Raw genomic sequence first — 103,817 nt, forward strand, 5'->3', positions numbered from 1 at the left:
TCTATTGTTTATTCATTTCTACTGCAGATTGAGTGTGAACAGATCAAGTCAACAGTGTCAATAGTAGCAGATCAAATCAACAGTGTGAACAGTAGCAGATCAAGTCAACAAATCAAATCAACAGTGTGAACAGTAGCAGATCAAGTCAACAGTGTGAACAGTAGCAGATCAAGTCAACAGTGTGAACAGTAGCAGATCAAGTCAACAAATCAAATCAACAGTGTGAACAGTAGCAGATCAAGTCAGCAGATCAAATCAATAGTGTGAACAGTAGCAGATCAAGTCAACAGATCAAATCAACAGTGTGAACAGTAGCAGATCAAGTCAACAGTGTGAACAGTAGCAGATCAAGTCAACAGTGTGAACAGTAGCAGATCAAGTCAACAGATCAAGTCAACAGTGTGAACAGTAGCAGATCAAGTCAACAGTGTGAACAGTAGCAGATCAAGTCAACAGATCAAGTCAACAGTGTGAACAGTAGCAGATCAAGTCAACAGTGTGAACAGTAGCAGATCAAGTCAGCAGATCAAATCAAGTGTGAACAGCAGCAGATCAAGTCAATAGTGTGAACAGTAGCAGATCAAGTCAGCAGATCAAATCAAGTGTGAACAGCAGCAGATCAAATCAACAGTGTGAACAGTAGCAGATCAAGTCAGCAGATCAAGTCAATAGTGTGAACAGTAGCAGATCAAGTCAATAGTGTGAACAGTAGCAGATCAAGTCAACAGATCAAATCAAGTGTGAACAGCAGCAGATCAAATCAACAGTGTGAACAGCAGCAGATCAAGTCAATAGTGTGAACAGCAGCAGATCAAGTCAACAGTGTGAACAGTAGCAGATCAAGTCAGCAGATCAAATCAAGTGTGAACAGCAGCAGATCAAATCAACAGTGTGAACAGTAGCAGATCAAGTCAGCAGATCAAGTCAATAGTGTGAACAGTAGCAGATCAAGTCAATAGTGTGAACAGTAGCAGATCAAGTCAACAGATCAAATCAAGTGTGAACAGCAGCAGATCAAATCAACAGTGTGAACAGTAGCAGATCAAGTCAACAGATCAAATCAACAGTGTGAACAGTAGCAGATCAAGTCAACAGATCAAATCAACAGTGTGAACAGTAGCAGATCAAGTCAACAGATCAAATCGTGAACAGTAGCAGATCAAGTCAACAGTGTGAACAGTAGCAGATCAAGTCAGCAGATCAAATCAATAGTGTGAACAGTAGCAGATCAAGTCAACAGATCAAATCAACAGTGTGAACAGTAGCAGATCAAGTCAACAGATCAAATCAACAGTGTGAACAGTAGCAGATCAAGTCAACAGATCAAATCAACAGTGTGAACAGTAGCAGATCAAGTCAACAGTGTGAACAGTAGCAGATCAAGTCAACATTGTGAACAGTAGCAGATCAAGTCAACAGATCAAATCAACAGTGTGAACAGTAGCAGATCAAGTCAACAGATCAAATCAACAGTGTGAACAGTAGCAGATCAAGTCAACAGATCAAATCAACAGTGTGAACAGTAGCAGATCAAGTCAACAGTGTGAACAGTAGCAGATCAAGTCAACAGATCAAATCAACAGTGTGAACAGTTGCAGATCAAGTCAGCAGATCAAATCAATAGTGTGAACAGTAGCAGATCAAGTCAACAGATCAAATCAATAGTGTGAACAGTAGCAGATCAAGTCAACAGATCAAATCAACATTGTGAACAGTAGCAGATCAAGTCAACAGTGTGAACAGTAGCAGATCAAGTCAACAGTGTGAACAGTAGCAGATCAAGTCAACAGATCAAATCAAGTGTGAACAGTAGCAGATCAAGTCAACAGATCAAGTCAACAGTGTGAACAGTAGCAGATCAAGTCAACAGAGTTGATAATAAAGTGCCTCGATGCAATAAGGGGTCTCATTGGTCCACTGACATACGGCGATGTCACGTCCTGTTCCTGTCCAGGTACCAGAACATCTATAGAACCATGGCGACGGAGGATGAGTGTTGCGGGCAGAGGTTGTGCCGAAGTGGCAGCACAGAAACAGACTCTTCACCACAGGCCAGTGGTGTGCATCTAACTCACCCTTGTATCACATCATCTAATCAATACCATGATTTTGACATAATCGTATCGTATTGTCAATGTACCGCAATACTGCATACGCTATTGTGTTTTATACAACATATGTGACCCAAATCAGGAAACTAGGCGCATGTCGCAGGTCACGACTTCACAGGAGAGACGTTTTGAACGTAAAAAAATATACGTTTTTATTGAAATGCGTTTTTTTTTTACAGAAACGCCTTCTTGAACATGTGGACTTTCATGTGCCTTAATAACAACCTTGTAACCCTTCTGTAAATACAAATAAAATAGTTAATATTACGAGCCTTGTTGGTTAAGTCACAGAAAATATAAAAAGATAGCAACCTTTTATACGATACATATGTTGCTGTATATTTAACAAGGACTTTCTCTGTGTGCAGAGATGAGAAGAGACGGTCCCTCGTCCCCAGTCAGCCATCGGAAGGTCACCCTGCTCTTCCAGTGCCCCTCATGTTCATCACCCACCTCGAGTTCTTCACGGTCCTATACGCTAATTACGTAAGTGCTGTTCAGACGGGAATAGTCCTTTGCTAGCTTCGGTCTTTGGATGTAATGTTATGACTGTCAGATCAACCATTGTTTACCATCTCGTTCTACCTACTGGGGATTCCTTCCCCCTCTGAGTGAGTAAAAAACTGCCCCTTGATTCCTACAGTATGTTGGTCTCTGTTGAACTACACAGTTCACCTCTGTCTCACCCTCGATCCTACCAGTGTACCCGATGACACAGCATATGTTAATGCTGACCTTGTTGCCGTAGTAACATGGCCCTAGTGTTTCCCGTTCCCCTTCCTCCCTCAGAGCACAGCACAAGACAGGTCAATTTTCAGATGACGCTACACTGCTGTTGCCTTGGTAAACTATGTGTATTACTGACGACGGTCCTGGGACTTCACGCGACTCTCACGGGTCGTGACCTCATCAAGCTGAGCCCAGCTGTTACGGTCAGGTCGACAGGGCGGTCTTACATACCGATGGGCAGCAGTGAGAGAGAGAGAGAGAGAGAGAGAGAGAGAGAGAGAGAGAGAGAGAGAGAGAGCGAGAGAGAGAGAAAGAGAAAGAGAAAGAGAGAAAGAGAGAGAGAGAGAGAGAGAGAGAGAGAGAGAGAGAGAGAGAGAGAGAGAGAGAGAGAGAGAGACTTCCCCTGGGCTAAAAATGTGTTTATAGACAGTTGATCTGATGGAAAAGGTCAAATCGTGTTTAATACTTACAAGGTCACCCAGTCAGATAACTGGTTGTTTGTGTCTCTCGTTTTTCACATTCCGTGACATTTTATTTCAGGTTGTGTCTGACAGCATACTGTAAACCTAACCTTTCTGTGTAGACTGATATCGCTTTTCTAATGATGTCTAGAATGTTTGTGTGGAGAGGGCCTACTGTGTGCATTTCACATTGAATCCAATAGCATTCAGTAGCACTACAGGCCAATGGGACTTTTATCACACTATAGACACACCATGTTATGTCGCGTGTGCTTACCGGATATTCACCAACAGTACCTGTCTGAAACACATGATCCTGAAGGTCCGGGCAGAACGCACATAACTTTGAGAGCAACCAGCACAACAGGGGACCTGGTGACTTTCCTCAACACGTTTTCTGACACCCAGCTGAAGCTGCCCCGAGGATGGGAGATCAAGACAGACCCACAGGGCAAGGTAAAGAACCGGGCCTGTTTTCATAAAGCCTCTCAGAGTACTGGAGATGATCTAGGATCAGGTCCCACCCGGTCCATGTAATCTTATTCATTTTGATCTTTAAAGGCTAAACTAATTCTCGACCAGCTGTTTCCTTCTAGAAATGTTTTACGAATACAGGCCCAGCTCAAACATCTAGTCCGTAAAAATCTCCTAGTTCTGTTACATTGGACAGGTGGTGCTATATCTTGTTAAAAGTTCATTTGTGGAATTTCTTTCCTTCTTATTGCATTTGAGCCAATCAGTTGTGTTGTGACAAGGTAGGGGTGGTATACAGAAGATAGCCCTATTTGGTAAAAGACCAAGTCTATATTATGGCAAGAACAGCTCAAATAAGCAAAGAGAAATGACAGTCCATCAATACTAGACATGAAGGTTAGTCAATCCGGAAAATGTCAAGAACTTTGAAAGTTTCTTCAAGTGCAGTCACAAAAACCATCAAATGCTATGATGAAACGGTCTCTCATGAGGACCGCCACAGGAAAGGAAGACCTGGAGTTACCTCTGCTGCAGAGGATAAGTTCATTAGAGTTAACTGCACCTCAGATTGCCGCCCAAATAAATGCTTCACAGAGTTCAAGTAACAGACACATCTCAACATCAACTGTTCAGAGGAAAGTCAATCAGGCTTTCATGGTCGAATTGCTGCAAAGAAACCACTACTTACTAAAGGATGCCAATGAGAAGAAGAGACTTGCTTAGGCCAAGAAACAAGAGCAATGGACATTAGACCGGTGGAAATATGTCCTTTGGTCTGATGAGTCAAAATTTGAGATTTTTGGTTCCAACCGCCGTGTCTTTGTGAGACGCAGAGTAGGTGAACGGATGATCTCCGCATGTGTGGTTCCCATCGTGAAGCTTGGAGGAGGAGGTGTTATGGTATGGGGCAGCTTTGCTGGTGACACTGTCAGTGATTTATTTAGAATTCAAGGCACACTTAACCAGCATGGCTACCACAGCATTCTGCAGCTATATGTCATCCCATCTGGTTTGCACTTCATTTGCATAATTTGTTTTTCAGCAGGACAACACACCTCCAGGCTGTGTAAGGGCTAAATGGGCAAGAAGGACAGTGATGGATTGCTGCATCAGATGACCTGTCCTCCACAAATCACCCAACCTCAGCCCAATTAAGATGGTTTGGGATGAGTCGGACTGCAGAGTGAAGGAAAATCAGCCAACAAGTGCTCAGCATATGTGGGAACTCTTTCAAGACTATTTGAAAAGCATTCCAGGTGAAGCTGGTTGAGAGAATGCCAACAGTGTCCAACGCTGTCATCAAGGCAATGGGTGGCTACTTTGAAGAATCTCAAATCTAAAATATATGTTGATTAGTTTAACACTTTCTTGGTTATTACGTGATTCCATATGTGTTATTTTATAGTTTTGATGTCTTCACTAATATTCTACAATGTAGAAAATAGTCAAAATATAGAAAAACCCTTGAATGAGTAGGATGTGTACAAACTTTTGACTGGTACTGTAAGTCTATGGTTCACTCACATCCTCCTGCCTCTGTAGCGAGCTGTGCGGCGCTGTCTGCAATTACAAAGCCCAGAGTGCCACAGAATGCCTCTCCTCTCCACAGCCATGACAGGACTAGGACAGAGTGATGGGAAGTTTTATGACGACAACCATCTTCTGTCGGTAGTTGTGTTCACACAGACATAAATTATTCAGATTAACGTTTTGAGTGAAGACTGGGCGCCATTTTCTCTGAACATTTTCCTCATACGGAGGACAATATGTGCGACCTGTCACTTGCCCCAACTCTGTCAAACAGTGAAGACGTAGAATTCACGGCAGTAACATACAGATGACCAATGAATGTGGCATCTGTTTGGTTTTGAATAATTGGACGCAATATGTGGAATGAGTATCCTCTTTTGAAGTTCCCTGGACCATCTGGAGTTGCTAACACAACATCTATTTCTTACGTTTGTATCTACCACATATGTTCAATTTTTTTAAATTAAGAGTACTCAGCAAAAAAAATGTGTTTTTTTTTTTAATGTTATTTTAATGGACAAAAAAAAGTGATTTTCTTTCAAAACATTTCCCCAAACTTTCGAACGTTAGTAATGTGTGTGTATATATATATATATATATATATATATATATAAAATGGTGTGTGTATAGTGTCCATATACTGCCCATATACTGTCAATATATATATATATATATTATAATGGTGTGTACTGTATATAGACATTCTGTTCAAACAGGTGCCATTAATACAGGTAACGAGTGGAGGACAGAGGAGCCTCTTACAGAAGAAGTTACAGGTCTGTGAGAGCCAGAAATCTTGCTTGTTTGTAGGTGACCAAATACTTATTTTCCACCATAATTTGCAAATAAATTCATTAAAAATCCTACAATGTGATTTTCTGGAGAAAAAAATAGTCATAGTTACACTTTTTAAGTGGGAGAACTTGCACAATTGGTGGCTGACTAAATACTTTTTTGCCACACTGTATATAGGATGAGCCTAGACAAGAATACAGTATATACATATGAAGTGGGTAAAACAGTATGTAAACATTATTAAAGTGACCAGTGTTCAATGACTATGTACATTTGGTAGTAGACTCTAAGGTGCAAGGTAGAGTACCGGGTGGTAGCCGGCTAGTAACAGTGACTAACTTCAGAGCAGGGCACTGTGTGGAAGCCGGCTAGTGGTGACTATTTAACAGTCTATAAAGGCCTGGAGATAGAAGCTGTTTTTCAGTCCCTCGGTCCCAGCTGTGATTCCAGCTGTGATTGTTAACAGTCCACAAACCAGCCAACAGCCGTAATTTGTTGGGTTTAAAGTCCACCGACCCAGCCGGACAGAATTGGTGTTGATTACAGTCTGTCTACCATGTTTGTGAGGAGAGCAAACCCTGTAATCTGCATGACCCAAACTAACTACATTTGGTTGGGATAAAGTTGAAACACTTTGATAGCTATCTGTGGATATTTCTGTATAGATTGTTCCATGAAATACAACGGAATAAAAACGTGATACCTAGATTAAGGCAGCCCTTTGCACCTCCCTGATTCAGAGGGGTTGTGTTAAATGCGGAAGACACATTTCAGTTGAATGCATTCAGTTGTTTGAATACCCATACTAACATAATGTATACTACAAACTGACTAGAGCTGTGTTCGAATACCAATACTAACATAATGTATACTACAAACTGACTAGAGCTGTATTTGAATACCCATACTAACATAATATATACTACAAACTGACTAGGTATCCCACTTCCCCTTTTCCTTCCCTTACTTTCTAGGTATCCCCCTTTCCCTGTCCTTACATTCAAGTTATCCATAATATGTTGACTATTTGTGAACTATCCCTTTTAACCCTCTCTCTCCCTCTCTCTCTCCCCTCCCTCTCTCTCCAACCACTCTCCAACCTCTCTCCAACCTCTCTCCAACCTCTCTCCAACCTCTCTCCAACCTCTCGCTCTCTTTCACTCTCTCTCTCTCTCTCACTCTCTCTCCATCTCTCACCACTATCCATCTCCCTCTCTCTCTCTCTCCATCTCTCACTGCTGTCCCTTTCTCTTGCTCTCTCTCTCTCTCGCTCTCTCTCTCTCTCTCACTCCATATCTCACCGCTGTCCGTCTCTCACTCTCTCCCCATCTCTCACCACTGTCCCTCTCACTCTCTCCCCATCTCTCACCACTGTCCCTCTCTCTCTCCATCTCTCACTGCTGTCCATTTCTCTCTCTCACCCCATCTCTCACCACTGTTCTTTTCTCTCTCTCCATCTCTCACTGCTGTCCCTTTTTCTTGCTCTCTCTCTCTCCTTCTCCACCTTCTCTCTCTCTCTCAGAAACTGTCTCTTTCTCTCCCTCTCTTTCTTTCTCTCTCTCTCCATCTCGCACCGCTATCCATCTCCCTCTCCATCTCTCACTACTGTCCCTTTCTCTCGCTCTCTCTCTCTCACTCTCACTCGCTCCCCATCTCTCACCGCTGTCCCTCTCACTCTCACTCTCTCCCCATATCTCACCGCTGTCCCTTTAACTCTCACTCTCTCCCCATCTCTCACCGCTGTCCCTTTTACTCTCTCCCCATCTCTCACCGCTGTCCCTCTCACTCTCTCCCCACTCTCTCCATCTCTCTCTCTCTCTCTCTCTCTCTCTCTCTCTCTTTCTCTGCTGTCCCTTTTTCTCTCACTCTCTTTACATACACTCAATTAGTATTTGGTTGCATTGCCTTAAAATTGTTTAACTTTGGTCAAATGTTTTGGGTAGCCTTCCACAAGCTTCCCACAATAAGTTGGGTGAATTTTGGCCAATTCCTCCTGACAGAGCTGGTGTAACTGCCCACACATTTTCTATAGGATTGAGGTCAGGGCTTTGTGATGGCCACTCCAATACCTTGACTTTGTTGTCCTTAAGCTATTTTGCCACAACTTTGGAAGTATGCTTGGCCATTGTCCATATGGAAGACCCATTTGCGACCAAGCTTTAACTTCCTGACTGAAGTCTTGAGATGTTGCTTCAATATATCCACATAATTTCCCTCCCTCATGATGCCATCTATTTTGTGAAGTGCACCAGTCCCTCCTGCAGCAAAGCACCCCCACAACATGATGCTGCCACCCCCGTGCTTCATGGTTGGGAATGTTGTTCTTCTGTTTGCAAGCCTCCCCCTTTTTCCTCCAAAAATAAGGATGGTCATTATGGCCAAACAGTTCTATTTTCGTTTCATCAGACCAGAGGACATTTCTCAAAAAAAGTATGATCTTTGTCCCCATGTGCAGTTGCAAACTGTAGTCTGGCTATTTTTATGGCGGTTTATAGCAGTGGCTTCGGAGCAGTGGCTTCTTCCTTGCTGAGCGGCCTTTCAGGTTATGTCGATATAGGACTTGTTTTTACTGTGGATATAGATACTTTTGTACCCGTTTCCTCCAACATCTTCACAAGGTCCTTTGCTTTTGTTCTGGGATTGATTTGCACTTTTTGCACCAAAGTACGTTCATCTCTAAGAGAGAGAACGCGTCTCCTTCCTGAGCGGTATGACGGCTGCGTGGTCCTATGGTGTTTATACTTGCATACTATTTTTTGTACAGATGAACGTGATACCTTCAGGTGTTTGCAAATTGCTCCCAAGGATGTACCAGACTTGTGGAGGTCTACGATTTCTTTTGATTTTCCCATGATGTCAAGCAAAGAGGCACTGAGTATGAAGGTAGGCCTTGAAATACATCCACAGGTACACGTCCAATTCACTCAAATTATTTCAATTAGCCTATCAGAAGCTTCTAAAGCCATAACATAATTTTCATGACTTTTCCAAGCTGTTTTTAGGCACAGTCAACTTAGTGTTTGTAAACTTCTGACCCACTGGAATTGTGATACAGTGAATTATAAGTGTATTAACTTGTCTGTAAACAATTGTTGGAAAAATTACTTGTGTCATGCACAAAGTAGATGTCCTAACCGACTTGCTAAAACTATACTTTGTTAACAAGAAATGTGTGGAGCGGTTGAAAAACGAGTTTTAATGACTCCAACGTAGGTGTATGTAAACTTCCGACTTCAACTTTATCTACAACAAAATCCATGTGTACGCATGTGTATAGTGCGTATGTTATTGTGTGTGTGTATGCATGTGTCTATGCCTGTTTGTTTTGCTTCACAGTCCCCGGTGTTCCATGAGGTGTATTTTTTGTTGTTGTTGTAATTTTTAATCTGATTCTACTGCTTACATCAGTTACCTGATGTGGAATAGAGTTCCATGTAGTCATGGATCTATGTAGTACTGTGTGCCTTCCATAGTCTGTTCTGGACTTGGGAACTGTGAAGAGACCTTCTGGTGACATGTCTTGTGGTGTATGCATGGGTGTCTGAGCTGTGTGCCAGTAGTTTAAACAGACAGCTCGGTGCTTTCCACATGTCAATAACTCTCACAAATACAAGTAGTGATGAAGTCAACCTCTCCTCCACTTTGAGCCAGTAGAGATTGACGTGCATAATATTCATGTTATCTCTCTGTGTTCATCCAAGGGCCAGCCGTGCTGTCCTGTTCTGAGCCAATTGCAATTGCAATGTCCCTTTATGTGGCACCTGACCACATGACTGAACAGTAGTCCCGCTGTGACAAAACTAGAGCCTGTAGGACCTGCCTTGATGATAGTGCTGTTAAGAAGGTAGAGCAGCGCTATATTATGGACAGACTTCTTCCCATCTTAGCTACTGTTGTATCAATATGTTTTGACCATGACAGTTTACAGTCCAGGGTAACTCCAAGCAGTTGCTCAATTTCCACATTATTTATTACAATATTTAGTTGAGGTTAGTGATCAGTGAATGTTTTGTCCCAAATACAATGCATTAAGTTTTTTTAATATTTAGGACTAACTTATTCCTTGCCACCCATTTCTGAAACTAACTGCAGCTCTTTGTTAAGTGTTGCAGTCACTTCAGTCGCTGTAGTAGCTGATGTCTGTAGTGTTGATTCTTCCGCATACATAGACATTCTGGCTTTCCTCAAAGCCAGTGGCAATTCATTAGTAAAGATTGAAAAAAGTAATGGGCCTAGACAGCTTCCTTGGGGAATTCCTGATTCTACTTGGATTATGTTGGAGAGGCTTCTATATTAAAGAACACCCGGTGTTCTGTTAGACAGGTAACTCTTAATCCACAATAGAGCAGGAGATGTAAAGCCATAACACATGTTTTTACAGTAGAAAATCATGATTGATAATGTCAAAGGCCTCACTGAAGTCTAACAAAACAGCCCCTACAAAGAAACCAAATTCCATTTCCTCATTGAAGAGAATTCAAATTTTAATGACCTTACTGAATTAACTGGAATTGAAATGGAATAGACCTGAACCCTGGTGAGGACTGATAGCCTGGGATAGAATACCCAGGGTATCAGGGTTTTATATTTATTCTTGTAATTATTCCTTTTTTTTATACAAAATGTAACCAGGGGAGTCTCATTGAGATATGAATCTCTTCTTCAAGTGAGCCCCGGCCAAGAGAATTCATAAAAAGAAGAAATTGAACCAGATGTTTTACATTTGGCCTCTGTAGATCTTTAACCACTTAGACCAAGTATTTTAAGAGCACCATGCAGCTGATGAAGGCCATAAAATTGCATATGGTTATTATCTCTCATTAGCATTTTATTTTGGGTCTAGGGGGGTCTAGGGTCTAGGGGGGGATCATGTAAAAAACGAGCATGGTTTAACCTCAATGTTTAACTTTCCCCAAGACATAATGATAATACTAAACATAATGAGGACATAATGATAATACTAAACATAATGAGGACATAATGATAATTCTAAATAATACTAAACATGGTATGCTGTATTCACTGTCTGTGTAAACCTTGAAGCAGTGGGGAATATCTAGTCCCCGTTTTACTGCTTGTGGAAATACAGCCTTGTCAGCTCAGTTCATTTGGCACCAGTATTGACAGCCTAGAGCAATTAAAGTTATTATCAGACATGAAATGGTTGCCATAGCATCCCTATTAGCCTGTCGCTTGAGGCTGGACTTGAAACAATGAGGGCAAGTTTTGTAGCTTGGCACCCTGCCGAGTCATTAATTACCAGACACACGTTGAAAGTAAATGAGTGTCTATTATACTGTTGCCTAACTGCATCCATTATATGCCCTGACAATAGACCCTTTCCTCAAATAGATGATTGCACTTTTATCTGTTTTCGCCGTTTGGAAGACTTTATTAAAAAAACTAATATTTAACCTGTTTATCCAGGCGAGTCAATTAAGAACGCATTTTTATTTACAATGAAGGCCTGAAAGACAAAGACAGGTTTATTTATGGCACTTGTCCTGTCCAAGTCCATGCCTGTCAATAGTCTTTCCTTTCTAGGTTCCCCTTCAGTGGGCGTATTCTAAGAGCCCTGATCCACTAGTATCTACTACAGATGCCTTCTTCACACTCTCCTTCCACAAGGAGGTCCTTCTTGGGGCGGCAGGGTAGCCTAGTGGTTAGAGCATTGGACTAGTAACCGGAAGGTTGCAAGTTCAAACCCCCGAGCTGACAAGGTACAAATCTGTCATTCTGCCCTTGAACAGGCAGTTAACCCACTGTTCCTAGGCCGTCATTGAAAATAAGAATTTGTTCTTAACTGACTTGCCTAGTTAAATAAAGGTAAAATAAAAATAAACAAGGCCCTCCTCAGACCATGGTTGCATTTAGCTTTTATCTAGACTTCACACACAGGCACACACATAGACACACACACACATACACACACACATAGGTACACACACACATATGCACACAGGAACACACACACACTCACATTCGCACACACACAGGCACACAAAGGCACATGCACACACATGCGCACACACAGGCACATACACACACCTAAACCATAATCTGTCCTACACACTCTTACCTCTATACCACAGAAGCCCGCCTTGTGCCACAATCTACCCTACAGTCCCTACACCAGCGTTTCCCAAAGTAGGAGTTCGTGACCCCATGTGGAGTCGTCTGATTTCTGATTGGCTGATGATCTTCTGAATACCTTTCTGATGCATTTCAGTCACTTCAAACCAGTCACTTCTTCAGATTGAAATACTGTCAAAAATACTGTCGGACTGATTTGTAATAGACTATCAGCCCCAATTAATAAAGTAAACATTGGCCGTTGATTACATCACCTTTTTTTTGTATATGTTGGGATCACTGAAGAAATGTTGATATCAAAATGGGGTCGCAGGCCCCCAAAAAGTTTGGTAACCCCTGCCCTACACACACGTCTTGTGTCACAATCTACCGCCCACGCCCCACACACCCCTCCCCCTGTACTATGTGTACTTACATGGCCATGCTAAACGTCAACTAAAGTCCTACTGTTCCAGCATACCAATTAACCAATCAATCAATGTGTGTCAATCAATCAATGTTCCCACAGAGCCATAGACCTGAGTGATTCTGGAGTACCTGGATGAGGAGTCTCCAGTGGACGAAGGACATTGACATCACTGACATCCTGGACCTCACCTTCACCGTCAATGAGGTCTTTGGCCAGGTAGGTCAGTCTAAATTAGGGCAACGGTTCCCAACCTTTTCTGTTCCGGGGTACACCAAATCACTGTCAAAAAGCTCTTGAGGACCACCAAATCACTGTCAAAAAGCTCTTGAGGACCACTTAAATATCTTGCCGGTCAAATTTAGAGTCAATGTTATCAGTGAATGTGATTAAAATGCCAACAATTAATATTATAAAATACTGTATTGGGAAAATAACGTTAAATTGCATATAATGCCATTGAGAAATCGCAACCTTATCCTTTTTTGGAAGAAAATCAATCTATTAAAAAATAAATATAAAATTAAAAATTCTAAAATCATTTGCAGGCCACCTACTGGGATCAGTCTCATACACCCTTCTGATATCATTAAATGTCGAACAAAAATGTTCAATGCCGAAAAGTAAGTCTATTGTTTGTTTATCCCATCAATAAATCTATCAGATTTTGGCAGCAACAGAGTGCTTCTTTTTCGTTACTCTCCCCCAGTCACCAGTTGAAGTATCCTGGGGTAAGGAATGTTAATTTTCCGTCATAGGATGCAACCTTTCCAACAAGTCAGTTAGTCAACTTTCTGCCCTGGTTGAGCTGCTCCGGTCAACTGTAAGTGCTATTATTTTGAAATGGAAAGGTCTAGGAGCAACAGCGGCTCAGCCACGAATTGATAGGCCACACAAGCTCACAGAACGGGACCAACGAGTGCTGAAGCGCATGGCGTGTAAAAATTGTTTATCTTTGGTTGCAACACTCACTACTGAGTTCTAAACTGACTCTGGAAGCAACGTCATCACAATAACTGTTCGACTGGAGCTTCATGAAATGGGTTTCCATGGCCGAGCAGCTGCACACAAACCTAAGATCACCATGCACAATGCCAAGCGTCGGCTGGAGTGGTGTAAAGCTTGTGGCCATTGGACGTTGGATCAGTGGAAACTGACAAATCTGGGTTTGACAGATGCCAGGAGAACGCTACCTGCCCCAATGCATAGTGCCAACTGCAAAGTTTGGTGGAGGAGGAATAATGGTCTGGGGCTGTTTTTTATGGTTCGGGCTATGTCCCTTAGTTCCAGTGAAGGGAAATCTTAAGGCTAGAGCATAGAATGACATTCAGACAATTCTGTGCTTCCAACGTTCTGGCAACAGTTTGGGGAAGGCCCTTTCCTGTTTCAGCATGACAAAGCGAGGTCCATAAAGAAATGGTTTGTTGAGATAAGTGTGGAAGAACTTGACTAGCCTGAACAGAACCCTGACCTCAACCCCATTGAACACCTTTAGGATGAATTCGAACACCAGCTTTGAGCCAGGCCTAATTGCCCAACATCAGTGCCCGACCTCACTAATGCTCTTGTGTCTGAATGGAAGCAAGTCCCCACAGCAATGTTCCAACATCTAGTGGAAAGCCTTCCGAGAAGAGTGGAGCCTGTTATAGCAGCAAAGGGGAGGACCAACTCCATACAACTCCACAACTACTTAATGCCCATGATTTTGGAATGAGATGTTTGACTAGCAGGTGTCCACATACTTTTGGTCATGCAGTGTATAAGCAAGAAGCAACCCTCTCATTACCATGTTGCTTACACCTATCTAGTCTCTTCAGATTTGTCAACGCCAAAGTTAGGGTCTCTAGAGGGTTGGTGTCAGAGACATTACTCTATCCCACCATTAATAACAGATGAATTCCATTAGTTTGTGGAACAATCATCCATTGGCTTCCATAACTCCTACTCCAACCCTCCTCTTCCCACAGGTGGTAGACTCTTGCCTGGTCTCGCTGTTTGATGCCAGAGAGATGGAGCTGGTCATCGTAGGGACGGTTGAGATCGATCTCAACAACTGGAGGACCAACACAGAGTACAGAGGAGGTGAGACAGTACAGCTCTTTCTGTTCCGGGATAGCCATCTTGTGAAGTGTCCTAGGGAAATATGTATAAAAAGCACTATAGGCCTCATGTTCAAACTGAAAGTGACATGCCTTCAGAATAGAGGAGCGAGGAAAGCACAATATTAAAACACTAACAAAGACCAGGTAATGGACCAGGTAATGGACCAGATAAATGGCCAGGTAATGATCCAGGTCATGATCCAGGTAATGGACCGGGTAATGGACCGGGTAATGATCCAGGTCATGATCCAGGTAATGGACCAGGTAATGATGCAGGTAATTGACCAGGTAATGGCCAGGTAATGGACCAGGTAATGATCCAGGTAATGGACCGGGTAATGGACCGGGTAATGATCCAGGTCATGGACCGGGTAATGGACCGGGTAATGATCCAGGTCATGATCCAGGTAATGGACCGGGTAATGATCCAGGTAATGGACCGGGTAATGGACCGGGTAATGATCCAGGTCATGATCCAGGTAATGGACCAGGTAATGATCCAGGTAATGGACCAGATAATGGGCCGGGTAATGATCCAGGTAATTGACCGGGTAATGATCCAGGTCATGATCCAGGTAATGGGCCAGGTAATGATCCAGGTAATGGACCAGGTAATGGACCGGGTAATGATACAGGTCATGATCCAGGTAATGGACCAGGTAATGATCCAGGTAATGATCCAGGTAAGGGACCAGGTAATGGACCAGGTAATGATCCAGGTGATGGAACAGGTAATGATCCAAGTAATGATCCAGGTAATGGACCAGGTAATGATCCAGGTCATGGACCAGGTAATGATCCAGGTCATGGACCAGGTAATTGACCAGGTAATGATCCAGATAATGTTCCAGGAATCGGATCCAGGTAATGATCCAGGTAATGTGCCAGGTATTGACCAGGTCATGATCCAGGTAATGATCCAGGTCATGATCCAGGTAATGATCCAGGTCATGATCCAGGTAATGATCCAAGTAATGGACCAGGTAATGATCCAGGTAATGGACCAGGTCATGATCCAGGTCATGATCCAGGTAATGATCCAAGTAATGGACCAGGTAATGATCCAGGTAATGATCCAGGTCATGATCCAGGTCATGATCCAGGTAATGATCCAGGTCATGATCCAGGTAATGATCCAGGTAATGGACCAGGTCATGATCCAGGTAATGATCCAGGTCATGGTGGAAACGCTGTCAGTGTTGGTCATGCTCTGTTTAATGTAAAGTGTCACTTTCTGAAGGCATAAATCATCCTTTCTGCATTACAATGTACTACAGTCCATTTGTTCCAACTGACAGGGCTGCTACAGTACACTAATGACAGAGCATTCAACGGTAAGTAAAACACAACACAGCATCGATCTCACGGCCTCGTTAGCACACATGCCCCATGTCACCTGACCTAAGACTAAGAGAGAGTGTCTGCGACTGACTACGGATACGTCGTGTCTGTGACTGACTATGGCTACGTCGTGACTGTGACTGACTACGGCGTGACTGACTAAAGCTACATCGTTACTATGACTGACTATGACTACGTTGTGACTGTGACTGAATACTTCGTGACTGTGACTGACTATGGTTACAGCTTGAATGTGACTGACTACGGCTACGTCGTGACTGTGACTGACTTCGGCTAAGTCATGACTGTGACTGGCTCCGTCTTGACTGTCACTGACTATGGGGTGACTAAGGCTACATCGTGACTGTGACTGACTACGGCTACGTCTTGATTGTGACTGACTACGGCTACGTCGTGACTGACTGACTACGGCTACGTCGTGACTGTGACTGACTACGGCTACGTCGTGACTGACTATGGCTACGTTGTGACTGACTATGACTACGTTGTGACTGGCTACGTTGTGACTGACTATGGCTACGTCGTGACTGTGACTGACTATGGCTACATCGTGACTGTGACTGACTATGGCTACGTTGTGACTGACTGACTATGGCTACGTTGTGATTGTGACTGACTGCAGCTACGTCGTGACTGACTATGGCTACGTTGTGACTGACTATGACTACGTTGTGACTGGCTACGTTGTGACTGACTATGGCTACGTCGTGACTGTGACTGACTATGGCTACATCGTGACTGTGACTGACTATGGCTACGTTGTGACTGACTGACTATGGCTACGTTGTGACTGTGACTGACTTCGGCTAAGTCATGACTGTGACTGGCTCCGTCTTGACTGTCACTGACTATGGGGTGACTAAAGCTACATCGTGACTGTGACTGACTACGGCTACGTCTTGATTGTGACTGACTACGGCTACGTCATGACTGACTGACTACGGCTACGTCGTGACTGTGACTGACTACGGCTACGTCGTGACTGACTGACTATGGCTACGTTGTGACTGACTATGGCTACGTTGTGACTGACTATGACTACGTTGTGACTGGCTACGTTGTGACTGACTATGGCTACGTCGTGACTGTGACTGACTATGGCTACATCGTGACTGTGACTGACTATGGCTACGTTGTGACTGACTGACTATGGCTACGTTGTGATTGTGACTGACTGCAGCTACGTCGTGACTGACTATGGCTACGTTGTGACTGACTATGACTACGTTGTGACTGGCTACGTTGTGACTGACTATGGCTACGTCGTGACTGTGACTGACTATGGCTACATCGTGACTGTGACTGACTATGGCTACGTTGTGACTGACTGACTATGGCTACGTTGTGATTGTGACTGACTGCAGCTACGTCGTGACTGACTATGGCTACGTTGTGACTGACTATGACTACGTTGTGACTGGCTACGTTGTGACTGACTATGGCTACGTCGTGACTGTGACTGACTATGGCTACATCGTGACTGTGACTGACTATGGCTACGTTGTGACTGACTGACTATGGCTACGTTGTGATTGTGACTGACTGCAGCTACGTCGTGACTGACTATGGCTACGTTGTGACTGACTGCAGCTACGTCGTGACTGACTATGGCTACGTTGTGACTGACTGACTGCAGCTACGTCGTGACTGACTATGGCTACGTTGTGACTGACTGCAGCTACGTCGTGAGCACCATTGCAATATCTCTCAGCCTCTTTTGAACAGACAGATGTGGCGGAGAGGCCGGCGAAGCCTGAAATTCTCATGTCTGTAAATCATGAATCACCCAGAAGGGCGTGCTCCAGCTGCCAGGCCGCTCATCTGGTTCTCGTTACAGCTAAGTTCTTAATTGGACAAACTCATCATCTGTTCAATTGAATCCGTTTGACCCAGTTGTTTGGCCAAAACCTCAATCTGCTGTGGATGGATGGATTGGATCACGAGCAGGACTGGAAAGAGCCTCCAGTCGGCCACCTCCTTTTCACCACAGCCTCCAAAGCAAACAGCGCCCTGTTTACACTGCAGTTTGTCTTATAAAGTGGAAGCTTTACAAAGACAGAGAAAGGGACGAGCATTACATTTGCTCTGAGAATGTAAGCTAGCGTTTCAGTCTTTCAGAATTACAGTTTTTTATTTGTATTGCTTAAGCATGATTTTCAAAACAAGGCCCGTGTTTTCATAACACTACACCCAATTAGCACAACCACACACCCAATTAGCATAACACTACACCCAATTAGCACAACCACACACCCAATTAGCAAAACACTACAGATCCTTTGCAAAATTAAACACTCTTGTAAAAACTATACACTTCTTTTTAAAAACCACACTTTGTTACCATATGAAACACACACGTTTCACATTACTATACTCTGTTCGCACGAGTTACACTCTGCTGTGATAAACCTAAAACACTTTTAGCAATTATACTTCCCTATGACTAGAGTAGGCTACTATCAACAAAGTACAAATATAATGTGAATTCACCAAACACTACACAAGACCAATGTTGCAGACTGAAGAAACTCATTTATTTCTCAACACGCCCAAAAGGTTGACATGGAGATTCATAATACTGTAACCAAACGTCACTTTACATATTGTAAGTTCAAAAAAATAAAATAACTTGACATTGTCTCGTCGCCGAGCTGGATCTGGCTAGAGAATTTCATCAACATCGCAGGCAATGTTGTCATTAGCAAGACACCTTGGAAAGAAACGTCTTGAATGACAAATCCATCCTTGCATTGCTGCTACCTCCATCTGGTCACAGGTCTCGTCCATGGCTTGGATGAGGGGTACCTCAGCCTGGAGACCATATACCTTCTACCGCCATGCCGAGAAAAACTCTTCTATAGGGTTGAGGAATGGAGAGTATGGTGGAAGATATAGGACGGTGAAATGTGGATGTTGCTGAAACCAGTTCTGAACCAGAGCAGAGCGGTGGAAAGACACATTGTCCCAGACAACAATGTATTGCATATGATCGATTTGATTTGCTGCTGTTATGTTGTGCAATTGGTCCAAGAATGTAAGTGTGAGTGTTGTGTTGTAAGGGCCCATATGGGCATGGCGGTGGAGGACACCATTCTGTGTAATGGCTGCACAGAGTGTTATATTACCCCCACCTTGCCCTGGGACATTGACTATAGCCCTGTGGCCAATGATGTTTCTTCCCCTCCTTCGTGTTCTCGTCAGGTTGAACCTGTCACGCCCTGACCAAAGTTTACTTTGTATTTTCTATGTTTTGATTGGTCAGGGTGTGATCTGAGTGGGTATTCTATGTTTCATGTCTTGTTTGTCTATTTCTATGTTCAGCCTGATATGGTTCTCAGTCAGAGGCAGGTGTTCGTCATTGTCTCTGATTGGGAACCATATTTAGGTAGCCTGGGTTTCACTGTGTGTTTGTGGGTGATTGTTCCTGTCCTATGTGTCCACACTATATAGGCTGTTAGGGTTTCGTTACGTTTTGTTTTGTAGTATTGTATTGGAGATTCGTGTTTCGTATTATTAATAAACATGGATCGTAAACCACACGCTGCATTTTGGTCCGACTCTCCTTCGTATGAAGACGAAACTCATTACAGAATCACCCACCACCAACGGACCAAGCGGCGTGTCAACAGGCAGCAGCAGCAGCAAAAAGAGGAGTTACGTTGTAAGGATTTCTGGACATGGGAGGAAATCCTCGACGGGAGAGGACCCTGGGCTAAACCAGGGGAGTATAGCCGCACCAAGGTGCAGCCGAAGAAGGAACAGAGGCAGCAGGAGCAGCCGCAGTGGGAGAGAGCGTCATGGGAGTATGAATTAGATAATGGTGGACCATGGGCTCAACCGGGAGAATATCGCCGTCCCAAGGAAGAACTGGAGGCGGCGAAAGCTGAGAGGCGCAAATATGAGGAAGTAGCACAACGGAGCGGATGGAAGCCCGAGAGTAAGCCTCAAAAATTTCTTGGGGGGGGGCTAACAGGGAGTATGGCTACGCCAGGTCGCAGACCTGAGCCAACTCCCCCTGTTTATCGTGAGGAGCCAAGGAGGAGACCAGAACCGGTGTTGGAGGTAAGCGAAGCAGAGACTGTGAAGGAGTTAATGGGGAAATTGGAGGAGAGTGAAATGAGGGAGTTGCTGTGTTGGTGCTTTAAATATGATATTCGCCCGAAGGAGCGTGTCGGGGATTTATTGGCACCTGGGTCAGTGCTCTCTACTCGTCCTGAGGTGCGTGCTAGTCAGCTGGTGAAGACAGTGCCAGTCTCACGCACCAGGCCTCCTGTGTACCTCCCTAGCCTTGCATGTCCTGTGCCAACACCGCTCTCAAGATCTCCAGTACGCCTTCACGGTCTAACCCATCCTGTGCCACCTCCACACCCCAGCCCTCCGGTAGCAGCTCCCCGCACTAGGCTTCCTGTGCGTGTCCTCGGCCCAGTACCACCAGTGCCAGCACCACGCATCAGGCCTACAGTGCGCCTCACCTGTTCAGCGCTGCCAGAGCCTTCCTCCTCTTCAGCGCTGTTGGAGTCTCCCGCCTGTTTAGCGCTGTCAGAGCTTTCCGCCTCTACAGCGTTGCCGGAGTCTCCCGCCTGTTCGGAGCTGCCAGTCTGCATGGAGCTGCCAGTCTGCATGGAGCTGCAAGTTTGTATAGAGCTGCCAGTCAGCAAGGAGCTGCCAGTATGCATAGAGCTGCCAGTCTGCAAGGAGCTGCCAGTCTGCGAGGAGCCGCCAGAGCTGCCAGTCTGCAGGATGCTGCCAAAGCTGCCAGTCTGCAAGGAGCCGCCAGAGCTGCCAGTTTGTAAGGAGCCGCCGGAGCTGCCAGTTTGTAAGGAGCAGCCAGGGCCGCCAGTTAGCAGGGAGCAGCCAGGGCCGCCAGTTAGCAGGGAGCAGCCAGGGCCGCCAGTTAGCAGGGAGCAGCCAGGGCCGCCAGTCAGCATGGAGCAGCCAGGGCCGCCAGTCAGCATGGAGCAGCCAGAGCAGCCAGGGCCGCCAGTCAGCATGGAGCAGCCAGAGCTGTCAGTCAGCATGGAGCAGCCAGAGCAGCCAGGGCCGCCAGTCAGCATGGAGCAGCCAGAGCTGCCAGTCAGCATAGAGCAGCCAGAGCAGTCTGCCAGCATGGAGCAGCCAGAGCAGCCAGAGCTGTCAGTCAGCATGGAGCAGCCAGAGCTGTCAGTCAGCATGGAGCAGCCAGAGCAGCCAGGGCCGCCAGTCAGCATGGAGCAGCCAGAGCTGCCAGTCAGCATGGAGCAGCCAGAGCAGTCTGCCAGCATGGAGCAGCCAGAGCTGTCAGTCAGCATGGAGCAGCCAGAGCAGCCAGTCTGTGTCGACCAGTCTCTTCCAGATCTGCCAGTCGTCCAGACTCTTCCAGATCTGCCCGTCGTCCAGACTCTTCCAGATCTGCCCGTCGTCCAGACTCTTCCAGATCTGCCAGTCGTCCAGACTCTTCCAGATCTGCCAGTCGTCCAGACTCTTCCAGATCTGCCAGTCGACCAGACTCTTCCAGATCTGCCAGTCGACCAGACTCTTCCAGATCTGCCCGTCGTCCAGACTCTTCCAGATCTGCCAGTCGACCAGACTCTTCCAGATCTGCCAGTCGACCAGACTCTTTCAGATCTGCCCGTCGTCCAGACTCTTCCAGATCTGCCCGTCGACCAGACTCTTCCAGATCTGCCAGTCGACCAGACTCTTCCAGATCTGCCAGTCGACCAGACTCTTCCAGATCTGCCAGTCGACCAGACTCTTCCAGATCTGCCAGTCGACCAGACTCTTCCAGATCTGCCAGTCGACCAGACTCTTCCAGATCTGCCAGTCGACCAGACTCTTCCAGATCTGCCAGTCGACCAGACTCTTCCAGATCTGCCAGTCGACCAGACTCTTCCAGATCTGCCAGTCGACCAGACTCTTCCAGATCTGCCAGTCGACCAGACTCTTCCAGATCTGCCAGTCGACCAGACTCTTCCAGATCTGCCAGTCGACCAGACTCTTCCAGATCTGCCAGTCGACCAGACTCTCTCAGATCTGCCAGTCGTCCAGATTCTCCCAGATCTGCCAGTCGACCAGATTCTCCCAGATCCGCCAGTCGACCAGATTCTCCCAGATCCGCCAGTCGACCAGATTCTCCCAGATCCGCCAGTCGACCAGATTCTCCCAGATCCGCCAGTCGACCAGATTCTCCCAGATCTGCCAGTCGACCAGATTCTCCCAGATCCGCCAGTCGACCAGATTCTTTCAGATCTGCTAGTCGACCAGGATCTGCTGAAACCGCCAGCCAGCCAGGTTCTGGTAGTTTCTACTACCTGCCTGGGCTTCTTCTCAGTGCTGAGCTTCTTCTCAGTGCTGAGCTTCCTCTCAGTGCTGAGCTACCCATCTGTCCCGAGTTACCTCTGTCCCGAGCTGTCCCTCTGTCCCATGTTATCATTGTGGTGGGTAACCTATTTAGGGACGTTTAGGAGGGGGATTAAAACTGTCATGGAGTGGGGTCCACGTCCAGCGCCAGAGCCGCCACCGCGGACAGATGCCCACCCAGACCCTCCCCTATAGGTTCAGGTTTTGCGGCCGGAGTCCGCACCTTGGGGGGGGGGGTACTGTCACGCCCTGACCAAAGTTTACTTTGTATTTTCTATGTTTTGATTGGTCAGGGTGTGATCTGAGTGGGTATTCTATGTTTCATGTCTTGTTTGTCTATTTCTATGTTCAGCCTGATATGGTTCTCAGTCAGAGGCAGGTGTTCGTCATTGTCTCTGATTGGGAACCATATTTAGGTAGCCTGGGTTTCACTGTGTGTTTGTGGGTGATTGTTCCTGTCCTATGTGTCCACACTATATAGGCTGTTAGGGTTTCGTTACGTTTTGTTTTGTAGTATTGTATTGGAGATTCGTGTTTCGTATTATTAATAAACATGGATCGTAAACCACACGCTGCATTTTGGTCCGACTCTCCTTCGTATGAAGACGAAACTCATTACAGAACCCAGCCTCATCTATGCAAATGAACTCATGCTGGATCTCCTCTCCATCCATTCGTAAAACTCTGAAAAACAGTGTCAGGCAAAATTGTGTCGTTCAGTGTAGATCTAGTATACATACAGTACAGTAAAAGATTGAGACAGTATGCAAGATCACACTGCTAAAGTGAATACATACCTCTGCATAATCATGCCGCAGTCGTTTCAACCTTTCGTAATTGCGCCCGAAAGGCACTCGATAAATTTGCTTCATTTGAATATGTTTTTTTTTTAGGATGCGTGCCAGTGTTGATGTTGAGACCTGATGGATATCGTTGAAAATGGCGTGGTTATTGACAATGTTAGCTTGGAGCTGCTTGAGTGTTATAGCATTGTTGGCCAAAACCATGTTTACTATCTCCCTCTCTTGCTGTTCTGTGAACATAGGAGGCCTTCCCCCTCTTCGTCCCTGACCCTCAATCCGAAAAAAAAACCAGTATACAATAGTACAGTAATTTCACAGGAAAATGTAACAGAAGTGCTGATAGTGCATAGAATACAGTACTGTAAGCAGTTACTGAAACCGTGCAGATGTTTTTGATATGATGATATTTTTGCAATACCTATTTTCCAGTCGAAATGTTCTCATCACACTTGCCACTGTATATCGGCTTAGATTTGGCTGTACTCGCAGTCCAGCCTCCCTCAGCGTCAGGCCGTGGTTGACAACGTGGTCAACCAGTGTTGCGCGGATCTCATTTGTCAGATTCGGTCCTCTTTGAGCACCTTCTTGTCTTCCTCCTTGTCTTCCTTCTCTTCCTCGTCATCGTCGTCTTACTCTTTCTCTGACTCTTTCCATTGTGCTTGAAGACCAATGAACTCACCTGCTGCTTTTTATAGTGCTTATACACCTTATTGGTGTGTCTACAATTAAGCAAACGGGTGTTTGCACACCTGATGACTGTGTTGAACCAATTGGCTGGACGGTGTGGTAATTTGACAGTCAGTGCTTTGGTATTGCAAGGACGTGACTTCGTGATAGATTTTTGTGTGTAATGTATGTTAAGTGTGTTTAGTGTTTTGCAAATCACTGTGTGTAGAGTTTTGCAAAAAGTGTGAGGTTGACAATGTGCTTATAGTTGTGCAAATATGGGCTGATGTTTTGCTTCTTGAGTGTAAGGTTTTGCTAATAGTGTACTACTGTTAATTTTAGTGTGTAAGCAATCCAAAAAAACTGTAATCATGACAATGACTTGCAGTTATGTACTGGAACACATTTCTCAAACACTAAGGCTGTGTTGAGAGGAAGCCCAATTCTGATCTTTTGGATAATTATTGGCCTTTTGTCCAATCAGGGGCTACTTTTTCTTTGTGTTCTGGAACGTAGCCCTGTTTCTTTGTGTTCTGGAACGTAGCCCTGTTTCTTTGTGTTCTGGAACGTAGCCCTGTTTCTTTGTGTTCTGGAACGTAGCCCTGTTTCTTTGTGTTCTGGAACGTAGCCATGTTTCTTTGTGTTCTGGAACGTAGCCCTGTTTCTTTGTGTTCTGGAACTGTCTTTGTTTCTTTCATTTTTGTTCATTGATTTCACCTGTGTTGGTTTCTCACCTGGTCTCATCAGCTCCTTATTTAGTTCAGTTCTTTCTGTTTGTATGGTTGTGAGGTATTGTTTGTTTTTGACTGCCTGCCTGCCTTTGACCATTGCCTGCCTGCCTTTGACCATTGCCTGCCTGCCTTTGACCATTGCCTGCCTGTGTTTGACCATTGCCTGCCTGTGTTTGACCATTGCCTGCCTGCCTTTGACCATTGCCTGCCTGTGTTTGACCATTGCCTGCCTGTGTTTGACCATTGCCTGCCTGTGTTTGACCATTGCCTGCCTGTGTTTGACCATTGCGTGCCTGTGTTTGACCATTGCGTGCCTGTGTCTGACCATTGCCTGCCTGTGTTTGACCATTGCCTGCCTGTGACCACGATTCCTGACTTCTGCTAAGGCCTAATAAACATCTACCGTGCTCTGTGGGTGAATCTGCACCTTTTTCTTCCGAAGTATTCATTACAAAACTGAAAAGAAGAAGGTATTATATGTTTTTAATGTTATTTTCAAATCACTTCCTGAATTGACTACCTTAAATTCAAATGACAATGTGTCATGTATAAAATAAGTAGTTTTATTGGAATTGTCTTGCATTGTATTTTATTTTTAATTGTGCCAGTCTATTGTCTATTTTTACTGGCTTTTAGAATAATTGTATCCATAGAATATCCTGGTCATCCCTTAGTAAAAGCATCTACTATGTTATTTAAGTACGATGCTATTGATATTAAGTATTCAAATATTTAAGATCATAGATTGATCAGAGCTTTCAAAATAAATGATGCAGCGATAATTACGTATGGAGAGTCATGTAGCTGTACTGTAAGTTTGTTTATGAGGACCTTATTTGTGTGATTTTCTAAATAAAACTATTTGCATATTTTTTTTAAATGTTACATCCCCTTGGAAACAAAGTAAAACAGTAACCTTTAATTCATCAGTTGAAAAGTTGTGATATATTGTATTTAGATTAGATGTGCATTCAAATTGCTAATTTACATTTATGAAATGACTTATATATTGCAAAAAGAGGGAGCCTATTGGGAAACTATTGGTCCTTTGTTCTCTCTTTCAACTACCTTGTCCTGTATGACTTTGTCTTGCAGAATTGAGAAATTGTAAAATACATGTTTATGATGAAACCCAATATGCATTGGTTAGATACTTCAACTACTACTACTATTACCACTACTACTAATACTACTACTACTAATACTACTAATGCCAGTACTGCTATTGCTGCTGCTACAGCTACTACTACTACTGATACTACTACGACTGCTACTGCTACTACAACTGCCACTGCTACCACTACTACTACTGCTACTGCTACTGCTACTACTAATGCTACTACTACTAATGCCAGTACTGCTATTGCTGCTGCTACTGCTACTACTACCTGTACTACTACTACTACTACTACTTCTACAACAACGACTACTTCTACTACTACTACTACAACTACTATTACTACTAATACCGCAACTACCACTACCACCACCTCTACCACTAACACTACTACTACTACTACTACTACCACCGCTACTACCACCACTTCTACTACCACTACCACTACAACTACCATTACTACTACTACTACTACCACTAGCAAAACCACTACTACCACTACTACGACTACCACCACTACGACTACCACCACATCTACGCCTCCTACTACTGCTACTGCCACTACCACTACTAACACTAATACTACCACCATTACTACCACTACTACCACTGCTACTACTGCTACTACTACCACCGCTACTACCACGACTACTAGTACTTCTACTACCACTAACACTACCTCTACTACTACTACCGCTACTTCTACCACTACCGCCACTACCACTACTACCACTACCACTAACACTACTAAAACTACAATTACTAATACTCCAACTACTAGCAATACTACTACAGCTACTACCACCACCACTACCACTACCAATACTACCACTACCACTACCAATACTACCACTACCGCTACCACTACCACTACTACCACTACACCTACCATTACTACTACTACTACAACGTATACTACTCCTACTACTACTACCACTAACAATACTACTACCACTACTACCACTTCTATGCCTGCTACTACTACTACTGCTACTACTACTACTACTACTACTACTACCACCGCTACAACCACCACTCCTACTACTCCTTCTACTACCACTATTACCACTACAACTACCATTACTACTCCTCCTACTACTACTACCACCACCACTATTCTACTACTACCACTACCACTACCACTTATACTACTACCACTACTACTACTACTACTACTAGTACTACTACTGCCACTACCAGTTCCACCACTACCGCCACTACCACTACTACCACCACTACCACTACCTCTACTAGTACTACCACTACTACCACTTCTACGCCTGCTACTGCTGCTACTACTACTACTGCGACTACTGCTACTACTACTACTACCACCACTACTACCACTACTACTACTACTTCTGCTACCACTATCACTACCACTATTACCACTACAACTACCATTCCTTCTCCTACTACTACTACCACCACCATTATTCTACTACTACTACTACCACTACCACTACCACCACTTATACTACTACCACTACCACTACTACTACTAGTACTACTACTGCCACTACCAGTTCCACCACTACCGCCACTACCACTACTACCACTACTACCGCTACCACTACTAGTACTACCACTACTACCACTTCTACACCTGCTACTGCTGCTACTACTACTACTTCTACAACAACGACTACTTCTACTACTACTACTACAACTACTATTACTACTAATACCGCAACTACCACTACCACCACCTCTACCACTAACACTACTACTACTACTACTACTACCACCGCTACTACCACCACTTCTACTACCACTACCACTACAACTACCATTACTACTACTACTACTACCACTAGCAAAACCACTACTACCACTACTACGACTACCACCACTACGACTACCACCACATCTACGCCTCCTACTACTGCTACTGCCACTACCACTACTAACACTAATACTACCACCATTACTACCACTACTACCACTGCTACTACTGCTACTACTACCACCGCTACTACCACGACTACTAGTACTTCTACTACCACTAACACTACCTCTACTACTACTACCGCTACTTCTACCACTACCGCCACTACCACTACTACCACTACCACTAACACTACTAAAACTACAATTACTAATACTCCAACTACTAGCAATACTACTACAGCTACTACCACCACCACTACCACTACCAATACTACCACTACCACTACCAATACTACCACTACCGCTACCACTACCACTACTACCACTACACCTACCATTACTACTACTACTACAACGTATACTACTCCTACTACTACTACCACTAACAATACTACTACCACTACTACCACTTCTATGCCTGCTACTACTACTACTGCTACTACTACTACTACTACTACTACTACCACCGCTACAACCACCACTCCTACTACTCCTTCTACTACCACTATTACCACTACAACTACCATTACTACTCCTCCTACTACTACTACCACCACCACTATTCTACTACTACCACTACCACTACCACTTATACTACTACCACTACTACTACTACTACTACTAGTACTACTACTGCCACTACCAGTTCCACCACTACCGCCACTACCACTACTACCACCACTACCACTACCTCTACTAGTACTACCACTACTACCACTTCTACGCCTGCTACTGCTGCTACTACTACTACTGCGACTACTGCTACTACTACTACTACCACCACTACTACCACTACTACTACTACTTCTGCTACCACTATCACTACCACTATTACCACTACAACTACCATTCCTTCTCCTACTACTACTACCACCACCATTATTCTACTACTACTACTACCACTACCACTACCACCACTTATACTACTACCACTACCACTACTACTACTAGTACTACTACTGCCACTACCAGTTCCACCACTACCGCCACTACCACTACTACCACTACTACCGCTACCACTACTAGTACTACCACTACTACCACTTCTACACCTGCTACTGCTGCTACTACTACTACTGCGACTACTGCTACTACTACTACTACCACCACTACTACCACTACTACTACTACTTCTGCTACCACTATCACTACCACTATTACCACTACAACTACCATTACTTCTCCTACTACTACTACCACCACCATTATTCTACTACTACTACTACCACTACCACTACCACCACTTATACTACTACCACTACCACTACTACTACTAGTACTACTACTGCCACTACCAGTACCACCACTACCACTTCCACTACTACCACTACTACCACTACCGCTACCACTACTACCACTACACCTACCATTACTACTATTACTACTACTTATACTACTCCTACTACTACTACCACTAACAAAGCTACTACTACTACTAATACCACCACTACTACTACTTCCACTACCTCTACTACTGCTACTACTGCTTCTGCTACTACTACTATTACTACTACTACTGCTACTATACTACTACTACTATTACTACCATTACCACTACTGCTGCTGACACTATTACTATTACTACTGCTATTACTACCACTACTACCACTTCTACCAATACTACTACTTCTACAACCCCAACCACTAGTAGTAGGAGTAGCAGTACTACCACTACTATTACTACTACTACTACTACTACTACTACTAACACTACTACTGCTATCATTACTGCTATCACTGATACCACTACTACTACTACTACTACTACTACTACTACTAATATCATTACTACTAACACTACTACTACCACCATTACTGCTATCACTGATACCACTACTACTACTACTACTACTACTACTACTACTACTACTACTACTATCATTACTACTAACACTACTACTACTATCATTACTGCTATCACTGATACCACTACTACTACTACTACTACTACTACTACTACTACTACTACTACTACTATCATTACTGCTATCACTACTACTATCATTACTACTAACACTACTACTACTACTATCATTACTGCTAACACTACTACTACTACTATCATTACTAGTAACACTACTACTACTACTACTACTACTACCACTACTACTACTAACACTACTACCACTTCTACTACTAACACTACTACCACTACTAACACCACTACCACTACTACTACTACTACTACTATCATCACTGCTATCACTACTACTACTACTACTACTACTACCACTACTACTACTAACACTACTACCACTACTACTACTAACACCACTACCACTACTACTACTAACACCACTACCACTACTACTACTAACACCACTACCACTACTACTACTACTACTACTATCATCACTGCTATCACTACTACTACTACTAATACTACTACCACTACTACTACTACTACTACTACTACTACCACTACTACTACTAACACTACTACCACTACTACTACTAACACCACTACCACTACTACTACTAACACCACTACCACTACTACAACCAACACTAATTCTGCTACTATTTGTATTAATACCACTACTACTACTACTAATAATAATAATAATACTATGAATACTACTACTACTACTACTAGATCAACAGTAAAGAATGATATTGTATTCTACTCTTCTCTCTTCTATTTTGATGACTCTCGCTGGTTAACGTGTTCAGGTTTGTGCACATTGCCCAGATTTTACTATGCCAAAATACTATAAAAATGGATACAGGTTAGACCAGTGGAATGTATTGACAATTGATGGATTACATCTTCCTGGGAATTCTCCCAGTGACCTAATGGTTGTGCTGTGTCCGATTACCAGTTAGGATATTTAAAGCAAATTGAAGTTAATTGAATAAGACTGTTGGCACTGCACCCACTGTAAGCAGATCTAACTGGTATGGAGCAACGATTTATATATATACAATAGATGACTCATAGAGGGCGCTGTTTTGAAGCTTCCAGGCCTCAATCTTGTTACTCCCCCTCCATTGTAAAAAAATATGTTGGAAGCTATGTAAATGCATTTATTAATGTGTACATTTATTTTTGACACATTTATTCTACTACCTTAATACACATGTTTTTCTCATTTTTATTTCACCTTTATTGAACCAGATAGGCTAGTTGAGAACAATTTCTCATTTACAACTGCGACCTGGCCAAGATAAAGCAAAGCAGTGCAACACAAACAACAACACAGAGTTACACATGGGATAAACACACATACATACAGTCAATAATACAATAGAAAAAGTCTATATACAGCGTGTGCAAATGAGGTAGGATAAGGGCTATAAATAGGCCATAGTGGCGAAATAATTACGATATAGCAATTAAACACTGGAGTGATAGATGTACAGAAGATGAGTGTGCAAATAGAGATACTGGGGTGCAAAGGAACAAAATAAAGAAAATAAATAACAGTATGGGGATGAGGTAGATGGATCGGCTATTTACAGATGGGCTATGTACAGGTGCAGTGATCTGTGAGCTGCTCTGACATCTGGTGCTTAAAGTTAGTGAGGGAGATATGAGTCTCCAGCTTCAGTGATTTTTGCAGTTCGTTCCAGTCATTGGCAGCAGAGAACTGAAAGGAAAGGCGGCCAAAGCAGGAATTGGCTTTGGGGGTGACCAGTGAAATATACCTGCTGGAGCGTGTGCTACAGGTGGGTGCTGCTATGGTGAAGTCAAGGATCGGTAGGATAGTCCGTTTAACGAGGGTATGTTTGGCAGCATGAGTGAAGGATGCCCTGTTGCGAAATAGGAAGCCAATTCTAGGTTTCATTATAGATTGGAGATGCTTAATGTGAGTCTGGAAGGAGAGTTTACAGTCTAGCCAGACACCTAGGTATTTGTAGTTGTCCACATACTCCAAGTCAGAACCGTCCAAGGTAGTGATGCTGGACGGGCGGGCAGATGTGGGCAGCGATCAGTTGAAAAACATGCATTTAGTTTTACCTGCATTTAAGAGCAGTTGGAGGCCTCGGAAGGAGAGTTGTGTGGCTTTGAAGCTCGTCTGGAGGTTAGTTAACATAGTCTCCAAAGAAGGGCCAGAAGTATACAGAATGGAGTCGTCTGCGTAGAGGTGGATCAGAGAATCACCCGCAGCAAGAGCGACATCATTGATATATACAGAGAAAAGAGTCGGCCCGAGAATTGAACCCTGTGGCACCCCAATAGAGACTGCCAGAAATCCGGACAGCAGGCCCTCCGATTTGACACACTGAACTCTGTCTGAGAAGTATTTGGTGAACCAGGCGAGGCAATCATTTGAGAAACCAAGGCTGTTGAGTCTGCTGGTAAAAATATGGTGATTGACAGAGTCGAAAGCCTTGGCCAGATCGATGAATACAACCCATATTATGTGAGCTAAACATAAACATTAAAAATGAAGTACCAATGTTAACAAAAAACACTTAAATACATGAATTTTGTCCTTGAAACATTTAAATTAAATGCTGTAGAATTCCATTCATTCTTATGGAGGACTGCGTTTCTGAGGAGGGACAATATGGCCGACAAATCCACTCATTGGCCAATGCACAACAGGACAGTCCAGGGTTTTTACACATTGTTGATGTGGAGAGCCCTCCCCCTGCCTGATGTGAAGAAGCATGCGCCGCCCTATTTGGTCAAATTGCTTGTCAATCAAGAGTGCTACCACGGTGACAGAGACAAAGTATCTGACTGTAAATGTGTAATATATTATTTCATCCGTTGTTCAGACAGATGAGAGAGCGAAATCAGATTAGACAGCCAGGTTACAAACAGTCAGTTGAGTTTAAAATATTGAAACATTGTTGCACGCTTCGACATCATTTAATTACACATGAAAGTAACAGTTTTCTCCTCTGAAATATCCATGAGGGATGCGGTCTTATTTTATCACTCCTAAAGCTGTGAAGTACTGCTACTTTTGTGGTCATATTGTAGCCAACGTCTACTACTAGTCTTCCAGCCTACTAGGGAAGTTGGGGTTGCTGTCGTTGTCTGTTTTGTTTTAAAGTGACAGGAAAGACGGCACGCTGTAAAACATTCAGCCCTGATCGAATCGACGCGATGATTCCTGAATGTCCCCGGAGCCGAGAGACAAGGAGCCGAACGCGGTGCCACTATGGCCAGGTAGCCGAACCAAACCAGAACTGTTTTGGGCTACTTTCCGAGATCAAAACTCTTATCAAGAATGAACCATTCACTGACCACTACACCATCATCCCGGGCAAAGAACTTGGCAGGTAACTAACGTTAATAAGTTCTTAGTAAATAACGTTACTGTAGATCTGATGCTGAGCATCTATCCAGCTTGTCTCTCTGGGAATTGTCTGAAGAACTTCTGAGCTACTGTGTCTGTCTGTTTCCATACTTCTGATAATACTGAAGATGTAGTGCAATTTTTTTTTTTGCCATTTCTTGAATAGTTGACATTCAAATATCCCCGTTTCTGGCTGTGGTAGTTAGATGTGCTAGCTACTAGCTATCTCTAGTTAGATGAGGTCTCCTTTCCTGCTGTCATTGTGTAGGTATTTGTCTGCACCGCAAGTTATTTGACATTATTTTATTTAACATTACGCCATGATATTCTGTCCAGCAGTTAAGGGTTTTGCAACATAGATTTTTGATTGTAGACATCCGTGTAAATTGGGGAATCCGTTGAAGGGACTTGCGTCAATGTCACCGCGCACTTGGAGACAAGCCATTCGTGCATTTAATGTTCACCCTTGAGTATAGGGTGCCAGCTGAAAAATCACGCCTCTCTTGTTTGAGAATGCTGGAGAAGGCTATGTATGGCAGGCTATAGCGGTGGGCTTGCATTTTCTCCACAGCAAGGTCACTCGAGGCGTCATATCTTTGCTGAGTGTTTGAACTGCAATGTGAGCTGATGTGTCTGATAAATTGTAAAAAAAAATATATATAAAAAATAAGCATCACTGAAGCACATGAGTTATTTTCTGTAAGGAAAAATGCAATTCAGTTTTCAGCCAGTCTTCACTAGGCCTTGTCTTGGGACAGATTCCTTTCCTTCCTAAATGCAGTTTACAAACACTTTGGCAATGGGCTGTATGTTATAATTTGCAGCAATGGGCTGTATGTTTCAAATTGCCTTTAGTTGCACCAGTGACTTAGCCTAAATGCAGCTCTCTCCATGTTATAAAGTATGATGAAGCACCTGGTAAATACTGCATAGCCGGCTGTATTGACTCTCAATTCAATGATGTCAAGGGAAATACTTCAAGACTATCTTGTCATTGGCACTTTCAAACTCCAAACTTCACCACTGAATAATGGCTTTAGTCCACTTCTTGGGAGCCAACTCTGTGGTTCTTTCTCTGCTTCACTGACAGAGAACAAATGGGGGATTCCAGTGTGGGTTTTTTTTAACGAGTGGAAATGTCTCAGCCTCCTCTTTCCACACAGCTCTCTTAACATGCTAGTTAAAGTCAGGGCATTGTGTCTTTTGCCCTGTGAGCATTGTAAAGAGCGCCACTTAGACTAGGCAATGCAAACACCACACTCAACCCTGTGAATGGCACCATGTTGACCCCAAGCAAAACCTACAGCAGGGTAATATATATATATATATACTTTGGAACAGATTTCCAATATTTATATATATTTTTTTTTTATTGTTTTACATAAAAGACTGTAAAAACTAATCAGCTCCATGTGATTTACATTTTGGAAATGTGTTCCAAAGTAATCCCACGCATAATAGAGAGATATATGTGATCTTGGTAAGCAAAGTTTGAAATTATTATGTTTTAGTCATATGTTATATCTGTTTGGGTTTCTTGTGGTCAATTTGCAGTCTACAAATGATTTGTAATTATGTTCCGGCCCCCTGACCATCTACTCAATAAAATGACAAAAAAAATAATCCCCATCGACTAGTTGATGATTCCTGACCTACGGTATATCTCCTCTGATTGGATTAAGCCGATAAGAAGTGCGTGAGTCCTGTTGGATGTCAAAGGCATTGTCCTTTTTATAGAAGGCATTTGAGCTATGCATGTCTGTCTGACGTTTTAAGCCATTTATTTCATAAGAGGGACATTCAGAATGTGACTTTGCATCACATGACCTGCCGTTGGGTCTGAGATTAGCCAAAGGCACTCACTTCAAAGTGTTTGACTAAGCCACATCCGAATCAGATCATCGTTCCCTCTGCCCAGTGACCAGCTGCTAGGGAAGTACCCATCTGGTGACTGGTCACAAGCATCCTCTGGCCAAAGCCCCACAATCTCTAGCTGATGTTTGTTGCTATGTACGTACTCACTGTTCATTAATTTATCATGGATCATCAAACTGTAGAAAAATAATTTTAAAATGTGAACTCTCTGTCTGTAGGATCATTTCTTCATGGTATCTGATTGGCTGCCTCTGCTATGTGTGTGTTTGTTTGGCAGAATACCATGGAAACTGCTATCTAAACTGAGACTGAAGCTTAGTGCCTGCCAATGGGAACAGGAGTTACATTTTGCCATAGGAGAACTTCATGGAACATTGGCTAGAGTATTTTTTTAGAAAAGGCCCACAAGGAATCACTGTTCTCAGGTCTCAGATGTAGCTGGAATTCACTTGAGTCCTGAAACCACCTCTGTTACTGTGACACTCAACATTTCACATTCAATTGAATTCGGCCGAGCCTACACACATGTCTAACGTGTTTGTATGGATTGATTACAAATAGATTTTTCCTCCATAAGGCATGGATGTCATGAAGTTAGCTGGAGATGCATGATGGCTAACAATCTACAGTGGTCATACTGTACCAACTGATATTATGACCATTAGTCCTTTACCACCTCGATGAGAAACATTCAATTACGATGTCTGGACGCCTGAATTGAGGCAGTAGTGCGAGCCGTGTGTAAATATCATGTGTTTTGTTTTGGTTGGCTTTGTATGCTTATTTCTGTAAATCATTGTGATTAATGAAGTTATCTGTCTGTAAAGCTGAAGTAAGCACTTGACTAATAAATTACACTACTAAGCTGTTTCATTTGGTTGGGTTGTTTGTAAGTACGCCAGCTGCCAGGAGATTATGAACCTCGTTATTTAGCCTGGAACTCAATTTGAGCTGTGTGTTCTACTGTGCTCGTGTCACCTGTGTGTTCTACTGTGCTCGTGTCACCTGTGTGTTCTACTGTGCTCGTGTCACCTGTGTGTTCGACTGTGCTCGTGTCACCTGTGTGTTCTACTGTGCTCGTGTCACCTGTGTGTTCGACTGTGCTCGTGTCACCTGTGTGTTCTACTGTGCTCGTGTCACCTGTGTGTTCTACTGTGCTCGTGTCACCTGTGTGTTCTACTGTGCTCGTGTCACCTGTGTGTTCGACTGTGCTCGTGTCACCTGTGTGTTCTACTGTGCTCGTGTCACCTGTGTGTTCTACTGTGCTCGTGTCACCTGTGTGTTCTACTGTGCTCGTGTCCCCTGTGTGTTCTACTGTGCTCGTGTCACCTGTGTGTTCTACTGTGCTCGTGTCACCTGTGTGTTCTACTGTGCTCGTGTCACCTGTGTGTTCTACTGTGCTCGTGTCACCTGTGTGTTCTACTGTGCTCGTGTCACCTGTGTGTTCTACTGTGCTCGTGTCACCTGTGTGTTCGACTGTGCTCGTGTCACCTGTGTGTTCGACTGTGTACGTGTCACCTGTGTGTTTTACTGTGCTCGTGTCCCCTGTGTGTTCTACTGTGCTCGTGTCCCCTGTGTTTTCTACTGTGCTCGTGTCCCCTGTGTGTTCTACTGTGCTCGTGTCCCCTGTGTGTTCGACTGTGCTCGTGTCACCTGTGTGTTCGACTGTGCTCGTGTCACCTGTGTGTTCTACTGTGCTCGTGTCACCTGTGTGTTCTACTGTGCTCGTGTCACCTGTGTGTTCTACTGTGCTCGTGTCACCTGTGTGTTCGACTGTGCTCGTGTCACCTGTGTTAGTCTTTTTTGTGTATTTTAAATAAAATGCGATTTTATTTGTCACATGCGCCGACTACAACGATGTAAAATTTATTGTGAAATTATTGCTTACAAGCCCTTCCAATGATGCAGAATAAAAATAAAATAATGAAAATAGTAGAACGAGGAACAAAATACAAAATAATTGAGCTCTATACAGGAAGTACCAGTACCAGATCAATGTGGAGCTATATACAGGAAGTACCAGTACCATATCAATGTGGAGCTATATACAGGAAGTACCAGTACCATATCAATGTGGAGCTATATACAGGGAGTACCAGTACCAGATCAATGTGGAGCTCTATACAGGAAGTACCAGTACCAGATCAATGTGGAGCTATATACAGGAAGTACCAGTACCAGATCAATGTGGAGCTATATACAGGGAGTACCAGTACCAGATCAATGTGGAGCTATATACAGGGAGTACCAGATCAATGTGGAGCTATATACTGGGAGTACCAGATCAATGTGGAGCTCTATACAGGGAGTACCAGATCAATGTGGAGCTATATACAGGGAGTACCAGATCAATGTGGAGCAATATACTGGGAGTACCAGATCAATGTGGAGCTATATACAGGGAGTACCAGTACCAGATCAATGTGGAGCTATATACAGGGAGTACCAGATCAATGTGGAGCTCTATACAGGGAGTACCAGTACCAGATCAATGTGGAGCTATATACAGGGAATACCAGATCAATGTGGAGCTATATACACGGAGTACCAGATCAATGTGGAGCTCTATACAGGAAGTACCAGTACCAGATCAATGTGGAGCTATATACAGGGAGTACCAGATCAATGTGGAGCTATATACAGGGAGTACCAGATCAATGTGGAGCTATATACAGGGAGTACCAGTACCAGATCAATGTGGAGCTATATACAGGGAGTACCAGATCAATGTTGTGCTATATACAGGGAGTACCAGTACCAGATCAATGTGGAGGTATATACAGGAAGTACCAGTACCAGATCAATGTGGAGCTATATACAGGGAGTACCAGTACCAGATCAATGTGGAGCTATATACAGGGAGCACCAGATCAATGTGGAGCTCTATACAGGGAGTACCAGATCAATGTGGAGCTATATACAGGGAGTACCAGTACCAGATCAATGTGGAGCTATATACAGGGAGTACCAGATCAATGTGGAGCTATATACAGGGAGTACCAGATCACTATGGAGCTATATACAGGGTGTACAAGTACCAGATCAATGTGGAGTGCATTCCGAAAGTATTCAGACCACCTTGAAGTCGAAGGAATTGTCTGTAGGGCTCAGAGACAAGATTGTGTCGAGGCACAGATCTGGGATAGGGTACAAAAAAATTCTGCAGCATTGAAGGTCCCCAAGAACACAGTGGCCTCCATCATTCTTAAATGAAAGAAGTGTGGAACCACCAAGACTCTTCCTAACTGAGTGATCGGGGGAGAAGGGCCTTGGTCAGGGAGGTGACCAATAACCTGTTGGTCACTCTGACAGAGCTCCAGAGTTCCTCTGTGGAGATGCGAGAACCTTCTTGAAGGACAACCATCTCTGCAACACTCCACCAATCAGGCAAAAGGCATTTTCTCAAGCAATAATTTTGCTACGACTGTCTGTAAGTGTTTTGAACAAGGAGCCTAATGGGAAGGATATGTAACCTGCAAACTGTCTGTTATTGGCAGAGAGATTTGATTATTTGTTATTCGTCTATTAATTAACCTATACCGCCAGGTGACATTGTCAGGCAGGCCAATACTCCACCGTGCAAAACGAGCTGAAATTTTAGGCGGTCTTTTCAAACAGCTCTTACACTAAAATGGTATTGTCATTTTCACAATTTCACACAGTATTATTCCAACCTCATGGTGTGGAAATATCCATAAAACACAGGAAAATCACGTTTTTGACTGCACTGCCCCTTTAAGACTCTTCAGGCCTAAATTCCAAAGAATTCACTAGATAAATGAGTAGTTTAAAGGCTATACTCGTAGTTTAGTTCGTCAACCACTCGTAGTTTAGTTCGTCACCAAATGTCAAGGAATTAGGTTGGTAACAGGGCTAAAAGCGTCAGTCTTGCTGTAGTCTAAATATTTTGAGCTTTTTAAGTATTATTATTATTGTTTCAGTTAAAAACAACTCTATCACATGCCTCAGGCAGCATACAGATGAAACCAAGATAACCCAGGATTACATAGAGAGAGATTAGAGCACGTTAACCCAGGATTAAGTAGAGAGAGGCTAGAGCACGTTAACCCAGGATTAAGTAGAGAGAGGCTAGAGCACGTTAACCCAGGATTAAGTAGAGAGAGGCTAGAGCACATTAACCCAGGATTAAGTAGAGAGAGGCTAGAGCACGTTAACCCAGGATTAAGTAGAGAGAGGCTAGAGCACGTTAACCCAGGATTAAGTAGAGAGAGGCTAGAGCACATTAACCCAGGATTAAGTAGAGAGAGGCTAGAGCACGTTAACCCAGGATTAAGTAGAGAGAGGCTAGAGCACGTTAACCCAGGATTAAGTAGAGAGAGGCTAGAGCACGTTAACCCAGGATTAAGTAGAGAGAGGCTAGAGCACGTTAACCCAGGATTACGTAGAGAGAGGCTAGAGCACGTTAACCCAGGATTAAGTAGAGAGAGGCTAGAGCACGTTAACCCAGGATTACATAGAGAGAGGCTAGAGCACGTTAACCCAGGATTAAATAGAGCGAGGCTAGAGCACGTTCTACTGCTCTCTGGTGAAATCCATCACATTTATTTCCACTTTGCTTCATCTCTTTTGGATCTTGCCAGACTTGCTCTAATAAATTAAACTAGGTTTACGTCTTCAAACAATAGCCTTATGGGATATTCAGTTCTTCAAGTAGTTTCGTCTCTATGCCAAAATTAAAGCCTGTTCATATTGCTAAGGGCTGTATGACTGAAAGTAGTGCTAAAACTCTTCAAATAATCCTGTCATATCACCATTGAATGTTTTGAAGAAAAGTTGTGATGTTTTCCCCATAACATTCCAGTGGTCAGTGGATCTTTCAGTGTCTCGTCAGGGGAGGAAAAAAAAGCTCTGTCATCATGGATTAATAAGAGAGTGTGACGTTTTAGAATTGCTCTTTCCCCGAAGGGTTAGACTGCAGTTACAGCAGGCTGTGGGCAGGTGGTACGCGCCCTCCCATACTCCCCCAGCATCTAAAACATCAAGTCATCTGCACACACACACACACTCCTTGGGATAGCTCACGTCGTCGTGTGTGTGTGTGTGTGTGTGTGTGTGCGCGCCTGCCTGTCAGTGTGGTCCCGGTCCCAAACCCCCTTTACTAACCCCTATCATGTTTTGACCAAAACCTCCCCCTCTGTTTCTCACAGAAGGAACCTATGTGTCTTGACAGTCAGGCAGGATACCATGACATCATCGCCCAAGCTTTTCATGTTGTTTGAGTCTCGCGGCAGGGCCGGAGGCAACATTTGCTGAGCGCCGTGGAAACAGCCAACCGCGGAGAAATGAGGGGGGAGGACATGTGAAAGCCAAGTTGGTTATTGAACCCCATCCACGAGATCCCTCTGTACTCTCTTGTCTCAAGAGATGATGGGCAGGGCAGGGAGGGGTGTATGTCACTCTCTATTCTTCCTCCCTTCAAAGCAATTTAATGACGTTGATTTAACTTTCTGTCCTTCTACAGCTGTTACACGCCTCAGCAAGAAATCTCTCATTTCTGTCATCAACTGGGCCTAATCCGTTTTCTGTTGATTATTAACGCATGCCGTTGAGACCCTGTAGGATTAAAACGGTGCTACATGCTATGGTGTTACCTTTCTCCCTCAGCAAATTCAATTTGTCATGCCCTTTCACATGTACTGAGCCTGTGCCGAGAGAGAGAAATCCAGGCGAGGAAGTCTAACACGAGTATGGAAATTGTTCATCTCCACATAGGCGTGGCGAGTGAACCGCGTCTTTTATTGTGGCCGATTAACCACCATGTAACGGATCCTGAGCCGCACTGAAAAGACACGGTGGGATTTAGAAACGGACATCCCCAGGGGAGGGCGTCGAGGCAGCCCAGGGGAGGGCGTCGAGGAAGCCCAGGGGAGGGCGTCGAGGCAGCCCAGGGGAGGGCGTCGAGGCAGCCCAGGGGAGGGCGTCGAGGCAGCCCAGGGGAGGGCGTCGAGGCAGCCCAGGGGAGGGCGTCGAGGCAGCCCAGGGGAGGGCGTCGAGGCAGCCCAGGGAAGGGCGTCGAGGCAGCCCAGGGGAGGGCGTCGAGGCAGCCCAGGGGAGGGCGTCGAGGCAGCCCAGGGAAGGGCGTCGAGGCAGCCCAGGGGAGGGCGACGAGGCAGCCCAGGGGAGGGCGTCGAGGCAGCCCAGGGGAGGGCGTCGAGGCAGCCCAGGGGAGGGCGTCGAGGCAGCCCAGGGGAGGGCGACGAGGCAGCCCAGGGGAGGGCGACGAGGCAGCCCAGGGGAGGGCATCGAGGCAGCCCAGGGGAGGCCGACGAGGCAGCCCAGGGGAGGCCGACGAGGCAGCCCAGGGGAGGGCGATGAGGTAATGACCTTTCCCAAGGTATTCAGAAAATGTCCCTCTCTGTGCCCAAAGAACAAATGAATAGGCAACCCCTGTCTTCCTCTCTCTCTGTCCCACTCCTCTACACACAGGGGGTCACATAATGTCAGAGTTCATTAGACACGGAGTAAACAGGCCTCTGGTTTCAGTCCTGGCGTTGGTACAGAGCTCAAAGGCCCTTTTCTTAGTGAGGAAAATGAGCAGTCAGTAGGAGCTCTTTGCCCTGCCTTGCTGTTTGTTCTAAAGGTGATGAGGCCATTGCAGCCATTGCCTCATTTACTCCCAGGTTCACTCTCCGTGTGCCCGTTGATGATTAACGGAGCTCTTTGAGAAGATGGCCGCACCTACTCAGGACACTCGGGTGACACTGCAAACCTGTCAAAACAACACTAGAAGAAAAGTAGTTGATGACCGGGCTGCCAAAACAGTGACAGACGCAGGGAGCAGGCCGACAAACGCGGTAACCTCCCTTCTATGTGACTCTCCCCTCATACTGGCAGTGTGAAAGATTAGGATTTCAGCAACAGCCCCCCCCCCCCCCCCCCCATGTAAAGTGGTTGTGTTTGTAGTGAGTCTAGTGACCTATTGCCAAAACATACTTAAAACGCATTAAAAACATGGGCATTTGCTCCTATGGGCAACTGCTGGGGAAAGCAATTCTGCTGCCAGGACAGATCCCCAGGCTGAAAGCCCCCTCTCTCTCTCTCTCTCTGACATCTGAGGACACTGCTATAAGTGGCAGGTAGCCTAGCGGTTAAGAACGTTGGGCTGTTAACCTGAAAGGTAGCTGGCTCGAATACCCGAACTGACTTGGTAGAAAAATCCCAGTTGTAAATGAGAACTTGTTCTGAACTGGCCTAAAGGTGAATAAAGGTGACATAAAAATAGACAAATAAAAAAAACTCTAGTCTGCTCTTGTAAGTTGGTCTGGATAAAAGCATCTGCTGAATGACTATAATGTAGTCTGGCTTTTGGTATCCTGTCAACTCTCCTGTCAGCTGGAGACCTTGTCTGCATTCTATAGAACCTGCACTGTGATGGCAGCGTTTTTCACGCTATAGACTGACCACGAGATAGCCGAACACAAGGTTTTTACCGTATGCTCAGTAACTTGAGAGTTTGACACCTACCGGTTAGATGATCGGGCCGCTCCATCAGTCTATGGCTAACATAGCAACAACTTTAATGCCATGATGATACAGGTGGTAAGAGTCCTAAGAGTACTGGCCCCACTTTCTTAAGCATCGGTCTGTCAGAGCCAGATTTACAGACACCTGATGACCTCATCACTCTACCCATACCCACTGTGTGCAACTCTTCAATATTGGACCAATCATCTATGTAGAGGACATTTCTAAGGGGCCGATCCTGCCGATCCTCTAATTCAATAAAGTTAAGCTCTGTCAAAGACTTTGTCTCAAGCCCCCCCCACCATAGTTTGGTGGAGAGATGTTATATTCCTAGAATTGCCACTCTTTTAACCTGGACGTTAACCTACATACTTACATTGAGGTGACTTTCCCCACTCAAGGGCTACCGTGTGGAATATTTTCAAAATAGAAGGAGAGCAGCTATTCAGCTGTTGGCAAAACCTTATTATATTCATCTTGTTTTCTGCTTGGACGCCTGCCACTGCAAAAAAATATGTATGGAAGTAAAGATGTCCATTTAATTTAAATAAAAGGTGTGATGAATTATTTATTTTTTTAAATGGATCTTTAGCCCAAATGGTCCAAACGTGCAGTTTTACAGTTTTGGTCAAAAATAACATAACCTTACTTCCGCTTGATCAATCAAATTTATTTTTTCAATCAAATTTATTTTATATAGCCCTTCGTACATCAGCTGATATCTCAAAGTGCTGTACAGAAACCCAGCCTAAAACCCCAAACAGCAAGCAATGCAGGTGAAGAAGCACGGTGGCTAGGAAAAACTCCCTAGAAAGGCCAAAACCTAGGAAGAAACCTAGAGAGGAACCAGGCTATGTGGGGTGGCCAGTCCTCTTCTGGCTGTGCCGGGTGGAGATTATAACAGAACATGGCCAAGATGTTCAAATGTTCATAAATGATCAGCATGGTCGAATAATAATAAGGCAGAACAGTTGAAACTGGAGCAGCAGCACAGCCAGGTGGACTGGGGACAGCAAGGAGTCATCATGTCAGGTAGTCCTGGGGCATGGTCCTAGGGCTCAGGTCCTCCGAGAGAGAGAAAGAGAGAAGGAGAGAATTAGAGAACGCACACTTAGATTCACACAGGACACCGAATAGGACAGGAGAAGTACTCCAGATATAACAAACTGACCCTAGCCCCCCGACACATAAACTACTGCAGCATAAATACTGGAGGCTGAGACAGGAGGGGTCAGGAGACACTGTGGCCCCCTCCGAGGACACCCCCGGACAGGGCCAAACAGGAAGGATATAACCCCACCCACTTTGCCAAAGCACAGCCCCCACACCACTAGAGGGATATCTTCAACCACCAACTTACCATCCTGAGACAAGGCTGAGTATAGCCCACAAAGACCTCCGCCACGGCACAACTTAAGGGGGGGGGGGGGGGCGCCAACCCAGACAGGATGACCACATCAGTGACTCAACCCACTCAGGTGACGCACCTCCTCCAGGGACGGCATGAGAGAGCCCCAGTAAAGCCAGTGACTCAGCCCCTGTAATAGGGTTAGAGGCAGAGAATCCCAGTGGAAAGAGGGGAACCGGCCAGGCAGAGACAGCAAGGGTGGTTCGTTGCTCCAGAGCCTTTCCGTTCACCCTCCCACTCCTGGGCCAGACTACACTCAATCATATGACCCACTGAAGAGATGAGTCTTCAGTAGAGACTTAAAGGTTGAGACAGAGTTTGCGTCTCTGACATGGGTAGGCAGACCGTTCCATAAAAATGGAGCTCTATAGGAGAAAGCCCTGCCTCCAGCTGTTTGCTTAAAAATTCTAGGGACAATTAGGAGGCCTGCGTCTTGTGACCGTAGCGTACGTGTAGGTATGTACGGCAGGACCAAATCAGAGAGATAGATAGGAGCAAGCCCATGTAATGCTTTGTAGGTTAGCAGTAAAACCTTGAAATCAGCCCTTGCTTTGACAGGAAGCCAGTGTAGAGAGGCTAGCACTGGAGTAATATGATCAAATTTTTTGGTTCTAGTCAGGATTCTAGCAGCCGTATTTAGCACTAACTGAAGTTTATTTAGTGCTTTATCCGGGTAGCCGGAAAGTAGAGCATTGCAGTAGTCTAACCTGGAAGTGACAAAAGCATGGATTAATTTTTCTGCATCATTTTTGGACAGAAAGTTCCTGATTTTTGCAATGTTACGTAGATGGAAAAAAGCTGTCCTTGAAATGGTCTTGATATGTTCTTCAAAAGAGAGATCAGGGTCCAGAGTAACGCCGAGGTCCTTCACAGTTTTATTTGAGACGACTGTACAACCATTAAGATTAATTGTCAGATTCAACAGAAGATCTCTTTGTTTCTTGGGACCTAGAACAAGCATCTCTGTTTTGTCCGAGTTTAAAAGTAGAAAGTTTGCAGCCATCCACTTCCTTATGTCTGAAACACATTCTTCTAGCAAGGGCAATTTTGGGGCTTCACCATGTTTAATTGAAATGTACAGCTGTGTGTCATCCGCATAGCAGTGAAAGTTAACATTATGTTTTCGAATAACATCCCCAAGAGGTAAAATATATAGTGAAAACAATAGTGGTCCTAAAACGGAACCTTGAGGAACACCGAAATTTACAGTTGATTTGTCAGAGGACAGACCATTCACAGAGACAAACTGATATCTTTCCGACAGATAAGATCTAAACCAGGCCAGAACTTGTCCGTGTAGACCAATTTGGGTTTCCAATCTCTCCAAAAGAATGTGGTGATCGATGGTATCAAAAGCAGCACTAAGGTCTAGGAGCACGAGGACAGATGCAGAGCCTCGGTCCGATGCCATTAAAATGTCATTTACCACCTTCACAAGTGCCGTCTCAGTGCTATGATGGGGTCTAAAACCAGACTGAAGCATTTCGTATACATTGTTTGTCTTCAGGAAGGCAGTGAGTTGTTGCGCAACAGCCTTTTCTAAAATTTTTGAGAGGAATGGAAGATTCGATATAGGCCGATAGTTTTTTATATTTTCTGGGTCAAGGTTTGGCTTTTTCAAGAGAGGCTTTATTACTGCCACTTTTAGTGAGTTTGGTACACATCCGGTGGATAGAGAGCCGTTTATTATGTTCAACATAGGAGGGCCAAGCACAGGAAGCAGCTCTTTCAGTAGTTTAGTTGGAATAGGGTCCAGTATGCAGCTTGAAGGTTTAGAGGCCATGATTATTTTCATCATTGTGTCAAGAGATATAGTACTAAAACACTTGAGTGTCTCTCTTGATCCTAGGTCCTGGCAGAGTTGTGCAGACTCAGGACAACTGAGCTTTGAAGGAATACGCAGATTTAAGGAAGAGTCCGTAATTTGCTTTCTAATAATCATAATCTTTTCCTCAAAGAAGTTCATGAATTTATCACTGCTAAAGTGAAAGTCATCCTCTCTTGGGGAATGCTGCTTTTTAGTTAGCTTTGCGACAGTATCAAAAAGGAATTTCGGATTGTTCTTATTTTCCTCAATTAAGTTAGAAAAATAGGATGATCGAGCAGCAGTAAGGGCTCTTCGGTACTGCACAGTACTGTCTTTCCAAGCTAGTCGGAAGACTTCCAGTTTGGTGTGGCGCCATTTCCGTTCCAATTTTCTGGAAGCTTGCTTCAGAGCTCGGGTATTTTCTGTGTACCAGGGAGCTAGTTTCTTATGAGAAATGTTTTTAGTTTTTAGGGGTGCAACTGCATCTAGGGTATTGCGCAAGGTTAAGTTGAGTTCCTCAGTTAGGTGGTTAACTGATTTTTGTCCTCTGGCGTCCTTGGGTAGGCAGAAGGAGTCTGGAAGGACATCAAGGAATCTTTGTGTTGTCTGTGAATTTATAGCACGACTTTTGATGATCCTTGGTTGGGGTCTGAGCAGATTATTTGTTGCAATTGCAAACGTAATAAAATGGTGGTCCGATAGTCCAGGATTATGAGGAAAAACATTAAGATCCACAACATTTATTCCATGGGACAAAACTAGGTCCAGCGTATGACTGTGACAGTGAGTGGGTCCAGAGACATGTTGGACAAAACCCACTGAGTCGATGATGGCTCCGAAAGCCTTTTGGAGTGGGTCTGTGGACTTTTCCATGTGAATATTAAAGTCACCAAAGATTAGAATATTATCCGCTATGACTACAAGGTCCGATAGGAATTCAGGGAACTCAGTGAGGAACGCTGTATATGGCCCAGGAGGCCTGTAAACAGTAGCTATAAAAAGTGATTGAGTAGGCTGCATAGATTTCATGACTAGAAGTTCAAAAGACGAAAACGTCATTTTTTTTTTTGTAAATTGAAATTTGCTATCGTAAATGTTAGCAACACCTCCGCCTTTGCGGGATGCACGGGGGATATGGTCACTAGTGTAGCCAGGAGGTGAGGCCTCATTTAACACAGTAAATTCATCAGGCTTAAGCCATGTTTCAGTCAGGCCAATCACATCAAGATTATGATCAGTGATTAGTTCATTGACTATAATTGCCTTTGAAGTAAGGGATCTAACATTAAGTAGCCCTATTTTGAGATGTGAGGTATCATGATCTCTTTCAATAATGACAGGAATGGAGGTGGTTCTTTATCCTAGTGAGATTGCTAAGGCGAACACCGCCATGTTTAGTTTTGCCCAACCTAGGTCGAGGCACAGACACGGTCTCAATGGTGATAGCTGAGCTGACTACACTGACTGTGCTAGTGGCAGACTCCACTATGCTGGCAGGCTGGCTAACAGCCTGCTGCCTGGCCTGCACCCTATTTCATTGTGGAGCTAGAGGAGTTAGAGCCCTGTCTATGTTGGTAGATAAAATGAGAGCACCCCTCCAGCTAGGATGGAGTCCGTCACTCCTCAGCAGGTCAGGCTTGGTCCTGTTTGTGGGTGAGTCCCAGAAAGAGGGCCAATTATCTACAAATTCTATCTTTTGGGAGGGGCAGAAAACAGTTTTCAACCAGCGATTGAGTTGTGAGACTCTGCTGTAGAGCTCATCACTCCCCCTAACTGGGAGGGGGCCAGAGACAATTACTCGATGCCGACACATCTTTCTAGCTGATTTACACGCAGAAGCTATGTTGCGCTTGGTGATCTCTGACTGTTTCATCCTAACATCGTTGGTGCCGACGTGGATAACAATATCTCTATACTCTCTACACTCGCCAGTTTTAGCTTTAGCTAAGTGGACTTGATGAAGTCCACTGGTTTAGGGCCACAGCCATCTGTTCTGAATCGACCGTTCCTGGGGTCACAGTCAATGTGACTGTGATCCAGCAGTCACCCGCTCTCTGTGTACACATGACAGCCATCTCTTTCAGGGTGTTGTCCGTGTGAGGCCAGCGGCTTTTGGAAATGTGCTGACATGGCTACAGAAAAGGCTGTGGTCTGTTTTTTAAAAGTTTCTCCATGTACACAAGCCTTAAATCAAAAGGATTATGTGTGCCTGCTGAACTTGGAACATTTTGGTATAGTGTGCACTACTTGCATTGAGGGTACAGTCTGAGTTTTCTCCTCAGTAGCGTGCAGATAGTGGCCCAGCTATACGCAATATAAATAGGCTAGTTGTCTCTCCCCTGGAGCGAGCCTTAGAGCACCCCGTGTCCAGCACCCCGTGTCCAGCACCCCGTGTCCAGTACTGTAAACATAGCACAGATTCATGGCCGACTTGATGAATGTCACACAGCATTGGATCGGAATCATCTGAAACGTTTTGGTATCAAAGCCTCATGACCTCCCAGTGGGTGAGAGTCCGGGCGGGACGAGGATGCAGTGGTGGGCGGGGCGTTGGATAGGCTAGGGCTGGGCGTTGGTTAGGCAGGGCGGGGTGTTGGTTAGGCTAGGGCTGGGCCGCTGGTTAGGCTAGGGCTGGGCGTTGGATAGGCAGGGCGGGGCGTTGGATAGGCTAGGGCTGGGCCGCTGGTTAGGCTAGGGCTGGGCCGCACCACTGCCACCACGCAAACCTCATCTAGGGCAGGGTTTATTTCTTTACATAAGACAATTAGGTGATACCTGCCTCTATACTAGGACTGGGAATTACCAGGGATCTCACCATACCATAGTATCACCATACCATATTATCACCATACCATATTATCACAATACTGAGAGACCTCACCATACCATATTATCACCATACTGAGAGACCTCACCATACCATATTATCACCATATTGAGGGACCCCACCATTCCATATCATCACCATACTGAGAGACCTCACATACCATATTATCACCATACCATATTATCACCATACTGAAACACCTCACCATACCATATTATCACCATACTGAGAGACCTCACCATACCATATTATCACCATACCATATTATCACCATACTGAGAGACCTCACCATACCATATTATCACCATACCATATTATCACCATACCATATTATCACCATACTGAGAGACCTCACCATACCATATTATCACCATACCATATTATCACCATACCATATTATCACCATACTGAGGGACCTCACCATACCATATTATCACCATACTGAGGGACCTCACCATACCATATTATCACCATACTGAGGGACCTCACCATACCATATTATCACCATACTGAGGGACCATACCATATTATCACCATACCATATTATCACCATACTGAGAGACCTCACCATACCATATTATCACCATACTGAGAGACCTCACCATACCATATTATCACCATACCATATTATCACCATACTGAGGGACCTCACCATACCATATTATCACCATATTGAGGGACCATACCATATTATCACCATACTGAGGGACCTCATCATACAATATTATCACCATACTGAGGGACCATACCATATTATCACCATACTGAGAGACCTCACCATACCATATTATCACCATATTGAGGGACCTCACCATACCATATTATCACCATACCATATTATTACCATACTGAGGAGCCTCACCATACCATACTGAGAGACCTCACCATACCATATTATCACCATATTGAGGGACCTCACGATACCATATTATCACCATACCATATGGCGGGATCTCACCATACCATATTATCACCATACTGAGGGACCATACCATATTATCACCATACTGAGAGACCTCACCATACCATATTATCACCATATTGAGGGACCTCACCATACCATATTATCACCATACCATATTATCACCATACCATATGGCGGGATCTCACAATACCATATTATTACCATACTGAGGGACTTTACTATATTTAGGTGCGGATAAGTATTGCGATTCGATGCTGAGATGTTATTGTGATTTGATGTTCCAAGCATAATGCTCACAATATGTCTGCTACAGAGGGACAAGAGAGAGCCATGATAACTAGTTTTGATCATTCATAGAAAAGTGCTGAAAACCAATTGCAATATTGTCAAAACGATGCGATTACGATATGTCACTGTGTTATTCAGGTGTTAAGAAGCCTTGCGGCAGCAGGGACTTGGTTAGTGTATCAGTCGTGGAGGTACGAAGGATTGGCTCAGCCATGCCATCAGGTGAAAGCCTGTAAGACTCAGCCATGCCATCAGGTGAAAGCCTGTAAGACTCAGCCATGCCGTTAGGTGAAAGCCTGTAAGACTCAGCCATGCAGTCATCAGGTGAAAGCCTGTAAGACTCAGCCATGCAGTCATCAGGTGAAAGCCTGTAAAACTCAGCCATGCAGTCATCAGGTGAAAGCCTGTAAGACTCAGCCATGCAGTCGTCAGGTGAAAGCCTGTAAGACTCAGCCATGCAGTCGTCAGGTGAAAGCCTGTAAGACTCAGCCATGCAGTCGTCAGGTGAAAGCCTGTAAGACTCAGCCATGCAGTCGTCAGGTGAAAGCCTGTAAGACTCAGCCATGCAGTCGTCAGGTGAAAGCCTGTAAGACTCAGCCATGCAGTCGTCAGGTGAAAGCCTGTAAGACTCAGCCATGCAGTCGTCAGGTGAAAGCCTGTAAGACTCAGCCATGCAGTCGTCAGGTGAAAGCCTGTAAGACTCAGCCATGCAGTCGTCAGGTGAAAGCCTGTAAAACTCAGCCATGCAGTCGTCATCAGAAAGCCTGTAAGAATCAGCCATGCCATCATGTGAAAGCCTGTAAAACTCAGCCATGCAGTCGTCAGGTGAAAGCCTGTAAAACTCAGCCATGCAGTCGTCAGGTGAAAGCCTGTAAGACTCAGCCATGCAGTCGTCAGGTGAAAGCCTGTAAGATTCAGCCATGCAGTCGTCAGGTGAAAGCCTGTAAGAATCAGCCATGCAGTCATCAGGTGAAAGCCTGTAAGAATCAGCCATGCAGTCATCAGGTGAAAGCCTGTAAGACTCAGCCATGCCAACAGGTGAAAGCCTGTAAAACTCAGCCATGCCGTCAGGTGAAAGCCTGTAAGATTCAGCCATGCAGTCGTCAGGTGAAAGCCTGTAAGAATCAGCCATGCAGTCATCAGGTGAAAGCCTGTAAGAATCAGCCATGCAGTCATCAGGTGAAAGCCTGTAAGACTCAGCCATGCCGTCAGGTGAAAGCCTGTAAGACTCAGCCATGCAGTCGTCAGGTGAAAGCCTGTAAAACTCAGCCATGCCAACAGGTGAAAGCCTGTAAAACTCAGCCATGCAGTCAGGTGAAAGCCTGTAAGAATCAGCCATGCAGTCGTCAGGTGAAAGCCTGTAAGAATCAGCCATGCAGTCGTCAGGTGAAAGCCTGTAAGACTCAGCCATGCCATCAGGTGAAAGCCTGTAGACTCAGCCATGCAGTCGTCAGGTGAAAGCCTGTAAAACTCAGCCATGCAGTCGTCAGGTGAAAGCCTGTAAGACTCAGCCATGCAGTCGTCAGGTGAAAGCCTGTAAGACTCAGCCATGCAGTCGTCAGGTGAAAGCCTGTAAGACTCAGCCATGCAGTCGTCAGGTGAAAGCCTGTAAGACTCAGCCATGCAGTCGTCAGGTGAAAGCCTGTAAGACTCAGCCATGCAGTCGTCAGGTGAAAGCCTGTAAGACTCAGCCATGCAGTCGTCAGGTGAAAGCCTGTAAGACTCAGCCATGCAGTCGTCAGGTGAAAGCCTGTAAGACTCAGCCATGCAGTCGTCAGGTGAAAGCCTGTAAGACTCAGCCATGCAGTCGTCAGGTGAAAGCCTGTAAGACTCAGCCATGCAGTCGTCAGGTGAAAGCCTGTAAGACTCAGCCATGCAGTCGTCAGGTGAAAGCCTGTAAGACTCAGCCATGCAGTCGTCAGGTGAAAGCCTGTAAGACTCAGCCATGCAGTCGTCAGGTGAAAGCCTGTAAGACTCAGCCATGCAGTCGTCAGGTGAAAGCCTGTAAGACTCAGCCATGCAGTCGTCAGGTGAAAGCCTGTAAGACTCAGCCATGCAGTCGTCAGGTGAAAGCCTGTAAGACTCAGCCATGCAGTCGTCAGGTGAAAGCCTGTAAGACTCAGCCATGCAGTCGTCAGGTGAAAGCCTGTAAGACTCAGCCATGCAGTCGTCAGGTGAAAGCCTGTAAGACTCAGCCATGCAGTCGTCAGGTGAAAGCCTGTAAGACTCAGCCATGCAGTCGTCAGGTGAAAGCCTGTAAGACTCAGCCATGCAGTCGTCAGGTGAAAGCCTGTAAAACTCAGCCATGCAGTCGTCAGGTGAAAGCCTGTAAAACTCAGCCATGCAGTCGTCATCAGAAAGCCTGTAAGAATCAGCCATGCCATCAGGTGAAAGCCTGTAAGACTCAGCCATGCAGTCATCATCAGAAAGCCTGTAAGACTCAGCCATGCCATCAGGTGAAAGCCTGTAAAACTCAGCCATGCAGTCGTCAGGTGAAAGCCTGTAACAATCTGCTAAACGTTTGGACAGACAAGCTGTCTTCATCAGGGTATAATGACAAACACTGCGGGATGACTCATTTACAGTGAGGGGGAAAAAGTATTTGATCCCATGCTGATTTTGTACGTTTGCCACTGACAAAGAAATGATTGGTCTATAATTTTAATGGTAGGTTTATTTGAACAGTGAGAGACAGGATAACAACAAAAAAATCCAGAAAAACGCATGTACATTTTTTTTTTTAAAGAAACGGCTCTTTTTCAGGACCCTGTCTTTCAAAGATAATTTGTAAAGATCCAAATAACTTCACAGATCTTCATTGTAAAGGGTTTAAACACTCTTTGCAATGCTTGTTCAATTAACCATAAACAATTAATGAACATGCACCTGTGGATGTTCGGCTTACAGAAGGTTAGGAAATTAAGGTCACAGTTAGGCCAATTTAGGACACTAAAGAGGGCTTTCTACTGACTCTGAAAACACCAAAAGAAAGATGCCCAGGGTCCCTGCTCATCTGCGTGAACGTTCTTTAGGCATGTCGCAAGGAGGCATGAGGACTGCAGATGTGGCCAGGGCAATAAATTGCTATGTCTGTACTGTGAGACGCCTAAGACAGCGCTACAGGGAGAAAGGACAGACAGCTGATCGTCCTCGCAGTGGCAGACCACGTGTAACAACACCTGCACAGGATCGGTACATTCGAACATCACACCTGCGGGACAGGTACAGGATGGCAACAACAACTGCCCGAGTTACACCAGGAATGCACCATCCCTCCATCAGTGCTCAGACCTCATGTGGTACCCTTCCTGCGGGCTCATCCTGACATGACCCTACAGCATGACAATGCCACCAGCCATTCTGCTCGTTCTGTGTGTGATTTCCAGCAAGACAGGAATGTCAGTGTTGTGCCATGGCTAGCGAAGAGCCCGGATCTCAATCCCATTGAGCACGTCTGGGACCTGTTGGATCGGAGGGTGAGGGCTAGAGCCATTCCCCCCAGAAATGTCTGGGAACTTGCAGGTTCCTTGGTGGAAGAGTGGGGTAACATCTCACAGCAAGAACTGGCAAACCTGGTGCAGTCCATGAGGAGGTGATGCACTGCAGTACTTAATGCAGCTGGTGGCTACACCACATACTGACTGTTACTTTTTATTTTGACCTCCCCCTTTGTTCAGGGACACATTATTACATTTCTGTTAGTCACATGTCTGTGGAACTTGTTCAGTTTCTGTCTCAGTTGTTGAATCTTGTCATGTTCATACAAATATTTACACATGTTAAATTTGCTGAAAACACACGCAGTTGACAGTGAGATGATGTTTCTTTTTTTGCTGAGTTTATATGCTTAATTTAGAGTTATTTATGTAACTTTAGTTGTGATACAAACATTGGGCTATATGTGGTGATATTAATAAATGTTAAGGCTACATGATGCGACTCTAGTGATGATTTGATGATGCATAAAATTCAAATTTCTCTTCAATGCTTTTCAATGAGGAAAATTTAGAAATTGGAATTGGACTTTGGTTTACTTTCTAAATTGACCCCAATCCTGCTGTTTTCTTTCCTTGAAAGACTCAGGTGTTGACTGAGGACAGTCTTACACCATTTAACTTTATCTGCGTGTGCAGTTCGGATACAAAAAGGAGGTTCCGAGTTTCACGCTCTAAGCGTTGTATGAGGGGAGCGAAGGTCAGGGAAGTCCACCCGTGGCAACTTGGCCCACTTCCAGAGGTCAGCCACGCTCCGACTTCTCTCGACGGCCACTCTGTTTTGACGTGATCTGTAAAAATCCTGGTGTGTGTTTGTGGGAACTCATGGCTATCGCTCACAAAACACTGTGTGTTAATGAGCCTCCCGAAGTCATCCCAGCCTCCCGAAGTCATCCCAGCCTCCCGAAGTCATCCCAGCCCCCCGAAGTCATCCCAGCCCCCCGAAGTCATCCCAGCCTCCCGAAGTCATCCCAGCCTCCCGAAGTCATCATTCGTTAGACCTGTTTACCAGAGATTTGGCTCTGGACTTTTCCACTGCAAACCTCTCAGTTCAAATAACCTTTTCCTGGTCCTGGCAAATACACTCCCCTTAGTTAAGTCAATACTTCAATTGTATATAAATGTGAGGTTTTGTTGCGTTGCCCTGGAAACAATACAACACAACATTTGCATCACTGTCTACAGTCTACACTGTTTCTACCTAGCAGCAATGCTTCATTTAAATTGTCTCTGCTACACATTTAGAATCTAAAGTTGTATTGTCATATCTATCCTCTTACAGAACGCAACGAAGCCATTGCTCCAGTGTTTTAGTGCGTTGACTGTAAACAAGTCAAATACAATTTTAGGTGTCGACCTTACAGTGAAATGCTTACAAGCCCTTAACCATTAATGCTGAAAAAGAAGTCTTAAGTAAAACGAATATAATAAAAAAACTAAAAGTAACAAATAATTAAACAGTAGCAGTAAAATAACAAGCGAGGCTATATACAGGGTCAAGAGTCAATGTGGAGGGGCACCGGTTAGTCGAGGTAATTGAGGTAAGATGTACATGTAGTTAGAGTTAGACTGACTATGCATCAATCGTAAACAGAGAGTAGCAGCAGTGTAGAAGAGGGGTCTGGGTAGCCATTTGATTAGCTGTTCAGGAATCTTATGGCTTGGGGGTTAGAAGCTGTTAAGAAGCTTCTTGGACCTTGACTTGCTACTCTGGTACCGCTTGCTGTGCGGTAGCAGAGAGAACAGTCTGACTGGGGTGGCTGGAGTCTGACAGTTGACAGCAGCCAAGAGGGGGGGCTGATGTGGGCGTGTCATCTTGATGTGGGCGTGTCATCTTGATGTGGGCGTGCCATCTTGATGTGGGCGTGTCATCTTCATGCATTCCTTTCTCTCAGAGAGGACCCTCTATTCCCTATGGGTCCTGGTCAAAAGTAGTGCACTACATAGGGAATGGGTCACCATTTGGGACACAGCACACTCGCTGTGTGTTCTTCACACCAGACCAGGCCCCTGCACCTGCATCCTCCCAGTCCACATTCAAAGTGGGTCAGAGCCACAAAGCAGGCGGTTGTAACGGTGAGAAAGGGGCCAGCTCGGGTTCTGGGATGACTTCATCCTGTAGAAATGCCAAGGAGACAAAGGGATGTTCAGCTCCCAACGATAACAAGTGTGCCGGTTTCAGAATCACTAGAACACCCCTCTCTTTCTCTCTCTCATCCACGCCATCAGACACACACACACACACACACACACACACACACACACACACACACAGCTCAAGTCTCTTCTCTCACTGAGATGAAAGGGTTTGACGGGGGGGGGGTGTAAATACGCTGCTTGTACGTTGGTCCCTTTTGATTTGTGACAGCATTCATCTCTAATGAGATGCACTGGGATCACTTCATTTAGTTTCACAAGACTTGAAATTCAAACGTTCGTTGCGGCTTTGTGTCGTTCTTGTGAGTTGGTAGAAAGACAAGTATCGGCCTATTGGGTCAGCGAAACTAGGTCGTATAGTCAACTTGGCATTAACAAATGAAAGACTGCCTTCGGTTACCGTAGTCACAGTTACCATGGTTACAGTTCTCACAGTTAAAAAAGGCTTTTTACAATAACTTTGACGGTGAATAAATAAACCTACTCTACTGTGAATAGCATGAGGCTTTTCCAGGCTACCGTATTCTCTGAACCAGAATCTCTCAGTGAAACAATACTGTTAACGTAACGTCCTCTTCTCCTCAGGGGGAAGTTCGCCGTGGTGAGGAAGTGTGTGGAGAAGTGCACGGGGCAGGAGTACGCCGCCAAGTTCATGAGGAAGAGGAGGAAGGGCCAGGACTGCAGGCTGGAGATCATCCACGAGGTGGCCGTTCTGGAGCTCGCCACGGCCAGCCAGCGGGTGGTCAACCTGCACCAGGTCTACGAGATGGCCTCCGAGATGGTGCTCGTCCTCCAGTTGTGAGTATAACACTATGCCAATATGTCGTGGGAACAATGCCACGTCCTCAGCGTTACGGTGCAGAGATGATGCAGACACGTGAAGAGGTCTGCCTCTCTTTCAGACATGGACAGCATCTGGTTATGTACGTACTGTACATCCACACAGCCTTGAGTATCTAAGTAGTCTCAATATGGCTCCATCTCCTTCATCTACACTGATCTGAAGAAGCAGGATAGGGGATGGGAACTCATACCAAGTGTCTGAGCAGACTGATCTCCTAGCACAGCAGACTGATCTCCCAGCACAGCAGACTGATCTCCCAGCACAGCAGACTGATCTCCCAGCACAGCAGACTGATCTCCTAGCACAGCAGACTGATCTCCCAGCACAGCAGACTGATCTCCCAGCACAGCAGACTGATCTCCCAGCACAGCAGACTGATCTCCCAGCACAGCAGACTGATCTCCTAGCACAGCAGACTGATCTCCTAGCACAGCAGACTGATCTCCCAGCACAGCAGACTGATCTCCCAGCACAGCAGACTGATCTCCCAGCACAGCAGACTGATCTCCCAGCACAGCAGACTGATCTCCTAGCACAGCAGACTGATCTCCTAGCACAGCAGACTGATCTCCCAGCACAGCAGACTGATCTCCCAGCACAGCAGACTGATCTCCTAGCACAGCAGACTGATCTCCCAGCACAGCAGACTGATCTCCTAGCACGGCAGACTGATCTCCCAGCACGGCAGACTGATCTCCCAGCACAGCAGACTGATCTCCCAGCACGGCAGACTGATCTCCCAGCACAGCAGACTGATCTCCCAGCACAGCAGACTGATCTCCCAGCACAGCAGACTGATCTCCCAGCACAGCAGACTGATCTCCCAGCACAGCAGACTGATCTCCTAGCACAGCAGACTGATCTCCTAGCACAGCAGACTGATCTCCCAGCACAGCAGACTGATCTCCCAGCACAGCAGACTAATCTCCTAGCACAGCAGACTGATCTCCTAGCACAGCAGACTGATCTCCCAGCACAGCAGACTGATCTCCCAGCACAGCAGACTGATCTCCCAGCACAGCAGACTGATCTCCTAGCACAGCAGACTGATCTCCTAGCACAGCAGACTGATCTCCCAGCACAGCAGACTGATCTCCTAGCTTCCTGCCTCCTCACCTGGCTGGTGAATAATAAAAAGCTCATGACCCAGATGGTTCATTGAAAGGCAGCAGGTCCACGGCAAGTCATTAAATATTGAGACTGCAGTGAAACCCTGTCCTCCATGACTATCCCTCTGTCCTGTACACAGAGAGAGAGGACTGAGAGAAGGAGAATGACAGTACAGGAGAGGGGGGTTACTGTACATAGGCAAGGAGAAATAATTGCAGGACTAGGATAAACACAAATAAAACATTAACGATTGTGTCAGTGACTTGAGAGGTAGAGGTAGAGGTAGAGACATAGAACTAGAGGTAGAGACATAGAACTAGAATTAAACCGGGTGGGGGGGGGGGGAGGCCTCCCTGGATAGAGAGAGGGAGTGAGGGAGAGGCCTCCCTGGATAGAGGGAGGGAGGGAGAGGCCTCCCTGGATAGAGAGAGGGAGTGAGGGAGAGGCCTCCCTGGATAGAGGGAGTGAGGGAGAGGCCTCCCTGGATAGAGGGAGGGAGGGACAGGCCTGCCTGGATAGAGGGAGGGAGGGAGAGAAAGGCCTCCCTGGATAGAGGGAGGAAGGGACAGAGGCCTGCCTGGATAGAGGGAGGGAGGGAGAGAAAGACCTCCCTGGATAGAGGGAGGGAGGGACAGAGGCCTCCCTAGATAGAGGGAGGGAGGGACAGAGGCCTCCCTAGATAGAGGGAGGGAGGGACAGAGGCCTCCCTGGATAGAGGGAGGGAGGGAGGGAGGGAGGGAGGGACAGAGGCCTCCCTGGATAGAGAGAGGGAGTGAGGGAAAGGCTTCCCTGGATAGAGGGAGGGAGGGACAGAGGCCTGCCTGGATAGAGGGAGGGAGGGAGAGAAAGGCCTCCCTGGATAGAGGGAGGGAGGGACAGAGGCCTCCCTGGATAGAGGGAGGGAGGGAGGGAGGGACAGAGGCCTCCCTGGATAGAGAGAGGGAGTGAGGGAGAGGCCTCCCTGGATAGAGAGAGGGAGTGAGGGAGAGGCCTCCCTGGATAGAGGGAGGGAGGGACAGAGGCCTGCCTGGATAGAGGGAGGGAGGGAGAGAAAGGCCTCCCTGGATAGAGGGAGGGAGGGACAGAGGCCTGCCTGGATAGAGGGAGGGAGGGAGAGAAAGGCCTCCCTGGATAGAGGGAGGGAGGGACAGAGGCCTCCCTGGATAGAGGGAGGGAGGGACAGAGGCCTCCCTGGATAGAGGGAGGGACAGAGGCCTCCCTGGATAGAGGGAGGGAGGGAGGGAAGGAGGGAGGGAGGGAGAGAGAGTGAGGCCTCCTTGGATAGAGAGAGGGAGGGAGAGGGAGGCCTCCCTGGATAGAGAGAGGGAGGGACAGAGAGGCCTCCCTGGAGAGAGGGAGGGACAGAGAGGCCTCCCTGGATAGAGGGAGGGGAGGGACAGAGAGGCCTCCCTGGATAGAGGGAGGGGAGGGACAGAGAGGCCTCCCTGGATAGAGGGAGGGGAGGGACAGAGAGGCCTCCCTGGATAGAGGGAGGGGAGGGACAGAGAGGCCTCCCTGGATAGAGGGAGGGGAGGGACAGAGAGGCCTCCCTGGATAGAGGGAGGGGAGGGACAGAGAGGCCTCCCTGGATAGAGGGAGGGGAGGGACAGAGAGGCCTCCCTGGATAGAGGGAGGGAGGGACAGAGTGGCCTCCCTGTATAGAGGGAGGGAGGGAGGGACAGAGGCCTCCCTGGATAGAGAGAGGGAGTGAGGGAGAGGCTTCCCTGGATAGAGGGAGGGAGGGAGAGAAAGGCCTCCCTGGATAGAGGGAGGGAGGGACAGAGGCCTGCCTGGATAGAGGGAGGGAGGGAGAGAAAGGCCTCCCTGGATAGAGGGAGGGAGGGACAGAGGCCTCCCTGGATAGAGGGAGGGAGGGAGGGACAGAGGCCTCCCTGGATAGAGGGAGGGAGGGAGGGACAGAGGCCTCCCTGGATAGAGGGAGGGAGGGAGGGACAGAGGCCTCCCTGGATAGAGGGAGGGAGGGAGGGAGGGACAGACAGAGGCCTCCCTGGATAGAGGGAGGGAGGGAGAGAGAGTGAGGCCTCCTTGGATAGAGAGAGGGAGGGAGAGGGAGGCCTCCCTGGATAGAGAGAGGGAGGGACAGAGAGGCCTCCCTGGATAGAGGGAGGGGAGGGACAGAGAGGCCTCCCTGGATAGAGGGAGGGGAGGGACAGAGAGGCCTCCCTGGATAGAGGGAGGGGAGGGACAGAGAGGCCTCCCTGGATAGAGGGAGGGGAGGGACAGAGAGGCCTCCCTGGATAGAGGGAGGGGAGGGACAGAGAGGCCTCCCTGGATAGAGGGAGGGAGGGACAGAGTGGCCTCCCTGGATAGAGAGAGCGAGGGACAGAGTGGCCTCCCTGGATAAAGAGAGGGAGACCTCCCTGGATAGAGCGAGGGAGGGAAAGCGGGAGAGACAGAGCGAGTAAAAAATTGTAGGCCATAGAGAGCAGTAATCCAGTCCCAAAGACCAGGGCAATACTCCCCATGCCTCAGTGAGCACTGGTTATTTCAACAACGTGCCATCCCCCCTCCTCTCTTCCTCTCTGCTCATCTCTGCTCCACTGGATGGGGCACGCAGACACACAGACACAGACACACACAGGCATTGTGTTGGGGACTGGGTTTCTCCTGTGTCACATGCTGACATTGAACTTTGGGTTTGTTAGGGTGAGAGATTTGTCAGGGATCCATCACACTGATTGGCTGATTGGTTTCCCAGACAGGATCCATACTGGTCACCAGGCTCTTTGGGTTCAAACTCACTGTAGAAGAAAAACTATTAGCCCTCTGCACCTAACCAATAATAACATCTGAGTCATCAAGTCAAACTACTTGGCTTTTTATAATACAATATTGGAATATTAAAATATGAACACACTTTAATTAAGAGCTTATCATTCTAAACAGTCCTTTCAATATATCAAAAACATGTTTATGAGTGGTAGAGAGATACCAGTGTTGTTGACCAATGAGACCTGACCTGGTTCTCATGTGACCCCTGTGTGTGTGTGAAAGACTTTCCTGTGGTGTGGAGAGATAGAGGGAGAGGACAGAACTTCCCTCTCTTCTCCCTGCCTGCCTGCCCGTGGAAACTACCCCTCCACTGCTGTTTCTACATGTGCATACACTCTTGAGTGTGTCCCTCCTTCCCTTGAGTCTATTCTCTTCTCCCACAGGGCAGTTTGAATGACTGCAGCAGCTCTTTCTCTTTCTCTCTCTTATATATATATATATATATATATATATATATATATATATATATATATATATATATATATACCATGGGAATGCCCTAACTCTGCCCTAAAGAATGCCCTAACTCTGCCCTAAAGGATGCCCTAACTCTGCCCTAAAGAATGCCCTAAAGAATACCCTAACTCTGCCCTAAAGCATGCCCTAACTCTGCCCTAGAGTATGCTCTAAAGTATGCCCTAAAGGATGCCCTAACTCTGCCCTAAAGGATGCCCTAACTCTGCCATAAAGAATGCCCTAACTCTGCCCTAAAGAATGCCCTAACTATGCCCTAACTCTGCCCTAAAGAATGCCCTAAAGGATGCCCTAGAGAATGCCCTAACTCTGCCCTAAAGAATGCCCTAACTCTGCCCTAAAGGATGCCCTAACTCTGCCCTAAAGAATGCCCTAAAGAATACCCTAACTCTGCCCTAAAGCATGCCCTAACTCTGCCCTAGAGTATGCTCTAAAGTATGCCCTAAAGGATGCCCTAACTCTGCCCTAAAGGATGCCCTAACTCTGCCATAAAGAATGCCCTAACTCTGCCCTAAAGAATGCCCTAACTATGCCCTAAAGAATGCCCTAACTCTGCCCTAAAGGATGCCCTAGAGAATGCCCTAACTCTGCCCTAAAGGATGCCCTAACTCTGCCCTAAAGGATGCCCTAACTCTGCCCTATAGGATGCCCTAAAGGATGCCCTAACTCTGCCCTAAAGAATGCCCTAACTCTGCCCTAAAGGATGCCCTAAAGGATGCCCTAACTCTGCCCTAACTCTGCCCTAAAGGATGCCCTAACTCTGCCCTAACTGATGCCCTAACTCTGCCCTAAAGGATGCCCTAAAGAATGCCCTAACTCTGCCCTAAAGGATGCCCTAACTCTGCCCTAAAGGATGCCCTAACTCTGCCCTAAAGGATGTCCTAACTCTGCCCTAAAGGATGCCCTAACTCTGCCCTAAAGGATGCCCTAACTCTGCCCTAAAGGATGCCCTAACTCTGCCCTAAAGGATGCCCTAACTTTGCCCTAAAGAATGCCCTAACTCTGCCCTAAAGGATGCCCCAACTGTGCCCTAAAGGATGCTCTAACTCTGCCCTAAAGGATGCCCTAAAGGATGCCCTAACTCTGCCCTAAAGAATGCCCTAACTCTGCCCTAAAGATGCCCCAACTCTGCCCTAAAGAATTCCCTAAAGGATGCCCTAACTCTGCCCTAACTCTGCCCTAAAGAATGCCCTAAAGAATGCCCTAACTCTGCCTTAAAGAATGCCCTAACTATGCCCTAAAGAGCACATCATAGAATCGATGGGTTTTAATGGCCACAGAGACGATGCATCTTCCTTTCTCCACCACACCAAGCCCCTCCTTCAATACAACAACTAGTGTTGGCAAACCAAATGCATAGCCGGAGCCCTGAGCTAGAGACACTCATTGACTTTATCATTTTTGTGGGACAGTATCATCCCGTTAAAATAGCCCGGTATACAGTATTACACCTAAGCCTAATATATAGTACATCTTACACACAATGTGAAATGGCTTCTTGATTTCCCAACAAAGGTCCCAAACTCCCTGTACAGTGTAGTAGCCTACTGCGTTGGATGGTATCTGTGGCTGGCTTGGCGTCCCCAATGAATCAGACTAAAAAGGCTTTAAGGAAACCCCTGTGGTGTCCAAGCCTGCCCTGAACTAGCCTAGAGGGTAGGAGAGGGGTTAGCGTTAGCCGGGAGATCATTGGTTGGCCTGCTAGATTAGCATCCTAAACTAATGCCAAGGACACCACACTGCATGACCTCTGCTAACAGTCACTCCAGTCCATATGGATCCCCTCTGTGACTCGACCGCTCACCTGAACAAGGCTAGAACATTCCGTGTGTGGGGGATGCTACTCCCTCAATGGGCCGCTACTGGAATGACCCCTATTTAGGACATTAGATTACTCTAGTTAACATTTGTTAATATTTCTCCATGTTTCTTTTTCTTTTACCTTTTATTTAACTAGGCAAGTCCGTTAAGAACAAATTCTTATTTTCACTGACGGCCTAGGAGACTCATACTTCAGCCTTACAGTGTTGTCACCATACCAGAATGTTGACTTCAATCCTGATACAAAGGTTCAATATTACGATAGTCGATACTCGATACCAAAATTATACCATGGTAAAATAAAAGGTGTATTATCTAAAGTCCCAGAATGCAACTTGATCCAGACAAAAATCAACTCAGCTACTGCTCTGTTCAGAAGTTGGCTCTCTTTTGAGTTCAATATGATTTATTTTTAAGTTGATAAGACAGTCATGCAAATTTAATGAATCAATTATACAATCATACAATTCATTTGACTTTTGGTAAAAACAATCTAACTACATAAGGGTAATAATTTATTTGAATGGTAATTATCTATTGATAAACTGGGTAAATCAAGATTATAGCCTAAGCTTATCCACAATACAGCTGAATGCATATCCAATAGCAGTGTGTGCATGCATTGAGTTATTGAGGTTGTTTTTCTAATCAAGTTTGTGGTAACAATAAGCTCTGATTTTGTTTTATGGTTTGCATATTATCACAAATAAAGAGTAGTGAATTGATGATAGCTTTAGCTGAAATGTTAGCCTGCAAAGCTGGAAGCTACCAGTATCTTCTTCCATTGTAAAGTGTTGTAACCTATATGGACATTGTTTTGCGAACAGTAATGAACAGTTTCATGCCGTGTTGCATTATTCAAGTGTTTTAACTTCTGTGCATCAGAGATCTAACATGATACAGTCCAGACTCCCTGTTCATCATGAGTAGAGATCTAACATGATACAGGCCAGACTCCCAGTTCATCATGAGTAGAGAGGTAACATGATACAGTCCAGATTCCCTGTTCATCATGAGTAGAGATCTAACATGATACAGTCCAGACTCCCTGTTCATCATGAGTAGAGATCTAACATGATACAGGCCAGACTCCCAGTTCATCATGAGTAGAGAGGTAACATGATACAGTCCAGATTCCCTGTTCATCCTGAGTAGAGATCTAACATGATACAGGCCAGACTCCCAGTTCATCATGAGTAGAGATCTAACACGATACAGTCCAGACTCCCTGTTCATCATGAGTAGAGATCTAACATGATACAGGCCAGACTCCCAGTTCATCATGAGTAGAGATCTAACACGATACAGTCCAGACTCCCTGTTCATCATGAGTAGAGATCTAACACGATACAGTCCAGACTCCCTGTTCATCATGAGTAGAGATCTAACACGATACAGTCCAGACTCCCTGTTCATCATGAGTAGAGATCTAACATGATACAGGCCAGACTCCCAGTTCATCATGAGTAGAGATCTAACACGATACAGTCCAGACTCCCTGTTCATCATGAGTAGAGATCTAACATGATACAGTGCAGACTCCCAGTTCATCATGAGTAGAGAGGTAACATGATACAGTCCAGACTCCCAGTTCATCATGAGTAGAGATCTAACATGATACAGTCCAGACTCCCAGTTCATCATGAGTAGAGAGGTAACATGATACAGTCCAGATTCCCCGTTCATCCTGAGTAGAGATCTAACATGATACAGTCCAGACTCCCTGTTCATCATGAGTAGAGATCTAACATGATACAGTCCAGACTCCCAGTTCATCATGAGTAGAGAGGTAACATGATACAGTCCAGATTCCCAGTTCATCATGAGTAGAGAGGTAACATGATACAGTCCGGACTCCCTGTTCATCATGAGTAGAGATCTAACATGATACAGTCCAGACTCCCAGTTCATCATGAGTAGAGAGGTAACATGATATAGTCCAGACTCCCAGTTCATCGTGAATAGAGAGGTAACATGATACAGTCCAGACTCCCTGTTCATCATGAGTAGAGAGGTAACATGATACAGTCCAGACTCTCAGTTCATCATGAGTAGAGATCTAACATGATACAGCCCAGACTCCCTGTTCATCATGAGTAGAGAGGGAACATGAAACAGTCCAGACTCCCAGTTCATCATGAGTAGAGAACTAACATGATACAGTCCAGACTCCCTGTTCATCATGAGTAGAGATCTAACATGATACAGTCCAGACTCCCAGTTCATCATGAGTAGAGAGGTAACATGATACAGTCCAGACTCCCAGTTCATCATGAGTAGAGAGGTAACATGATACAGTCCAGACTCCCTGTTCATCATGAGTAGAGAGGTAACATGATACAGTCCAGACTCCCTGTTCATCATGAGTAGAGAGGTAACATGATACAGTCCAGACTCCCAGTTCATCATGAGTAGAGGTAACATGATACAGTCCAGACTCCCTGTTCATCATGAGTAGAGAGGTAACATGATACAGTCCAGACTCCCTGTTCATCATGAGTAGAGGTAACATGATACAGTCCAGACTCCCAGTTCATCATGAGTAGAGAGGTAACATGATACAGTCCAGACTCCCAGTTCATCATGAGTAGAGGTAACATGATACAGTCCAGACTCCCAGTTCATCATGAGTAGAGAGGTAACATGATACAGTCCAGACTCCCAGTTCATCATGAGTAGAGATCTAAATGATACAGTCCAGACTCCCTGTTCATCATGAGTAGAGAGGTAACATGATACAGTCCAGACTCCCAGTTCATCATGAGTAGAGAGGTAACATGATACAGTCCAGACTCCCTGTTCATCATGAGTAGAGAGGTAACATGATACAGTCCAGACTCCCAGTTCATCATGAGTAGAGAGGTAACATGATACAGTCCAGACTCCCAGTTCATCATGAGTAGAGATCTAAATGATACAGTCCAGACTCCCAGTGCAGGCTATGTGGAACAGTCAAGAGGCACGAAAGGTGCGCTCGCGCTGTATGGGGCTGTGGTTATAGAATTGATCCGATCATTTACTTATATGACGTGAGACACATTACGTGGTATCAAAGTTTCAGGTATACCGTGCAACAATACAGCTTCATCTATTTCAGTTTGTGAAGAGTGGGATTGGTCAGTTGCATAGCTATAATAGAGCATAGCATTTGCAGTAGTCCATTTTGTTTGTTTGTTTGTATTAGAATGTCATCTTTTAGAATAGAATATCCCTTAATTGCTGCTGCACTCCCCCAGTCTTAATTCCATTGTTGACCTGCTGTTCATTCCTCAGTTTACTCTACCCATCCCCTGTCACAAGACAGACCACCTCTCTACTGTACCACAAGGAAGACACCCAGGAAATCAATAATATTGTCAAAAAAGGAGGAGAGAGAGAGAGAGACGGCGGGAGAGGGACGGAGGGAGGGAGGGAGACGGAGATAGACGGAGGAGGGAGAGAGACGGACGGAGGGAGATGCAAGGAGACGAAGGGAGACGGAGAGAGATGAGACAGAGGGAGATGAGAGATTTTTTTTTTTTTTATTTAAAAAAAATTTTTTTTACAGCTGATTGGTATTTTGGGGCACTAGAGCAAACCCGGAGACATGAGGAGAGGGACCGGGAGTGGCATGGGCTACAGATGAGGGACCGGGAGTGGCATGGGCTACAGATGAGGGACCGGGAGTGGCATGGGCTACAGATGAGGGACCGGGAGTGGCATGGGCTACAGATGAGGGACCGGGAGTGGCATGGGCTACAGATGAGGGACCGGGAGTGGCATGGGCTACAGATGAGGGAGTGGCATGGGCTACAGATGAGGGAGTGGCATGGGCTACAGATGAGGGACCGGGAGTGGCATGGGCTACAGATGAGGGACCGGGAGTGGCATGGGCTACAGATGAGGGGCATGGGCTACAGATGAGGGACCGGGAGGGGCATGGGCTACAGATGAGGGACCAGGAGTGGCATGGGCTACAGATGAGGGACCGGGAGTGGCATGGGCTACAGATGAGGGACCGGGAGTGGCATGGGCTACAGATGAGGGAGTGGCATGGGCTACAGATGAGGGACCGGGAGTGGCATGGGCTACAGATGAGGGACCGGGAGTGGCATGGGCTTCAGATGAGGGACCGGGAGTGGCATGGGCTACAGATGAGGGACCGGGAGGGGCATGGGCTACAGATGAGGGACCGGGAGGGGCATGGGCTACAGATGAGGGACCGGGAGGTGCATGGGCTACAGATGAGGGACCGGGAGGTGTATGGGCTACAGATGAGGGACCGGGAGTGGCATGGGCTACAGATGAGGGGCGGCCTGAAAGTATAGAGTGCTAATCATGCAATTACAGTATGAGGCGGAAGTGGGGAGGGAAGTCGAATGGGGGGGGGGGGGGATTAGCGAGCCAGGGGAAGTGGGGAGGGAAGTCGAATGGGGGGGATTAGCGAGCCAGGGTCCAAAGTTCGCTTTTCCAAGCAGGATGGCGAGGGCAGGGGCTGGATGAGGGAGTGTGGCCTCATTGGGCTCTCCTCTCTGGGCCCCAGCTGGGAGTTCATTATCTCCGTAGTGCTCCACGGTGGCACGCGAGGTTCCGGGCCGTGGCTTCCAGCCCAGAGAAAGAGAGGGAGGATATGAACAATGAGGGAGGGTTAATCTCATCTCCGGACTGGAGCAAGGGGGATAGCCCCTCCCCAGTGAAGCTACACTGAGCTCTTTCTCTCCATTGATAGAGTGGCTAGTTTTTGTGTTGCTAGTTCGAGTGGCGAAACAAAACAGGTTACCAGAAATAGACCAGACGGATCCTGTGTTCAGTTTGGCTGAAATGGGTTAGTGATAAACGCTGGATCGATCTTTCCCGGCAGTGCATCATTGATTTAATGAATCCATGGCACATGGAAACATCCTCCCAGGGTTCTTGGCAAGGGGCCAATACAAATATACAGTAGTGCACGAGAGCACATAGCCTTTGACATGAAGTTTTCCAGGCCTTGTCTAACAAGTGGGGTTCCTTTTAGCAGGCAACATAATGAACATGAACGCTTGTAGAAACACAACTCATACCACTGACTGGGAGAAATGTTTCCATCCAGGAGGAAGAGAAGGATGGATCGATGACTTGTTCTCGAGATTTATCTCTCACTCAGCCTCTCACAGGAGCTTAAAGCTGGGACTTACCCACAGGTCACCTACTGACTGTCACCTACTGACTACCACCTAGTCACCTACTGACTACCACCTAGTCACCGACTGACTGCCACCTAGTCACCTACTGACTGCCACCAGGTCACCCACTGACTGTCACCTGGTGACCTACTGACTGTCACCTACTGACTGTCACCTGGTCATCTTACTGACGGTCACCAGGTCATCTTACTGACTCTCACCTGGTCACCTACTGACTGTCACCTGGTCACCTACTGACTCTCACCTGGTCACCTACTGACTGTCACCAGGTCACCTACTGACTGCCACCAGGTCACCTACTGACTGTCACCAGGTCACCTACTGACTGTCACCAGGTCACCTACTGACTGTCACCAGGTCACCTACTGACTGTCACCAGGTCCCCTACTGACTCTCACCTGGTCACCCACTGACTGTCACCACGTCACCCACTGAATGTCGCCACGTCACCTGGTCACCTACTGACTGTCACCTGGTCACCTACTGACTGTCACCTGGTCACCTACTGACTAACACCTACTGACTGTCACCTGGTCACCAGGTCACCTACTGGCTGTCACCTGGTCACCTACTGACTATCACCTACTGGCTGTCACCTGGTCACCTACTGACTGTCACCTGGTCACCTACTGACTGTCACCTGGTCACCTACTGACTGTCACCTTGTCACCTACTGACTGTCACCTGGTCGCCTACTGACTATCACCTACTGACTGTCACCTGGTCACCAGGTCACCTACTGGCTGTCACCAGGTCACCTACTGGCTGTCGCCCGGTCATAAAAGATAGGACAGATAAAAGTGGATCCCTGATACACTGTTAGACAAGGCAGAGCATCCTGTTCTCTGGACCCAGTTATTGAGTCCAACCTGCTGCACTGAGAGCTATTTCTAAATTGTAGAAATTCCAAGAAAATGTTTTTGCTCATGTGATGTTTGTGTGTGTGACATCTTGGCATTAACAGTTTGTGAGTGTGGCGCGTGTACGTGCCCTCAGATTAGATGGCCGTTGAACACTCGGCCCTACAGTACCACACCACAGTAGTATACCGACTGGCCAGACGTGCTCTCATCATCCCAAACAGCAATGACCTAGTTATGAATCTGCCAGATTTCTATTCCCGCTTGACCCTGGTGGACTCAGTGGTTAGAGGCCCAACTGGAAGCACTAGGCTATAATTACTGGCCCTGATAACAGAGGAACCATTTTGAGCCCTCAGTGTCTGTGGATAATACAGAAAGACGGCGAAATCTGAGAAACTGTCCCCAAAAGCTCCGGCCACCGGGAAGCGTTTTGGTTCTGTGTCGTATTGTCTAATTACTTTTTTCTGCCAGTTGGACTTGTCTGCTGTCCCACATTATACTGGTCTTCAGTTTAAACAGAATCAGCTCTGTTGTTTTGGTACCAAGTGGCTAACAACATTCAGATTTGTGTATTTTTAAAGCTTTAAAGTAGCTGGAGCAGTTTCTTTGCCCAAATGGTGGGTCAGGATTTTCAGGTCTCTCCAGAGATGTTCGATCGGGTTCAAGTCCGGGCTCTGGCTGGGCCACTCAAGGACATTCAGAGACTTGTCCCGAAGCCACTCCTGCATTGTCTTGGCTGTGTGCTTAGGGTCATTGTCCTGTTGGAAGGTGAACCTTCGCCCCAGTATGATGTCCTGAGCGCTCTGGAGCAGGTTTTTATCACGGATCTCTCTGTACTTTGCTCCATTCAACTTTGCCTCGATCCTGACTAGTCTCCCAGTTCCTTCTGCTGAAAAACATCCCCCCAACTTGATGCTGCCACCACCATGCTTCACTGTAGGGATGGTGCCAGGTTTCCTCCAGACTTGATGCTTGGCATTCAGGCCAAAGAGTTCAATCTTGGTTTCATCAGACCAGAGAATCTTGTTTCTCATGGTCTGAGAGTCTTTAGGTGCATTTTGGCAAACTCCAAGCGGGCTATCATGTGCCTTTTACTGAGGAGTGGCTTCAGTCTGGCCACTCTACCATAAAGGCCTGATTGGTGGAGAGCTGCAGAGATGGTTGTCCTTCTGGACGGTTCTCCCATCTCCACAGAATAATTCTGGAGCTCTGTCAGAGTGACCATTGAGTTCTTGGTCACCTCCCTGACCAAAGCCCTTCTCCCCCAATTGCTCAGTTTTGCTGGGCGGACAGTTGTAGGAAGAGTATTGGTGGTTCCTAACTTCTCCCATTTAAGAAGGATGGAGGAAACTGTGTTCTTGGGGACCTTAAATGCTGCAGACATTTTTTGTACCCTTCCCCAGATCTGTGCCTGGACACAATCCTGTCTCGGAGCTCTACGAACAATTCCTTCGACCTCATGGCTTGGTTTTTGCTCTGACATGCATTGTCAACTGTGGGACCTTATATAGACAGGTGTTTGCCTTTCCAAATCATGTCCAATCAGTTGAATTTACCACAGGTGGACTCCAATAAAGATGTAGAAACATCTCAAGGATGATCAATGGAAACAGGATGCACCTGAATTTAATTTAGAGTCTCATAGCAAAGGGTCTTAATACTTATGTAAATAAGCTATTTTTGTTTCTAATTAATTATTAATTTTTTATCTAAAAACCTGTTTTTGCCTTGTCATTATGGGGTATTGTGTGTAGACTGATGAGGAAAACATTTATTCAATCCATTATAGAATAAAGCTGTAACGTAACAAAAAGTGAAGGGGTCTGAATACTTTCTGAATGCTTTCTGAATGCACTATATATATCATGCATCATTGTATACCTAAAGCTACTGTCCAGACCTAGTTTAACAGTAATGCTTCCGTTCCTCTCCTTGCCCCATCCTGGGCTCCAACCAGGGAACCTCTGAACACATCAGCAACGGCCTCCCACCAAGCATCGTTACCTATCGCTCCAGAGCAAGGGAAACAAGGTCTCAGAGCGAGTGACGTCACCGATTGAAACGCTACTGGCGCACACCGGTTACGCTAGCTGTAAGGCAGCATTAACCCTAACCACCAGTCAGGAGAAACAAAGTCATCAATCAGGTTATCCAAGACTCCCACACAACACAGCAACCCACTGGTCAAGGTCCAGACACTATAGACCGAGACAGAGTAGCGAAATGCAAAATGAAAGGTTTGACTGTTTGTACATGTAAGATGTGTGTTTTGAGCTTGAGGTCTATGTGACTTCAATGCAGAGATGTGTTTTGTACTTGAGGTCTTCCAATGCACACCAGCAGACAGCAAGCCTGACAAATCAGACAAGATGAGATCTTTAACCAGTCTGTATGTGTGTCCACAGTGCGGCCGGAGGGGAGATCTTTAACCAGTGTGTAGCGGAGAGGGACGAGGCCTTCAAAGAGGAGGACGTTAAGAGGCTGTTGAGACAGATCCTAGAGGGAGTCTCCTTCCTCCACAGCAACAACGTGGTGCACCTGGACATCAAGGTCAGTCCCTGACCCCTGCTAGACGCTTGACCTTATTTTATTAGGATCCCCATTAGCTGTTACTCCTGTTACCCCATTAGCTGTTACAAAGGCAGAAGCTGCTCTTCCTGGGGTCCAACCTTTCATCAACGTACACCACGTCGCGAATAAAACATTCAGAGGAAGGCTGAATGGGGGGGGGGGGGGGTCGATTTCTTTGTCAAAATAAATCTGTGTAGCAGAAAAAGCCAGTTATCTGAACATATATACTGTACTTTCTATCTAGTTTTAGATGTTCAAGAGGTCCACATTTGAGTAATTAGTCAGATAAACTCATGGATACCATTGTGTTGTCTCTGCGTGCAGTTTGAAAGGAGTTGAAGGTAGTTTATGGATGCTAAGTAGGCCAAAATATCTCTTTAAAGATGGAAGCAAGCTTTTATACCGTGGTTTAGATCCTCTACCAAACATGCATGTAGTTAGTCCCCATTAGACCTCCTCTCTAATGCTGCTGTCCAGTTAGTCCACACTAAACCTCCTCTCTAATGCTGCTGTCCAGTTAGTCCCCACTAGACCTCCTCTCTAATGCTGCTGTCCAGTTAGTCCCCACTAGACATACTCTCTAATGCTGCTGTCCAGTTAGTCCCCACTAGACATACTCTCTAATGCTGCTGTCCAGTTAGTCCCCACGAGACCTCCTCTGTAATGCTGCTGTCCAGTTAGTCCCACTAGACCTCCTCTGTAATGCTGCTATCCAGTTAGTCCCACTAGACCTCCTCTAATGCTGCTGTACAGTTAGTCCCCACTAGACCTACTCTCTAATGCTGCTGTCCAGTTAGTCCCCACTAGACCTCCTCTCTAATGCTGCTCAGTTAATCCCCACTAGACCTCCTCTCTAATTCTGCTGTCCAGTTAGTCCCCACTATACCTCCTCTCTAATGCTGCTGTCCAGTTAGTACTCACTAGACCTCTCTAATGCTGCTGTCCAGTTAGTCCCCATTAGACCTCCTCTCTAATGCTGCTGTCCAGTTAATCCCCACTAGACCTCCTCTCTAATTCTGCTGTCCAGTTAGTCCCCACTAGACCTCCTCTCTAATGCTGCTGTCCAGTTAGTCCCCACTAGACCTCTCTAATTCTGCTGTCCAGTTAGTCCCCACTAGACCTCCTCTCTAATGCTGCTGTCCAGTTAGTCCCCACTATACCTCCTCTCTAATGCTGCTGTCCAGTTAGTCCCCACTAGACCTCCTCTCTAATGCTGCTGTCCAGTTAGTCCCCACTAGACCTCCTCTCTAATTCTGCTGTCCAGTTAGTCCACACTAGACCTCCTCTCTAATGCTGCTGTCCAGTTAGTCCCCATTAGACCTCCTCTCTAATGCTGCTGTCCAGTTAATCCCCACTAGACCTCCTCTCTAATTCTGCTGTCCAGTTAGTCCCCACTAGACCTCCTCTCTAATGCTGCTGTCCAGTTAGTCCCCACTATACCTCCTCTAATGCTGCTGTCCAGTTAGTCCCCACTAGACCTACTCTCTAATGCTGCTGTCCAGTTAGTCCCCACTAGACCACCTCTCTAATGCTGCTGTCCAGTTAGTCCCCACTAGACCTCCTCTCTAATGCTGCTGTCCAGTTTGTCCCCACTAGACATCCTCTCTAATGCTGCTGTACAGTTAGTCCCCACTATACCTCTCTAATGCTGCTGTAGTTAGTCCCCACTTGACCTCCTCTCTAATGCTGCTGTAGTTAGTCCCCACTAGAACTCCTCTCTAATGCTGCTGTAGTTAGTCCCCACTAGAACTCCCCTCTAATGCTGCTGTAGTTAGTCCCCACTAGACCACCTCTCTAATGCTGCTGTCCAGTTTGTCCCACTAGACCTCCTCTCTAATGCTGCTGTCCAGTTAGTCCCACTAGACCTCCTGTCTAATGTTGCTGTCCAGTTAGTCCCAACTAGACCTCCTGTCTAATGCTGCTGTAGTTAGTCCCCACTTGACCTCCTCTCTAATGCTGCTGTAGTTAGTCCCCACTAGACCTCCTCTCTAATGCTACTGTCCAGTTAGTCCCCACTAGACCTCCTCTCTAATGCTGCTGTCCAGTTAGTCCCACTAGACCTCCTCTCTAATGCTGCTGTCCAGTTAGTCCCCAGTAGATCTCGTCTCTAATGCTGCTGTCCAGTTTGTCCCCACTAGACATCCTCTCTAATGCTGCTGTACAGTTAGTCCCCACTATACCTCTCTAATGCTGCTGTAGTTAGTCCCCACTTGACCTCCTCTCTAATGCTGCTGTAGTTAGTCCCCACTAGAACTCCTCTCTAATGCTGCTGTAGTTAGTCCCCACTAGAACTCCCCTCTAATGCTGCTGTAGTTAGTCCCCACTAGACCACCTCTCTAATGCTGCTGTCCAGTTTGTCCCACTAGACCTCCTCTCTAATGCTGCTGTCCAGTTAGTCCCACTAGACCTCCTGTCTAATGTTGCTGTCCAGTTAGTCCCAACTAGACCTCCTGTCTAATGCTGCTGTAGTTAGTCCCCACTTGACCTCCTCTCTAATGCTGCTGTAGTTAGTCCCCACTAGACCTCCTCTCTAATGCTACTGTCCAGTTAGTCCCCACTAGACCTCCTCTCTAATGCTGCTGTCCAGTTAGTCCCACTAGACCTCCTCTCTAATGCTGCTGTCCAGTTAGTCCCCAGTAGATCTCGTCTCTAATGCTGCTGTCCAGTTAGTCCACACTAGACCTCCTCTCTAATGCTGCTGTCCAGTTAGTCTCCACTAGACCACGTCTCTAATGCTGCTGTCCAGTTTGTCCCCACTAGACCACCTCTCTAATGCTGCTGCCCAGTTAGTTCCACTAGACCTCCTCTCTAATGCTGCTGCCCAGTTAGTTCCACTAGACCTCCTCTCTAATTATGTTGTCCAGTTAATCCCCAGTAGATCTCCTCTCTAATGCTGTTGTCCAGTTAGTCCCCACTAGACCTACTCTCTAATGCTGCTGTCCAGTTAGTCCCCACTAGACCTCCTCTCTAATGCTGCTGTCCAGTTAGTCCCACTAGACCTCCTCTCTAATGCTGCTGTCCAGTTAGTCCCCAGTAGATCTCGTCTCTAATGCTGCTGTCCAGTTAGTCCACACTAGACCTCCTCTCTAATGCTGCTGCCCAGTTAGTTCCACTAGACCTCCTCTCTAATGCTGCTGCCCAGTTAGTTCCACTAGACCTCCTCTCTAATTATGTTGTCCAGTTAATCCCCAGTAGATCTCCTCTCTAATGCTGTTGTCCAGTTAGTCCCCACTAGACCTACTCTCTAATGCTGCTGTCCAGTTAGTCCCCACTAAACCTACTCTCTAATGCTGCTGTCCAGTTAGTCCCCACTATACCTACTCTCTAATGCTGCTGTCCAGTTAGTCCCCACTAGACCTCCTCTCTAATGCTGCTGTCCAGTTAGTCCCCACTAGACCTCCTCTCTAATGCTGCTGTCCAGTTAGTCCCCACAGGACCTCCTCTCTAATGTTGCTGTACAGTTAGTCCCCACTAGACCTCCTCTCTAATGCTGCTGTCCAGTTAGTCCCATTAGACCTACTCTCTAATGCTGCTGTCCAGTTAGTCCCCACTAGACCTACTCTCTAATGCTGCTGTACAGTTAGTCCCACTAGACCTCCTCTCTAATGCTGCTGTCCAGTTAGTCCCCACTAGACCTACTCTCTAATGCTGCTGTCCAGTTAGTCCCCACTAGACCTCCTCTCTAATGCTGCTGTCCAGTTAGTCCCCACAGGACCTCCTCTCTAATGCTGCTGTCCAGTTAATCCCCACTAGACCTCCTCTCTAATGCTGCTGTCCAGTTAGTCCCCACTAGACCTCCTCTCTAATGCTGCTGTCCAGTTAGTCCACACTAGACCTCCTCTCTAATGCTGTTGTCCATTTAGTCCCCACTAGACCTCCTCTCTAATGCTGCTGTACAGTTAATCCCCACTAGACCTATCTAATGCTGCTGTACAGTTAATCCCCACTAGACCTACTCTCTAATGCTGCTGTCCAGTTAGTCCCACTAGACCTCCTCTCTAATGCTGCTGTCCAGTTAGTCCCCACTAAACCTCCTCTCTAATGCTGCTGTCCAGTTAGTCCCCACTAAACCTCCTCTCTAATGCTGTTGTCCAGTTACTCCCCACTAGACCTCCTCTCTAATGCTGCTGTCCAGTTAGTCCCCACTAAACCTCCTCTCTAATGCTGCTGTCCAGTTAGTCCCCGCTAGACATCCTCTCTAATGCTTCTGTCCAGTTAGTCCCCGCTAGACATCCTCTCTAATGCTGCTGTCCAGTTAGTCCCAACTAGACCTCCTCTCTAATGCTGCTGTAGTTAGTCCCCACTTGACCTCCTCTCTAATGCTGCTGTAGTTAGTCCCCACTAGACCTCCTCTCTAATGCTGCTGTCCAGTTAGTACTCACTAGACCTCCTCTCTAATGCTGCTGTCCAGTTAGTCCCCACTAGACCTCCTCTCTAATGCTACTGTCCAGTTAGTCCCCACTAGACCTCCTCTCTAATGCTGCTGTCCAGTTAGTCCCACTAGACCTCCTCTCTAATGCTGCTGTCCAGTTAGTCCCCAGTAGATCTCCTCTCTAATGCTGCTGTCCAGTTAGTCCACACTAGACCTCCTCTCTAATGCTGCTGTCCAGTTAGTCCCCACTAGACCTCCTCTCTAATGCTGCTGTCCAGTTAGTCCCCACAGGACCTCCTCTCTAATGTTGCTGTACAGTTAGTCCCCACTAGACCTCCTCTCTAATGCTGCTGTCCAGTTAGTCCCATTAGACCTACTCTCTAATGCTGCTGTCCAGTTAGTCCCCACTAGACCTACTCTCTAATGCTGCTGTACAGTTAGTCCCACTAGACCTCCTCTCTAATGCTGCTGTCCAGTTAGTCCCCACTAGACCTACTCTCTAATGCTGCTGTCCAGTTAGTCCCCACTAGACCTCCTCTCTAATGCTGCTGTCCAGTTAGTCCCCACAGGACCTCCTCTCTAATGCTGCTGTCCAGTTAATCCCCACTAGACCTCCTCTCTAATGCTGCTGTCCAGTTAGTCCCCACTAGACCTCCTCTCTAATGCTGCTGTCCAGTTAGTCCACACTAGACCTCCTCTCTAATGCTGTTGTCCATTTAGTCCCCACTAGACCTCCTCTCTAATGCTGCTGTACAGTTAATCCCCACTAGACCTATCTAATGCTGCTGTACAGTTAATCCCCACTAGACCTACTCTCTAATGCTGCTGTCCAGTTAGTCCCACTAGACCTCCTCTCTAATGCTGCTGTCCAGTTAGTCCCCACTAAACCTCCTCTCTAATGCTGCTGTCCAGTTAGTCCCCACTAAACCTCCTCTCTAATGCTGTTGTCCAGTTACTCCCCACTAGACCTCCTCTCTAATGCTGCTGTCCAGTTAGTCCCCACTAAACCTCCTCTCTAATGCTGCTGTCCAGTTAGTCCCCGCTAGACATCCTCTCTAATGCTTCTGTCCAGTTAGTCCCCGCTAGACATCCTCTCTAATGCTGCTGTCCAGTTAGTCCCAACTAGACCTCCTCTCTAATGCTGCTGTAGTTAGTCCCCACTTGACCTCCTCTCTAATGCTGCTGTAGTTAGTCCCCACTAGACCTCCTCTCTAATGCTGCTGTCCAGTTAGTACTCACTAGACCTCCTCTCTAATGCTGCTGTCCAGTTAGTCCCCACTAGACCTCCTCTCTAATGCTACTGTCCAGTTAGTCCCCACTAGACCTCCTCTCTAATGCTGCTGTCCAGTTAGTCCCACTAGACCTCCTCTCTAATGCTGCTGTCCAGTTAGTCCCCAGTAGATCTCCTCTCTAATGCTGCTGTCCAGTTAGTCCACACTAGACCTCCTCTCTAATGCTGCTGTCCAGTTAGTCTCCACTAGACCACCTCTCTAATGCTGCTGTCCAGTTTGTCCCCACTAGACCACCTCTCTAATGCTGCTGCCCAGTTAGTTCCACTAGACCTCCTCTCTAATTATGTTGTCCAGTTAATCCCCACTAGACCTCCTCTCTAATGCTGCTGTCCAGTTAGTCCCCACAGGACCTCCTCTCTAATGCTGCTGTCCAGTTAATCCCCACTAGACCTCCTCTCTAATGCTGCTGTCCAGTTAGTCCCCACTAGACCTCCTCTCTAATGCTGCTGTCCAGTTAGTCCACACTAGACCTCCTCTCTAATGCTGTTGTCCATTTAGTCCCCACTAGACCTCCTCTCTAATGCTGCTGTACAGTTAATCCCCACTAGACCTATCTAATGCTGCTGTACAGTTAATCCCCACTAGACCTACTCTCTAATGCTGCTGTCCAGTTAGTCCCACTAGACCTCCTCTCTAATGCTGCTGTCCAGTTAGTCCCCACTAAACCTCCTCTCTAATGCTGCTGTCCAGTTAGTCCCCACTAAACCTCCTCTCTAATGCTGTTGTCCAGTTACTCCCCACTAGACCTCCTCTCTAATGCTGCTGTCCAGTTAGTCCCCACTAAACCTCCTCTCTAATGCTGCTGTCCAGTTAGTCCCCGCTAGACATCCTCTCTAATGCTTCTGTCCAGTTAGTCCCCGCTAGACATCCTCTCTAATGCTGCTGTCCAGTTAGTCCCAACTAGACCTCCTCTCTAATGCTGCTGTAGTTAGTCCCCACTTGACCTCCTCTCTAATGCTGCTGTAGTTAGTCCCCACTAGACCTCCTCTCTAATGCTGCTGTCCAGTTAGTACTCACTAGACCTCCTCTCTAATGCTGCTGTCCAGTTAGTCCCCACTAGACCTCCTCTCTAATGCTACTGTCCAGTTAGTCCCCACTAGACCTCCTCTCTAATGCTGCTGTCCAGTTAGTCCCACTAGACCTCCTCTCTAATGCTGCTGTCCAGTTAGTCCCCAGTAGATCTCCTCTCTAATGCTGCTGTCCAGTTAGTCCACACTAGACCTCCTCTCTAATGCTGCTGTCCAGTTAGTCTCCACTAGACCACCTCTCTAATGCTGCTGTCCAGTTTGTCCCCATTATACCTACTCTCTATTGCTGCTGTCCAGTTAGTCCCCACTAGACCTACTCTCTAATGCTGCTGTCCAGTTAGTCCCACTAGACCTCCTCTGTAATGCTGCTATCCAGTTAGTCCCACTAGACCTCCTCTAATGCTGCTGTCCAGTTAGTCCCCACTAGACCTACTCTCTAATGTTGCTGTACAGTTAGTCCCCACTAGACCTCCTCTCTAATGCTGCTGTCCAGTTAGTCCCATTAAACCTCCTCTCTAATGCTGTTGTCCAGTTACTCCCCACTAGACCTCCTCTCTAATGCTGCTGTCCAGTTAGTCCCCACTAAACCTCCTCTCTAATGCTGCTGTCCAGTTAGTCCCCGCTAGACATCCTCTCTAATGCTGCTGTACAGTTAGTTCCCACTAGACCTACTCTCTAATGCTGCTGTCCAGTTAGTCCCCACTAGACCTCCTCTCTAATGCTGCTGTCCAGTTAGTCCCCACTAGACCTCTCTAATGCTGCTGTCCAGTTAGTCCCCACTAGACCCCCTCTCTAATGCTGCTGTAGTTAGTCCCCACTAGACCTCCTCTCTAATGCTACTGTCCAGTTAGTCCCCACTAGACCTCCTCTCTAATGCTGCTGTCCAGTTAGTCCCACTAGATCTCCTCTCTAATGCTGTTGTACAGTTAGTCCCCAATAGACCTCCTCTCTAATGCTGCTGTCCAGTTAGTCCCCAATAGACCTCCTCTCTAATGCTGCTGTCCAGTTAGTCCCCACTTGACCTCCTCTCTAATGCTGCTGTCCAGTTAGTCCCCACTTGACCTCCTCTCTAATGCTGCTGTCCAGTTAGTCCCCACTAGACCTACTCTAATTTTGCTGTACAGTTAGTCCCCACTAGACCTACTCTAATTTTGCTGTACAGTTAGTCCCCAATAGACCTCCTCTCTAATGCTGCTGTCCAGTTAGTCCCCACTTGACCTCCTCTCTAATGCTGCTGTCCAGTTAGTCCCCACTTGACCTCCTCTCTAATGCTGCTGTACAGTTAGTCCCCACTAGACCTCCTCTCTAATGCTGCTGTCCAGTTAGTCCCATTAGACCTCCTCTCTAATGCTGCTGTAGTTAGTCCCCACTAGACCTCCTCTCTAATGCTACTGTCCAGTTAGTCCCCACTAGACCTCCTCTCTAATGCTGCTGTCCAGTTAGTCCCACTAGACCTCCTCTCTAATGCTGCTGTCCAGTTAGTCCCCAGTAGATCTCGTCTCTAATGCTGCTGTCCAGTTAGTCCACACTAGACCTCCTCTCTAATGCTGCTGTCCAGTTAGTCTCCACTAGACCACGTCTCTAATGCTGCTGTCCAGTTTGTCCCCACTAGACCACCTCTCTAATGCTGCTGCCCAGTTAGTTCCACTAGACCTCCTCTCTAATGCTGCTGCCCAGTTAGTTCCACTAGACCTCCACTCTAATTATGTTGTCCAGTTAATCCCCAGTAGATCTCCTCTCTAATGCTGTTGTCCAGTTAGTCCCCACTAGACCTACTCTCTAATGCTGCTGTCCAGTTAGTCCCCACTAGACCTCCTCTCTAATGCTGCTGTCCAGTTAGTCCCACTAGACCTCCTCTCTAATGCTGCTGTCCAGTTAGTCCCCAGTAGATCTCGTCTCTAATGCTGCTGTCCAGTTAGTCCACACTAGACCTCCTCTCTAATGCTGCTGTCCAGTTAGTCTCCACTAGACCACGTCTCTAATGCTGCTGTCCAGTTTGTCCCCACTAGACCACCTCTCTAATGCTGCTGCCCAGTTAGTTCCACTAGACCTCCTCTCTAATGCTGCTGCCCAGTTAGTTCCACTAGACCTCCTCTCTAATTATGTTGTCCAGTTAATCCCCAGTAGATCTCCTCTCTAATGCTGTTGTCCAGTTAGTCCCCACTAGACCTACTCTCTAATGCTGCTGTCCAGTTAGTCCCCACTAAACCTACTCTCTAATGCTGCTGTCCAGTTAGTCCCCACTATACCTACTCTCTAATGCTGCTGTCCAGTTAGTCCCCACTAGACCTCCTCTCTAATGCTGCTGTCCAGTTAGTCCCCACTAGACCTCCTCTCTAATGCTGCTGTCCAGTTAGTCCCCACAGGACCTCCTCTCTAATGTTGCTGTACAGTTAGTCCCCACTAGACCTCCTCTCTAATGCTGCTGTCCAGTTAGTCCCATTAGACCTACTCTCTAATGCTGCTGTCCAGTTAGTCCCCACTAGACCTACTCTCTAATGCTGCTGTACAGTTAGTCCCACTAGACCTCCTCTCTAATGCTGCTGTCCAGTTAGTCCCCACTAGACCTACTCTCTAATGCTGCTGTCCAGTTAGTCCCCACTAGACCTCCTCTCTAATGCTGCTGTCCAGTTAGTCCCCACAGGACCTCCTCTCTAATGCTGCTGTCCAGTTAATCCCCACTAGACCTCCTCTCTAATGCTGCTGTCCAGTTAGTCCCCACTAGACCTCCTCTCTAATGCTGCTGTCCAGTTAGTCCACACTAGACCTCCTCTCTAATGCTGTTGTCCATTTAGTCCCCACTAGACCTCCTCTCTAATGCTGCTGTACAGTTAATCCCCACTAGACCTATCTAATGCTGCTGTACAGTTAATCCCCACTAGACCTACTCTCTAATGCTGCTGTCCAGTTAGTCCCACTAGACCTCCTCTCTAATGCTGCTGTCCAGTTAGTCCCCACTAAACCTCCTCTCTAATGCTGCTGTCCAGTTAGTCCCCACTAAACCTCCTCTCTAATGCTGTTGTCCAGTTACTCCCCACTAGACCTCCTCTCTAATGCTGCTGTCCAGTTAGTCCCCACTAAACCTCCTCTCTAATGCTGCTGTCCAGTTAGTCCCCGCTAGACATCCTCTCTAATGCTTCTGTCCAGTTAGTCCCCGCTAGACATCCTCTCTAATGCTGCTGTCCAGTTAGTCCCAACTAGACCTCCTCTCTAATGCTGCTGTAGTTAGTCCCCACTTGACCTCCTCTCTAATGCTGCTGTAGTTAGTCCCCACTAGACCTCCTCTCTAATGCTGCTGTCCAGTTAGTACTCACTAGACCTCCTCTCTAATGCTGCTGTCCAGTTAGTCCCCACTAGACCTCCTCTCTAATGCTACTGTCCAGTTAGTCCCCACTAGACCTCCTCTCTAATGCTGCTGTCCAGTTAGTCCCACTAGACCTCCTCTCTAATGCTGCTGTCCAGTTAGTCCCCAGTAGATCTCCTCTCTAATGCTGCTGTCCAGTTAGTCCACACTAGACCTCCTCTCTAATGCTGCTGTCCAGTTAGTCCCCACTAGACCTCCTCTCTAATGCTGCTGTCCAGTTAGTCCCATTAGACCTACTCTCTAATGCTGCTGTCCAGTTAGTCCCCACTAGACCTACTCTCTAATGCTGCTGTACAGTTAGTCCCACTAGACCTCCTCTCTAATGCTGCTGTCCAGTTAGTCCCCACTAGACCTACTCTCTAATGCTGCTGTCGAGTTAGTCCCCACTAGACCTCCTCTCTAATGCTGCTGTCCAGTTAGTCCCCACAGGACCTCCTCTCTAATGCTGCTGTCCAGTTAATCCCCACTAGACCTCCTCTCTAATGCTGCTGTCCAGTTAGTCCCCACTAGACCTCCTCTCTAATGCTGCTGTCCAGTTAGTCCACACTAGACCTCCTCTCTAATGCTGTTGTCCATTTAGTCCCCACTAGACCTCCTCTCTAATGCTGCTGTACAGTTAATCCCCACTAGACCTATCTAATGCTGCTGTACAGTTAATCCCCACTAGACCTACTCTCTAATGCTGCTGTCCAGTTAGTCCCACTAGACCTCCTCTCTAATGCTGCTGTCCAGTTAGTCCCCACTAAACCTCCTCTCTAATGCTGCTGTCCAGTTAGTCCCCACTAAACCTCCTCTCTAATGCTGTTGTCCAGTTACTCCCCACTAGACCTCCTCTCTAATGCTGCTGTCCAGTTAGTCCCCACTAAACCTCCTCTCTAATGCTGCTGTCCAGTTAGTCCCCGCTAGACATCCTCTCTAATGCTTCTGTCCAGTTAGTCCCCGCTAGACATCCTCTCTAATGCTGCTGTCCAGTTAGTCCCAACTAGACCTCCTCTCTAATGCTGCTGTAGTTAGTCCCCACTTGACCTCCTCTCTAATGCTGCTGTCCAGTTAGTACTCACTAGACCTCCTCTCTAATGCTGCTGTCCAGTTAGTCCCCACTAGACCTCCTCTCTAATGCTACTGTCCAGTTAGTCCCCACTAGACCTCCTCTCTAATGCTGCTGTCCAGTTAGTCCCACTAGACCTCCTCTCTAATGCTGCTGTCCAGTTAGTCCCCAGTAGAGCTCCTCTCTAATGCTGCTGTCCAGTTAGTCCACACTAGACCTCCTCTCTAATGCTGCTGTCCAGTTAGTCTCCACTAGACCACCTCTCTAATGCTGCTGTCCAGTTTGTCCCCACTAGACCACCTCTCTAATGCTGCTGCCCAGTTAGTTCCACTAGACCTCCTCTCTAATTATGTTGTCCAGTTAATCCCCACTAGACCACCTCTCTAATGCTGCTGTCCAGTTAGTCCCCACAGGACCTCCTCTCTAATGCTGCTGTCCAGTTAATCCCCACTAGACCTCCTCTCTAATGCTGCTGTCCAGTTAGTCCCCACTAGACCTCCTCTCTAATGCTGCTGTCCAGTTAGTCCACACTAGACCTCCTCTCTAATGCTGTTGTCCATTTAGTCCCCACTAGACCTCCTCTCTAATGCTGCTGTACAGTTAATCCCCACTAGACCTATCTAATGCTGCTGTACAGTTAATCCCCACTAGACCTACTCTCTAATGCTGCTGTCCAGTTAGTCCCACTAGACCTCCTCTCTAATGCTGCTGTCCAGTTAGTCCCCACTAAACCTCCTCTCTAATGCTGCTGTCCAGTTAGTCCCCACTAAACCTCCTCTCTAGTGCTGTTGTCCAGTTACTCCCCACTAGACCTCCTCTCTAATGCTGCTGTCCAGTTAGTCCCCACTAAACCTCCTCTCTAATGCTGCTGTCCAGTTAGTCCCCGCTAGACATCCTCTCTAATGCTTCTGTCCAGTTAGTCCCCGCTAGACATCCTCTCTAATGCTGCTGTCCAGTTAGTCCCAACTAGACCTCCTCTCTAATGCTGCTGTAGTTAGTCCCCACTTGACCTCCTCTCTAATGCTGCTGTAGTTAGTCCCCACTAGACCTCCTCTCTAATGCTGCTGTCCAGTTAGTACTCACTAGACCTCCTCTCTAATGCTGCTGTCCAGTTAGTCCCCACTAGACCTCCTCTCTAATGCTACTGTCCAGTTAGTCCCCACTAGACCTCCTCTCTAATGCTGCTGTCCAGTTAGTCCCACTAGACCTCCTCTCTAATGCTGCTGTCCAGTTAGTCCCCAGTAGATCTCCTCTCTAATGCTGCTGTCCAGTTAGTCCACACTAGACCTCCTCTCTAATGCTGCTGTCCAGTTAGTCTCCACTAGACCACCTCTCTAATGCTGCTGTCCAGTTTGTCCCCACTAGACCACCTCTCTAATGCTGCTGCCCAGTTAGTTCCACTAGACCTTCTCTCTAATTATGTTGTCCAGTTAATCCCCACTAGATCTCCTCTCTAATGCTGTTGTCCAGTTAGTCCCCACTAGACCTACTCTCTAATGCTGCTGTCCAGTTATCCCCACTAAACCTACTCTCTAATGCTGCTGTCCAGTTAGTCCCCACTATACCTACTCTCTAATGCTGCTGTCCAGTTAGTCCCCACTAGACCTCCTCTCTAATGCTGCTGTCCAGTTAGTCCCATTAGACCTCCTCTTTAATGCTGCTGTCCAGTTAGTCCCCACGAGACCTCCTCTCTAATGCTGCTGTAGTTAGTCCCCACTAGACCTCCTCTCTAATGCTGCTGTCCAGTTAGTCCCATTATACCTACTCTCTATTGCTGCTGTCCAGTTAGTCCCCACTAGACCTACTCTCTAATGCTGCTGTCCAGTTAGTCCCACTAGACCTCCTCTGTAATGCTGCTATCCAGTTAGTCCCACTAGACCTCCTCTAATGCTGCTGTCCAGTTAGTCCCCACTAGACCTACTCTCTAATGTTGCTGTACAGTTAGTCCCCACTAGACCTCCTCTCTAATGCTGCTGTCCAGTTAGTCCCATTAAACCTCCTCTCTAATGCTGTTGTCCAGTTACTCCCCACTAGACCTCCTCTCTAATGCTGCTGTCCAGTTAGTCCCCACTAAACCTCCTCTCTAATGCTGCTGTCCAGTTAGTCCCCGCTAGACATCCTCTCTAATGCTGCTGTACAGTTAGTCCCCACTAGACCTACTCTCTAATGCTGCTGTCCAGTTAGTCCCCACTAGACCCCCTCTCTAATGCTGCTGTAGTTAGTCCCCACTAGACCTCCTCTCTAATGCTACTGTCCAGTTAGTCCCCACTAGACCTCCTCTCTAATGCTGCTGTCCAGTTAGTCCCACTAGATCTCCTCTCTAATGCTGTTGTACAGTTAGTCCCCAATAGACCTCCTCTCTAATGCTGCTGTCCAGTTAGTCCCCAATAGACCTCCTCTCTAATGCTGCTGTCCAGTTAGTCCCCACTTGACCTCCTCTCTAATGCTGCTGTCCAGTTAGTCCCCACTTGACCTCCTCTCTAATGCTGCTGTCCAGTTAGTCCCCACTAGACCTACTCTAATTTTGCTGTACAGTTAGTCCCCACTAGACCTACTCTAATTTTGCTGTACAGTTAGTCCCCAATAGACCTCCTCTCTAATGCTGCTGTCCAGTTAGTCCCCACTTGACCTCCTCTCTAATGCTGCTGTCCAGTTAGTCCCCACTTGACCTCCTCTCTAATGCTGCTGTACAGTTAGTCCCCACTAGACCTCCTCTCTAATGCTGCTGTCCAGTTAGTCCCCACTAGACCTACTCTAATTTTGCTGTACAGTTAGTCCCCACTAGACATCCTCTCTAATGCTGCTGTCCAGTTAGTCCCCACTAGACCTCCTCTCTAATGCTGCTGTCCAGTTAGTCCCCACTAGACCTCCTCTCTAATGCTGCTGTCCAGTTAGTCCCCACTAGACCTACTCTAATTTTGCTGTACAGTTAGTCCCCACTAGACCTCCTCTCTAATGCTGCTGTCCAGTTAGTCCCCACTAGACCTCCTCTCTAATGCTGCTGTCCAGTTAGTCCCCACTAGACCTCCTCTCTAATGCTGCTGTAGTTAGTCCCCACTAGACCTCCTCTCTTATGCTGCTGTCCAGTTAGTCCCCACTAGACCTCCTCTCTGATGCTGCTTTCCAGTTAGTCCCCACTAGACCTCCTCTCTGATGCTGCTTTCCAGTTAGTCCCCACTAGACCTCCTCTCTAATGCTGCTGTCCAGTTAGTCCCCACTAGACCTCCTCTCTAATGCTGCTGTCCAGTTAGTCCCCACTAGACCTCCTCTCTAATGCTGCTGTCACGCTGCTCTTCTCTCCAGCCCCAAAACATTCTGTTGACCTGCGATGCTCCTCTGGGGGACATCAAGATTGTGGACTTTGGTCTGTCCAGGATGGTGAGCAGCAGTCAGGAGCTCAGAGAGATCATGGGGACCCCGGAGTATGTGGGTGAGTAGAGCAGCGAACACACAACCCCTGACCTGACCGGCGGCCATGTTGTTATGACCATCATGGTCACTCCAAGTCTTCAGAGGGATAGTTAAAAAGTCATATTTTCTTTTGCAGCTCCAGAAATCCTTAATTACGAACCAATTAGCACAGCAACAGACATGTGGTAAGTGACCTTTCACAGTATCTTAGTGCAGTTGTTCTTAAACCTCTCCTCGGGACCTTCAGACATTCCAGGTACTTTATATATTCCAGAGCTAGCACACCTGATTCAACGGGTCAACTTGACTAGATGGATCAGGTGAGCTAGTTCAGAGCTACATCAAAATTGTGAAACGTTGAAGAGGTTTGAGAACCATTGTCTTTGTTCAACAGTATGTGGTATGGCTTGTGATTGTTTTATCCAATAGCTTCTTTGAGACAGCGAGAGATACAATGGAAAACTTCACGTGTAAGAAAACAGAACCATTCCCTAGATGGGCTTTTAAAATCATAAGTTTATCTTAGAGAGAAAATCTTCAGCTCATTTCTAGTGGCTGTATATACACTATATATACAAAACTATGTGGACAACGCTACAAATTTGTGGATTTGGCTATTATAGCCACACCCGTTGGTAACAGGTGTATAAAATCAAGCACACATCCATGCAATCTCCATAGACAAACATTGGCAGTAGAATGGCCGGTACTGAAGAGATCAGTGACTCTCAACGTGGCACCGTTATAGGATGCCACCTTTCCAACAAGTCAGTTTGTCAAATGTCTGCCCCGCTAGAGCTGTCCCGGCCAACTGTAAGTGATGTTCTAGTGAAGTGGAAATGTCTAGGAGCAACAACGGCTCAGCCATGAAGTGGTAGGCTACACAAGCTCACATAACGGGACCACCGAGTGTTGAAGTGCGTAGTAGAGGTCGACTGATTAATCGGAATAGCATGGTTGGTTGAGAGCCGATAAGACAGCAGCCCTCCCCTCCAGCGCCATTATAATCAAGTTCTCTCTCTCTGGAGTAGAGGTCGACCGATTAATTAGGGCCGATTTCAAGTTTTCATAACAATTGATAATCGTCATTTTTGGACACCGTTCATGGCCGATTACATTGCACTCCACGAGGAGACTGCGTGGCAGGCTGACTACCTGTTATGCGAGTGCATGTAACAGGAATATTTAGATTTATGGATGCCACCCGTTAGATAAAATACGGAACGGTTCCGTATTTCACTGAAAGAATAAATGTTTTGTTTTCGAAATGATAGTTCCCGGATTTTACCATGTTATTAATGACCTAAGGCTTGTATTTCTGTGTGTTGTTATGTTATAATTAAGTCTATGATTTGATATTTGATAGAGCAGTATGACTGAGCGGTGGTAGGCAGCAGTAGGCTCGTAAGCATTCATTCAAACAGCATTTTCGTGCATTTGCCAGCAGCTCTTTATGATAGGCTTGAAGCTGTTTATGACTTCAAGCCTATCAGCCTAATGGCTGGTGTAACCGATGTGAAATGGCTAGCTAGTTAGTGGGGTGCGTGCTAATAGCGTTTCAGTCGGTGATGTAACTCGCTCTGAGACCTTGATATAGTTGTCTAGGGCCGCGGCTTTTGTGGAGCGATGGATAACGATGCTTCGAGGGTGGCTGTTGTCGATGTGTTCCCTGTTCGAGCCCAGGTAGGGGCGAGGAGAGGGACGGAAGCTATACTATTACACTGGCAATACTAAAGTGCCTATAAGAACATCTAATAGTCAAAGGTATATGAAATACAAATGGTATCGAGAGAAATTGTCCTATAATTCCTATAATAAATACAACCTAAAACTTCTTAAGTGAGAATATTTAAGACTCATGTTAAAAGGAACCACCAGCTTTCATATGTTCTCATGTTCTGAGTAAGGAACTTAAACGTTAGCTTTATTACTTGGCACATACTGCACTTTTACTTTCTTCTCGAACACTTTGTTTTTGCATTATTTAAACCCAATTGAACATGTTTCATTCTTTATTTGAGGCATTATATTAAGTTAAAATAAAAGTGTTCATTCAGTATTGTTGTAATTGTCATTATTACAAATAAATAAATTGGCCGAATAATCGGTATCGGCTTTTTTGGTCCTTCAATAATCGGTATTGGTATCAGCGTTGAAAAATCATAATTGGTCGACCTCTAGTGCATAAAGTGTAAAAGCCGTCTGTCCTCGGTTGCAACACTCACTACAGAGTTCCAAATTGTCTCTGGAAGCAACGCCAGCACAAGAACTGTTAGTCAGGAGCTTCATGAAATGGGTTTTCATGGCCGAGCAGTCGTACACAAGCCTAGGATCACCGTGCACAATGCCAAGCATCGGCTGGAGTGGCGTAAAGCTCACCACCATTGGACTCTGGAGCAGTGGAAACACGTTCTCTGGAGTGATGAGTCACGCTTCACCATTTGGCAGTCCGACGGACGAATCTGGATTTGGCGGATGCCAGGAGAACGCTACCTGCCCAAAATTCCTAGTGCCAACTGTACATTTTGGTGGAGGAGGAATAATGGTCTGGGGCTGTTTTTCATGGTTCAGGTTAAGCCCGCTTAGTTCCAGTGAAGGGAAATCTTAACCCTACAGCATACAATGACATTCTAGATCATTCTGCTTCCAACTTTGTGGCAACAGTTTAGGGAAGGCCCTTTCCTGTTTCAGCATGACAATGGTTTGTCGAGATTGGTGTGGAAGAACTTGACTGGCCTGCACAAAGCCCTGACCTCAACCCCATCAAAAACCTTTCGGATGAATTGGAATTCCGACTGCGAGCCTGGCCTGGTCACCCAACATCAGTGCCCGACCTCACTAACGCTCTTGTGGCTGAATGGAAGCAAGTCCCCGCAGCAATGTTCCAACATCTAGTGGAAAGCCTTCCCAGAAGAGTAGAGGCTGTTACAGCAGCAACAGGGGACCAACTCCATATTAATGCCCATGATTCTGGAATGAGATGTTCTACGAGCATTGGGGTGTCCATATACTTTTGGTCATGTAGTGTATATATATATCTTTCTAACTGTTTGTCACTGTATGTATCTGCCAGGAGTATTGGGGTGCTGACCTACGTGATGCTGACAGGTACCTCTCCCTTTCTGGGGGAGGACAAGCAGGAGACCTTCCTCAACATCTCCCAGATCAACGTCAGTTACCAGGAGGACGAGCTGGAGCATTTAGACCAGGCCGCCATCGCCTTCATCAAGCTCCTGCTCGTCAAAGAATCCCAGTGAGTAATGTGGAGGGGAGGGGGTTCTAAGCTGACATATGGAATTGTTTTAAGAAGGTCATACAATGGATCATTTAGCTATTTGATTTAGAATTCAGAATTGTAGGTATAAAAAAAAAATCTTTATTTAACAAGTATTTGATCAAATATTGAATTTGGCATTTACTACTGTAACCCAAAGAAACACATTGAATAACATTCATAAATGCAAAAAAATGCAGTCAAAAAAATGTCATAAGGAATAAGGTTTGGAAGTGTCTGTCCTATATCTAAGAGATACACATTCAACCCCTTATTTTTGTTAGCACAAAACGTGCACATGCCATTCATGTGTACCTTTAGACGAGTCGTAGAGCAAAACAAAGAACAGTCTTGAAGGAGTTCCCACATATGCTTTGTTGGCTGCTATTCCTTCACTCTGCGGTCCAACTCATCCCAAACCATCTCAATTGAGTTACGTTCGGGTGATTGTGGAGGCCAGGTCATCTGATGCAGCACTCCATCACTCTCCTTCTTGGTCAAATAGCCCTTACACAGCCTGGAGGTGAGTTCGGTCATTGTACTGTTGAAAAACAAATGATAGTCCCACTAAGCCCAAACCAGATGGGATGGTGTATTGCTGTTGTAGCTATGCTGGTTAAGTGTGCCTTGAATTCTAAATAAATCACTGACAGTGTCACCAGCAAAGCATCACACCTCCTCCTCCATGCTTCACGGTGAGAACAACACATGCGGAGAGCATCCGTTCATCTAATATGCGTCTCACAAAGACATTTTATTTATTTATTTTATTTATCCGTTATTTTACCAGGTAAGTTGACTGAGAACACGTTCTCATTTGCAGCAACGACCTGGGGAATAGTTACAGGGGAGAGGAGGGGGATGAATGAGCCAATTGTAAATTGGAGATTATTAGGTGACCGTGATGGTTTGAGGGCCAGATTGGGAATTTAGCCAGGACACCGGGGTTAACACCCCTACTCTTACGATAAGTGCCATGGGATCATGGCGGTTGTAACCAAAAATCTCAAATTTGGACTCATCAGACCAAAGGACAGATTTCCACCGGTCTTCTTCTTGTTGGTGTCCTTTGGAGTGGTTTCTTTGCAGCAATTCAACCATGAAGGCCTGATTCACGCAGTCTCCTCTGAACAGTTGATGTTGAGATGTCGGAAATTGAACTCCATTAAGCATTTATTTGGTCTGCAATCTGAGGTGCAGTTAATTGCCGATATCTGAGGCTGGTCACTCGAATTAACTTATTCTCTGCAGCAGAGGTAACTCTGGGTCGTCCTTTCCTGTGGTGGTCCTCATGAGAGACAGTTTCATCACAGCTCTTGATGGTTTTTATGACTACACTTGAAGAAACGTTCAAAGTCCTTGAAATGTTCCGGATTGACTGACCTTCATGTCTTAAAGTAATGATGGACTGTAATTTCTCTTTGCGAGCGGTTCTTGACATAATATGGACTAGGTATTTTACCAAATAGGACTATATTCTGTATACCAGTCCTACCTTGTAACAACACAACTGATTGGCCCAAACGCATTAAGGAAAGAAATTCCACAAATTACCTTTTAACAAGGCACACCTGTTAATTGAAATGCATTCCAGGGGACTACCTCATAAAGGTGGTTGAGAGAATGCCAAGAGTGTGCAAAGCTGTAATCAAGGCGAAGGGTGGCTACTTTGAATAATCTCAAATATAAAATACATTTGATTTGTTTAACACTTTTTTGGTTACTACATTATTCCATATTTGTTATTTCATAGTTTTGATGTCTTCACTATTATTCTACAATGTAGACTTCCAGACCACAAACATCTATTCTATATACAGTAGGATAGGCCCCTTGGGGAATCAAATCCACATAATTTGTATTGAATGTGCCATACTCGGTCAAACCAACCAAGCCAGTGGAGAAGGTGAATATGGGGGTAAAGGTTTCCAATGATTCCCTGGCCTCACACAGTCCTTTCTCCCAACAGGAACCGTGCCACGGCAGAAGAGTGCCTGCAGCACCAGTGGCTCCAGCCAAAAGAGAAAAGGGAAGCCGAGGCGACAGTAGAGGTGAAAGAGACTATAAGCCCCACCAAGTGCACCTCTGAGCCAGCCAGCCCCGAGAGCCCCATCAGGGGGGAGGAGGAGGAAGGCCCCGAAACGGAGGAACTGATCGTGATGGCGGCCTACACACTGGGCCAGTGCCGCCAGTCAACAGACAAGGAGGTCATGACCCCCGACCAGAAGGCCATCTCCAAACGCTTCAAGTTCGAGGAGCCCTTCAGCGCCCTCCAAGAGGTTCCTGGAGAATTCATCTACTGAAGGACTCACACACACACACACATCTCATCCTCTACACTAGGTGGTCCTGGAGAGCTAGTGGTGGTGTTGGGTCTCCCTTCTGCCCTTCACTGACACACCAGATAATTCAAATCGTCACGGCCCTGATTAGTTGCTTAGTAGAATCAGGTGCATTAGTGATGGGTTGGAGCCAAAGCCTGCACCAACCAGTAGCTAACAAAGAACCTGGGTGGAAAAACTCCTGCTCTTACATCTAGGGAAAAGCAGTTAAAAACATTGCACTTACAAACCACAAGAAACATCTCACACTTTTCTAACCCACCTCACGGTCTGAATTCGTAAAGAAAAAACTGTTTTTTTTGTCCCTTTTTCATAAACATCCTGACGTTTCTCTAGACTAAGCCTTGTTGTGACGTTATTCCAGACTAAGCCTTGTTGTGACGTTATTCTAGACTAAGCCTTGTGGTGACGTTATTCCAGACTAAGCCTTGTTGTGATGTTACTCCAGACTGAGCCTTGTTGTGATGTTACTCCAGACTAAGCCTTGTTGTGATATTACTCCAGACTGAGCCTTGTTGTGACGTTATTCCAGACTAAGCCTTGTGGTGACGTTATTCCAGACTAAGCCTTGTTGTGACGTTATTCCAGACTGAGCCTTGTTGTGACATTACTCCAGACTAAGCCTTGTTGTGACGTTATTCCAGACTAATCCTTGTTGTGACGTTATTCCAGACTGAGCCTTGTTGTGACGTTATTCCAGACTAAGCCTTGTTGTGACGTTATTCCAGACTAAGCCTTGTTGTGACGTTATTCCAGACTGAGCCTTGTTGTAATGTTACTCCAGACTAAGCCTTGACGCTACTCCAGACTAAGCCTTGTTGTAATGTTACTCCAGACTAAGCCTTGTTTTGAAGTTACTCTAGACTAAGCCTTGTTGTGACGTTTCTCCAGACTGAGCCTTGTTGTGACGTTACTCCAGACTGAGCCTTGTTGTGACGTTTCTCCAGACTGAGCCTTGTTATGACGTTTCTCCAGACTGAGCCTTGTTGTGACGTTTCTCCAAACTAAGCCTTGTTGTGATGCTTTATTTACTTTTTCTTTGGTGCCTTGCTGGGAGAATTAGAGATGGAATTGAATCTTTTTTGTCCATGTTTTGTCTGCCTTGTATTTTCTTTATGTTTAAGGTTATAGATATCTTCTGTACGGGGAAAGGGGGGGTTAATTATATATATATATATAAAACGTTATGTTGATTTAAGAGTACGTCTCGAAATAATTCTGTTGAAAAAGCCATTGCACACGTTTGACCCAGAACTGAAAACATCCCATGCATCTCATATATGCATCTCAAATAATTGACACTTGTATATGCAGAGAGCGCTTGGTTTTCTTTCCTAATTCCCAAATAATAGGCATAGTCTCCATCAAACAAGAAGCTTCTTATTATGGGATGTTCTACTGTAAATAAAGATATATCTCTTAAACCTTTTTCTGACTACCATTTGTTGGTGCCCCGCTCCCCCCTGAGTGCCCCGCTCCCCCCTGAGTGCCCCGCTCCCCCCTGAGTGCCCCGCTCCCCCCTGAGTGCCCCGCTCCCCCCTGAGTGCCCCGCTCCCCCCTGAGTGCCCCGCTCCCCCCTGAGTGCCCCGCTCCCCCTGAGTGCCCCGCTCCCCCCTGAGTGCCCCGCTCCCCCCTGAGTGCCCCGCTCCCCCCTGAGTGCCCCGCTCCCCCCTGAGTGCCCCGCTCCCCCCTGAGTGCCCCGCTCCCCCCTGAGTGCCCCGCTCCCCCCTGAGTGCCCCGCTCCCCCCTGAGTGCCCCGCTCCCCCCTGAGTGCCCCGCTCCCCCCTGAGTGCCCCGCTCCCCCCTGAGTGCCCCGCTCCCCCCTGAGTGCCCCGCTCCCCCCTGAGTGCCCCGCTCCCCCCTGAGTGCCCCGCTCCCCCCTGAGTGCCCCGCTCCCCCCTGAGTGCCCCGCTCCCCCCTGAGTGCCCCGCTCCCCCCTGAGTGCCCCGCTCCCCCCTGAGTGCCCCGCTCCCCCCTGAGTGCCCCGCTCCCCCCTGAGTGCCCCGCTCCCCCCTGAGTGCCCCGCTCCCCCCTGAGTGCCCCGCTCCCCCCTGAGTGCCCCGCTCCCCCCTGAGTGCCCCGCTCTCCCCTGAGTGCCCCGCTCTCCCCTGAGTGCCCCGCTCTCCCCTGAGTTCCCCGCTCTCCCCTGAGTTCCCCGCTCTCCCCTGAGTTCCCCGCTCTCCCCTGAGTTCCCCGCTCTCCCCTGAGTTCCCCGCTCTCCCCTGAGTTCCCCGCTCTCCCCTGAGTTCCCCGCTCTCCCCTGAGTTCCCCGCTCTCCCCTGAGTTCCCCGCTCTCCCCTGAGTTCCCCGCTCTCCCCTGAGTGCCCCGCTCTCCCCTGAGTTCCCCGCTCTCCCCTGGGTGAGGTGAAGCAAAGCATCAGTGATGCCCCATTAGCCATTCATATACAGCTGTTAAGAAGACTACTCTAGCCTTGCAGGTCCTCTCCTCCTCTGTCTCCTTGTCCATCTCTCACCATCCACATCTGATGTTAAGGCTTCTTTTAATAACACCCAATGATCATTAGGAAGAAGTTATTGAGTCAGCAATTTAGATTTAAAACATTTTCCAGTAGTCCATTGAGTAAGTAATGTCTTTGGTGCACCTAAAAGAACATACAGAATTGTGACATCCTTTACAATATATGGGTCTGGGTAGAGAATTATAAATTATATTTGTCAGGAACACAATAAGGATGTGGTCTACACATTGTTTTCTCCCAAATGACCACTAGATGGCACTGTTGGCTCTATTCTGGGACCTACACTTGAGTCATTAACGTTCCTTGAAAGTGCATCCGTTCTTCCTCACCGTCCTTGACGTAATTAATCACTGATTAGACGTGATCTAACAGGTGAGTGCAAGGCCTCCATCACATGGCTTTCATCTGTCAGGGTAATTTCTTATCAGTGATTACTTCAAGGAAGGTTGTAAATAAATAGTGCTTGTTTGACACAATTATAAACCTTGATTCATACAGACCTGTTTCTATATTCACTCCAACTTGATGTAGCCGGTTTGGGAGAGGTGAGGACAGCTATGGAACAGGGCTTTGTGGCAATGGAAGAATATATCCATATTTTATGAGTCATCTTATTTTGTCTGGCAGTAGTGTGGTATGTCATCTTATTTTGTCTGGCAGTAGTGTGGTATGTCATCTTAAAAAGATAAATGTATTATATATACAGTGGGGCAAATAAAGTATTTAGTCAGCCACCAATTGTGCAAGTTCTCCCACTTAAAAAGATGAGACGCCGGTAATTTTCAACTATGACAGACAAAATGAGAAAAGAAATCCAGATAATCACATTGCAGGATTTTTTTATGAATTTATTTGCAAATTATGGTGGAAAATAAGTATTTGGTCACCTACAAACAAGCAAGATTTCTGGCTCTCACAGACCTGTAACTTCTTCTTTAAGAGGCTCCTCTGTCCTCCACTCGCTAACTGTATTAATGGCACCTGTTTGAACTTGTTATCAGTATAAAAGACACCTGTCCACAACCTCAAACAGTCACACTCCAAACTCCACTATGGCCAAGACCAAAGAGCTGTCAAAGGACACCAGAAACAAAATGGTAGACCTGCACCAGGCTGGGAAGACTGAATCTGTAATAGGTAAGCAGCTTGGTTTGAAGAAATCAACTGTGGGAGCAATTATTAGGAAATGGAAGACATACAAGACCACTGATAATCTCCCTCGATCTGGGGCTCCACGCAAGATCTCACCCCGTGGGGTCAAAATGATCACAAGAACGGTGAGCAAAAATCCCAGAACCACACGGGGGGACCTAGTGAATCACCTGCAGAGAGCTGGGACCAAAGTAACAAAGCCTACCATCAGTAACACACTACGCCACCAGGGACTCGAATCCTGCAGTGCCAGACGTGTTCCCCTGCTTAAGCCAGTACATGTCCAGGCCCGTCTGAAGTTTGCTAGAGAGCATTTGGATGATCCATAAGAAGATTGGGAGAATGTCATATGGTCAGATGAAACCAAAATATATATTTTTGGTAAAAACTTGGAGGACAAAGAATGCTGAGTTGCATCCAAAGAACACCGTACCTACTGTGAAGCATGGGGGTGGAAACATCATGCTTTGGGGCTGTGTTTCTGCAAAGGGACCAGGACGACTGATCCGTGTAAAGGAAAGAATGAATGGAGCCATGTATCCTGAGATTTTGAGTGAAAACCTCCTTCCATCAGCAATGGCATTGAAGATGAAACGTGGCTGGGTCTTTCAGCATGACAATGATCCCAAACACACCGCCCGGGCAATGAAGGAGTGGCTTCGTAAGAAGCATTTCAAGGTCCTGGAGTGGCCTAGCCAGTCTCCAGATCTCAACCTCATAGAAAATCTTTGGAGGGAGTTGAAAGTCCGTGTTGCCCAGCAACAGCCCCAAAACATCACTGCTCTAGAGGAGATCTGCATGGAGGAATGGGCCAAAATACCAGCAGCAGTGTGTGAAAACTTGTGAAGACTTACAGAAAACGTTTGACCTCTGTCATTGCCAACAAAGGGTATATAACAAAGTATTGAGATAAACTTTTGTTATTGACCAAATACTTATTTTCCACCATAATTTGCAAATAAATTCATTAAAAATCCTACAATGTGATTTTCTCAATTTTTTTCCCTCATTTTGTCTGTCATAGTTGAAGTGTACCTATGATGAAAATTACAGGTCTCTCATCTTTTTAAGTGGGAGAGCTTGCACAATTGGTGGCTGACTAAATACTTTTTTTGCCCCACTGTACATTAGATTGACATATCCAAAGGGACCCATTTAAGACAAACCTTAACATCAGATAAATATTGCAATTGATTTCCTGCTGTGGCGTTTAATTTACAATCTGAAATATTTAGATCTTATCTAAATTCACCCATTTGTTGAGCATTTTAGGAAATGAATTGTTTCTAGCGGCACATGCGTCCTGACTAATTGAAAAGCTTTGAAATACACAAATAAGTAACGTGCGTTGAATCATGTTGTTTTTTGTTGTTTTTTTTTAAACATGAGCTGACGCACACCCAGAATGATGGTTTGTGTGGAGGTGCTGACTAACAGTGAATAAACTATCAAAATTAAAGTCACACACCATGTATAAACTCCCAGCAATTTATTGGGTATTTACCAACGCTTTGGGCATCACTGTGCCAGCTTCCTCAGGACCCTGTGGAAGTCCTTTGGATGCCCAAAGTGTTGGTAAAGACCCATTCAATTGCTGGGAGTTTATACATGGAGTTTATACATGGAGTGTGTGTGACTATAGTTTTAATATTTCAGTAGGGCGGTGCTGACTTAATTTAACACACTCGTTTTTAACAATGCCTGGTGGCTGGTACTTAGGCCTAACAAGACAATTTGTATCAAGGATACTTCTCAACTGTGAAGACCAGGAAAGATGCCATTAGCCTGCAGTGTAGGGTTACTGTGTATTGTTGCGAAATGCGTACCATCTTTTAATGTTCAATTCAAGGATCCGTTAATAAGTAAGTCTTTGTTGGAATTCAGTCTGGGATTTTTTTTTTTCTCATCATTACAGAGGAGTCTTTGTTATTGATGAAATGAATAAGTATCTCCCCAGTCCCATTAAAACTAACATACCGAGAGAAGTGGCGAGGGGAAATGCATATAGATACACCTCTCAGAACGCTGTCCTAAATGAAGCATGGCACCAATTACAGGCTGAACATGGAACTCCAGAATAATGAATTGTTGTGACAGACCGTTTGACAAGGGGACATTTGTCATCTGCCCCCCCCCCCCCTCCCGACAGCTATAGTTTATATTAGAATACCCGCACACTCATATTAACTCCCCCGACAGCTATAGTCTACATTAAAAGACACCCACCTTCATATTTACTGTGTCTCTGGCAAACCATTCCAGTTTATTTTGAGTAACCGATGCATGTTGATAGGAGGAATTGCAGGGCCGTCAAGTCCTTCATATTCAGGGAAAGGGGTTGGGTGCTACATTCTGTCACTGATGTGGAAACCTATGGAAGAAAGCCTATTTGTAGCAGAGGTAGTTCACTGAGCTTGAACCTTTACTTTAGCTCAGTTGGCTAACACTGTCTTGTGTTGCAGACAGCCTCGGGTTCGAGTCCAGTTGGTCATAGTTCCACAGCTCTTTCACACTAGCGTGGTCGAAGGGAAGGAAACAAGGAGAGGAATCCTAGTCAGGCTACTGACGTTTGACTGTTTCTGAATGTGAATGACACTGATAATCGTGTCCTGTAGAGGGCAGCATGGCCTATCACAATGTTCAGACTGTCCTTTGTTTGCGATGTCTGTGGATGTTTGGCAGAGGCCAATAGCACAGACTTACAGAAGGATATTGGCAGTGAAATACAGTGACTTTCATTGGAAACTGATGGGAAAGGGTTTCATCACAAGGGTAAAGTCTGATGTGATTGCTGTGGAAAGAACTGACGAAGACACGGGTTCTACTAAATTGAATCCCATCTGTCCTTGTCCTTGGGCCTGAAAATGACTAGAAAATCCTATAGGACTACTATAGCAAGAAACTCTATAGGATTACTTCTAGGTTGAAATAATCAATTTTCATCCACCACTTCTTTTGGTCTTGATGCGTCATAACTTGACTATCATCGATTAGTCCCTGGTATGTGTTTCCCTGCTTTTCATTTGAATCAGAATCCGTAATTTGTCTATGTGTCTGTGCCAGCTCTTTGTAGATTGTAGTATAGTGGATTGCAGTACATTGGATAACAACTTAAAAGGGAGGCAATGAAAGATCTCTCTCGTTATGGTTTACAAATGCAGCATAATTCTCCCATCACCAATACAACACCGTGACAGAGCCCTCTTAGTTAATTTGAATTAATTCCCTATCAATAACACGATTAAATGTGTCCCTGGCTGGTCCCTATGGCTGGTCCCTATGGCTGGTCCGCATGGCTGGTCCCTCTAGCTGGTCCCTATGGCTGGTCCCTCTGGCTGGTCCCTCTAGCTGGTCCCTATGGCTGGTCCGCATGGCTGGTCCCTCTAGCTGGTCCTTCTGGCTGGTCCCTCTGGCTGGTCCCTCTGGCTGGTCCCTCTCGCTGGTCCCTATGGCTGGTCCCTATGGCTGGTCCGCATGGCTGGTCCCTCTAGCTGGTCCTTCTGGCTGGTCCCTCTGGCTGGTCCCTCTAGCTGGTCCCTCTGGCTGGTCCCTCTGGCTGGTCCCTTTCGCTGGTCCCTATGGCTGGTCCCTATGGCTGGTCCCTATGGCTGGTCCCTCTGGCTGGTCCCTCTGGCTGGTCCCTCTGGCTGGTCCCTCTAGCTGGTCCCTATGGCTGGTCCGCATGGCTGGTCCCTCTAGCTGGTCCTTCTGGCTGGTCCCTCTGGCTGGTCCCTATGGCTGGTCCCTATGGCTGGTCCCTCTGGCTGGTCCCTCTGGCTGGTCCCTCTGGCTGGTCCCTCTAGCTGGTCCCTCTGGCTGGTCCCTCTGGCTGGTCCCTATGGCTGGTCCCTCTGGCTGGTCCCTCTGGCTGGTCCCTATGGCTGGGCTCCAATTCCACTTTCATCTCCTCTTGATTGCAACAACAAATTACATGCCTGTATGCTTTCCTCTCACTTTCTCACTTCTTACCCATTGCCATGACAACTAGAGTTATTAATCTGAATCTCATTTCACCGGCTAGTCTACTCGCTTCCTCTTCCAAAGGAGTGAATTTTTGCCTCGTGCTCAAGTGCTAAATTCTGTTTAGTGTTGCGGTGGCTAACTCCACAGGCTGGAGAGTAACTGGTGGTGTACAATGGCGTGACTGCGGGAGGTCCCTGGTTGTACCCCACAGAGTTGACTACACAACTCAGCCTGTCGCCTTTGATAAAAGCAGTGGAGGGCTCGACACTTGCTCAATGGGAGGCTTATTGTAGCCTTTGAAGCTGACTGTCGGCAGTCAACACTGTAGCAAAGAGAACCAGAAGGCCACTGTGGCACAGGCTATCCCATACCCTCACCACGGCTGGTGTACTCACAATTTGCAACTCAGGTCACTAGCTGAGAGCCAATGTGCACCGTACCGTACCACAGTCCAGAAGACACACTAGAGATGTAATAGGATAAAGGAACATCACCTACGGTAGGATTTGGTGTGACACAGAGAATGTAGCGACCTGTACAAAGAGATGAGTGAGGCAAAGGACGTCTCCCCCAATTCTAGTGTGGAACATGAGGTTCCTCGCTGCTCCCTGTCTGAATGGATATCACTTGGAGGAAATGTAGACTGTAATTGAATTAGTAGATTGTCGCTGCGGACTCCTTGGTGAGCTTGACCTATTGTTGCAGGCTCAGTTCAAAGGTCACCTGGAGCTGTCCCATGGTTCCCTGATACTCACACCCACAACCTCCCCACATCAAATATGACCACACTGCTAAAAGTCTCTTACCTCTACTAAGGAAGAGACAGAACCACTCCTAGCTGGGCTAATCAACTGACCGGGCAAGGCCTTTACCCATGGTGCATTTCTGGAACGGATGGATGTTGGACTCCTTTAGAAATGTCTTTCTTACTCGTGAGGAGCATAGGAGCATCAACAAGGATCTAACTGCTCCAGTGAACTGAATTTTTGGGCCGTCTTTTGTATATCATTCCAGGAGAAGAAATGTATCTTTCTGCATGTAGACAATGTTTACTTGGTACATTTGGCCAATGTAGTGGAACAGCACGTGACGATCAACTGTACAGGGATAGTGTCTCCAGGTGGATCCAGGGCTAGGAGTGAGGATATGGGTTACTGCTTGGATTTCTATTCTAACTAATAGGTTAAGGGTCAAAGTACACAAGCAAGGCCCACCTCCAAGCAATGTCCAGGATCCCTGGTGTTAATCAGCGCTGAGTTTGGTGGTTGTTGTGTCCTGTTAAGCTTAGCCTTATTAGCGAAGACTGTACCTATGAGTGTCTGACACTCAACTTACTTGTCATACCTGCGTTAATCTCTTGTGAAAGACATTAAATATTTGGTTATGGATTCTGAGATTATACCCGTGCAAGCCCTGAAACTTTTTACATAAACCATGCATGCGTTGATGTCAGTAGGAGATCTGTGAAGGTTTGAGCTCATCACGTTAGAACGCTTCCTTTTGTGAGGTTTTCTAGGGCGAGTTGGAGGTCTTGATGTCTATAATTGGTTGTATGACCGCAGGAGGACATCGTAGGAAGGCTGCTATCGCTCATCTACACCCCAATTGCTATCCCTGCAGGTAGTCCCCTGTTGCCTGGCAATATTGGAGAGAACAGCACACGCCTGACTTCCTGCTGTGGATGGATACACTGATACTAATCTAATGTGATGGGGCCACGTACATGGAATTATGCGTCAAACAGGATGATGAGAGGGTAACACGGTGAGAGTGGATATCTAATCACTCCGCTACGCATTCCTCCCAGCAAACGCACATCTTCTCTATGCCCTGTATACTCCATTCTGATCCTATGCCATGTTCGTCAGCACTATCGTAATGATGGCGGTAGCCTTGGTGTGGTTGTTTCATGTTGAGAGCAGGACAGTGACACTGTAACCCAGCCCCATTATGTATCTCCATGGATCTGTAGGATTGTTTTGGCTAGTTTTCTGCTTGCTAATGTCCTCATACTTTCTGACCCTGCACCTCCACTGACCGTTCCTGGTCAACAACACAACTCCCATCAACAAATCTGATTTCGCCACGTTGTACAGAGCAGGTTTTGCTTTGTGTATCTCATGGGATTTATTGAGAGCGTACGTCCAACCGTGTTTTTTTTTTATCGATTTTGATGGATCATCCTTATTAGTGCGGTTCAAACGCTTCTGTACAACAAGCCTTTAAGGAAACGCTTTCATCAAAGGGAAACATGTACAGCAGATCTCTCGCTCTTTACCTATTGTCCTCCCTGGCAACACAGCATCCCCCCCCAACCACGTATAAATACCAACTCTTTCATTATGGAACTAGACTTGAGGCCAAAAACACTCTCTCCTTTGAACCATCTCTCCATGGCAATGGTTGATAGGCAAATACACTTTTCTCCTTCGCTGTGATTTCCTCCTGCTGAAGGGAGGAGGCTCAGATCACAGGGAGGCAGCAGGAGTGCTGGATATGAGCACGGTTTACTCTCCCCGCCTGCAGGGAGAGAAAGGACTGTCTCCTCCTGTAGATCAGCCCAGATGCATGGAGATAAATGACTGTCTCCTCCTGTAGATCAGCTCCGATGCAGGGAAAGAGAAAGGACTTTTCTCCTCCTGTAGATCAGCGCCGATGCATGGAGATAAAGGACGGTCTCCTTCTGTAGATCAGCCCAGATGCATGGAGTGCTGAATATGACAAAAGCTCTGGTGGACATTCCTGCATTCAGCATGCAAATTGCACACTTCCTCAACTTGAGACATCTGTGGCATTGTGTTGTCACAAAACTGCACATTTTAGTGGCTTTTTGTTGCCCCCAGCACAAGGTGCACCTGTGTAATGATCATGCTGTTTAATCAGCTTCTTGATATGCCACACCTGTCAGGTGGATGGACTATGTTGGCAAAGGAGAAATGCTCCCTAACAGTGATGTAATACATTTGTGCACAACATTGGAGAGAAATAAGCTTTGTGCATATAGAAAATGTCTATATTTTATTTTAGCTCATGAAACATGGGACGAACACTTTACATGTTGTGTTTATATATTTGTTCAGTATAGTTAGATGTATTTAATTTCATAATTCAAAGGTTATAGAATTTTCAAGCACTGGATTTAAGTACATTTTATATTCTGACCTTAGTCTGGCTTTGAACTGGTATAGTGAGAATTGGATGCGGTGATGCCGACAGTAGGTGTAGCGTGTATAATTCAGGGAGAATTGGATGTTGTGATGCCGACAGTAGGTGTAGTATGTATAATTCAGTGAGAATCGGATGCACTGACCCTCCACAGGAGAAAACTTGGAAAACATTTGCACAGAAGCAGCATCTGTAAGAACTGACAGTAGGTGCAGTATGTATAATTCAGTGAGAATTGGATGCGGTGATGCCGACAGTAGGTGTAGCATGTATAATTCAGTGAGAATTGGATGTGGTGATGCCGACAGTAGGTGCAGTATGTATAATTCATTGAGAATTGGATGTGGTGATGCCGACAGTAGGTGTAGCATGTATAATTCAGTGAGAATTGGATGTGGTGATGCCGACAGTAGGTGTAGCATGTATAATTCAGTGAGAATTGGATGTGGTGATGCCGACAGTAGGTGCAGTATGTATAATTCAGTGAGAATTGGATGTGGTGATGCCGACAGTAGGTGTAGCATGTATAATTCAGTGAGAATTGGATGTGGTGATGCCGACAGTAGGTGTAGCATGTATAATTCAGTGAGAATTGGATGTGGTGATGCCGACAGTAGGTGTAGCATGTATAATTCAGTGAGAATTGGATGTGGTGATGCCGACAGTAGGTGTAGCATGTATAATTCAGTGAGAATTGGATGCGGTGATGCCGACAGTAGGTGTAGCATGTATAATTCAGTGAGAATTGGATGTGGTGATGCCGACAGTAGGTGTAGCATGTATAATTCAGTGAGAATTGGATGTGGTGATGCCGACAGTAGGTGTAGCATGTATAATTCAGTGAGAATTGGATGTGGTGATGCCGACAGTAGGTGTAGCATGTATAATTCAGTGAGAATTGGATGTGGTGATGCCGACAGTAGGTGTAGCATGTATAATTCAGTGAGAATTGGATGTGGTGATGCCGACAGTAGGTGTAGCATGTATAATTCAGTGAGAATTGGATGTGGTGATGCCGACAGTAGGTGTAGTATGTATAATTCAGTGAGAATTGGATGCGGTGATGCCGACAGTAGGTGTAGCATGTATAATTCAGTGAGAATTGGATGTGGTGATGCCGACAGTAGGTGTAGCATGTATAATTCAGTGAGAATTGGATGTGGTGATGCCGACAGTAGGTGTAGCATGTATAATTCAGTGAGAATTGGATGTGGTGATGCCGACAGTAGGTGTAGCATGTATAATTCAGGGAGAATTGGATGTGGTGATGCCGACAGTAGGTGTAGCATGTATAATTCAGTGAGAATTGGATGTGGTGATGCCGACAGTAGGTGTAGCATGTATAATTCAGTGAGAATTGGATGTGGTGATGCCGACAGTAGGTGTAGTATGTATAATTCAGTGAGAATTGGATGCGGTGATGCCGACAGTAGGTGTAGCATGTATAATTCAGTGAGAATTGGATGTGGTGATGCCGACAGTAGGTGTAGTATGTATAATTCATTGAGAATTGGATGCGGTGATGCCGACAGTAGGTGTAGCATGTATAATTCAGTGAGAATTGGATGTGGTGATGCCGACAGTAGGTGTAGCATGTATAATTCAGTGAGAATTGGATGCGGTGATGCCGACAGTAGGTGTAGCATGTATAATTCAGTGAGAATTGGATGTGGTGATGCCGACAGTAGGTGTAGCATGTATAATTCAGTGAGAATTGGATGTGGTGTTGCCGACAGTAGGTGTAGCATGTATAATTCAGGGAGAATTGGATGTGGTGATGCCGACAGTAGGTGTAGTATGTATAATTCATTGAGAATTGGATGTGGTGATGCCGACAGTAGGTGTAGCATGTATAATTCATTGAGAATTGGATGTGGTGATGCCGACAGTAGGTGTAGCATGTATAATTCAGTGAGAATCGGATGCACTGACCCTCCACAGGAGAAAACTTGGAAAACATTTGCACGAAAGCGGCATCTGTAAGAACTGACAGTAGGTGTAGCATCTACACTTCAGTAAGACCAGACCGACACTAGTGTTCTCAAAATAGCTCAACTGAAGAAAAAAAAAAAGCTCATTATGAGACTAAATCGCTCTCTTATATTGGAGGTCACCAACACTTTCCACTTAAGATCACAACTAAGTTGATGCCGATGGGTTG

General features: G+C 46.3%; 1 protein-coding gene across 2 annotated transcripts; it reads left to right on the forward strand.

Moving 5' to 3' along the window:
* Nucleotides 1-32,182: 32,182 nt before the first annotated feature.
* Nucleotides 32,183-92,320, forward strand: LOC110535202 (serine/threonine-protein kinase 17A). 2 transcript variants are annotated; one of them, XM_036934748.2, is made up of 7 exons: nucleotides 32,183-32,844; nucleotides 55,713-55,925; nucleotides 70,600-70,744; nucleotides 85,173-85,299; nucleotides 85,417-85,465; nucleotides 88,354-88,533; nucleotides 90,524-92,320. In XM_036934748.2, the coding sequence occupies exons 1-7, from the start codon at nucleotides 32,669-32,671 to the stop codon at nucleotides 90,855-90,857; spliced, it is 1,224 nt and encodes a 407-aa protein (XP_036790643.1). In that variant the 5' UTR covers nucleotides 32,183-32,668; the 3' UTR covers nucleotides 90,858-92,320. The 2 variants fall into 2 exon arrangements, with proteins under 2 accessions (XP_036790643.1, XP_036790644.1); XM_036934749.2 differs by lacking the exon at nucleotides 55,713-55,925 and having other exon boundaries at nucleotides 32,329-32,844.
* The last annotated feature ends 11,497 nt before the right edge of the window (nucleotides 92,321-103,817 follow it).

Source organism: Oncorhynchus mykiss, chromosome 11 (genome assembly GCF_057628025.1).
Source record: "Oncorhynchus mykiss isolate SJ-2025 chromosome 11, ASM5762802v1, whole genome shotgun sequence".
Classification (NCBI taxonomy): Eukaryota; Metazoa; Chordata; class Actinopteri; order Salmoniformes; family Salmonidae; genus Oncorhynchus; species Oncorhynchus mykiss.

Coding starts and splice junctions, on each gene's coding strand:
- LOC110535202 (XM_036934748.2), top strand. CDS start 32,669: ATGATTCCTGAATGTCCCCGGAGCCGAGAGACAAGGAGCCGAACGCGG. Junction 55,926..70,599: donor ATGGTGCTCGTCCTCCAGTT/GTGAGTATAACA, acceptor GTGTGTCCACAG/TGCGGCCGGAGGGGAGATCT. Junction 88,534..90,523: donor CTGCTCGTCAAAGAATCCCA/GTGAGTAATGTG, acceptor TTCTCCCAACAG/GAACCGTGCCACGGCAGAAG.